General features: G+C 43.8%; 1 protein-coding gene across 5 annotated transcripts; it reads right to left on the bottom strand.

Moving 5' to 3' along the window:
• Window positions 1-25,302: 25,302 nt before the first annotated feature.
• On the bottom strand, window positions 25,303-79,520 carry LOC143767139 (uncharacterized). 5 transcript variants are annotated; one of them, XM_077255167.1, is made up of 14 exons: window positions 79,461-79,520; window positions 62,941-63,068; window positions 52,246-53,319; window positions 46,087-46,240; window positions 45,076-45,267; window positions 44,869-44,992; window positions 44,702-44,784; window positions 44,517-44,622; window positions 34,312-34,448; window positions 34,032-34,226; window positions 33,830-33,953; window positions 33,242-33,339; window positions 31,268-31,376; window positions 25,303-27,007 (listed from the first exon to the last, which is right to left on the bottom strand). In XM_077255167.1, exons 3-14 carry the CDS (start codon window positions 53,316-53,318, stop codon window positions 26,166-26,168), a joined length of 3,237 nt encoding a protein of 1,078 aa, XP_077111282.1. In that variant the 5' UTR covers window position 53,319; window positions 62,941-63,068; window positions 79,461-79,520; the 3' UTR covers window positions 25,303-26,165. The 5 variants fall into 5 exon arrangements, with proteins under 5 accessions (XP_077111282.1, XP_077111280.1, XP_077111279.1 ...); XM_077255165.1 differs by having other exon boundaries at window positions 62,941-63,065; window positions 79,376-79,503; XM_077255164.1 differs by having other exon boundaries at window positions 79,376-79,493.
• Window positions 79,521-101,728: the final 22,208 nt, after the last annotated feature.

Here is a 101,728-nt window from a genome sequence, read left to right as displayed (position 1 = left end):
ACATACAACACTGCCCTTCACCTCTCCAAACAAACCTATGTCAATACTCTTATCACCTCACTATCTAAAAACCCAAAACGTCTCTTTGACACTTTTCATTCCCTACTCAACTCAAGAGTGCAGGCCCCAACCACGGATCTCCGCTCTGACGATCTGGCCAACCATTTCAACAAGAAAACATTGATCATATCCGACAGGAAATTATCTCTCAATCCCCTCATACCATGCACTGTCCTCCCTCCCTTGCTGCATCTAGCTCACTCTCTGACTTTGAACCAGTGACAGAAGAAGTAATCAGGCTCCTTGCATCTTCTTGCCCGACCACTTGCACCAGTGACCCCATTCCTTTGCATCTCCTCCAGTCCCTTTTCCCTGCTGTCACCACTCATCTAACAAAAATATTCAACCTCTATCTCTCTTCTGGTATCTTTCCCTCCTCATTTAAGCATGCCATCATACATCCATTAATTAAAAAACCATCCCTTAATCAAAACTGTGCCGCTAACTATAGACCTGTCTCTAATCTTCCCTTCACCTCTAAACTCCTGGAACGCCTGGTCCACTCCCATCTTATCCACTATCTCTCAGATAACTCTTCTCGACCCCCTTCAATCTAGTTTCCACTCTTTACACTCTACTGAAACTGCCCTTACTAAAGTCTCTAATGATCTATTAACAGCTAAATCTAAGGGTCACTGCTCCCTGCTAATTCTCTTGGATCTCTCTGCAGCATTCAAGACTGTGGATCGTTAGCTCCTCCTGACTATGCTCTGCTCCATGGGCCTCAAGGACACCATTCTCTCCTGGTTCTCCTCCTATCTCTCTGACCGCTCCTTCACTGTATATTTTGCTGGCTCCTCCTCCTCTCATCTTCACCTTTCTGTTGGGGTTTCTCAAGGATCGATTCTAGGCCCCCTCCTCTTCTTTGTATACTGCCCCTATTGGTCAAACAATCAGTAGATTTAGTTTCCAGTATCCTATGCTGATAGCACCCAATTATATACTTCTTCTTTTGATATCATGCCTGCCTTTTTAGAAAACACAAGTAATTGTCTTACCGCGGTCTCTAACATCATGTCCTCCCTCTATCTGAAACTGAACCTGTCAAAAACTGAACTCCTTGTGTTTCCTCCCTCTACTAATGTACCTATGCCCGACATTGCCGTTTAATTGTGGTTCCACCATTACTACCCAGCAACATTCCCGCTGTCTTGGGACCATACTTGATTCCAAGCTTTCATTCACCCCCCATATCCGATCACTGGCTCACTCTTGTTATCTGAATCTCAAAAACATTTCTAGAATTCGACCATTTCTTACTTTCGACTCTGAACTATTGTAACTCTCTACTAATCGGTCTCCCTCTTACCAAACTCTCCCCTCTCCAATCTGTCTTAAATGCTGCAGACAGGATCATATTCCTCACGAATCGTTACACCGATGCCTCTACCTTGTGCCAGTCATTACACTAGTTACCCATCCAATCCAGTACAAACCTATTACCCTCACCCACAAAGCAATCCATGGCTCAGCACCACCCTACATATCCTCCCTCGTCTCAGTCTACCACCCTACCTGTGCCCTCCGTTGTGCTAATGACCTGAGGTTAGCACATCCTCCATAATTAGAACCTCCCACTCCCATCTCCAAGACTTTTCACGTGCTGCGTCAATTCTTTGGAATCCACTACCCAGGTGCAAATGATTAATCCCCACAGTTTTAAGCATGCTCTAAAAATGCACTTGTTCAGACTGTCCTACCATCTCAACACATTAACCTAACTATCCCTGTGTTGCCCATTCAAAATTTTTACCATAACCAGGTTCCTTGCAGCATGTTCTCACATGCTTTATGCATTTAATAGCCCTCTGTGTCTGTTCTGTTACATACTTAGGCTGACAACCAGTTCATGGAAACAGGAACACATGGGCTACTTGCACAGTGAACAAGTCTGTAGGAACATGTTCACACACCACCAAGAAACTTGAAGACACAAAAGAGCATAATAAAACCAAAAACACTCAGTTTCAAAAAATCACAGTTATCTGCAAGTGCTAGTAAAAAGACAAAAAACAAAACAAGACAAGACAAGACAAAAAAAAACAGGGTATTTGGTTTGATTTTTGCAAAAAATGTATACTAAGCTGCTCACCAAACGTCAAGGTATACCCATATAGAGCAGTCCTAACTGATGTATGCAATCCCTATCTGATGTCCTCATAGTACGGTGGTGTTTGATGGCGGGTGGCGCCTCCCACTGGCAGACACTTTTGCGTACTATGAGGGGCCTTGTGCCAGTGACGTCGCCAATGAGTATGCCCCCCCACCTGATGAAGGAACCTGCACTTTCATCTGCACCTTCCTCTCTGTCCCCGTGTAAGGTGGTATAGTATGCAGGAAGGGGAAGCTGACTTTCAGCAGGGTCAGATTCTGGCTGTGTAGAGTGCAAGGGGAATGTAGTGGTCTGGGTCAATGTACCAGCAGACTCATCTAGCAGTGGCTGAGCAATGGGCAGGATGAGGAGGAAACACAGTTAGTAGGCCCAAATAATAAAGTGGGCTAAATGCAGTTCAAATGTGGTAACAGGACTAAACAGGCGGCATTGCTTTGTTCAGTGGAGGAAAACTGTAATGAGTGGCAGACACAGTTAGTAGGCCCAAATAATAAAGTGGGCTAAATGCAGTTCAAATGTGGTAACAGGATTAAACAGGCGGCATTGCTTTTTTCAGTGGAGGAAAACTGTAATAAGTGGCAGACACAGTTAGTAGGCCCAAATAATAAAGTGGGCTAAATGCAGTTCAAATGTGGTAACAGGACTAAACAGGCGGCATTGCTTTGTTCAGTGGAGGAAAACTGTAATGAGTGGCAGACACAGTTAGGAGGCCCAAATAATAAAGTGGGCTAAATGTCTGCCAAAAAATTGTTCATAAATAAACAGGTGGCATAGCTAGGTACAGGGGTGGGCTCCTCTGCTGAGTAGCAGACAGTGGTAGTAGGCGCAAAGTATTAACTGGTCTAAATGGAGGCCAGGGCCCCTGTATATTTTAACTATCATCTATCATTTCAACAAATTTGTATTGGCAGTGCCATTAAAGGATTTAACAGCACAGACTACACAGTGGTGGAGCAGGGAGAGGTAAGTATTGCAAGTGGTAGAGCACTGTTCGAGCTGGGGGGAACACTCTCTCGTGGGCGGCGGTACTGGCACAGGGCCCCTCATATTACGACGGTGTGTCTGACATTGGTTGTGCACCACCACCGTCAGAGACACTTCATTGTACTATGAGGGACCCTGTGCCAGTGCTGTCGCCCAAGAGTGGGCCCACCTACCAGTCCAGGCAAACGGTACTCGCACGGGTGCTTGCGCCAGGTGGTGACCACGGCCCTGTGGGGGGAGTCAGCCCATTTAGGGAGGTATAAAAATGGCCTATGGTGGACATTCAGCAGCTGCAAATGGAGGAATTGGAGAAGTCAGTAAGAGGAGGCCAAAAGCAAGTCATTTTTCAGGCAAGCTACATCTCACCAGGGGAAGGTGGGGCAAAATAATTTGAAATCCATGATTGGTTTATTTTAATGAAGGTTAGATCATCAACATTTTGGGTAGCCAGACGTGTCCTTTTTTGGTAAGTATTGAACCAGCAGCACTGAAGACTCTTTCTGATAGCACACTAGCAGCAGGGCAAGCGAGCTCCTGTAATGCATATTCTGCCAATTCAGGCCAGGTGTCTATTTTAGATGCCCAGTAATAAAAGGGGAATGACTTGTGAGGGAGAACATCGATAAGGGAGGAAAAGTAGTTCGTAACCATACTGGACAAATGCTGTCTCCTGTCACTTTGAATCGATGCAGCAGTACCTGTCGTGTCAGCGGTCATTGCGAAATCACTCCACAACCTGGTCGTAAAACCCCTCTGTCCAACGCCACTTCGGATTTGTGCACCTCTAACACCTCTGCTATGTTGCCCCCTACGGCTCGTGTGAGAACCATCACCGCCGCTGTGTGCTGGGAATGCCTGAACCAAATGGTCTACAAGAGTTGCTTGTTTGGTAGCCAATATTTGCTCAAGTGTTGTGAATTCCGCTCTTGGGCTCCTTCCGGTGGTTATAAGTAGCATTTTTGTGAGTTCTGCTATTGGGCTCCCTCCTGTGGTTTTGAGTGGTATGGCTGCTTCTTGGATTTAGCATCAGCAGCTGTTTTCACTGATCGTCTTTCTGGCTCTGCTATATTAGTCTGGCCTTTTCCCTAATTCAATGCCAGTTGTCAATTGTTGAGCTTGGAGTCATGGCTCTCTGAGGATTTCCCTGTCACTCTGACCATTTCAGCAAAGCTAAGTCCTTGCTTGTCTTTTTGCAGTTCACTTGTTGTGGACTTTGTTGTTTAGCACTTTCTATGTTTTGCTCATTTGTCCAGCTTATCAGTATGTATCTAGTCAGCTAAGCTGGAAGCTCTGGGCAGCAGAGTTTGCCATCCACACCTTTATGTATACAGAAAAACGGAGCAGAAATAGCCACAACAACATAGTTGTATATAAAAGCAAAAAGTTTATTCAATACAACACATAAACATTAATATATGTATGCACATACTACCGCGAGTGCTGTACGCAACCCACAGATACAGAGAGGTAACACAAAAAAGGGGAAGGAATGGTAGCCAACCACAAGAATGGAGAGCACAAAATAATGTGCCTTTAGAAACCCTTTATCTCAACAAGGTGCCCAGCTCAAAGCCATCTTAATAGCATACAGGGTCCTGCGGTATCCCCTACTCACAATCAGTAAACAACTGGTGCAAAAAGAAATATTGTGCTATATTCAATAGGGCTTACCCATAATGAGGTCCTGAAAAGGTCACCTTTAGTCAGGTGTGGAGATTTTTGCATTTCTCTGCGGTGGACTTTTTCTAGTTTTTATTACTGACCGCACAGTGTTCTGTCCTGTACTAATTCTTTCTAGTTAGTAGTGGCCTCCTTTGCTAAATCTTGTTTCATACTACGTATGTCATTTCCTTCTCCTCTCACAGTCATTATTTGTGGGGGGCTGTCCTATCCTTTGGGGATTTTCTCTGAGGCAAGATAGCTTGCACGGCTACTGCTAGTGTCTGTGTTAAGATCAGGAACTGCGGTCGGTATAGTTACCACCTGCCCAGAGCTAGTCGCATGTCGCTCCTTAATCACCAGACCATAACAGTACAACTGGCCCAGAATGAGCTGAATGCATGTCAAAAGAAGGAAAAGAAAAAGAGTTCTGAGCCATTTTTTTTTTTCTTTAGTCTGTTTTGTCTTTTTCCTTCCTCTTAATCTCTGGGTGATTCAGGATTTGGATGAAGGGCATGGATGTTCAGGGGTTGTTTTCTCGTGTGGATCAGCTTGCTGCAAGAGTACAGAGTATTCAAGATTATGTTGTTCAGACTCCGGCCCTAGAGCCTAGAATTCCTACTCCAGATTTGTTTTACGGGGATAGATCTAAGTTTTTGAACTTTAAAAATAACTCCAAATTGTTTTTTGCTCTGAAACCCCGTTGCTCTGGTGACCCCATTCAGCAAGTAAAAATAGTTATTTCTCTGCTGCGTGGTGACCCTCAGGACTGGGCATTCTCCCTTGAGTCAGGGGATCCGGCATTGCTTAATGTAGATGCATTTTTTCAATCGCTTGGATTATTGTATGACGAACCTAACTCTGTAGAGCATGCTGAGAAAACACTGTTGGCCCTGTGTCAGGGTCAGGAAGCGGCAGAATTATACTGCCAGAAATTTAGAAAATGGTCTGTGCTCACTAAATGGAATGAGGACGCTCTGGCAGCAATTTTCAGAAAGGGTCTTTATGAAGCCCTTAAAGATGTTATGGTGGGGTTTCCCACGCCTGTTGGTTTGAGCGAATCTATGTCTCTGGCCATTCAGATTGATCGGCGCCTGCGCGAACGCAAAGTGGTGCACCATATGGCAGCGTCCTCGGAGCAGAGTCCTGAGCCCATGCAATGTGATAGGATTTTGACTAGAGCGGAACAGAGGGGATACAGACGTCAGAATGGGCTGTGTTTTTACTGTGGGGATTCTGCTCATGCTATTTCTGATTGCCCTAAGCGTATTAAGAGGGTCGCTAGATCTGTTACCATTAGTACTGTGCAGCCTAAGTTTCTCCTGTCTGTGACCCTGATTTGCTCATTGTCATCTTTTTCTGTCATGGTATTTGTGGATTCGGGCGCTGCTCTGAACTTAATGGACTTAGAATTCGCTAGGCGCTGTGGTTTTTCTTTGCAGCCTTTGCAGAGTCCCATACCCTTAAGGGGTATTGATGCTACACCGTTGGCCAAGAATAAACCTCAGTATTGGACTCAGCTGACTATGTGCATGGCTCCAGCACATCAGAAGATTGCCGTTTTCTGGTGTTGCATAATTTACATGATGTTGTTGTACTGGGTTTTCCATGGTTACAAGTACACAATCCAGTGCTGGATTGGAAATCAATGTCTGTGACTAGTTGGGGGTGTCAAGGGGTACATAGTGACGTTCCTTTAATGTCAATTTCCTCTTCCCCCTCTTCTGATGTTCCTGAATTTTTGTCAGATTTCCAGGATGTATTTGATGAGCCCAAGTCCAGTTCCCTTCCTCCACATAGGGACTGTGATTGTGCTATTGACTTGATTCCTGGCTGTAAGTTCCCTAAGGGCCGACTTTTCAACCTGTCTGTGCCTGAACATACCGCCATGCGGAGCTATGTATAGGAGTCTTTAGAGAAGGGGCATATTCGTCCGTCTTCGTCACCATTGGGAGAGGGATTCTTTTTTGTTGCCAAGAAGGATGGCTCCTTCAGACCCTGTATTGATTATCGCCTTCTTAATAAGATCACGGTCAAATTCCAATACCCTTTACCTTTGCTCTCTGATTTGTTTGCTCGGATTAAGGGGGCTAGTTGGTTTACCAAGATTGACCTTCGAGGGGCATATAATCTTGTTCGTATTAAACAGGGTGACGAATGGAAAACTGCATTTAATACGCCCGAAGGCCATTTTGAATACCTGGTGATGCCTTTCGGGCTTTCTAATGCTCCTTCTGTATTTCAGTCCTTTATGCATGATATTTTCCGCAATTATCTTGACAAATTCTTGATTGTGTATTTGGATGATATTTTGATTTTTTCCAATGATTGGGAGTCTCATGTGAAGCAGGTCAGGATGGTATTCCAGATCCTTCGTGATAATGCTCTATTTGTGAAGGGGTCTAAGTGCCTATTTGGAGTTCAGAAGGTCTCTTTTTTGGGGTTTATTTTTTCTCCTTCGTCTATAGAAATGGATCCTGTTAAGGTCCAAGCCATTCATGACTGGATTCAACCCACATCTGTGAAGAGCCTTCAGAAATTTTTGGGCTTTGCTAATTTTTATCGCCGTTTCATTGCCAACTTCTCTAGTGTGGTTAAACCCCTGACCGATTTGACAAAGAAAGGCGCTGATGTGACTAATTGGTCCTCTGAGGCTGTTGAGGCCTTTCAGGAGCTTAAATGCCGATTTACTTCTGCCCCTGTCTTGCGTCAGCCGGATGTTTCTCTTCCTTTTCAGGTTGAGGTTGACGCTTCTGTGATTGGGGCAGGGGCCGTTTTGTCACAGAGGAATTCTGATGGTTCCTTGATGAAGCCATGTGCCTTCTTTTCCCGAAAGTTTTCGCCTGCGGAACGCAATTATGATGTCGGCAATCGGGAGTTGTTGGCTATGAAGTGGGCATTTGAGGAGTGGCGACATTGGCTTGAGGGAGCCAAGCACCGCATTGTGGTCTTGACCGATCATAAGAATCTGATTTACCTCGAGTCGGCCAAGCGGCTGAACCCTAGACAGGCTCGGTGGTCCCTGTTTTTCTCCCGTTTTGATTTTGTGGTCTCATATCTTCCAGGATCTAAGAATGTTAAAGCGGATGCCCTCTCTAGGAGTTTTTTGCCTGATTCTCCTGGAGTCCTTGAGCCGGTTGGCATTCTTAGGGAAGGGGTGATTCTGTCTGCCATCTCCCCTGATTTGCGGCGGGCGCTTCAGGAATTTCAGGCTGATAAACCTGACCGCTGTCCTGTGGGGAAGCTGTTTGTTCCTGATAGATGGACAAGTAAGGTAATTTCTGAGGTCCATTGTTCTGTGTTGGCCGGTCATCCTGGGATTTTTGTTACCAGAGATTTGGTTGCTAGGTCCTTTTGGTGGCCTTCCTTGTCGCGGGATGTGCGTTCTTTTGTGCAGTCCTGTGGGACTTGTGCCCGGGCTAAGCCTTGCTGTTCCCGCGCTAGTGGGTTGCTTTTGCCTTTGCCTGTCCCGGAGAGGCCTTGGACGCATATTTCCATGGATTTTATTTCGGATCTACCTGTGTCCCAGAGGATGTCTGTTATCTGGGTGGTTTGTGACCGGTTCTCTAAAATGGTCCATTTTTTACCTTTGCCTAAATTGCCTTCCTCCTCTGATTTGGTTCCATTATTTTTTTCAGCATGTGGTTCGTTTGCATGGCATTCCAGAGAATATTGTGTCTGACAGAGGTTCCCAGTTTGTTTCCAGGTTTTGGCAGGTCTTTTGTGCTAAGATGGGCATTAATTTGTCTTTTTCTTCGGCGTTCCATCCTCAGACAAATGCTAAACTGAGCGAACTAACCAAACCTTGGAAACCTATTTGAGATGCTTTGTGTCTGCTGATCAGGATGATTGGGTGGCTTTCTTGCCGTTGGCCGAGTTTGCCCTTAATAATCGGGCCAGTTCGGCTACTTTGGTTTCGCCTTTCTTTTGTAATTTTGGTTTCCATCCTCGTTTTTCTTCAGGGCAGGTTGAGCCTTCTGATTGTCCTGGTGTGGATTCTGTGATGGACAGGTTGCAGCAGATTTGGACTCATGTGGTAGACAATTTGACGTCTCAGGAAAAGGCTCAGCGTTTTGCTAACCGCCGTCGGTGTGTTGGTCCTCGGCTTCGTGTGGGGGATTTGGTCTGGTAATCCTCTCGTCATGTTCCTATGAAGGTTTCTTCCCCTAAGTTCAAGCCTCGGTTTATTGGTCCTTATAAGATTTCTGAGATTATCAATCGAGTGTCTTTTCGTTTGGCCCTTCCAGCCTCTTTTGCCATCCACAATGTTTTCCATAGATCTTTGTTGCGGAGATATGCGGTACCCGTTGTTCCATCTGTTGATCCTCCTGCCCCGGTGTTGGTTGAGGGGGAGTTGGAATATGTGGTTGAAAAAATTTTGGATTCTCGTTTTTCAGTATCTTGTCAAGTGGAAGGGTTATGGCCAGGAGGATAATTCTTGGGTGGTTGCCTCCAATGTCCATGCCGCCGATTTGGTTCGTGCTTTTCATTTGGCTCGTCATGATCGGCCTGGGGGCTCTGGTGAGGGTTCGGTGACCCCTCCTCAAGGGGGGGGGGTACTGTTGTGAATTCCGCTCTTGGGCTCCCTCCGGTGGTTATAAGTAGCATTTTTGTGAGTTCTGCTCTTGGGCTCCCTCCTGTGGTTTTGAGTGGTATGGCTGCTTCTTGGATTTAGCATCAGCAGCTGTTTTCACTGATCGTCTTTCTGGCTCTGCTATATTAGTCTGGCCTTTTCCCTAATTCAATGCCAGTTGTCAATTGTTGAGCTTGGAGTCATGGCTCTCTGAGGATTTTCCTGTCACTCTGACCATTTCAGCAAAGCTAAGTCCTTGCTTGTCTTTTTGCAGTTCACTTGTTGTGGACTTTGTTGTTTAGCACTTTCTATGTTTTGCTCATTTGTCCAGCTTATCAGTATGTATCTAGTCAGCTAAGCTGGAAGCTCTGGGCAGCAGAGTTTGCCCTCCACACCTTTAGTCAGGTGTGGAGATTTTTGCATTTCTCTGCGGTGGACTTTTTCTAGTTTTTATTACTGACCGCACAGTGTTCTGTCCTGTACTAATTCTTTCTAGTTAGTAGTGGCCTCCTTTGCTAAATCTTGTTTCATACTACGTATGTCCTTTCCTTCTCCTCTCACAGTCATTATTTGTGGGGGGCTGTCCTATTCTTTGGGGATTTTCTCTGAGGCAAGATAGCTTTCCTGCTTCTACCTTTAGGGGTAGCTAGATCTCCGGCTGTGACGTGGTGTCCAGGGAGTAACAGGAACATCCTACGGCTACTGCTAGTGTCTGTGTTAAGATCAGGAACTGCGGTCGGTATAGTTACCACCTGCCCAGAGCTAGTCGCATGTCGCTCCTTAATCACCAGACCATAACACTCAAGGTTCTCATGTGGCATGATATTTTGTAATTTTCCTTTATATCGTGGATCCAGGAGGCAGGCCAACCAGTAATCGTCACCGGTCATCATTTTGATAATGCAGGAGTCCCTTTTTAGGATACGCAAGGCATACTCAGCCATGTGGGACAATGTTCCAGGTGTCAATTCACTGCTCGTGCTGGGTTGAGGAGCACTTTCTTGCAAATCAACATCACTTGTGTCCCGCAAACACCCTGTACCTGACCTTGCAACGCCACCAGTTTCTATTGCCCTCTGAGAAGCATCCTCCTCCCATAAATATTCATCCCCATCATCGTCCTCCTCCTCCTCTTCGTCTGCCACCTCGTCCAGGAGAGTTCCCTGAGCAGATAACGGCTGACTGTCATCAAGGCTTCCCTCCTCCTGGGCTGCAGATGCCTGCTCCTTAATGTGCGTCAGACTTTGCATCAGCAGACGCATTAGTGGGATGCTTATGATGGCGTCGTCTGCACTTACTTGCCATGTGCATTCCTCAAAACACTGAAGGACTTGACAGAGGTCTTGTAGCTTCGATCACTGCACACCAGACAACTCCATGTCTGCCATCCAAGTGCCTGCCCGTGTATGTGTATCCTCCCACAAATTAATTACAGCACGCCTCTGTTCGCACAGCCTCTGAACCATATGCAGTGTGGAGTTCCTCCTTGTTGCAACGTCGATTATTAGGCAGTGCTGGGGAAGATTTAGCGATCGCTGATGGTTCAGCATACGGCTGGAGTGTACGGGTGACCAGCGGATGTGCAAGCAAAGTCTTCGCACCTTCAGGAGCAGGGCTGGTAACTCCGGATAATTTTTGAGGAAGCACTGCACCACCAGGTTCAAGGTGTGAGCCAGGCAAGGTATGTGTTTCAGTTCTGAAAGGGCTATGGCAGCCATAAAATTCCTTCCGTTATCACTGACTACCTTGCCTGCCTCAAGATGTACACTGCCCAGCCATGACTGAGTTTGTTGCTGCAAGTACTCGGCCAGTACTTCCGAGGTGTGTCTGTTGTCGCCCAAACACTTCATTTGTAACACAGCCTGCTGACGCTTACCATTAGCTGTTCGATAATGGGACACTTCGTGTGCAACACTGGCAGCAGCGGATGGAGTGGTCGTGCGACTGCGCTCTGTGGATGAGCTTTCGCTTCTGGAGGAGGAGGGGTGGCGAACGCCTACAGCCAACTGTTTCCTAGACCGTGGGCTAGGCAGAACTGTCCCACTATGGCTGTCCCCTGTGGACCCTGCATCCACCACATTAACCCAGTGCACCGTGATGGACACGTAACATCCCTGGCCATGCCTACTGGTCCATGCATCTGTTGTGAGGTGCACCTTTCCACTGACTGATTGCCTCAGTGCATGGACAATGCGACTGGGTAGGTCATAGCGTGGTACTGCATAGGCCATCAGGTCTTTGAAAGCTTCGCTTCCAACCAACCGGTAGGGCATCATCTCTAATGAGATTAGTATAGCAATGTGGGCGTTCAAACCCTGTGTACGCGGATGAGAGGATGAATACTTTCTTTTCCTAATGAGAGTCTCTTGTAGGGTGAGCTGGACTGGAGAGTTGCATATGGTGCAATATGGTGGTGGACATGGAGGATTGAGAGAGGGTTGGTGATGGTATTCTTGATGTTGGCCTACATACAGTGTTTCCTACCAATAACCTTGTGATTCCCTGAATGCTTTGGCCTTGCGACAATACCTCCACATTTGCTGCTGGTGGTGTCCTAACCGGTGGGCTTACAGTGAGGGAAGCAATGTAGTGTTGCTGACTACCTTCATTCTGAGCAGGTGCACCAACGGTACGGGACGTTTTGTAGTTAGTCCAGACTTGCAAGTGCATTCTGGTTAAATGTCTAAGCATGCACGTTGTATTCTTCCCTCTGCTAAAGGTCTTTGAGCATTTCTTGCAGATAACTTTTGACTGATCATTCGGATCTTGGTTAAAAAATTGCCACACTACACTCTTCCTACTATGGAATACCTTTCAGGCATTGCACGCTGTGCTACTTTCACCGGATGGCCACGCTGTCCTAAATCTGTTTTTGTTTTTGACAAACGTTTTTGGCCTGATACGGGCCTGCCAGATGACAGCTGTTGCGATGTAGATGGCTGCTGCGGATCATCCTCCTCTGCTTCTGAGCTACTGGCAGCGGCACCCTCTTCCCCCAATGGCTGCCAGTCTGGGTCAACAACTGGGTCATCTATCACCTCCTCTTCAATGTCATGTGCACCTTCCTCGGTGACACCGTGTAAGGTGCTATAGCATTCGGGACGGGGCACCATAGTCTCATCAGGGTCAGATTCTGGCTCAGTACACTGCGAGGGCAATGTAGTGATCTGAGTCAATGGAACAGCATAATAATCTAGCTGTGGCTGTGCATCAGTGCACTCCATGTTCGATTCATCTTGTAATGGGCAGTTAACAATTTCCCTTTCTAACTCAGGCACGGTATGTGTAAAGAGCTCCATGGAGTAACCTGTAGTGTCACCTGATGCATCCTTCACTTTTGGTTTGGGTGAAGGACACAAAGAAACGTCTTGTTCCTGACCGGGAGCATCCACTGACGACGCACTGCATTTATATTTGGAACGTTCTGAAGAGGAGGCGAAAGAGCTAGAGGCTGAGTCAGCAAGGAAAGCCAAAACTTTTTCCTGCTGCTCCAGTTTTAAAAGCTGTTTTCCTACTCCCAGATAAGGCTACTTTCACACTAGCGTCGGGCTCGGCCCGTCGCCGTGCGTCGGGCCGAGGTCCCCGACGCTAGCGTTGTCCCCGCCGCACAACGGGGGCAGCGAATGCATTTTTCCCACGCATCCGCTGCCCCATTGTGAGGTGCGGGGAAGTGCGGGGAGGTGTGGGCGGAGTTCCGGCCGCGCATGCGCGGTCGGAAAAAGCGGACCGTCGGGAGCAAAAAACGTTACATGTAAGGTTTTTTTTTCCCGACGGTCCGCTACCACACGTCCAAGCGTCGCAAAACGGACGCGACGTTTGGCAATGCGTCGCAAATGCGTCGCTAATGCATCGCTAATGTTAGTCTATGACGAAAAAACGCATCCAGCAAGAACTTTTGCTGGATGCGTATTTTCGGCAAAACGACGCATTTGCGACGTATTGCAGTTAACGCTAGTGTGAAACTAGCCTAAGGGAGCCTTCGAGGCCTTGTGTAGCCAGACGATGACGCTGGCTCAACACCTCCAGCCTTAGGTGTTATTGTGCTTTTGCCACTACCACCAGATGCACCACCACAACCACCACCACCATCAGTACCAGCTGGCAACCACCACACACGGGCTCTTCCACCTGACTTCCTCATTTTTTGGAAAATCTATCCAAAATAACAACAGTTATATGGTACTGTAAAACAAGGTACAAGGTGTATATCAACTTGTTGAGAATTTAAAACTCCCTTTTTTTGTGGGAGACTGAACCAAAACTCAGGCCCTGTGCATAAAACAACACAATGTAAGTGGCAGAAAGTGGCTGGCTGATATACGACAAACTAACAGGACTGAAGTATGTCCACTTTGTGAGAATTTGAATCTCACTCTTTTTTTGAGACTGAACCAAAACTCAGGCCCAGTGTATAAAACAACGCAATGTAAGCGGCAGAAAGTGGCTGGCTGATATACGACAAACTAACAGGACTGAAGTATGTCCACTTTGTGAGAATTTGAATCTCACTTTTTTTTTTTTTGGAGACTGAACCAAAACTCAGGCCCAGTGTATAAAACAACACAATGTAAGTGGCAGAAAGTGGCTGGAATATATATGAAAAAATACAAGGACTGTAGTACAATTTCAATCTCCCTACAATGATCACAGGACAAGTATGGCAGCAATAAAAAGGACTGCTGCACACAGAAGTGTGGACAAATAAACAAGATAACTGTGCAGAAAGGAGCAACAGGATTTTTGCTTTTAAAAAAGCAGTTGGTTTGCACAGCAGCGTGCAAACAGCAATGCAGCTATCAGGGAGCCTTATAAGGCAGCCTAATAAGCTACAGAGCTGATGCACAAAAATATAGCCTCCACTGTCCCTGCAAAAAAAGGTGGTGTTGGACAGTGGAAATCACTACAGCACAAGCAGTTTGGGGGTTAATCTTCCCTCCCTAACTATATCCCTTCTTCTGATGAAGTTGCGGCAACCTCTCCCTATGCTAAGATCGGCAGAAGTAAGATGGCGATCAGCGTGCATGCCCCTTTATAGCCCCCGTGACGCCGCAGAAAGCAAGCCAATCACTGTCATGCCCTTCTCTAAGATGGTGGGGACCGAGACCTATGTCATCACGCTGACCACACTCTGCGTCCTCCTTCATTGGCTGAAAAATGGCGCTGAAAGCGTCATATGAAACGCGACTGACGCGCAGATCGCCGACCTCATGGCCGATCCCACACTAGGATCGGGTCGGGTCAGCAATTTTTGAATTTGTCCGATCCGTTTCGCTCAACCCTACCAAGATCTATTAATAAAAATGTACTTTGTTTGTGGGACAACACCTTTTCCATATGAAAACGTTTATCGTTATATTGGATAATAAACTTTCAATTGTAGAGATTTTTTTTTAATAAAAATATCAAGATTGGCCTGGGACTTTGTCCAAGCTTTTAATTTTGTCCCTCTGTGTATACGAGTTTGACATCTCTGCTCTATATGGAATCTAAAATCCTGAAGTGCTAGGAACCACCGGGTCACTCAGGCATTGTTCCCTTTCTTCTCCTGCATTCACCTCAGAGGGGCATGGTCTGACACTAGCCAGAATTTCCTTCCCAAGAGGTAGTACCTTAGAGTGTCCAACACCACTTGATGGACAAACATTCCCTCTCCACTGTGTAGTTCTTCTTGCAGGATGACAGCTTTTGACTTAGATACATTATGGGGTGCTCATCCCCGTTCAACTCTTGTGATAAGACAGCACCCAGCCCGACATCTGATGCATCTGTCTGGACCACAAACTCCTTAGAGACGTCCGGTGTCACCAACACTGGCTGTTTACACAGGGCTAGCTTCAGTTCTTGAAAGACCATTTCAGCTTCTGGAGACTACTTAGCCATAGCTGACTTTGTCCCTTTAAAGGAGGACCGTCAAAGGAGCAACCATCATGGCAAAGTTAAGGATAAACCGGTGGTAGTAGCCCAGGAATGCTCTGAATTGCTTGAGAGAGGTTGTGGCAAACTTTGGATCGTGTCAACTTTATTTGAGGCTTTATTTTGCCACTGCCTACAATATAGCTCAAGAATTTAGTTTTCTCCATGATTATGGCACATTTCTTCGGGTTTATGGAAAACCCTGCCTTCTGTAGACCATCAAATATTGCCTGGACTTTGCTCAGATGGCTTCCCAATCCTAGCTGAAGATCTTGATGTCATCCAGGTAGGCCGTTGTGTACTTCTTGTGAGGAGCTAGGATCTGGTTTATGGCGCTCTGAAAGGTGGCCGGAGCTCCTTGCAACCCAAATAGCATACCTGTGTACCGGAAACAACCATCTCGTGTTGAGAAAGCCATCTTCTCCTTGGCATCGTGGTACATGGGAATTTTCCAATATCTTTTCCTGAGGTCAAGGGTGCTAATGTTCCAGGTGGGACCTAGCCTTTCAATCAGTTCATCGACATGGGGCATTGGATACGTATCAAACTTCATACCTCATTCAGCTTCTTATAGTCATTGCAAAACAGTCATTCTCCATCTGGTTTTGGCACTAAGACTATGGGACTGCACCAGCCACTCTTGGACTCTACAATGACTCAGGCTCAGCTTCACCTCTTTCGAGATCACCTCTCAGCAGGGTTCGGGAATCCAATATCGCTTCAAGTTCACACATGAGGTTCTGTGAGAACCTCATGCTCTGTGACCTGAGTGCAACCCGGTAATTCGGAGAACAGGTCTTTGTTCCAATATAGCATCACTCAGCACTGCTGCTTTTGGGCATATTACAGTGACTCTGCTACCTTGAACTCTTGCACATTGGCTTCAGACTTAGCCACCAAACACGGAGCTCCACAGGCTTGCTATCGCACCACGGCTTATTCTGGTTGATGTGGTACACCTGGTAGGGTTTCCTTCTCCCTGGTTGGTGGACTTTATAGTTTGTCGCCAACCTTTTCAACTACTTCATAGGGGCCCTGCCACTTGGCCAGACATTTTCTCTCTACCGTAGTTACCAGCACCAGTCCCAAATCCCCAGGATTGAAGTGTCTCACCCTTGACGATCTACTGTACACCCTCGACTGTGCCTCGTGCTTTTAGGTGTTCTTTCACAATGGGCATCATCTCAGCAATTCTCTCTTGCATCTGGGACATACAGGGATTGGACAAAATAATGGAAACACCTGGAAACATCAACAAAAGTTAGTTTAATCTTGTGTAGGTCCACCTTTTGCGGCGATTACAGCCACAATTCTCCGAGGTATGGATTCATACAAGGTGTGAATTGTTTCCAAAGGAATTTTAGCCCATTCTGCAGTTAAAACACCCTCCAGTTCTTTGAGCGATGATGGCGGTGGAAATCGACGTCTAACTTGAATCTCTAAAATCGACCATAAATGCTCAATAATATTGAGGTCTGGGGATTGTGGGGGCCAGATGAGATGCTCAACTTCATTAGAATGTTTCTCGTGTCATGCTAGCTGTATGAATTGGTGCATTATCATCCTGAAAGATGGCGTTCCCCTCCGGGAACAGTGCTTGAACCATTGGATGCACTTGGTCGCCCAAAATGCCTAAATAATCTCGGCTGTTAATTCTTACATGAAAGGATATCATTGGCCCAGTGGATCTCCACGAAATAGCACCCCAGATCATCACAGAACCTCCACCATGTTTTACAGTTCTGAGAAGGCAGTCTGGATGGAATTCTGTCTCCAAACGTACACTTGGCCAGAGGTCGGAAATAGGGTAAACGATGATTCGTCTGAGAATATCACATGTTTCCACTGCTCGAGGGACCAATTCTGGAGGTTTCTACACCACTCTAAATGCTTGGAAACATTTGTCATTGAGAGCAGCGATTTACTAATTGCAGCTCTTCCGTGGAATCCAGATTTGTGCAGCTCCCGACGAACAGTTTTCGTGGAAACTGGGTTCAGTAGGTGTTCATTGAGCTCAGCAGTGATTTTCGGAGCCGCGTTCTTGCGATCCTCTCTCACAATTCGCTTTAGAGTCCGACGGTCTCTCTCAGTCAACTTTGACTTTCGTCCGGACATGTGCTTTGCTGTGGATGTTTTTCCTTCTCTTTCAAACGCAGTCATTACTTTGGAGACAGTACCTCTTGACACGCCAAGCATTCGGGCACTTTCTGTCACTAGCGCCTGCCATACGAGTACCAACAATTTGGCCTCTTTGAAAATCCGAGAGGTCTGCCATTGGTATCAGGTTCTCATCATTGTTCTTACAATTATGCTAAACAAACAGTTAATTTACATACACATATCACATAACACAAATAATCAACTACAAAACATTACCATATGTCACGGTTTGCATGTTTATCACATGTTCGAACATTATGATGTCAAAACGTTAGTGGTTTCCATTATTTTGTCCAACCCCTGTATATTCTATTACACTCCTGTATGGTGTAGACTAAGCCTCCCAGGTCCCCTTTGAAACATCCACGAGTTCATGGGGGTGTCTGCCATACAGTTTAAAAGGGGAGAAACCAGAAGAGGCCTGTGGGACTTGTTTGATGGAGAACAAGGTACGGCTGTAGACTGCCAGTCTCGGACGTCCTTCTCGATGACCTTTTTTAACATGTCCTTCAAGGTTTTATTAAACCTCTCTACCAAACCGTCCATGTGTGGATGATAGACTGAGGTACTGAGTTGTGTGATTTGTTGAGTTTTACACAACTCTCTCATCACATTTGAAATGAATGCAGTTCCTTGGTCCATTAGGATTTCCTTGGACAACCTCGTTCTGTAAAATATATGGACCAACTCCTATATGGCGGAGGAGTTTCGTAGTGGTATGGTCTCCGGATACCGTGTAGCATAGTCCAGGACCACCAGGTTATACTGATGCACTCTGGTGGACTTGACCAGGGGTCCCACTAGATCCATGGCTATGGGCAATGGCACTAAGGGGCTACAGAAGTGAGCCACTGGTGAGCTGGCAGGTGAGAAAGGATCTACAATAATTCAGGATTTATCAGTGACAATCGGGCCAGTAGAACCTCTGGAGGATCCATTCCTGTTTTTTTTTCTTCCCCCCCAGACACCTCCAGCTCAGGCATGTTGGCCTCTGCAGATGTTACCTCATACTCATCGCCAACAAGCAAACAAAAAGAAAAGCATTCAGCTGCGGCCGTATTTTTAAGTCCAAGAACAAAGCAAAGTCCTGCCGTATTATAACAGGGTGTAATAGGTCCATGACTACACCAACCTCATGGGTCTCGGTGCCACAGTTGGTATCTATGACCACTTGAGCCACAGTGTAGTCTTTAGCGTCTCCATGGACACAGCTGATGCCCACTATCTTCCCAGGAATCAGCCAATGAGCAACTGTGATCCTCACTAAGGCTGGGTTCACACTACGTTATGGGTGTCCGTTAGACGGACTACGTTACACAGCGGCATAACGCGGTGTAACGTAGCCTAACGCCGCCATTGACTCCAATGTCGGACGCATCACTAGCGCACGCCCACAATGGGCGTGCACTAGGGATGTGCCGTCATCGAGTCACAGACCCTGAAACGCGGGCTGCAGCGTTTCCGGGTCCATCACTGCGCAGATAGAGCTAGCAGGTGCTCTATCTGCGCTAGCGTGCTGCCATACCGGCACTTACGTTTACAGCAGCCCGTTACCGTATGTGTTGAACGGGCTGCTGTAAACATAATGTGAACCCAGCCTAAGGTTACCAAACTTCACGACACCAAAAGACCAGCCATTTGCACTCCGTTCACTGATACGGGACATACCTGCAGCTCCTCGCCTGTTTGAGGGACAGCACTACAGGCGGGGTATGCAAGATATGAGCAGTGTTGTCCTATGCTGAAGTCCATTGACTTGGTGGTGATAGGGCAATGGAAGGCTATGTGACCAAGGGTATTACACCTTCAACAAATCATGTTATTGGATGGGGCCTTTGGCAACAACCAAGATGCCTCATGGGCTCTTGGATGCCCCCATATGTGGCTCTAGCTCCCCTCTTTTCGGTGTCAGTCCCGCTTCTGGAACCCCAGTACGGAGATGCTAAGACCCCTTGCTTCCCTAAGGAACTCTGGACCGCCTGGTACCTTTTCACGGGGCCCACCAAGTCATAGGCATTCCGGGTATCTCCCTGGGCAACCCAGGATTGCACCAGCCTCGGAAGGGAGTGTATGAACCTGTTCATGATGACCCTCTCCACCATCTGTGCTAGGGCAGAAGATTCAGGCTGCAACCACTTTTGAACCAGGTGTAGGAGGTCGAATATTTGGGACCGGGGTGGTTTGTCACTGCAATAGGCCCAGTGGTGCACCCGTTGTACCCTGACAGTCAGTCACTCCTAAGCGCGCCAAGATCTGTTTTCAATTTGGCACACTTTTGCGTCCTCCAAAGCCAGGCCATAATAGGCATTCTGCAGTTCCTGTTAGATATGGTGCCAAAACCTCTGCCCACTGCTCGGCAGGCAAATTCTCCAGTTCCGCCACCCTTTCTGAAACAGTCAGGAATGTCTCGACATCATCACCTGGGGTCATCTTTTGCAAGGCTCGGCTTACTGTCTTCATAATGTTTAAGACATCAGCTTGGCTTGAGGCTGGGGAGGTTGCCCTGCTACAAATTGCCTTTGCTAGGAGTTCCATCAGCTGTTGGAGATAAGCCTGCTTTATCAACTCCTCCATGTTGTCAGCTTTTGTCCTGCAGTCACTTTTACCGAGGACATGTTGTATCTCTTCGGCAGTCACACTGCCTCTCGGGATTTGTGCCTGTGCTTCTAGCACCAAATGTAGGGTTTCTACTCAGTCAGTTGCGGATGAGGTAGGCACAGGAAGCGATTTCAGTAAAATGTCCAGGCTGGTTTACTAAAACTTCATAAACCACTCAGCATAACCAAACAAAAATAAATAACAAAAGACTGACCGTCACTTACAAACAGAAAACTTGTGTGTACAGGAGCATAACTAACAAAGTTGCACTCTGTAGTGCTATACCATGTAAACATGAAATATATGAAATTTCAATTGCATTTCTGCTCTAGATAATAGGAAAAACTTGAGATACTTAGATAATTTGGTCAATTCATGCATGCCCAGCAGCCAACGACAAGGCAAACTGATTGTGCAGTATATGTTCTGTAGCCTGCAATCCTGGGCTTACATCACCAAAGCTACCAATCTCGATGATACATATCTCCCCTCAAGGACCTGTCCAGTGGCCATTTTACAACAGTCATGGCCAAAACTGTTGGCACCCTTGAAATTGGTCCAAAAAATAAAGTATTTCTCCCAGAAAAATATTGCAATTACATGTTTTGTTATACACGTTTATTACCTTTGTGTGTATTGGAACAACAAAAATGCAAATTGGACATAATTTTACACAAAACTCCAAAAATGGGCCGGACAAAGTTGTTGGCACCTTTCCAAAATTGTGGTTAAACAACTTGGTTTCAAGCATGTGATTTTCGTTCAAACTCACCTGTGGCAAGTAACAGGTGTGGCTAATATAAAAACCAGATAAAAAGGGGAGAAGTTGATTCAATATTTGCATTCTGTGTCTGTGTGTGCCGCACTAAGCAAGTAGTATTGAAAAGAGAACTGTCTGAGGACTTGAGAACTAAAGTTGCCAAAAAATATCAACAATCTCATGGTTACAAGTCCATCTTCAAAGATCTTGATGTTCCTTTGTCCACGTTGTGCAACATAAATCAAGAAGTTTACAACCCATGGCACTGCAGCTAAACTCCCTGGACGTGGACGGCAGAGAATAATTGATGTAAGGTTGCAACGCAGGATAGTCCAGATGGTGGATAAGCAGCCTCAATCAAGTTCCAAAGAAATCCAAGCTGTACTGCAGGCTCAGGGTGCATCAGTGTCAGAGCAAAATATCCGTCGACATTTGAATGAAATAAAATGCTATGGCAGAAGACCCAGGAGGACCCAACTGCTGACACAGACAGAAAAAAGCTAGACTGCAGTTTGCTAAAATGTACTTGAGTAACGAAAATCCTTTTGGGGAAGCATCTTGTGGTCAGATGAGACCAAGCTAGAGCTTTTTGGTAAAGCACAATATTCTCTTTACAGTGAACAGAATGAGAGATACAAAGAAAAGAACATTGTACCTATTGTCAAATGTGGTGGTTCAAAGATGTTTTGGGGCTGCTTCTGCCACTTGGTGCATTGACTGTGTGCAAGTCATCATGAAATCTGAAGATTACCAAAAGATTTTGGGTTGCTATGTAGTGCCCAGTATCAGATAGCTGGGTTTGCGTCCTAGGTCATGAGTCTTCCTGCAGGACAATGACCCCATAACATACTTCAAGAAGCACCTAGAAATAGATGGAAACAAAGCACTGCAGAGTTCTGATGTGGCCAGAAATGAGTCCGGATCTAAATCCCATTGAATACCTGCGATGAGATATTAAAAATGCTGTTGGGAGAAGGCACTCTTCAAATATGAGAGACCTCTAACAGTTTGCAAAAGAACAGTGGTCCAAAATTCCAGTTGAGAGGTGTAAGAAGCTTGTTGATGGTTATAAGAAGCGATTGATTGCAGTTATTCTTTTCAAATAATAAGTTGAGGGTGCCAACAATTTTGTCCGGCCCATTTTTGGGGTTTTGTGTGAAATCATGTTCAGTATGCCTTTTTTGTTTTTTTTGTGTTGTTCCAATACACAAAGGAAATAAACATGTATAACAAAACATGTGTAATTGCCATACTTTTCTGGGAAAAATACTTCATCTTTTGGAACAATTTCAAGGGTGCCAACACTTTAAGCCATGATTGTATATTGCAAAATGGCGTTTTAATGTTATGCCTGATAGTTGTTAATTTACAGACACAATCAAAAAAATCTCACCAAGACAATTCAGTACATTACAAAAATAAAATCAGACATAAAACAAAAATTAACACCTAGAAAAATGTTGTTTTCTTGGCTCTCTAAGGAATCAAATTAAGTACATAGACATTAGAAAGAACACATCTTTGAAGATGTAGAAAAAGTTTCTGTTTATTGAGATCCATAATCGCATTTACAGGTAGATAATTGCTAATACAAACTGAAAATAGTCAACATGTATAAATGACAGTATACCTGTAGTTTTGGAGAGTTTGACAGGACGAGACAAGACAGGCAGGAATAAACTTTAAGTCCAGCAAAGTTGTAGAAATAAGTTCAAGTCTTTCTCTCTTACTTCCCTTGGAAATGTTGATAGTAAGCTGAGGGATTCCTGAGTCCACACATGTCCAAGGATCCGAAGTAGAAGGTGGTTAGGATAATATGTCCAAGCCTTCCTGGAGCAGGTCACAGGTAAACTGCAGACTTGATTCAGAAGCACTGATTGAATAGCTGAGGTTGCTTAACCCCTTCACCCCCGGAGCTTTTTCCGTTTTTGTTTTTCGCTACCCTCCTTCCCAGAGCCATAACTTTTTTATTTTTCCGTCAATTTGGCCATGTGAGGGCTTATTTTTTGCGGGACGAGTTGTACTTTTGAACGACATCATTGGTTTTAGCATGTCGTGTACTAGAAAACGGGAAAAAAATTCCAAGTGCAGTGAAATTGCAAAAAAAGTGCAATCCCACACTTGTTTTTTGCTTGCCTATTTTGCTAGGTTCACTAAATGCTAAAACTGACCTGCCATTATGATTCTCCAGGTCACTACGAGTTCATAGACACCTAACATGACTAGGTTATTTTTCACCTAAGTGGTGAAAAAAAATTCCAAACTTTGCAAAAAACAAAACAAAACAAAATTGCGCCATTTTCCGATACTCGTAGCGTCTCCATTTTTCGTGATCTGGGGTCAGGTGAGGGCTTATTTTTTGCGTGCCGAGCTGGCATTTTTAATGATAGCATTTTGGTGTAGATACGTTCTTTTGATCGCCCGTTATTGCACTTTAATGCAATGTCGTGGCGACCAAAAAAACGTAAATCTGGCGTTTTGAATTTTTCTCTCATTACACCATTTAGCGATCAGGTTAATGCTTTTTTTATTGATAGATCGGGCGATTCTGAACGCGGCGATACCAAATATGTGTAGGTTGGGGGTTTTTTTTATTGATTTATTTTGATTGGGGCGAAAGGGGGTGATTTAAACTTTTATATTTTTTTTATTTTTTTCACATTTTTAAAAACTTTTTTTTTTTTTACTTTTGCCATGCTTCTATAGCCTCCATGGGAGGCTAGAAGCAGGCACAGCCCGATCGGCTCTGCTATGCAGCAGTGATCATAAGATCGCTGCTACACAGCAGATTTGCAGGTGTGCTGTGAGCGCCGACCACAGGGGGGCGCTCACAGCCACCGGCAATCAGTAACCATAGAGGTCTCAAGGACCTCTATGGTTACAATGGAGGAGCATCGCCGACCCCCGATCATGTGACGGGGGTCGGCGATGCGCTCATATCCGGCCGCACGGCCGGATGCGGTAGTTAAATGCCGCAGTCTGCGTTTGACAGCGGCATTTAACTAGTTAATAGCGGCGGGTGATCGCGATTTCACCCGCCGCTATTGCGCGCACATGTCAGCTGTAAAAAATAGCTGACATGTCGCGACTTTGATGTGCGCTCACCGCCGGAGCGCACATCAAAGCGGGGGTCCCGACATGTGACGTACTATACCGTCACATGTCGGGAAGGGGTTAAAGGGACTCTGTCACCCCTCCAGCCGTTATAAACTAAAAGAGCCACCTTGTGCAGCAGTAATGCTGCATTCTAACAAGGTGGCTCTTTTAGTTTGTGGTGCAGTTATAGCCAAAATAAAGCATTTTATAATTTCGCCAAAATACCTCTCTTTAGCCCTGGAGGCAGGTCTTAACCCCTCTGCTGCAACCGCCACACTTCAGTCACTCAAATCTTCTTCGGCGCCGGGCGCCGCCCCCTCCATGCTATTTTCCACTCAAATCCGGCTCCTGCGCGGTTTAGTACTGGCTGGGGCAGGCGCAGTGAGCTCTGGCCGTCTGACCTCACATGCAATCTTGCAGACTGCGCCTGTGCGGCCACCCAGCTTGTGAATTCACAAGCTGGGTGGCCGCACAGGCGCAGTCTGCAAGACTGCATGTGAGGTCAGACGGCCAGAGCTCACTGCGCCTGCCCTAGGCAGAACAAAACAGCGCAGGCGCCGGATTTGAGTGGAAAACAGCGCGGAGGGAGCGGTGCCCGGCGCCGAAGATTTGAGTGACTTAAGTGTGGCGGTTGCAGCAGGGGGGTTAAGACCTGCCTCCAGGGCTAAAGAGAGGTATTTTGGCGAAATTATAAAACGCTTTATTTTGGCTATAACTGCACCACAAACTAAAAGAGCCACCTTGTTAGAATGCAGCATTACTGCTGCACAAGGTGGCTCTTTTAGTTTATAACGGCTGGAGGGGTGACAGAGTCCCTTTAACCCCTTCCCGACATGTGACGGTATAGTACGTCACATGTCGGGACCCCCGCTTTGATGTGCGCTCCGGCGGTGAGCGCACATCAAAGTCGCGACATGTCAGCTGTTTTTTACAGCTGACATGTGCGCGCAATAGCGGCGGGTGAAATCGCGATTCACCCGCCGCTATTAACCTGTTAAATGCCGCTGTCAAACGCTGACAGCGGCATTTAACTACCGCTTCCGGCCGTGCGGCCGGAAATGAGCGCATCGGGGGGGTCAGCGATGCGTCAGGATGGTAACCATAGAGGTCCTTGAGACCTCTATGGTTACTGATGCCGGCCTTCTGTGAGCGCCACCCTGTGGTCGGCACTCATAGCAAGCCTGCATTTCAGCTACATAGCAGCGATCTGATGATTGCTGCTATATAGCTGAGCCGATCGAGTGGTGCCAGCTTCTAGCCTCCCATGGAGGCTATTGAAGCATGGCAAAAGTAAAAAAAAATGTTTTAAAAAATATGAAAAAAATAAAAAAAAAATAAAAGTTTAAATCACCCCCCTTTCGCCCCATCCAAAATAAAAATAAAAAATCAAACCTACACATCTGGTATCGCCGCGTTCAGAATCGCCCGATCTATCAATAAATAAAAAGCATTAACCTGATCGCTAAACAGCGTAGCGAGAAAAAAAATTAGAAACGCCAGAATTACGTTTTTTTGGTCGCTGCGACATTGCATTAAAATGCAATAATGGGCGATCAAAAGAACGTATCTAGACAAACGTGGTATCATTAAAAATGTCAGCTCGGCACGCAAAAAATAAGCCCTCACCCAACCCCAGAACACGAAAAATGGAGATGCTACGGGTATCGGAAAATGGCGCTTTTTTTTTTTTTTTTTTTTAAGCAAAGTTTTGAATTTATTTTCACCACTTAGACACCTAACATGTCTAGGTTATTTTTTATCTATGAACTCGTAATGACCTGGAGAATCATAATATCAGTTCAGTTTTAGCATTTAGTGAACCTAGCAAAAAAGCCAAACAAAAAACAAGTGTGAGATTGCACTTTTTTTGCAATTTCACCACAGTTGGAATATTTTTCCCGTTTTCTAGTACAAGACATGTTAAAACCAATGGTGTTGTTCAAAAGCACAACTCGTCTCGCAAAAAATAAGCCCCCACATGACCATATTGACGGAAAAATAAAAAAGTTATGGCTCTGGGAAGGAGGGGAGCGAAAAAACGAAAACGCAAAAAGGGCCGCGGCGTGAAGGGGTTAACAAGGCAAGTGGCAGAGAACAAGGTGGAAACATACAAACTGAAAACTCCATACTGACTGAGGGCAAGGTAGCTTCAGCAGGACAGAAAGCAAGATGGCCGACGGGGAAAACTAGATTCAAAAATAAAGGCAGATATGGCAAAGAGTCTGAGAACCTTACATATAGTTTCCGCTTTAACGTGTGTGAACAACTTTATGTTTCATAAAATTTGATCTATGAGTAAAACATTTCCCGCATTCTGTACATGAAAATGGCTTCTCCCCCGTGTGAATTCTCTGATGCTGAACAAGAACTGATTTCTGAGTGAAGCATTTCCCACATTCTGAACATAAAAAAGGTCTTTCTCCTGTATGAGTCCTCTGATGTTTAATCAGGTCGGATTTCTGTGAAAAACGTTTCCTACAGTCCAAGCATAAAAAAGGCTTCTCGCCTGTGTGAACTCTTTGATGTTTAGATAGATCAGATTTCTGGGAAAAGCATTTCCCACATTCTGGACATGAATATGGCTTCTCCCCTGTGTGAAATCTCTGATGTACAACAAGATCTGATTTTTTATTAAAATACTTCCCACATTCTGTACATTTAAATGACTTATCATAGGTGTGAATTTTCTGATGACTCTCAAGATAAATTTTAAGTGTAAATGATTTCCCGCAATCCGAACATAAAAATGGCTTCTCTTCCATATGAACTTTTTGATGTTGAGCAAGATATGACAACTGAGTAAAAGATATCCCACATTCTTGACATGAAAACAGCTTCTCCACTGTGTGAATTCGCTCATGCTCAACAAGATCAGTATTCTGAAAAAAACATTTTCCACATTCCAGACATGGTTTTTCTTTTCTGTGAATGCTTTGATGTCTCTCTAGGTCACGTTGATGTATAAAACACTGCCTGCATTCTGAACAGATATATGTTTTTTCCTCCAAGTGGGTTTCTTGATGTTCATCAAGCTGTAATCCATTAGCAAACGACTTGCCGCAATCAGCACATGAATATCCCATTTCATGTTCTAAGAAGGAAATAGAATATATTGTAGTTAGATATCAAATAGACAGCCTTAAATAAGATCTCCCAGCAAAATTTTTATTCTATTGTCAATCCTAAATTTATGTATGTAATGTAGTGTAGGTGCAATATCCCCTTCCCAACATGGTGAATTTCTGTTTTTGAGCTTTTAATTTTTTCATCCCTGTCTTTCAAAAGCAATTACTTTTTAATTTTTCTGGCAACAGTCATGTGAGAGCTTGTTGTTTTGAGGGACATTAAGTTATAGTTTTCAATGACACCATTCATTTTACCATTCAATGGATGGGAAAATAGGGTAAAAAAAAAATCCAAGTACGGTGAAATTGCAGAAAAAAAATGCAATTTTGCGATTTTTTTGGGGGGGGGGGGGTTTTGCATATATAGTGTTCATTTTACAGATCTGAATTATTAAAAACATTTTTATTTGTTTTTTTAATTTTTCAATTTCCATAAAGAATTTAAATTGACACCCTGGCTGACAGCAACATTTAAGCGGTTAACAGAAAGTAGGTGGAGTAGGCAGATGGTGGGTAAATAACACCGCCATTGACTGACTGCAATGATGTGTGTTCAGCTCCTGAGCCTGCATTAAAGAAGATAACTCAATATATTACAAAGAGGTTAAAACAAGTGATGAGCGAACATGCTTGGATAACGTCTTATCCGAGCACGCTAGGGTATTATCTGAGCATCTGAGCGAGCTCGTATATTAGGTTCGAGTCTCTGTGGCTGCAAGATTTGCATGCCTTAACACATGTGGGGAGTCCCTAACAAACCGGCAATCCCCACGTATTGAGGCCATCTAAAAGCCACAAATCATGCAGCTGTAGCGACTCGCACATATTATAAAAGCACTCCCAGATGCTCAGATAACACCGAGCATGCTCGGATAAGACGTTATCCGAGCATGTTCGTTAATACACTTCCCCTGGTTCCGGCATCACTCAGGTCCTCTTCTGGATCACGTGACCTGAAAACAGACTTGCTGGATCACAAGGGTTTGTGTGTGAAACGCAAGTCACTTTCTTAATAGAAGTCTATATACGGCTTAAATAGAGGGAAGTAGCTCCACCCCACACAACAGTCCATGGTTACTTTAGCAAAGCTGAGGAGCGATCACATGATGCTTAAGAGGACTGGATCAGCGATGGAAATTGGGGTAGATGGTAATCAATAAGTATTTTACTGCACTTATACCACATCACATACACATTTAGAAGGTACTGTGGAAAAAAAAGTTGCTGGGAGTTCTTTTTTAACCTCTTCACCCCCGAGCCAGTTTTCACCTTTATGTGGTAATAACTCTGTAATGCTTCAAGGGACCCCAGTGATTCAAAGACTGGTTTTTCGTTACATGTTGTACTTCATGATAGTGGTAAAATTTGTTTGATATAACTTGCAGTTATTTGTAAAATATCAGAAATTTGGCAAAAAATTTGAAAATTTTGCAATTTTCAAACTTTCAATTTTTATGCCCTTAAGCCAGTTAGTCATGCTGTACAAAATAATGTCTAAATAACATTTCTCACATGACTACTTTACATCTTCATAATTCTTTTTGTTGAAAAGTTGATCAGCAATTTCAAATTTTTCCAGCAAAATTTACATAACAAAGATTAAAACCTATATGACAAAAAATACCTGAAAGTGACACCATTCTATAAACTGCACCCCTCACACTGCTCAAAACCACATCCAAGAAGTTAATTAACCCTTTAGGAGCTTCACAGGAATTAGTGCAACGTGAAGATAAAAATTTATATTTTTTTTCAAAAATGTTACTTTAGCCCCCAATTTTTTCTTCTCACAAGGGTAACAGGAGAAAATGGACTCCAAAATTTGTTGTGCAATTTCTCCTGAGTACAACCATATGTGGGGGAAAATTAAGTTTCGGTGCATGGTAGGGATTGGAAGGGAAGGAGCACAGTTTGACTTTTTGAATGCAAAAATGACTGGAATCGAGAGCGGACGCCATATTGCATTTGGAGAGTCCTTGATGTGCCTTAACAGTGGAAAGCCCCCACAACTGACCCCATTTTGGAAACTACACCTCTCAATGAATTCATCTAGCGGTGCAGTGATCATATTGACACCACGGGTGTGTCACAAAAGTTTATACCATTGGGTAGTGAAGAAAGAATAATTACATTTTTACCACAAAAATGTTGTTTTAACTCCAGATTTTACATTTTCATACGGGGAAATGAGTAAAAATGGCACCAGAATTTGTCACACAATTTCTGCTGAATGTAGAAATACCCACACGGCAAAACTCAGGAGGCATGGAGCGCTATTTGCCTTCCGGAGCACAGTTTTTCCTAGAATAGTTTGTGAACTCCACATGCAGAGACCCGAAGTGCTACTGGAGTAGAATTCCCCCTCAGGGGAACCCATTTTGGAAATTATACCCCTTTGGCACTTTATATGCAGGTGTAGTGACAATTTGTTTTCCAGAAATGTTGCAGAGTGAAAATTGCAAATCTGCTATTGCAGTGCCGGCACGTTGTGGTGCCTAGTACTTTGTAGTGTCCAGCTCGTGCTTCTGGAAACATGCAGCCGTATATTAGGCAAGCTCTCTTCGCTACAGAAATGGCAAACATGTGGACGCTAAATGTGCTTTAGGCATACTGGGGCTCAGAAAGGAGGGGGACATTTGGATTTGGCAGTGCAGAATTTGCTTAATTTCTTTTTAGGGGAGAGGAGCCATAGCACTTTTCCTAAGTCTATGTGCTACCAGTAACATGGAAGTCCCCTATATTTCTGGTAACAGATGACGGACCTGAGCGGGGACTTGCTTTTTTTGTGGATTGAGTTGAAGCTTTTATTGGAAACATTTTACATAATGTTTGGCATTACAGTTATCCTGTGCTCTATGCTGACCACTTACTTTGGGGTTTCCATATAAATCTCAGAGTGACATGATTCAGATGAAACCCCTGATGGACTCATTCACTATAATGAGGCAGCAGAGTTACTCTGGACTCAGTCTGGCCTCTATTTAGCGGTCTCCTTCTTTTGTGAAGTGCACAAAACTGTGGCAGACCGTGCTTTTATGCAATCCTAAAAAGATGGACATCGCCAGATCACAGACCAGACAACAGCTAAAGTGATTGGATGACTTTATTCTTTGCGATTACAGATTTATATTGCTTTTTTTAATGTTTGACTACTGTCACACTAAAAGATGCATAAAAAAAACCCCCCAAAAAACAACTAGTTTTCCATCACCATATATCAACATTAACAGAAATAAACACTGTTTGTAATGACTCTATATAATATGAGTTTCACTTTCTGTATTGAAGAACTGAAATAAATTAACTTTTTGATGATATTCTAATTTTGTGAGAAACACCTGTATGTCAAAGGTCATGAAGGGGTTAATGCAGTCTTATGCTATGTTCACACATTGCGGTTTTTTTTTATGTAAAGTTTAAGCTGCGTTTAAGCTGCTTACAAAAAGCAGGATTTGCTTAGTTTTTGCTGCGCTTTTATTGTTGCATTTTTGTCAGGGTACATTTGTCTCTTGTGCATGCTGATAAAGTTTACTGCATAAAAAATAATCTGATTCAACTTCATCAGGTTTTGGCGCCAAAAATGCAGCAAAACCTGTGTTTTTACAGCGTGTTTACGCTACTGATTGCTTTCAATGGGTGAAAAACGCTGCAAAAGTGTTGAAAGAAGTAACATGCTGTATTTTTCAAAAGTGCAGCTCTTTGTCAAAACAGCCAGGAAAAAAAACAAGGTGTGTGTATGAGATTTCTGAAATCTTAGACATTGCTTGTACTGTGAAACGAAGCTGAAAATTTGCACAAAAAGAAAACAGCGAAAACCTGTGGAAAAATGCGATGTGTGCACATATCCTTATGGCTACAAGCAAGCTCTGAGTTGTATAGATCCACACACAGCAAGTCTAATGGCCTGATGGAGGGATGTATAACTATTTTTATATGAAAACATACAGAATTCAACAAAAGATACCATATTACCGACATGTTCTCTAGGAATACTGCTTGTAATGAGATGGAGATAGAGTGGCAGCCCAAACAGCAGTATAAAGTGACAATGGAAAGCTTTTTCACCTGTATGCCAAACACGTCAGAGCGTAAAAGGATTCACTATTGTTATAAGTCATTGCAGTTTAGTGACTTGTATTTTTCATCTTAGTGACTTCTGTGAAATATAAAACATCTCATAAGAGCCAATGTCTCTGGCTTCCCAATTGGATACAAGGATTGCTTACCTGTACTAATATCTATGGAGACTTCTTCCTCCTTACACTGGTGACCACCCATAACGTACATGCCTTCTTCCGCCAGATCTTCAACTTTAACAATAAAGAACTCTTGTCCCTGGATAAAAAAAAATAATCATCTACTATATAATTGTCTAAGGGTCACTTCCATCTTTCTGTCTGTCCTTCTGTCTCTGTCTGTCTGTCACGGAAACCCCAAGTTGCTGATTGGTCGTGGCTGTTTTGCCGCGACCAATCAGCGACGGGCACAGTCCGGCGGCAAAATGGCCGCTCCTTACTCCCCTCCAGTCAGCGCTCACACAGGGTTAATGGCAGCGTTAACGGACCGAGTTATGCCGCGGTGTAACGCACTCCGTTAACGCTGCTATTAACCCAGTGTGACCAACTTTTTACTATTGATGCTGCCTATGCAGCATCAATAGTAAAAAGATCTAATGTTAAAAATAATAAAAGAAATAAAAAATAGTTATATACTCACCGTCCGTCGGCCCCTCGGATCCAGAACAGGCCTTTCCCGCTCCTCGCGACGCTCCGGTGATCACTCTATGCATTGCGGTCTCACGAGATGATGACGTAGCGGTCTCGCGAGACCGCTACGTCATCATCTCGCAAGACCACAATGCACTCTTGGGACTGGAGCGCGCGAGGAGCATCGGTAAACGCTTCGCCTGGATCCGGGGGCCAATGGAAGGTGAGTATATAACTATCTTTTCTTTTCTTTTTTTTTATTTTTTAACAGGGACACACATTGCTACATACTACGTGGGCTGTGCAATATACTACGTAGGCTGTGCAATATACTACGTGGGCTGTGCAATATACTACGCGGCTGTGCTATATACTACGTGGGCTGTGTTATATACTACGTGGCCTGTGTTATACACTACGTGGGCTGTGTTATACACTACGTGGGCTGTGTTATACACTACGTGGGCTGTGTTATACACTACGTGGGCTGTGCTATACACTACGTGGGCTGTGCTATATACTACGTGGGCTGTGCTATATACTACATGGGCTGTGCTATATACTACATGGGCTGTGTTATACACTACGTGGGCTGTTATATACTACGTGGCCTGTGTTATATACTACGTGGCCTGTGTTATACACTACGTGGGCTGTGTTATACACTACGTGGGCTGTGCTATACACTACGTGGGCTGTGCTATACACTACGTGGGCTGTGCTATACACTACGTGGGCTGTGCTATACACTACGTGGGCTGTGCTATACACTGCGTGCGAGGGCTGTTATATACTATGTGAGCTGTGTTATATGCTACGTGGGCTGTTATAAACTACGTGGCTGTGTTATATGCTATGTGGGCTGTTATACACTCCGTGGGCTGTGCTATATACTACGTGGCTGTGCTATATACTCCGTGGGCTGTGCTATATACTCTGTGGGCTGTGCTATATACTCTGTGGGCTGTGCTATATACTACGTGGCTGTGCTATATACTCCGTGGGCTGTGCTATATACTCTGTGGGCTGTGCTATATACTCTGTGGGCTGTGCTATATACTACGTGGCTGTGCTATATACTACGTGGCTGTGCAATATACTATGTGGGCTGTTATATACTACGTGGCTGTGCTATATACTACGTGGCTGTGCTATATACTACATGGCTGTGCTATATACTACATGGCTGTGCTATATACTACATGGCTGTGCTATATACTACGTGGCTGTGCTATATACTACGTGGCCGGCCGCGAACAATCAGCGACAGGCGCAGTCCTGTGTATTCAATGTATTATTCTAAAATCTTCATAAATAAACTACATACATATTCTAAAATACCCGATGCGTTAGAATCGGGCTACCATCTAGTAAAAGCATATTATTTTATTAATTCCATAAAACCATTTACAAAACTCATTGAGAACCAGCTATTCAGATTCCCTACTGAATTAAACAATAATTGAGAAAGATGCAGGGTGGATTTTGGCAAACCTCAGCGTCATCTGCTTGGTGATCTAGTTGGACATTGTAATCTTCTTGAAAGTCTTGACTGGGATATCTCTCTGGTGTATATCCTTCACCAGAAACATCTGTAAGAAGCACACATGGTGACTTGATGGGAATCTGTCAGCAAGTTTTTTGCCAGCACGATGTAGGGGTAGAAACCCTGTTTCTAGCAATGTGTCACTTACTGGGCTGCTTGCTGTAGTTTTCATAAAATCACAGCTTTATCTCCTGCAGATCTCTCAGTTTTCTGAACACTGAGCTCTGTATAACCCCCACCCACACCACTGATTGACAGCTTCCAGTGTACACTGTGCATATGCAGAAAGCAGCCAATCAGTGGTGGGGGCGGGGTCATACAGAATATGGATGACTTCATGACAGCATAATCTGCTGATGATAGAACGGTGGTTTTATAAAAACTGCAGCAAGTAGCCCAGCAAGTGAACGGGGGTCTCTGGGACAAAATCATTCTGCTCTCACATTAGGAGGCAAAAAAAATAGTGACGGGTTCCTTTTAATATTCTGATGACCTGTGATGATCAGATGACAGCTTTTCTAGTTGCATTCTCTTACCCATTGCTATAAGGGGCTGATGAGTCTCCATCACGACATCCTTGTAAAGATCCTTGCAATCTTTTAAGTATTCCCACTCTTTCATGGTGAAATACACAGTACCGCCGTGACAACTTATAGGGACCTGAGATACAATGATAGACTTAACCTCCAGAAATCATTTTTGATGCTCATGTATAACACCTCTCCATGTATTACTCACCTCTCCAGTTAGGAGATGTACAATCTCATTGACAAGTTCAAGGATCTTCTGTTCATTGTCTTTCTCATTTAATAGTGATTGTGGAGGAGGCATCGTAATGGGACTCTGGTTTCTGCTGCACCTTCCTCCAGACATACTGGAATGGTTAATGGGGGTTAGAAACTCATCAGATGTCTTCTTCAGCAAACTGTAATTCTGCATATAAAGAGAAACTGATAAATGGTGATAGAAAAATGTAGAAATTCCATAACCTCATCAGTCATGTCCAAAAATACGTCACCTCTCTGGTCAGCAGGTAGATAATCTTCAAGGTGAGATTCAGTATTCTCTTGGTCATATCATCCCTGTGCCTTCTGGATAGGTCAGGCAATTGGATTAATTTTTGAAGAAAGGTCAAATGAGATGATGAAATGGAACCTGAAAGTTTAAGAAATCTAGATAGTAAGAAGTGCATTGGGACATCAGGTTTTGTGAAAGAATCTCAATTATGTTATAAAATGGAATCTGTCAGCGGGTTTTTGCTATGTAAGCAGGAGATAGAGGCTGAAACACAGAATTCAGGGATGTGTCACTTGTCACAGTGCGTGCTGTTTACAACCTGTGAAGGATTTATCACTAAGAGATTAACATTGCTGGACTAGACTAGTATGGCAACGCCCCCTCCTGTGATAAGCAGCTCACTGTCTATGGACTTTGAACACAGAGATCCTGGTAGGGGCGGGGTTAACTTTCTCAGCTCTGCTTCATTCTAGATCTAAAAGATCTGATTGTCTCAGAACGGCTGCACCCAGTAATCTAAGAGATACATCATTGGATTCAGCGTCTGTTTACCTACATTACATTATGCTCACAGATGAGGTAGCAAAAACCTGCTGACTGATTCCCTTTAACTCTGTTTTGCATATACAGGAATATGAACCTGGTTTTCAAGAGTGTTACAGACATAATATCTATTCTGCAAACGTACTCACCATACAGTGGCTTACAATAGTATTCTCCCCCTTGCCATTTTTTGTGTTTTGCTAACTCACAACAGGGAATTTCCTTGTTTTTTTAGGGTTTTCATCAGTTCATGTAAAGAACATGCCTACAATTGTGAACATACCTTTTGCTTTAATGGTGTTGCAGCCTTTGTGGCCTTTCAGAAAAGGTGTGTATATACTGACAGACCATGTGACCCTTAGACTGCACACACATATGGACTCTGTCACTAAGCAATAGACTTATGAAGGTAATTGCACAGGAAATTTTTAGGGGTTTCATAGCAAAAGGGATGAACACATATGCATATGCTAGTTATTTTTTCTTATTTCACCAACCTAGCTTAGGCTGCTTTCACACTAGCATCGGTACGGGGCCTGACGTACCGACGCATACTGTGAAAAAAATGCCCGACGTGGGCAGCGGAAGCAGTCTTACGACGTTTCCGCTGCCCCATTGTAAGGTCCGGGGAGGAGGGGGCGGAGTTTCGGCTGCGAATGCACGGTCGAAAATGGCGGACACAAAGTGCAAAAAAAGTTACATGTAACTTTTTTTGTGCTGACGGTCCGCCAAAACACGACGCAACCGTCGCACGACGGTTGCGACGTGTGGCACTGCGTCGCTAATAAAAGTCTATGGAGAAAAAACGCATCCTGCGGGCAACTTTGCAGGATGCGTTTTTTCTCCACAACGACGCATTGCGACGTACAGTGCCCGACGCTAGTGTGAAAGTAGCCTTATTTAGTGCTGATGTATCAGGCACAAATCGGATTGCAAAAATATTTGAACAAAGGTTGTAATATAACAAAATAGGTAAAAAGCCAAGGGGGTAGGTAATTTCTCTAGAAACTGTGTGGAAAATCTAGAGACTATTGCTCCAGGAAAGACTTCGGCAGCAAGAATGCTCCATATGGCAAGGAAGTTGTTAGCACAACATTGGGCAGATGATAAGGGTCCGACTATTCACAAAATATAGTGGCTCCTGAATTTAGAAAACAGGACCGAATGCAAAACTGGGTGCAAATGGAAAATTTTAGAAAGTGTGTATAGGTGCATTTCTAGATGGCATGTATAAAATTAAATAATTTCCAATTAGGGTTACTATAATTAGAATTAAAAGGCAGTAAAAAAGAAGTCTTCGAAACTCTGGGATTAGTAAAGGAAATCCACAGTTACTGACAATTTAGCAATGTGCCAGCTTTCTATTTTCAGAAAATGTATAACTATGGGGGCTTAATACAATTTTGTAATATAGCACCTTCCCGTCTCTTGTGGGTGATTTTCACTATCCAGGCACATCAGGGCCTCTCCAAACACAACATAGTGTACACTAATTGATCCAACAAATTTTACACTCAAAAAGTCAAATGAAGCTCCTTCCTTTTTGAGCCCTGCTGTGCGCCAAAAATAGAATTAGAACTTACCGGTAATTCTCTTTCTAGGAACCTTCCACGACAGCAGTATCGGAGGATGTCTCCCCGCCCTAATAGGGGACAGGAACAGAAAGAGGTTAAATACCCCTCCCCTTCCTGCAACCACCAGTGTTTTTTCTGGACACAGTAGCATGTTTAGTTACCACTTAAGTGCAGGAAACATTTAATATATATAAATCAGATAGGGAGGGAAATTAGTGCTGTCGTGGAAGGTTCCTAGAAAGAGAATTACCGGTAAGTTCTAATTCTATTTTCTCTAGTCACCTTCCACGACAGCAGTATCGGAGCAATACCAACCGCTAATTTCTTTAGGGAGGGACAACAGCCTGGAGAACTCGTCTGCCAAACGATAGGTCCCTATTGAAGTTGAGCCTGTAGTGCCTGGTGAATGTATGGACTGACGACCAGGTGGCGGCTCTGCAAATCTGCTCTGAAGATGCGCTACCCCTCTCTGCCCAGGAAGTTGAGACTGCACGGGTGGAGTGTGCTTTTAGAGAAGCTGGAGGAGTCAGATTCTGGGATGAGTAGGCAAGGCTAATGGCCTGTTTAATCCAATTTGCTATTGTACTTTTGGCTGCCTTCTTGCCTTTATTACGTCCTGCCCACTGGACGAATAGATTCTGATCCACCCTCCAACTCTCTGTCTGTTGAAGGTAGAATAGGACCACTCTGCGGACGTCCAGGGTATGAAAGACCTCCTCTTTTGGGTTAGATGGATTCGGACAGAAAGAGGGTAAGATGATTTCTTGATTTCTGTGGAATTCAGAGACCACTTTAGGCATAAAGGAAGGATCTAATTTCAGGATTATGCTGTCCATAGTTACGGTCAGGAATGGCTCCTGGATTGATAAAGCCTGTATCTCCCCTATACGCCTGGCGGTAGTGATAGCCACCAGAAAGACTGTTTTTAGGGTCAAGATCTTTAAGTTGGAAGCTGAAAGGGGTTCAAAGGGGTCACCGGTCAGACTGTTCAGGACAAGATTCAAGTCCCACGGAGGGGTGTGGATGAGACGTCTTGGACGGATTCTTGTTGCTGAAGCTATAAATCGTTTGATCCATCGGTGACTTGCCAGATCTTGATCAAAGAAAGATCCGAGGGCCGACACTTGGACCTTCAGGGTACTTGGTGAGAGTCCCATGTCCAAGCCCTTCTGGAGGAATTGAAGGATTTGAGCAATTTCCGGGTTAAATGGATCTGGTTTGTTCGGAAGACACCATGAAGAAAATTTCTTCCATATTTTCCCATAAATGGCATTAGTTATCGGCTTCCTACTTTTTTGTAGGGTTTCAATCACGTCTTGAGAGAGCCCCCTGGCCTTCAGGATCTCGGCTTCAGAAGCCAGGCTGCTAACTTCAGCTTGTGCAGGTCTGGATGAAATAGAGGACCCTGTTGAAGCAGGTCGTGTCTCTGGGGAAGTAGGATTGGACCTTCTAAGCACATGTCTGTCAACGCGTTGAACCAGCCTCTTCCTGGCCACAGTGGGGCTATCAGAATCGTTGGGACTTGCTCTATCCGGACTTTCTGCAATGTTCTGGATAGCAATGGGATTGGCGGGAAGGCATACGCTAGGGTAAATTCCCAAGGATGTGAGAATGCGTCCAGTCCTTGAGTCTCGTTTGAGATGTTCAGGGAGAAAAAGTTGTCTGACTTTTTGTTCTGTCTGCTGGCGAACAGGTCCACCTCGGGGGTTCCCCACCTCTGGACCAAGGATAGGAATATCTCCTGGTTTAGGGACCATTCCCCAGGATGAAAGTCCCTCCTGCTGAGGTAATCCGCCTGGGAATTGTCCAGCCCTTTTATATGTACTGCAGAGATGGACAGGAGGTGTTTCTCTGCCCAGGAAAAAATCCTTCCAGCAGTTAGCTTTAGGCTTGAGTATTTCGTGCCCCCTTGGTGTCGGAGGTAGGCGACAGTGGTCATGTTGTCGGACATCACCCGTACATGGTGACCCTGGATGAGGGCCGATGAGGCTTTTAGCGCCTCCTCCACTGCTTTTAACTCTCTCAGATTTGAGGAGCTGCGTCTCATCTCTAGGGACCACAGACCCTGAAAGTGGGATTTCTCGATCACAGCACCCCAACCTCTCTGACTTGCGTCTGTTGTAAGTATTCGGAGAGGGGTCTGATCCCAGCTGACTCCCCGCTGTAAGTTTCGGGGATTCCGCCACCATGAGAGGGAGGATCTTATATGAGTGGGAAGAGGAATTTTCCTGGATAACGCCATCTGGTGTCCTCTTGAATACGACAGGATGTGAGATTGAAGAATCCTTGTATGGGCCTGGGCCCAGGAGACTGCCTGGATGCATGATGTTAGCGAACCCAGGATTGACATAGAGTCTCTTAGAGTTGGGTATTTCTGGTCTCTGAATCTGGAGATCTTGTGGACCAGATCTATCCGACGGTCCCTGGGTAAGAAGGACATTCTCTTTTCTGAGTCCAGCAGAATTCCTAGAAATTTCTTCTGGGGAGATGGCCGGAGATCTGATTTTGCCAGATTTGGAATCCACCCGAGACGTTAAGATGCTGAGAACCTTCGCTACGTCCTGATTGAGGCGAGAAGCTGATGGAGCAATGAGGAGGAAGTCGTCCAGGTATGGAATGACGCAGACCCCCTGTTGTCGGATAAAGATTATCACTTCCAACATGATCTTGGTGAAGACCCGTGGAGCTGATGACACTCCGAAAGGAAGGACATTGAACTGGTAATGGCTGATCCGTTTGTTTTGGGAGATGGCGAACCTGAGGAACCTCCTGTGGTCTGGGTGTATTGGCACATGGTAATATGCGTCCCTCAGGTCCAATGTGGCCATTACCCAGTTCTGTCCAATCAGCGGGATCGCTGATCTGATAGATTCCATCTTGAATCTTCGATATCTTATCACCTGATTCAGAGGTTTCAGGTTTACGATGATACGGTGTTTTCCTGAGGGTTTCTTCACCAGAAAGAGATGGGAATAATGGCCTTCTCCTTTTTCCCTTTGTGGTACGTGGGAAATCACTTTCTCCCGGAGCAGGCTTAGAATATCCGATCTCAGAGCCTCCTGAAGTTTTGGAGATTGTGGAGAAGTGATTGTTAGATGGCGAGGAGGAGGACTCTCGAATTCCAATTTTAGGCCATCCTGTATGGTACGCAGGACCCACTGATCCCTGGTGATCTCCTGCCACCTGGAGAGAAAATTTGAGAGTCGACCTCCGACGTGGAAGCAGTCATTGTTTTTCAGAGGGCTGCTGGGGCTGGGGGACCATGATGTTTCTGGCTTTCCCACCTTTAGGGTAGCTCCATCGCCCCGTTTTGCCTTTTCCCCTATAGTTCTGTTGGGGTGGTTGTTCACGGGGGGGACGAAAAAACCGCTTCCTCGGGTTCCGTTGTTCTGGAAGGACCTTCTTTTTGTCTGAAGCCTTGTCCAGGATGTCGTCCAAGGCTGGTCCAAAGACATGATGGCCCTGGAAAGGGATACCACAAAGTTTGGACTTTGAGGTAATGTCCCCCCCCCAAGACTTAAGCCACAGGGCCCTCCTTGCTGAGTTTGTAAGGACAGCAGATCTAGCGGCTACCCGAACTGATTCTGCGGAAGCGTCCGCGAGAAATCCGGTTGCTTTTTGGAGCAAGGGAAGAGAATTAAGGATGTCCTCTCTGGATGTACCTTGTACGAGGTGGTTCTCTAAGGTACGAAGCCAAATAAACAACGATCTGGCCACACACGTTGAGGCTACGTTGGATTTTAGTAAGTTAGTTGAGGTGTCCCAAGATCTCCTCAGTAAGCTCTCAGTTTTACGATCCATCGGATCTTTAAGTTGGGAGGAGTCTTCGAAGGGTAGGGCCGTTTTCTTAGTGACCCTTGACACCTGAACATCCACCTTGGGCATATCAAACAAAGAACAATCTCCCTCCAGGGGAAAGCGATTTTTGAACTCAGATGGGACGTTCAGCCCCTTTTCTGGCAGGCTCCACTCCTGGAGGATAATGTTCTCGATGTTTTCATGTATGGGGAATCCTTTTACCGATTTAGGTTTCAGACCCCCGAACATATCATCCTGCACGGAATGGCCCTCTATCTCCTCCTCTACCCCCATGGTGCCTCTCACCATGGAAATTAACTCTTCCAAATCTTCAGAGGAGAAGAGGTACTTCCTACTTTCCGATTTGGGAGCAGAAGTAGAAGTAGAACCCTCTTTTTCCCAGCTGTATTCTGAACCCGAGGTATGTATCTCGCCCGAGTCAGAGTCTGAGGCTACCCGGCCCAATCTCCTTTTCTTAGGAGGGGGAGGCTGTGGGGTCGGGGCTCGAGAGAAGGTTGCCATAGAGGACTGAACCTCCTCCCTGATGAGGGTTCTAATGCTATCCATTAAAGAAGGCTGTTCGCTACGCAGCACTTCGTCTGTGCATGGTTGGCAGAGCTTCTTTGTGTATGCTGAGGGGAGCTTGGCTGCACAAGCACCACACTTGCGGCTGGGCTTCCTAGTGCCAGTGACCTTGTCTCCCTGGAACGAGAGAGAAAGGTGGACTGAGCCGCTTAAACTTTTTTTTTTTTTTTTTTTTAAATGGACAGCAAGGGACATCATCCCACTACTTACAGTAGAGGGGTGCGCGCTGGGCTCTGCAGTGGCAGAGTGAGAGGTTTTGTCGCCGTCCATAACGCCAGAGGTACAGTCACCGACAGACGTCTCACTAGGAGGGCTCCCCAGTCAGGAATAAGTAGTCTTACCGAGATTCCAGCGAGTTTGGTGCTCCTCCCTCGGAAGTGTCCCTGGGGGGGGGTCCGCGACGCCCGCCCTGGCCGCCGCTGCTGTTCCCAGGTTCAGGACGCCGGCCGGCGCGCGCCAAAGCTCCAGTTCGAAAAACCGGAAGTCCCGGAGCGCGTCACTTCCGGTGCGCGCGCGCCAACCCCGCAGCAGCGTGGGGAGAGGAGGAAGCCGGGGAGCTGCAGGAGGACCCCGGAGCACTACACCGCTCTGCATTGCCACCCGAAGGTGGCGCAGGAAGAGCGGGCGGGGGTCCCAAGTCACGCGGGGACCGCGGAGATGGGAGCAGTCTGGAGGCGGAGGAAGAGAACGGAGCTCCCGACCGTGACTGCCCGGCTGACAGGTAACCAGTGCTCTCGTTCGCCGGCCACGGCAGCACTATCGGAGAACCTCTTCATGCCCCATAGGGGACAGGAAAAACACTGGAGGTTGCAGGAAGGGGAGGGGTATTTAACCTCTTTCTGTTCCTGTCCCCTATTAGGGCGGGGAGACATCCTCCGATACTGCTGTCGTGGAAGGTGACTAGAGAAACAGTAGTTTTTCATGTGGAGTATCGGCGTACTCAGGAGAAATTGAACAACAAATTGTATGGTGCAATTTTTCCTGTTACCCATGTGAAAATGCAAAATTTGGGGCTAAAAAACTATGTGGGAAAAATTAGATTTTTTTTATTTTCACGGCTCAACATTATAAATGTCTGTGAAGCACCTGGGAATTCAAGGTGCTCAGCACACATCTAGATACCGTATATACTCGAGTATAAGCCGACCCGAGTATAAGCCGACCCCCCTAATTTTGCCACAAAAAACTGGGAAAACTTATTGACTCGAGTATAAGCCTAGGGTGGAAAATGCAGCAGGTACCGGTGAATTTAAAAATTAAAAATAGATACTCCATACCATTCATTATAGCCCCATAGATGCTCCACATAAAGCTGTGCCACATATAATGCTCTGCACCGTTCATTATGGCCCCATAGATGCTCCACATAAAGCTGTGCCATATATAATGCTCTGCACCGTTCATTATGGCCCCATAGATGCTCCACATAAAGCTGTGCCATATATACAATGCTCTGCACCGTTGCCCCATAGATACTCCACATAAAGCTGTGCCATATATACAATGCTCTGCGCCGTTGCCCCATAGATACTCCACATAAAGCTGTGCCATATATACAATGCTCTGCACCGTTGCCCCATAGATAGCGGTGCCATATATATAATTGCTCTGCACCGTTGCCCCATAGCTGTGCCATATATATAGTGCTCTGCACCGTTGCCCCATAGCTGTGCCATATATATAATGCTCTGCACCGTTGCCCCATAGCTGTGCCATATAGTGCTCTGCACCGTTGCCCCATAGCTGTGCCATATATATAGTGCTCTGCACCATTGCCCCATAGCTGTGCCATATAGTGCTCTGCACCGTTGCCCCATAGCTGTGCCATATAGTGCTCTGCACCGTTGCCCCATAGCTGTGCCATATATATAATGCTCTGCACCGTTGCCCCATAGATAGCTGTGCCATATAATGCTCTGCACCGTTGCCCCATAGCTGTGCCATATATATAGTGCTCTGCACCGTTGCCCCATAGCTGTGCCATATAATGCTCTGCACCGTTGCCCCATAGCTGTGCCATATAGTGCTCTGCACCGTTGCCCCATAGCTGTGCCATATATATAATGCTCTGCACCATTGCCCCATAGCTGTGCCATATAGTGCTCTGCACCGTTGCCCCATAGCTGTGCCATATAGTGCTCTGCACCGTTGCCCCATAGCTGTGCCATATAGTGCTCTGCACCATTGCCCCATAGATACTCCACATAAATCTGTGCCATTGCTGCTGCTGCAATAAAATAATAAATTACATACTCACCTCTCTTGCTTGCAGCTCCTCACGTCCCGTCCCGGCGTCTCTCCGCACTGACTGATCAGGCAGAGGGCGGCGCGCACACTATATGCGTCATCGCGCCCTCTGACCTGCACAGTCAGTGCGGAGAGAGAGACGCCGGGAAGATGGCGCGACGCCCGGCGTGTGGAACGAGGACAGGTGAATATGTCATACTTACCTGCTCCCGGCGTCCCGCTCCTTCCCCCGGACAGCTGGTCTTCGGTGCCGCAGCCTCTTCCTCTATCAGCGGTCACCGGCACCGCTTCATTAGAGAAATGAATAGGCGGCTCCACCCCTATGGGAGGTGGAGCAGCCTATTCATTTCTCTAATGAGCGGTCCCATGTGACCGCACAGGGAAAGAGCTGCGGCACCGAAGACCGTGGGACGGGCAGGGGGAGCGTTAGGAACGCCGGAACTAGGTGAGTATATGACAGTCCTCACCCGCCGACCCCACCACCGATCATGACTCGAGTAGAAGCCGAGAGGGGCACTTTCAGCCCAAAAATTTGGGCTGAAAATCTCGGCTTATACTCGAGTATATACGGTAAGTTCCCTGAAAGGTATAGTTTCCAAAATATTGTCACTTGTGGGGGATTTCTACTGTTTAGGCACATCAGGGGCTGTCCAAACGCAACATGGCAGCAGCTAATTATTCCAGCAAATGTTAAATTCAAAAAGTCAAATTGAGCTACTTCCCTTCCGAGCTCTGCGGTGCCCCAAACAGTGGTTTTTCCCCACATTTGGGGTATAAATATGCTCAGGAGTAATTGCACAGCAAATTTTGGGGTTCATTTGTACCTATTACCCTTGGAAAAATTTAAAAATTTGGGTCTAAAGTAACATTTTTGTGAATAAAGTTAAACGTTAATTTTTTCCTTCCACATTCCATTAATTTCTGTGAAGCACTTGAAGGTTTAATAAAATTATTGAATGTGGTTTTGAACACCTTTAGGGGTGCAGTCTGTCACTTTTGGGTATTTTCTGTCATATAAGACCCTCATGGTCACTTGATGTGATGTGGTCCCTCAAAAAAAAATAAAAATGGTTTTGTAAATTTTGTTGGAAAAATGAGAAATCACTGGTCAAAATTGTGCTGATGTAAAGTAGACATGTGGGAAATATTATTTATATACTGTTTTGCGTGACATAACTGATTTAAAGGCATAAATACAAAGTTTGAAAATTGCAAAATTTTTGCCAAATGTTTTTTTTTTCCCCACAAATAAAGGCAAGTCATACCAAACAAATTTTACCACAATCATGAAGTAGAACATGTCACGAGAAAAACAATCTCAGAATCAGTGAGATTCGTTGAATCATTCCAGAGTTTTTACCACAAAGTGACACTGGTCAGCATTGTAAAAATTGGCCTTGTCATGAAGGTGAAAACGGGCTTCGGGGCTGAAGGGGTTAATATATGGTTCATTACTCACCAGAATTAATAGTAACAGGGGCTTCCTCATTTTTACATTGCTGATCTCCAATCACAATCGCTTCATCCTCCACATTTTCAACTTTCACCACAATAATTTCTTCATCCTGATTCACATACACAACAAATGAACACCTAAAGATCATGCAGTATATCTCCAGGATTATCATGGTGAGGATTATCTACCTGTGGATCCTTCCTTATATTTTGATTCTCCTCGGAACAGCTCTGAGGTCTGGGAAATATTCCTGCCGTACTTCTTGATCTATCTGTTGAAAAAACACCATGAAACCGGATACATTTAAACAACCATCTACACAGATCTCTCCGCTGCATTGAAAAAAAAGTCTCACCCAGCAATGTAAGAGGCTGATAACTCTCCATCATGACTCCTTTGTACTGATCCTTATGTCCTTCTAAATACTCCCACTCCTCCATGGAGAAACAGACAGCAACATCCTGACACCTTACAGGAACCTGACACACAACAATACAGTCACCATTCGTATATCTATCTTGGAGTTACTTCATAATACCCCAGCGTTCCCAGTAGCGCTCACCTCTCCAGTCAGCAGCTCAATTATCTTGTTGAGGAGTCTTAGGATCTTCTGCCCATCGCTTGTCTCAAGTATCAATGTGGGAGGTGGAGCTTGTGTGATGGAGCTAAGGGTACTGTTATATCCCCCTGATATACGAGGATGTCCTCTAGGTGTTAAATGCTCACCAGATGACTTATTAACAACTGTATAATCCTATACGTGGAAGAGAGACCTTTTGTAATATCACTGTATGTAGTCCCAGAGTCCTTCATCTCTCTAGTCTTATTAAAGGATTATTTTCAACATGTGTCCTCAGCAGCACACTGCTCCACAGCCTCTTTCACTTCCTTGTTTCTGGGGGGGGGCTTGTTCTAGAGTCTAACCCAGTATTTCTCAAACTCCAGTCCTCACGGACCTCAACAGGTCATGTTTTCAGGATTTCCATAGTGCTGCACAAGTGAGAGAACTCCGGATACTTCCATCGTCTGCGCAATACTAAGGAAATCCTGAAAACATGACCTGTTGGGGTCCGGGAGGACTGGAGTTTGGGAAACACTGGTCTAACCTATTGTCACTATACTTGCACATAGAGAAAACGGGGCCTTTGAACAAGTGCAATCAAGCACAAGTAATCAATGAATAGGAAAACTGCTATGAAAACATTGTGATTTTCCAGGACTGATAATAGCTCTGGTTCAGGAGTTGACAAGAAGGGGGAAGAATGAGCGTAGCTGTCTGCTTTCTAGAAATCAGGTTGAAAGGTGGCTGGGATCTCATGAGTTAACTTAGCCTAGAATATAACTACTGCCCATACTTGGTAAGGCTATGATGCTCAATTTCCTAGTCAACAAGCAGTTCAACATGTAAGAGAAAAGCTCTCAGTGCAGAAGAATGAAAGCAGGTGGAAAATGCAAGTCAATTGCCAATTTGCTTATTTTTATGCTGTCTAATCAAACCAATTTCAGAACAGGAGAATAATCCTTAAAACAGTTATATATGATGAAATGTGAACTGATGCCAGGAATACCTCACCTGCCCACTAAGCAGGAAAAGGACCTCCAGGGTGAGGTTTAACATCTTCTTTGAAACCTTGATTATGGTTTCCTCCATCAGGGAGTTTTTAATGGAATAGACTGTTTTGTTATAATGTAGTCTTTGCAAAGGCTTCATCTGGGAAAATCCTGTGCTGAAAATAAAAGCATGTACAGTTTTATAGTTATTTATGCCCCAATTTGCATCCTCTCACAAATATGTACTTTCATTCATTCAAGTGTCCCCAAGTGCAGTGGCAAAAACCATCAAGCCCTACAAAGAAACTGGCTCACATGAGGACCGCCCAAGGAGAGGAAGACCAAGAGTCACCTCTGCTTCTGAGGATAAGTTTATCCGAGTCACCAGCCTCAGAAATCGCAGGTTAACAGCAGCTCAGATTAGAGACCAGGTCAATGCCACACAGAGTTCTAGCAGCAGACGCATCTCTACAACAACTGTTAAGAGGAGACTTTGTGCAGCAGGCCTTCATGGTTAAATAGCTGCTAGGAAACTACTGCTAAGGACAGGCAACAAGCAGAAGAGACTTGTTTGGGCTAAAGAACACAAGGAATGGACATTAGACCAGTGGAAATCTGTGCTTTGGTCTGATGAGTCCAAATTTGAGATCTTTGGTCTTTGTGAGCCACCGAAAAGGTGAACGGATTGACTCTACATGCCTGGTTCCCACCGTGAAGCATGGAGGAGGAGGTGTGATGGTGTGGGGGTGCTTTCCTGGTGACACTGTTAAGGGATTTATTCAAAATTGAAGGCATACTGAAGCAGCATGGCTACCACAGCATCTTGCAGCGGCATGCTATTCCATCCGGTTTGCGTTTAGTTGGACCATCATTTATTTTTCAACAGGACAATGACCCCAAACACACCTCCAGGCTGTGTAAGGGCTATTTGACCAAGGAGAATGATGGGGGGGCTACGCCAGATGACCCGGCCTCCACAGTCACCAGACCTGAACCCAATCGAGATGGTTTGGGGTGAGCTGGACCGCAGAGTGAAGGCAAAAGGGCCAACAAGTGCTAAGCATCTCTGGGAACTCCTTCAAGATTGTTGGAAGACCATTCCCAGTGACTACCTCTTGAAGCTCATCAAGAGAATGCCAAGAGTGTGCAAAGCAGTCATCAAAGCAAAAGGTGGCTACTTTGAAGAACCCAGAATTTAAGACATAATTTCAGTTGTTTCACACTTTCTTGTTAAGTATATAATTCCACGTGTTAATTCATAGTTTTGGATGCCTTCAGTGTGAATGTACAATTTTCATATTCATGAAAATACAGAAAAATATTTAAATTAGAAGGTGTGTCCTAACTTGTGGTCTCTACTGTACATTGTCTAAACAAAAGGACAATTACAATAGGTTAGAAAAAAGTCAATGCCCATAAGTTGGAACCTGTGGCTGGAGAGGAGAGAGGAACACACATGATGGTAATAGAATAAATTCAATGCATGCAATGAAGTATACATATGATCCAAATTATAATGGCCAGAAGATAAAAGACATAAAAAAACCCTGCAGACTTGTATGAAAAAATGGAGGCTGCACTATGATGAGACCTGGCACCGGAAAACATTAGGTGGAAGCTGGAACATAAAACATATACATCGCAGGAAACATGGAAAAACTTCAGAAAAAAACAAAAGTTACAAAAATTGATAACAAAATCATTCCCAGATCAAAGTCACAAACCACAAATGCAAACAATGTGCACTGCCTTTGAAAAGGTTTAATCTACCTTCACTTGATTACCTTTTGAAACATACTGTGGGGAAAAAAGTATTTAGTCAGCCACCAATTGTGCAAGTTCTCCAACCATCATAGGTAGACCACAACTATGAGAGTCAAAATGAGAAAAAAAAATCCACAAAATCACCTTGTCTGATTTGGCAAGATTTATTTTGCAAATTATGGTTCAAAAAAGTATTTGGTCACCTAAAAACGTGCAAGATTTCTGGCTCTCACAGACCTGTAACTTCGTCTTTAAGAGGCTCATCTATCCTCCACTCATTACCTGTTGTAATGGCACCTGTTTGAACTGGTTATCAGTATAAAAGACACCTGTCCACAACCTCAAACAGTCACACTCCAAACTCCACTATGGTGAAGACCAAAGAGCTGTCAAAGGACACCTGAAACAAAATTGTAGCCCTGCGCCAGGCTGGGAAGACTGAATCTGTAATACGCAAGCAGCCTGTGGGAGCAATAATAAGAAAATGGAAGACATACAAGACCACGGATAATCTCCCTTGATCTGGGGCTCTACACAAGATCTCACCCCGTGGGGTCAAAATGATCACAAGAACGGTGAGCAAAAATCCCAGAACCACACGGGGGGACCTAGTGAATGACCTGCATAGAGCTGGGACCACCATAACAAAGTCTACCATCAGTAACACACTACGCCACCAGGGACTCCGATCCTGCAGTGCCAGATGTGTCCCCCTGCATAAGCCAGTATATGTCCGGGCCCGTATGAAATTTGCTAGAGAGCATTTGGATTATCCAGTAAAATAATAATAATAATAATCTTTATTTTTATATAGTGCTAACATATTACGCAGCGCTTTGCACACATTATCACCGCTGTCCCCACTGGGGTTCACAATCTAAAATTCCCTATCAGTATGTCTTTGGAATTTAGTCTTTACTCTTTGGAAGAGTATTGGGAGAATGTCATATGGACTGATGAAACCAAAGTAGAACTGTTTGGTAGAAACACAACTAGTTCTGTTTGGAGGAGCCAGAATGCTGAGTTGCATCCAAAGAACACCATACCTACTGTGAAGCATGGGGGTGGTAACATCATGCTTTGGGGCTGTTTCTCTGCAAAGGGACCAGGACAACTGATCCATGTATATGAAAGAATAAATGGGGCCATGTATCGTGAGATTTTGAGTGCAAACTTCCTTCCATCAGCAAGGGCATTGGAAGTGAAACGTGGATGGGTATTTCAGCATGATAATGATCCCAAGCACACCGCCAGGGCAACGAAGGAGTGGTTTCGTAAGAAGCATATGAAGGTCCTGGAGTGGCCTAGCCAGTCTCCAGATCTCAACCCCGTAGAAAACCTTTGGAGGGAGTTGAAAGTCCGTGTTGCCCAGCGACAGGCCCAAAACATCACTACTCTAGAAGCGATCTGCATGGAGGAATGGGCCAACATACCACCAACAGTGTGTGCCAACCTTGTGAAGACTTACAGAAAACGTTTGACCTCTGTCATTGCCAGAAAAGGATATATAACAAAATATTGAGATGAACCTTTAGTAATGGCCAAATACTTATTTTCCACCATAATTTTCAAAATGAAGCTTGCCAAATCAGACAAGGTGATTTTCTGGATTTGTTTTCTCATTTTGACTCTCATAGTTGTGGTCTACCTAGGATGTCAATTTGAGGCCTCTCTCATCTTTTTAAGTGGGAGAACATGCACAATTGGCGTCTGACTACTTTTTTTCCCTCACTGTAACTGTTTCATGCTCCAATCAAAATTTTTTCTAGAGACACTTGGAACCACAATGGGGTCTAAATTTTCTCCTTGTCTGGCAATACTGAAATATGGCCTAGTGGGAGGAAATTTACATCTTCACCAATAACAACTCTTTCATTCCACAGCTGGTATGGCATGCTCGTTATGTAGATGACGTCCTTCTAGTCTGGAAAGGTGATGCCTCCACTTATTCTGAATTCACATACTTCAATTCTAATTCCTGTAACATCACATTTACTTATAATCCATTAGCCACCAGCCAATTTGTTACTTAATGACCAGGCCAATTTTTACAATTCTGACCACTGTCACTTTATGAGGTTATAGCTCTAGAACCCTTCAACGTATCCCACTTATTCTGAGACTGTTGTTTTGTTACATATTGTACTTCCATGTTAGAGGTAAAGTTTCTTCCATAAGACTTGCGTTTATTTATGAGAAAAAAAATGGAAATTTGGCAAAAATTTAGAAATTTTCAACATTTTAATTTTTGTACCCTTAAGTTAATAAATAACATTTCCCACATGTCTGCTTTACATCAGCACAATTTTGGAAACACATTTTTTTTTGTTAGGACCCTTATAGGACGTTATAAGGGTTAAAAGTTGACCAGCGATTTTTTATTTTTCCAACAAAATTTACAAAACCATTTTTTTTAGGGACCACCTCACACTTAAAGTGAGTTTTGGGGGGTCAATATAACAGAAAATACCCAAAAGTGACACCATTCTAATAACTGCACCCCTCAAGGTGCGCAAAATCTCATTCAAGAAGTTTAATAACCCTTCAGGTGCTTCACGAGAACTAATGCAATGTGGAAGGAAAAAATGAACATTTTACTTTTTTTCACAAAAAATTTACTTTGGAACTATTTTTTTTTATTTTCACAAGGGTATCAGGAGAAAATGGACCACAAAATTTGTTGTGCAATTTCTCCTGAGTATACCAATACCCCGTATGTGGTGGAAAGCCACTGTTTGTGTGCATGGCAGGGCTCAGAAGGGAGGTTTGACTTTAAGAACGCAAAATTGACTGGAATCAATGGTGGCGCCATGTCGCGTTTGGAGACCCCCTGATGTACCTAAACACTGGAACCCCCCTAATTCTAACTCCAACCCTAACCCCAACACACCTCAATGTATATATGTTGGATTGCTACCCTTATGCCTCAGTTAGCCTATGACTAAGGGTGTGTATACACTTGAAATGCATCAGGTACGAGGTCTCGCCTTTTAATGTTTTAGCTACGTTTGAATAAAGAATCCGTTTTATCCCTGGATGGTTGTGCTAGAATCTTTCCCCATTTTTTTGTCTACCTTCCTGTGATCACCAGTGGAAACTGCACCCTCAGGAGGAACTCTGAGCCAAATTTCCAGCTACACATTCTCAGCGTGGTAAGCTCCTTCGTCCCTCTCCCTGCATCTCACCATGATAAATATTCAGTGGAATTTATCTGTTAAAGGGAAGGTCACCAGGATTTTCGCTATGCAATATAATAGCAGCATGATGTGGAGGCGGACACCACAACTGCAGCATTGTGTCACTTACTGGGCTGCTTGCAGTTGTTTTGATAAAATCAGTTTGTATGCTGCCGATCTGGCAGTTCTCTGAATGCTGAGCTCTGTATAACCCCACCTACAACACCAAATGTATAAAGGTTTCTAACCCTCCGTCCTCCAATTCTTATTATATTTCAGATATATTCCCCTAATGTGTCATCTCCTATCTCCAAAACCTTTCTTTGTCTACGGTGGTGATTAAACCCTTACTGACATATGACTTATGGTACATCATAGGCCAGCTCCCCGACTTTGATCTTTCCCAGCAGATGATGCCTGATGTAATCAGCAGCTTGTGCATTTAACTGCTGCGGGTAGAGTTGAGCTCTGCCCGCGACTGTTAACCTGTCACGTGCCACTGTCAATTTGCGACAGTGGCATTTAACATACATCGGCAGGAGAATGCATCATTCCACAAGACCGTTGCTTCTCACAAATTAGAATATCATTAAAAGGTTAATTTATTTCAGTTCTTCAATACAAAGAGTGATCTATTTCAAGTGTTTATTTCTGTTAATGTTGATGATTAAGGCTTACAGCCAATGAAAACCCAAAAGTCATCATCTCAGTAAATTAGAATAATTAACAGAAAACACCTGCAAAGGCTTCCTAAGCGTTAAAAAAGGTCCCTTAGTTTGTTTCAGTAGGCTCCACAATCATGGGGAAGACTGCAGACTTGACAGGGTAAGGTCATTGCTAAAGAAGCTGGAGTTCACAGAGTGCTGTATCCAAGCATATTAATGGAAAGTTGAGTAAAACGAAAAAGTGTGGTAGAAAAAGGTGCACAAGCAACCGGGATAACCGCAGCCTAGGCTTTGCATACCGTTAGAATAGAATTGTGAAAGCAAATGCAATGAAACTACCATATCTCTGGCAGTCTCATTTTCATTTCAAAGTTTGTTTTTGGGATCAACCAAGGTTCCCAGTGGCCGTACCTCCAGGGATCACCATGTTAAAGGGATTAGGTGATAATTTGTTATAATTGTAATAACCATTTAAAAATTGTCCTAAAAATTGCTAAGATGCACACTGAAATTCAGCTCAAATGTGAAGGAAATTATGAAAGCCCGTAATGTAAAAACAAAGGATACATGACCTACCTGGAAAGCCTTGCTCGAGGATTTGGTGATCGCCACATGCCAACTCGCTGCTGCTGGGTTGACAAGTACTGGTGATTCTCAGCCAGAGGAAAATAAGATTCTTGGGGATTGCTATGCACTGGCAGTTTAGACCCTTTTTGATACGTTGTAAAATCAGTTTCCAGATTGGCCTTTGCCCCTGTGATGGTTCCATAAGTACTGGAATTTTTCAGTTCTGTTGGGTCAATACTAATGTCTAAATTTAACATCATTTTACTATCATCTTCTACTTCTTCTATATCATCATCCTCCTCTTCCACGTTATCCTCCTCTTCCATGTTATCCTCCTCTTTCACGTAGTCCTCCTTTTCGATTGGAAAATAGACCGTATCAGCAGGTAGACTTGGGCATTTTTTAGTAATATTTCCAGAACTTGTAAAACATTGTAAAGGTGGTAGTGGCACCATTGTACACTGGACCCCAAAGCTGCGCTGTGACAAGCGTCTACACACTTGAATTCTTTTGCTACTCTTGTGGACGAGGTGAAATGTTTGGATATTTTTATGTCTTTGACCTGGGAAATATTCAGTGTTTGTTCCAACAGTCTGAGTGGAAGGACCAGTTCCTTCTCGAGGTACAGATGAGTAAGAATGTTCAGACAAAAAGTTGGACACATCAGTGGAGAAAAATGAGCTTTCAGGCATGAACATCAGACTTTGGGCAAATGTGAAGTCCTCTTCATTAAAGACATTTGCATTTAAGTGGGCAAAAGGATTTTTCTTTTTTTTTCTTCTCCGTATACAAGAAGATGGTAATGCTTTTGGAAAAATGGAGGGAAAGGAAGTTTTTTTAAGTAGTCTTGAACTTCCTCTCACTTCATAATCTTCTGGTCTAAAGTGTTTGGAGCAAATTCTGTACGATCCTTTTTTAGAATTTGATATTTTCTCAGCCAGCTGATCTGTGTCACCGAGATCCTGGTTCAAGTTGAGAAGCCAATTTTTAATGAGCTCAAATTCATGTGGAAAAGAATGGAGAATAACATCATCATCTTTCTTCCAGTGATACCAACACCCATGGACAAAACACGCTGGCATGCTGTCAACAGAATGGGAATAAATTAATTATCGTATCTTGTATTACTTATGCAAAATGCAAAGGCCCTGCCATCTTTTCTAGGAAAAAGCCTGCATTACCCAGAAAATAATTATCTTTTTAGAACTCTCATATATTGTTTTGATTAAAAGGTCGCCTCTGCACGTGTGACTATAGCAGCAATTCCTTCACGCTTCTTCTCCTGTAACTACGCCATCCATGACAAGTCGTTGTTTTCTGATGAAGGCCCGGACTCTAGGACCGAAACGTCAAATATATATTGCAATTGGATTGCTTAAATAAAATGATCACTATTCTACTGCTCAACCCGAGTGCCAAGTTTTACTTTATTTATATGTACAGACTGGATCCCTACTCGGGCACCGCTACTCTAATGGAGTGACGTATACTACTATATAATAGTAGTATTACCTAAAAAAAATTAACTGGAGTATAAGTTGGTATGCATGCAAAATAGGAGCATGTTCACACTGGCCATTTAACAAACAAAATCTAAGACAGGAACAAAATGAACACATACCCTGCTGTAAGTAAATAAGTAAAATAGTGCACATAACATTAGGCACTTTGTAAACACCATTTTATAATAAAAAAGAGTGTAAAATCCACCCCACCAGCGTCAAGGTGTACACATATTGATGGTCCTAACCTCTAGTATTAAAAACCTTACAATGTGTCAAAGTGACGTCAATGTTAATAAGGTCTGAGTAGGACCGGGTGTCGAATATGAATACCCAGCAAATGGGAAGCTATATAAACGTAATGCCCAGCTCAAAGAAAGAGAGGCCATGCCCTTACCTGCACTAAATGCAGAAACCTAAAACTAAACTGAAAAAATTAACTGGAGTATAAGATGGTATGCAAACAAAATAGGAGCATGTTCACACTGGCCATAAAATAGACAACCTAAGACGCTGGTGGGATGGCTTTTATGCCTTTTTTTTTTTTTTTTAATAAAAAACAGTGCTTACTAAGTACCCCATGTTATTTATATGCACTTTTGCTTTTACTTATTTACTAACAGCAGGGTATATGTTCATTTTGTTTCTGATTTAGATAATAGTAGATGTAGCAATGGTCAAAATATTGAGCTGTGTATAACTTCGCCAACATCCCTAATAGGCAGCAAGGTGCTAATCAGTGGTGGGGGCATGGTTACACAGATTAGCCTGACTGGCCTGCACATAAAACCTAGTCAGGTAGTGATAAACTCCTGCTAATAAAACATTAATTGTATTGAAAGTACATTTAGTGTAGTAAGTGACACATCCGTGGGGAATCAGGCTTTCTTGCCCTATATTATGCTGCTCTCAGATTAAATAGCAAAAACTTGCTGACAGGTTCTGTTTAATTATTTGTCTATTCACATAAAGTTCCATGAATTTGCAGTATTCTTTGTTATCCGTTTTGGATATGTAGGAATTGAACGCCTGGTTGATACCATTGTCACCTTGTCATGAAGGTGTTATTTTTCAACCACCTGGTTTTGAGTTCATCCACCTGACAATAGGAATGATAACATTCAGCTGTCAATTCAAGGCCCCCATACATATCGGACTAATGTAGTCTGAATTCAGGGATATTGACAGGTTCGGCCTACTGTCTTTGTGTATTGGGCGCCGGCGACTGATCGTTGGGAGAGATGTTGACCAGGCATATCCGATTTTGAACTGATGATTGCATTGTTCTCCTTGAGATAAGTCGCCAACTGAAGTGTCAGCTGACAGCTTTTTTTATAGAGAACACAGGAGGACTTGTCTGAACAAGTGCTCCTGTGTAGGAGAGTGCTGGCAGAAATGGCTCTCAATTGGCCGAATAATCGATCGGCCAACAGTCATCTAATGTGTATGGCCAGCCTTAACCCCTTTACACCCTGTTTGCACATTAATGACCGGGCCAATTTTTACAATTCTGACTGTCCATTTATGAGGTTATAACTCTGGAATGCTTTAATGGATCCCGATGATTCTGACATTGTTTTCTCGTGACATATTGTACTTCATGATAGTAGCAAAATTTCTTTGATATTACCTGAGTTTATTTGTGAAAAAAAAAATGGAAATTTGGCGAAAATTTGGAAAATGTCTCAATTTTCCAACTTTGAATTTTTATACAATTAAATCACAGAGATATGTCACACAAAATACTTAATAATAACATTTCCCACATGTCTACTTTACATCAGCACAATTTTGGAACCCCAATTTTTTTTTTGTTAGGGAGTTATAAGGGTTAAAAGTTGACAAGCAATTTCTCATTTTTACAACACCATTTTTTATTTTTAGGGACCACATCTCATTTGAAGTCATTTTGAGGGGTCTATATGATAGAAAATACCCAAGTGTGACACCATTCTAAAAACTGCACCCCTCAAGGTGCTCAAAACCACATTCACAAAGTTTATTAACCCTTCAGGTGTTTCACAGGAATTTTTGGAATATTTTTTAAAAAATGAACATTTAACTTTTTTTTTTTTACACAAAAACTTTACTTCAGCTCCAATTTGTTTTATTTTACCAAGGGAAACAGGAGAAAATGGACCCCAAAAGTTGTTGTACAATTTGTCCCGAGTACGCCGATACCCCATATGTGGGGGTAAACCACTGTTTGGGCGCATGGCAGAGCTCGGAAGCGAAGGAGCGCCATTTGACTTTTCAATGCAAAATTGACTGGAATTCAGATGGGACGCCATGTTGCGTTTGGAGAGCCCCTAATGTGCCTAAACATTGAAACCCCCCACAAGTGGCACCATTTTGGAAAGTAGACCCCCTAAGCCTAGGAACTTATCTAGATGTGTGGTGAGCACTTTGACCCATTAAGTGATTCACAGAAGTTTATAATGCAGAGCCGTAAAAATAAAAAATCATATTTTTTCACAAAAATGATCTTTTCGCCCCCAATTTTTTATTTTCCCAAGGGTAAGAGAAGAAATTGGACCCCAAAAGTTGTTGTCCAATTTGTCCTGAGTACGCTGATACCTCATATGTGGGGGTAAACCACTGTTTGGGCGCATAGCAGAGCTCGGAAAGGAAGGAGCGCCATTTGACTTTTCAATGCAAAATTGACTGGAATTGAGATGGGACGCCATGTTGTGTTTGGAGAGCCACTGATGTGCCTAAACATTGAAACCCCCCACAAGTAACACCATTTTGGAAAGTAGGCCCCCTAAGGAACTCATCTAGATGTGATGTGAGAGCTTTGAACCCCCAAGTGTTTCACTACAGTTTATAACGCAGAGCCGTGAAAATAAAAAATCCTTTTTTTTTTCCCCCAAAAATTATTTTTAGCCCCCAGTTTTGTATTTTTCCAAGGGTAACAGTGTAAATTTAACCCCAAAAGTTGTTGTCCAATTTGTCCTGAGTACGCTGATACCCAATATGTGGGGGGGGAACTACCGTTTGGGTGCATGGCAGAGCTCGGAAGGGTAGGAGCACCATTTGGAATGCAGACTTAGATGGAATGGTCTGCAGGCGTCACATTGCGTTTGCAGAGCCCCTAACGTACCTAAACCGTAGAAGCCCCTCACAAGTGACCCCATATTCGAAACTAGACACCCCAAGGAACTTATCTAGATGTGTTGTGAGAACTTTGAACCCCCAAGTGTTTCACTACAGTTTATAACGCAGAGCCGTGAAAATAAAAATATATATATATATATATATTTTTTTTTTTTTTTTTTTTTTTTTTACACAAAAATTATTTTTTAGCCCCCAGTTTTGTATTTTCCCAAGGGTAACAGGAGAAATTGGACCCCAAAAGTTGTTGTCCAATGTGTCCTGAGTACGCTGATACCCCATATGTTGGGGTAAACCCCTGTTTGTGCGCACAGGAGAGCTTGGAAGGGAAGGAGCACTGTTTTACTTTTTCAACGCAGAATTGGCTGGAATTGAGATCGGACGCCATGTTGCGTTTGGAGAGCCCCTGATGTGCCTAAACAGTGGAAACCCCCCAATTATAACTGAAACCCTAATCCAAACACACCCCTAACCCTAATCTCAACTGTAACCCTAACCACACCCCTAACCTTGACACACCCCTAACCCTAATCCAAACCCAGCCAACTGTAAATGTAATCCAAACCCTAACCCTAACTTTAGCCCCAAGCCTAACTTTAGCCCCAACCCTAACCCTAACTGTAGCCCTAACCCTAGCCCCAACCCTAGCCCTAACGGGAAAATGGAAATAAATACATTTTTTTATTTTTCGTAACTAAGTGGGTGATGAAGGGGGGTTTGATTTACTATTTATAGTGCGTTTTCTAGCGGATTTTTGATTGGCAGCCGTCACACACTAAAAGACGCTTTTTATTGCAAAAAATGTTTTTTGCGTTACCACATTTTGAGAGCTATAATTTTTCCATATTTTGGTCCACAAAGTCATGTGAGGTCTTGTTTTTTGCGGGACGAGTTGACGTTTTTATTGGTAACATTTTCGGGCACGTGACATTTTTTGATCGCTTTTTATTCCGATTTTTGTGAGGCAGAATGACCAAAAACCAGCTATTCATGAATTTCTTTTTTTTTTTTTTTGGGGGGGGCGTTTATACCGTTCCGCGTTTGGTAAAATGGATAAAGCAGTTTTATTCTTCGGGTCAGTACAATTACAGCGATACCTCATTTATATCATTTTTTTATGTTTTGGCGCTTTTATACGATAAAAACTAATTTTATAGAAAAAATAATTATTTTTGCATTGCTTTATTCTGAGGACTATAACTTTTAATTTTTTCGCTGATGATGCTGTATGGCGGCTCGTTTTTTGCGGGACAAGATGACATTTTCAGCGGTACCATGGTTATTTATTTCCGTCTTTTTGATCGCATGTTATTCCACTTTTTGTTCGGCGGTATGATAATCAAGCGTTGTTTTTTGCCTCTTTTTTTTTTTGCGGTGTTCACTGATTAACTAGTGGGACAGTTTTATAGGTCGGGTCGTTATGGACGCGGTGATACTAAATATGTGCACTTTTATTGTTTTTTTTTATTTAGCTAAAGGAATGTATTTATTGGAACAATATATATTTTTTTATTATTATTTATTTAGGATTTTTTTTTTTTTTTTTTACACATGTAATTTTTTTTTTTTTACATTTTCACTTTGCCCCAGGGGGGGGGCATCACAGTAAAGTGACAGATCGCTGATCTGACACTTTGCTGTGCACTGTGTCAGATCAGCGATCTGACGTGCACAGCTCCAGGCTTCCCGGCGCCTGCTCTGAGCAGGCGCTGTGAAGCCACCTCCCTGCAGGACCCGGATGCAGCCCCGCGGCCATTTTGGATCCGGGGCTTGCAGGGAGGAGACGCTCAGTACAAGGTGAGACCATCGCCGTGTACCGGGAAGCCCGCAGGGAGCCCCCTCCCTGCGCGATGCTTCCCTGTACCGCCGGAACACTGCGATCATGTTTGATCGCAGTGTGCCGGGGGTTAATGTGACCACTCCCGGCACATAGTGCCGTGTGTCAGCTGCGATAGTCAGCTGACACCCGGTCGCGATCAGCCGCGCTCCCCCCGTGAGCGCGGCTGATCGCGCTGGACGTACTATTCCGTCCTTGGGAAGTAGGGCCCACCCCACATGGACGGAATAGTACGTCCAATGGCAGAAAGGAGTTAATCACACATTTCCAAGGTCAGTTACAGAGGAACATCACAGCAGACTTAAAGGGGTTTTTGCATGAATAAAGTTAATTTTAAATAACATTTTACTAAAATCTTTGAATAATAATAAGTTTCACAATTGAGATAATCTTATAAATGTGCCCCTGCTGTGTACTTGGTAATGGCTGTGTCTGACCGTATAAGAACATGGTCTGATCATACCACAGCTCCTGGCAAGTGGGAAGCAAAAGAGTATACAGACATTATAGCACAGGATCGCAGCTGATTCTTTCTTTTCATTTGTGATCCCATGCTGTCCTATCTGTATACTCTTGCTTCCTCTCTACCCAGGAGCTGTGGTATGATCAGACCATGTTCCTGTATTGTCAGACACAGCCATTACACAGTACACAGCAGGGGAACATTTATAAGATTATCTCAGCACAGGAACATTTTTTTAAACCCCTTTAAGTAACTTGCTCCAGCACTGTTATTTAATTTGGAATACAGGTAGGCCTCTTTAACCAGTTCAGGACCAGACCTTTTTCCTCCTAGTCCTGACCAGGTACATTTTTAAGTTTTTGTACATAAAGCTTTAACAGCTCAAAAAAAATGTTACTAGTCAGATACTCAAATAATTGTTGGATATAGGTCTCTGTCACTTTTTTTTTTATCTTTGTGGCACCACTAAAAAACATTGCATTCTCCTTTCTGTATGAATAATTTTATTTGTTTACATTGGACATATGTTTTTTATGGGGCAGAGCTAGAAACAGCCATTTCGACTGGCGGTGGATTTTTTCCCCACTTAATATATGTATTTATTTTCTCTTGCTTTTTTTTTTTTTCCTTATTTATTTCATACATCATGCCCTTCCACTCAATAAGGTCATAAAAGACTTTTCAGGGCATTTCAGGCTTTAAATACATTTTTATATTGCGGTATATTCATTTAACTTGGAATGTTACAGTAGCCCAGTTATACAGTAAATTCATGCTTCACGCTTGTATAGAGCATCTTCGGAGTGAAAGATGCGTGAAGAATGGTTATGTCACTTCTTTTGGCAGCTTGGCATCATTTGAAACCTGAAGTGGTTAAAAGACGCCGAAAAGCCTGAATATCAACAGCATATTGTTTAACATAAAAATGCACGTGGTCATTCTTTTGAGAATTTTCTGACCACTTTTCAGGTATGATCTATCTGAAGAAGAGGTCATATGCCCATACTCTTAGCACTTCTTATATTCTATACATAATACATGTCCAGCGCTGTGCATATAGCAATCAGAAAAGCAAAGATGGCATTAAACCATCTCTGTCTTTTCTTTTGAGACACCCATAGACAACTGGCTCGCTGCTCCTGTGGTTGCATGATCTGGTGCAGCTACCTATTATACAGTAATGTTTTAGAATTTACTTACAGTTGCTAATAACTATACAATTTGCAAATAAGGCTACTTTCACACTAGCGTCGGGCCGACGTTCCCGATGCTAGCGTTGTCTCCGCCGCACAACGGGGGCAGCGGATGCATTTTTCCAGCGCATCCGCTGCCCCATTGTGAGGTGCGGGGAAGTGCGGGGAGGTGGGGGCAGAGTTCCGGCCACGCATGCGCGGTCGGAAAAAGCGGACCGTCGTGAGCAAAAAACGTTACATGTAGCGTTTTTTTGTCCCGACGGTCCGCCACAACACGGCGCAACCGTCGCACGACGGTTGCGACGTGTGTCAATCCGTCGCAATACGTCGCTTAATGTAAGTCTATGGGGAAAAAACGCATCCTGCAAGCACTTTTGCAGGATGCGTTTTTTCGGCAAAACGACGCATTGTGGCGGATTGCAGTTAACGCTAGTGTGAAAGTAGCCTTACACGTCAGTTTAAAGTTATCACGAGACATATCTGATAACAAACATTATATATATATACATATATAGATATAGATAGAGAGAGAGAGAGAGAGAGAGATATCACACATACATACACACACCGATACAGTGGGCAAAATAAGTATTTGACACACTGCTGATTTTGATAGTATTCCCACCTACATATAATGGAGAGGTCTGTAATTTTTTCCGTAGGTACACTTCAGATGTGAAAGACACAGAATCTTTAAAAAAAATCCAGAAAATCACATTGTATGATTTTTACATAATTGATTAGCATTTTATTGCATGAAATAAGTATTTGATACAGGAACAGGCCTTAATATTTGGTACTGTGAGGTAGTGACCCCTGTTACAGCTGGGGAGCGCTGTTTGTGCTCTACAGAATGCGCACCGAGACGTAGTGAGGCCATGAGGGCGTATGGCAGACACAGGTGTGGCTGTGATTAGAATGGTGAAGCAGTGACTGATTAAAAGCCCTGTAGTAGAGGGGGAGGTGTGTCAGTGTTGGTTTGGAAGCAGACAGAGCAGCTGTCTGCAGAGCTCTTACTGTGTGGAGCAACACAGGGGCAAAAGGAACAAAAGTGACTGACACCATGCGTCTCGGGCTGTCTTTTGTTTACAAGGCTGCAATCCAGAAGATAGTGTGTGGCGCACGGCGTGAGTAAAGAGACTTGGTACTGGCGTGCGGTCGCCCAGGGAAACTGGAGAGAGGGAAGTCCGGCCTGTTTATTGACTGCGAACTAAAGCCGTGTATTGTGTATTTCTAATGGGCTGTATGAAGAAGCCATGTACTATGTATTTCCATTGGTCTGGATGAAGAAGCCATGCATTGTGTATTTCTAACAGACTATGTGAAGTAACACATTAAAGGAACGTTTTGTTTGAACTTGCTTGGGTCACTGCCGTTTCACTGCTTACGGTGCTACCGCTGCGAAAGTGAAACCTTTGTTTGCAATTACAGAGGTCAGACGTTTCCTGTAGTTCTTGACTAAGTTTGCACACACTGCAGCAGGGATTTTGTCCCACTCCTCCATATAGATCTTCTCCAGATCTTTCAGGTTTTGGGGCTGTTGCTGGGCTATATTGAGTTTCAGTTCCCTCCAAAGATTTTCTATTAGGTTCAGATCAGGAGATTGGCTAGGCCACATTAAGACCTTGAAATGCTTTTTATGGAGCCACTCCTTAATTGCCCTGGCTGTGTATTTCAGATCATTGTCATGCTGTGAGACCCAGCCACGACCCATCTTCAATGCTCTTACTGAGGGAAGGAGTTTGTTGGCCAAAATCTCACGATATATGACCCCATCCATACTACCTTCAATATGGTGCAGTTGTCCTGTCCCCTTTATAGGAAAGCACCCCCAAAGTATGAGGTTCCCCCACCATGCTTCATGGTTGGGACAGTGTTCTAGGAGCTGTACTCATACTTCTTCCTCCAAACACGGCGAGTGGAGTTGATACCAAAAAGTTCTATTTTGATCTCATCTAACGACATGACCTTCTCACATGCCTCCTCTGGATAATCCAGATGTTCACTGGCGAACTTGAAACAGGCCTGGACATGTGCTGTCATTAACAGAGGACCAGGTCTTCCCATATAGTTCTGAGCTGATTCCTTACCTTTCTCAGAATCAACCTTACCTCACGATGTGAGATCTTGCATGGAGCCCCAGACTGAGGAATATTGACAGTCATCTTGTGTTTCTTCCATTTTCTAATAATTGTGCCAACAGTTGTTGCCTTCTCACTAAGCTGCAGAGTAGGAGGGTTTCTTACAGAAAAACTAACAGGTCAGTTAGAGCAAGAATTTATGCTGATTATAGGTGATCAACTACTTATTTTCATGCAATAAAATGCAATTTAATTATTTTCAAAATCATACAATGTAATTTTCTGGTTTGTATTTTTAGATTCTGTTTCTCACAGTTGAAGTGTACCTATGAGAAAAACTGCACACCTCCTCATTCTTCGTAGGTGGCAAAACTTGCAAAATCTGCATTGTATCAATTACTTATTTTTCCCACTGTGTATACATACAGTATATAGAACCTAAAATCACAGATGCACCATTTACATTACATATGCTGAAGCAAACAATACCATTGAATTCCTGCTTCCAACCCACCTGGAGTCACAACGGTGTCCTCTTTCCTTGTAGTCGCATGACCATCATGTTGGCTGACAATACAACTGAAGATTTGTGTGCATCCCTTATGGGCAACTCCAGCAAGAAAACAACTTCCAGCACTCCTACTGTCAAAGAAACATTCAGAATGTTAGAGCAAGTTCACACGTTGAAGCTATCCCTTCTGGATTAGAGGCTTCATTATCAGCAGCGTGTCACAGTCTAATTCATGAACTGTAGAAACCTTAAGCAATGCAAATTTTGTATGAGCAGCCAGTGAATTCTTTCTGTGGATGTGACCCATTGCATTGTATGGAGGGAAATCTACAATGAAAATGTAATACATGCCGATTATGCTAAGAATCCATGACAAAAACCACTCCAGAATATGCAAATACTCTTAGGGTATGTGCACATCACGTCTTTTTTCAGGCAGATTCCGCCTTGAATCCATCTGAAAAAGCACTTAAAAATACTAAAAAGAAAGAACATATGAACATGTGAACTGCAATGTCAAGATCACTTGCTGTGTATGTTCAGGCTTGTTCAGCTTCTTTTAACTACTTCAGGCATGGAAAAGCATGAAGCAGCTAAACAGTTACTTGAAATGTCTTTTAGTGGATTTTACTTGGAAGCCACTCACTAATTTATATATACGGTAGTTAAAAAAAAGTTCAGAAAGATGTCGGCGGTAAAGAAGCTAAAAAAACAACAACAAAAACAAGTCAAAGTCGCAGTTCCGGTGTTTACGTAATTATCTTCCTATAGCAAAAACTCAGCGGGTAGACTGACATATATAAGGTGCTCTATGCATATACCCCTTGAGTATGCGCTCGCCGAGGGTTTTTTTTTAGGAATTTTTGAGGAGAAATAATCCAAATCCTCATAAAAATTCTTCAGAACGTACAGTTTCTACTCCAAAATTGCAGAAAAAAAGATTTAATGTATGTTCATATGTGGCATTTTTGCAGAATTTTCAGGTGAAGTACATGTGTGATGTATCTACAAGTACATATTCATTCAACAAAATCGTGCAAAAAAAAACCCCAAAACAAAACAGCATAAATGTTAGTGTTTTTGCAGTTTCTCATTAACTTCAATGGGCAAAAAACAGTGCAAAAATGCATAAAGAAATTACATAATGCAGATTGTCAAATACACTACAGCTATCAAATTCCTAGTTAATGACCTGAAGACAGCTGGAACCACAGTCTCAAACATTACCGTTAGTAACCACCATGCCGTCATGGATTTAAATTCTGCAAGGCATGCAAGGTCCCTCTGCTCATGCCAGCACCTGATTGAAGTTCACCAATGACCATCTGTATGATCCAGAGGAGGCATGGGAGAAGGTCATGTAGTCAGAGGAGACCAACATAAAACTTTTTTATATCAACTCCACTCGCTGTGTTTTGAGGAAGAAGGATGAGTACAACACCATCCCAACTGTGAAGCATGGTGGGGGAAGCATCAAAATTTGGGGGTGCTTTTCTGAAAAGGGGACAAGACAACTGCACCGTATTGAAGGGAAAATGGATGGGATCATGTATTGCGAGATTGTGGCCAACAACGGGAAACTACATGCAGATGGGTAAGAAATTGGCTAAATGACAGGAAACAAAGAGCTGTCATAAATTGTACATTCTCTAAATGGAATATAGTCAGCAGTGGGGGTACCGCAGGGATATGTGCGAGGACTGATTCTTTTTTACCTCTTTATTAATGACCTAGTGGATGGGATTGATAGTAAAGTGTCAGTCTTTGCTGATGACACCAAACTATGTAGGATACTAAAATCTGACCTTGATATTACAATATTACAAAATGATCTGGATAAGATGTCTGAATGGGCAAACACTTGGCAAATAAGGTTTGATGTAGCTAAATGTAAAGTAATGCACTTAGGACGGAGTAATCCTATTGCTGCATATACATTAAATAAGAGCATACTTGGGACTACAGAACATGAGAAGGACTTGGGTATTCTGGTCACAAGTAAGCTGAGCAGCCGTATTCAATGCCAAGCAGCAGCCGCAAAAGTAAACAAGATTTTAGGGTGTATAAAAAGAGAGTAACCAAACTCAATTATTTACCAATCACAAGTAGGTGTATAGCAGCAAGGTAAACATATAACTCAACAGTTAAAATTTAACCTTTAATAAATCCCACTAAAATACCGTAGGGTATATAGACCCAGCCGGTTTAGAGAGAAGACAAAATGAAAAATAATAACACACCAAAGTGAATTACACCATTTAAAATTCCAAACACAGTCCCTTCCTTTGAAAATAGGAGGAGCAAGGTAGATGCGTATCACAATAGCTAAAGATTATGCTCTACCAGAAAAGCTACAAGGCCCACTCACCTTGCAGCCCACAGGTCACAAAAATACCTCAATTTCATAGATTTAATTTTATAAATAACAGAACGATCTCACCCAGCGTTGCTGTTTTCAAAAAGCATTCGTAGGGCACCGAATGTCCGTGAATCTCGGGGGAGGCTTATCAAATGTCCATACAATACCCCGTTCTTAAGACAGACTCGGACCCAGATCAATTCATCCCCAAAAAATGTGGCTCCCGACGCGTTTCCCTCGGCTCTGTTCATCAGGGGAGACCAGCCTTTTTACAATACTACGGGGAATAGATGCGCGGTGTCCATAACTCCTCTGTCATGAGGAAGTGGGCCTTACCGCGTGTACTTGCACTGGTCTCAAATAGGACGCCAGATGAAGAGGCAAGACGTCATATCCGGTGCGCCCCCTTGTGGAGCGCATAGGTGACCCGCACACGTCACTCCCGCTGCGTCCCTATATGTGAAGCGCTGACCTAGCTTCCTGTTTGCGCAAAGTCACATGATCGCTATTCTGCCGTCACCACCCAGTACACATAAAGTATTATGCATCATGACTCGTAGATATAATCTACGGTCAGGAGAACAAACACTACGGTGGAACTCCGGTATGTCTTCAAATTATTACAACGCATGCTTATGCATGTCGAACAAAATAGTTTTTTTTTTTTTTTTTAATTTTTGGCAATGTAATCACCCTCTAAAAGTTTTTAACCCCAGGTTGGCAGGACCATTTTACCTACCATTTATTAACCCATATATGGGGGGAAAAAAATAAAAATTAAAGTCCTACTACTTACAATCATAAAGGAGGACATTACTCCAAGAGCATTGGTAGTCTCATGACTTCGGGCAGCAAAAAGACAAATTAGTACCGAGAAACGTTTCTAATTTAGGGTGCCAACCCCCACTGTCTAGGTAGGGACTCGATAGAATATTATAGGTGCAGATAGAAATCAGCTGGATCTCCTCTTCCCACCATCTCTCCTATGTCCAATCCTCTGTCAGATGCATATATATTTGTGACTCATACTATATTTGATTTATGACTTTATAGCGACCTGTGAGTCGTGGGACTAATTTGTCTTTTTGCTGCCCGAAGTCATGAGACTACCAATGCTCTTGGAGTAATGTCCTCCTTTATGATTGTAAGTAGCAGGACTTTAATTTTTTTTCCCCCCATATATGGGTTAATAAATGGTAGGTGAAATGGTCCTGCCACCCTGGGGTTAAAAACTTAGAGGGTGATTACATTGCCAAAAATTAAAAAAACAAAACAACTATTTTGTTCGACATGCATAAGCATGCGTTGTAATAATTTGAAGACATACCGGAGTTCCACCATAGTGTTTGTTCTCCTGACCGTAGATTATATCTACGAGTCATGATGCATAATACTTTATGTGTACTGGGTGGTGACGGCAGAATAGCGATCATGTGACTTTGTGCAAACAGGAAGCTAGGTCAGCGCTTCACATATAGGGACGCAGCGGGAGTGACGTGTGCGGGTCACCTATGCGCTCCACAAGGGGGCGCACCGGATATGACGTCTCGCCTCTTCATCTGGCGTCCTATTTGAGACCAGTGCAAGTACACGCGGTAAGGCCCACTTCCTCATGACAGAGGAGTTATGGACACCGCGCATCTATTCCCCGTAGTATTGTAAAAAGGCTGGTCTCCCCTGATGAACAGAGCCGAGGGAAACGCGTCAGGAGCCACATTTTTTTGGGATGAATTGATCTGGGTCCGAATCTGTCTTAAGAACGGGGTATTGTATGGACATTTGATAAGCCTCCCCGGGATTCATGGACATTCGGTGCCCTACGAATGCTTCTTGAAAACAGCAACGCTGGGTGAGATCGTTCTGTTATTTATAAAATTAAATCTATGAAATTGAGGTACCGTATTTTCCGGCGTATAAGACGACTGGGCGTATAAGACGACCCCCCAACTTTACCAGTTAAAAAATAAAATCTTCTTAAAAGTTGGGGGTCTTCTTATACACCGTATGTCGTCTTATAGGGCCGGTGAATATGTGCCTTTTGGGGGGGGGGGGGGGGGGGGGGAGTGATCCTGATGAGGACGAGGGGGCGTCTCACAGGAAAGTGAGTATCCCCCATTACCTTATCATAGCGCTGCAGCGTGGGGTCTCTGTGCTGGGAGCGGCGGCTGCTGTGCTGTGGCGGCTCCTCTTCTGCAGTGTGGGGCCTCTGGTGCTGTGGGGCAGTGGCGGCGGCGTATCTTCATGCAGTCGGGGCTCCTCCGGCATCTCAGCCTGGAAGCCCCGCCGGCAACTCCATCGGTACAATGCGGTCAGGTGGCCTCCGGGAAAATGGCCGCTGCTCAGATTCAGATCTCGTCCCGAGATCTCGGGAGACGAGATCTGAATCTGAGCAGCGGCCATTTTCCCGGAGGCAGCTCAATAGGTGCGATGCGGTGGCCCGGCCGCTGGGGGCTGTGCATGCTCAGATTCAGATCTCGTCCCGAAATCTCGGGACACGAGATCTGAATCTAAGCAGCGGCCATTTTCCCGGAGGCCAGCGCATTACACCGATGGAGTTGCCGGCGGGGCTTCTAGGCTTTGAGATGCCGGAGGAGCCCCGACTGCATGAAGATACGCCACCGCTGCCACCGCCCCACAGCACCAGAGGCCCCACACTGCAGAAGAGGAGCCGCCACAGCACAGCACAGCAGCCGCCGCTCCCAGCACAGAGACCCCACGCTGCAGCGCTATGATAAGGTAATGGGGGATACTCACTTTCCTGTGAGACGCCCCCTCGTCGTCATCAGGATCACTCCCCCCCCCACCCACCATATACACCCGGCGTACAAGGCGATTCCCGGCGTACAAGACGACCCCCGACTTTTAAGAAGATTTTCAGGGGTTAAAAAGTCGTCTTGTACGCCGGAAAATACGGTATTTTTGTGACCTGTGGGCTGCAAGGTGAGTGGGCCTTGTAGCTTTTCTGGTAGAGCATAATCTTTAGCTATTGTGATACGCATCTACCTTGCTCCTCCTATTTTCAAAGGAAGGGACTGTGTTTGGAATTTTAAATGGTGTAATTCACTTTGGTGTGTTATTATTTTTCGTTTTGTCTTCTCTCTAAACCGGCTGGGTCTATATACCCTACGGTATTTTAGTGGGATTTATTAAAGGTTAAATTTTAACTGTTGAGTTATGTGTTTACCTTGCTGCTATACACCTGTATAAAAAAGAGAGATAAAATCCTGTGATCCCAGCGTATTATTACCCCTTTATAAATCGCTGGTGAGGCCACATCTAGAATATGGGATCCAGTTTTGGGCTCCGCATTTTATAAAGGACATTCAGAAGTCAGTTCATAGGTGGGCAACTAGATTATTACAAGGGATGGAAGGCCTCTCATATGAGGAGAGGTTGGAAAAGTTGGTCTTGTTAGAAAAAAAAAGATGTCTCAGAGGGGATCTCATTTACATATATAAATATATGCGGTCAGTACAAAGGACTCCAGGTAAGAACAGAAATGCACTAGTAATGTGCACACCTGAATACAAGATAATTTTATTGAAAAAAATACTATTGGTGACCAGAATAAAATCACACAACATCAGACTCTATTCACACTAGCATATAAGGCAGAACACAAGATGGGCAACGCATCATAGGCAATTATAACAGCCAATTCACCATGGAAATAGTGATAAAATCACCCATAAGCAACACCCAGTGAAGAAGACTGCAACCAGACACCTTTGAGCATCTCTGTTGCCTACAGCTTCATCATGGAAAGTATTTTACTTTTTATCTGGTTACCTGGTCGTATGGGGAGACTGACGCATACCGCTATTTGACCTGTGGGGGGGGGGTGACCTGGTTTACTAACATATACAGGGGTTTATGACCATTGGAGAGACGGTAAGTCATCTATGTCGAAGGGTTATTGAGATTACTGGTCTTTGCACCCAATATTGTATTTATCTGATTTCCCTAGCGCACATTTTCATTATATGCGCTCCTTGTCTGGCATCCAATTTTGATACATTATGGGGCAATCTATAGTGATATAATGGCTGTGCATCTATTCTGCTTATAGTCAGTACAGAGGACTAATACATATAGAGAACAAGACCAGCACATCCAAGCTAGTGTGAACAGGCGCCAACCAAAAAAAACATTTAAGTTGAACAACGATAAAGATTGCACCATTGTTTACCAAGAATGATTACTCTAGAACATTGGAAATGCATTACTGCCATAGAAAATAGGAAAAAAGCGCTACATAATGTACACATGAAATATTTATCTGCAAAAATTGCTATGAAAAAAGGAAGGCACAATGTATGCGAGCCCAATGGCCACGTCAAGGCGATCTTCATAATTGGGTCCCTGTCCTGTTTTGTCACCTCTCCTGGGCAAAAAAAGCCTACAATTTATGGGTCAGGAGTGGACCAGCTAACTACTTAAAATCACCTGTGGCTATTGGGAGTGGGAGTACATATGTCCAAAAAGGCTTAATACAAATAGAGAACAAGACCAGCACATCCAAGCTGGTGTGAACAGGAACCAACCAAAACAACATACAAGTTGAAAATATTTCATGTGTACATTATATAGCGCTTTTTTCCTATTTTCTATGGCAGTAATGCATTTTCAATGTTCTAGAGTAATCATTCTTGGTAAATAATGGTGCAACTTTATCGTTTTTCAACTTACATGTTTTTTTTGGTTGGCGCCTGTTCATACTAGCTTGGATGTGCTGGTCTTGTTCTCTGTTTGTATTAAGCCTTTGTGAACATGTGCACTCCCACTCCCAATAGCCACAGGTGATTTTAAGTAGTTAGCTGGTCCACTCCTGACCCATGAATTGTAGGCTTTTTTGCCCAGAAGAGGTGACAAAACAGGACAGGGACCCAATTATGAAGGACGCCTTGACATGGCATGGCTCACATACATTGGCCAATTTATGCGCGAAGTACTTTCCTTTTTTCATTGCAATTTTTGCAGATAAATATTTCATGTGTACATTATATAGCACTTTGTTCTTATTTTCTATGGTAGTAATGCATTTTTCAATGTTCCAGAGCAGTGTTCCCCAACTCCAGTCCTCAAGAGCCACCAACAGGTCATGTTTTCAGGCTATGTGCACACGTATAATGGTCGTCTGCGGATTTTTCCGCAGCGGAATTGATAAATCTGCAGGGCAAAAACGCTGTGTTTTTGCTGCAGATTTATTGCGGATTTACCGCGTTTTTTCTGCGGATTTCACTGCGGTTTTACACCTGCGGTTTTCTATTGGAAAAGGTGTAAAGCCGCTGCGGAATCCGCAGAAAGTGACATGCTGCGCAATGTAAACCGCTGCGTTTCCGCGCGTTTTTTTCCGCTGCATGGGCACAGCGTTTTCTGTTTCCCATAGGTTTACAGTGTAATGTAAACTCATGGGAAACTACTGCGGACCCGCAGCAAAATCTGCAGCGTGTGCACATACCCTCAGGATTTCCTTAGTATTTCACATGTGATGGAATTATGGCCTGTGCAGGTGATGCAATTATCACCTGGGCAATACTAAGGAAATCCTGAAAACATGACCTGGTGGTGGTGGCTCTTGAGGACCGGAGTTGGGGAACACTGTTGTAGAGTAATCATTCTTGCACATGACTTATTCCATCCAAAGACCATACTAAGGACCAGGGGTCTCAAATCCCATGAAACATCGGAACTATCTTCAATAGAGCACGGTGACCAGCTCCACTGCACAGGCGCAAGATTCCCAGCCCCGCAAGTGAATACATCATAACACACTGCGGGGCGAGATCTGGGGCCTCCGCTACACTAAGGCGCCGGTGACGTCACAACAAAGAGACAAGGTGGCGCCAGAGGCATGACAGGGGATGATGGACGGCTGCAAGGCGGTTGAGTCAGGGAGGGAGAAAACATACCTCCCTGACTCAATAGAGGTATGGCGGGAAATTTATAAAAGTCATTATTTCAGCGTTCCTAGGGATAATAAACATAAGAGCCACCTTCATAGCCTTAGTGCTGCTGAAGGTGGCTCTTTTACTTTAATAGGCCCTGGGGGATGACAGGTTCCCGTTAAGTCACATGCTGTCTATTTCCTTGTGATCCTCCTTGAGATGGTTCTACTCCTTCATTGGAGTCCAGATGTGTTTAATTAAACTGATAGGACTTAATTTGGAAAGGCACACACCTGTCTACATAATACCTCACAACTCACAGTGCATGTCAGACCAAATGAGAATCATGAGGTCAAATGAATTGGCCAAGTTGCTCAGAGTCAGAATTGTGGCAAGGCACAGATCTGGCCAAGGTTACAACAGAATTTCTGCAGTACTCAAGGTTACTAAGAGCACAGTGGCCTCCATAATCCTTAAATAGAAGAAGTTTGGGACCACCCGAATCTGGTGGCTGTCCAGCCAATATGAGCACTCATGGGAGAAGAGCCCTGGTGAGAGAGGTAAAAAAGAACCCCAAGATCAATGTGGCTGAGCTCCAGAGATGCAGTAGGGAGATGGGAGAAAGTTCCACAAAGTCAACTATCACTGCAGCCCTCCACCAGTATGGCCTTTATGGCAAATTGGCCCGACGGAAGCCTATCCTCAGTGCAAGACATATAAAAGCCCACACAGAGTTTGCTAAACAAACACATGAAGGACTCCCAGACTATGCGAAATAAGATTCTCTGGTCTGATGAGATGAAGATAGACCTTTTTGGTGATATTTCTGAGTGGCATATGTGGAGAAAAACAGGCACTGCTGATCACCTGCCAATACAATCCCAACAGTGAAACATGGTGGTGGCAGAATCATGCTATGGGGGTGTTTTTCAGCTGCAGTGGCAGGACGACTAATTGCCATTGAAGGAAACATGAATGCGGTCAAGTACAGAGATATCCTGGATGAAAACCTCTTCCAGAGTGCTCTGGACCTCAGGTTCACCTTCCAACAAGACAATGGCCCTAAGCACACAGCTAAAATAACAAAGGAGTGGCTTCAGAACAACTCTGTGACCATTCCTGACTGGCCCAGCCAGAGCCCTGACCTAAACCCAATTGAGCATCTCTGGAGAGACCCGAAAATGGCTGTCCACCAACGTTCACCATCCAACCTGACGGAATTGGAGAGGAACTGCAAGGAAGAATGGCAGAGGATCCCCAAATCCAGGTGTGAAAAACTTGTTGCATCATTCCCATAAGACTCATGGCTGTACTAGCTCAAAAGGGTGCTTCTACTCAATACTGAGCAAAGGGTCTGAATACTTATGACCATGTGATATTTCAGTTTTTCTTTTTTAATAAATATGCAAAAATTACTACATTTGTTTTTTTTCAGTCAAGATGGGGTGCAGAGTGTACATTAATGAGAAAAAAATGAACTTTTTTGAATTTACCAAATGGCAGCAATGAAACAAAGATTGAAAAATTGAAATGGGTCTGAATACTTTCTGCACCCACTGTACTTTGTGTGCATACATCTAGTTACATACATTACTGTGGTAACATACATGTGGTTACATACATACTGTGTGTACATACAGTACAGACCAAAAGTTTGGACACCTTCTCATTTAAAGATTTTTCTGTATTTTCATGATTATGAAAATTGTACATTCACACTGAAGGCATCAAAACTATGAAATAACACATGTGGAATTATATACTTAACAAAAAGTGTGAAACAACTGAAAATATGTCTTATATTCTAGATTCTTCAAAGTAGCCACCTTTTGCTTTGAGGACTGCTTTGCACACTCTTGGCATTCTCTTGATGAGCTTCAAGAGGTAGTCACCGGGAATGGTTTTCACTTCACAGGTGTGCCCTGTCAGGTTTAATAAGTGGGATTTCTTGCCTTATAAATGGGGTTGGGACCATCAGTTGTGATGTGCAGAAGTCTGGTGGATACACAGCTGATAGTCCTACTGAATAGACTGTTAGAATTTGTATTATGGCAAGAAAAAAGCAGCTAAGTAAAGAAAAACTAGTGGCCATCATTACTTTAAGAAATGAAGGTCAGTCAGTCCAAAAATTTGGGAAAACTTTGAAAGTGTCCCCAAGTGCAGTTGCAAAAACCATCAAGCGCTACAAAGAAACTGGCTCACATGAGGACCGCCCCAGGAAAGGAAGACCAAGAGTCACCTCTGCTTCTTAGGATAAGTTTATTCGAGTCACCAGCCTCAGAAATCGCAGGTTAACAGCAGCTCAGATTAGAGACCAGGTCAATGCCACACAAGAGTTCTAGCAGCAGACACATCTCTACAACAACTGTTAAGAGGAAACTTTGTGGCAGAATCATGCTATGGGGGTGTTTTTCAGCTGCAGTGACAGGACGACTAGTTGTCATTGAAGGAAACATGAATGCGCCAGGTACAGAGATATCCTGGATGAAAACCTCTTCTAGAGTGCTCTGGACCTCAGACTTGACCGAAGGTTCACCTTCCGACAAGACAATGGCCCTAAGCACACAGCTAAAATAACAAAGGAGTGGCTTCAGAACAACTCTGTTCGGACTGACTGACCTTAATTTCTTAAAGTAATGATGGCCACTCATTTTTCATTACTTAACTGCTTTTTTCTTGCAATAATACAAATTCTAAGGCTATGTACACACTTTGCGGATTCCACTGCGGAATTTTCGGCAGCGGAATTCCAAAATCCGCAGTGAAAACCCGTTGCGGTTTTTACTGCGGATTTATCGCGGTTTTTACTGCGGTTTCTTATGCGGATTTTCATCTGCATCTTCCTATCGGAGCAGGTGAAAATCTGCAGAAAAGAAGTGACATGCTGCGGAATGTAATCCGCAGCGTTTCCGCGCGTTTTTTTCTGCAGCATGTGCACAGCGTTTTTTGTTCCCATAGGTTTACATTGTACTGTAAACTCATGGGAAACTGCTGCGGATCCGCAGCGGTCAAATCCGCTGCGGATCCGCAGTGGAATCCGCAAAGTGTGCACATAGCCTAACAGTCTATTCAGTAGGACTATCAGCTGTGTATCCACCAAACTTCTGCACAACACAACTGATGGTCCCAACCCCATTTATAAGGCAAGAAATCCCATTTATTAAACCTGACAGGGCACACCTGTGAAGTGAAAACCATTCCAGGTGACTACCTCTTGAAGCTCATCAAGAGAATGCCAAGAGTGTGCAAAGCAGTCATCAAAGTAAAAAGGTGGCTACTTTGAAGAACCTAGAATATAAGACATATTTTCAGTTGTTTCACACTTTTTTGTTAAGTATATAATTCCTCATGTGTTAATTCATAGTTTTGATGCCTTCAGTGTGAATTTACAATTTTCGTAGTCATGAAAATACAGAAAAATCTTTAAATGAGGTGTCCAAACTTTTGGTCTGTACTGTACATTACCGTGATTACATGCATGTGGTTACAAACATTACTCTGTGTACATACATGTGGTTACATACATACTGTGCACCTGTGCACATACATGTGGTTACATACATACTGTGTATACATACATGTGGTTACATACATACTGTGTGTACATACATGTGGTTACATACATACTGTGTGTACATACATGTGGTTACATACATACTGTGCACATACATGTGGTTACATACATACTGTGCACATACATGTGGTTACATACATACTGTGCACATACATGTGGTTACATACATACTGTGCACATACATGTGGTTACATACATACTGTGCACATACATGTGGTTACATACATACTGTGCACATACATGTGGTTACATACATACTGTGCACATACATGTGGTTACATACATACTGTGCACATACATGTGGTTACATACATACTGTGCACATACATGTGGTTACATACATGTGGTTACATACATGTGGTTACATACATACTGTGTATACACATGTGGTTACATACATACTGTGCACATACATGTGGTTACATACTGTGCACATACATGTGGTTACATACATACTGTGTACATACATGTGTTTACATACATACTGTGCACATACATGTGGTTACATACATACTGTGTACATACATGTGGTTACATACATGTGGTTACATACATGTGGTTACATACATACTGTGTATACACATGTGGTTACATACTGTGCACATACATGTGGTTACATACATACTGTGTACATACATGTGGTTACATACATACTGTGCACATACATGTGGTTACATACATACTGTGCACATACATGTGGTTACATACATACTGTGCACATACATGTGGTTACATACATACTGTGCACATACATGTGGTTACATACTGTGCACATACATGTGGTTACATACATACTGTGTGTACATACATGTGGTTACATACATACTGTGCACATACATGTGGTTACATACATACTGTGCACATACATGTGGTTACATACATACTGTGCACATACATGTGGTTACATACATACTGTGCACATACATGTGGTTACATACATACTGTGTGTACATACATGTGGTTACATACATACTGTGCACATACATGTGGTTACATACATACTGTGCACATACATGTGGTTACATACATACTGTGCACATACATGTGGTTACATACATACTGTGCACATACATGTGGTTACATACTGTGCACATACATGTGGTTACATACATACTGTGTGTACATACATGTGGTTACATACATACTGTGCACATACATGTGGTTACATACATACTGTGCACATACATGTGGTTACATACATACTGTGCACATACATGTGGTTACATACATACTGTGCACATACATGTGGTTACATACTGTGCACATACATGTGGTTACATACATACTGTGTACATACATGTGGTTACATACATACTGTGCACATACATGTGGTTACATACATACTGTGTATACACATGTGGTTACATACTGTGCACATACATGTGGTTACATACATACTGTGTACATACATGTGGTTACATACATACTGTGTACATACATGTGGTTACATACTGTGTACATACATGTGGTTACATACTGTGCACATACATGTGGTTACATACATACTGTGTGTACATACATGTGGTTACATACATACTGTGCACATACATGTGGTTACATACATACTGTGCACATACATGTGGTTACATACTGTGCACATACATGTGGTTACATACATACTGTGCACATACATGTGGTTACATACATACTGTGCACATACATGTGGTTACATACATACTGTGCACATACATGTGGTTACATACATACTGTGCACATACATGTGGTTACATACATACTGTGTATACACATGTGGTTACATACTGTGCACATACATGTGGTTACATACATACTGTGTACATACATGTGGTTACATACATACTGTGTGTACATACATGTGGTTACATACATACTGTGCACATACATGTGGTTACATACATACTGTGCACATACATGTGGTTACATACATACTGTGCACATACATGTGTTTACATACATACTGTGCACATACATGTGTTTACATACATACTGTGCACATACATGTGTTTACATACATACTGTGCACATACATGTGGTTACATACATACTGTGTACATACATGTGGTTACATACATGTGGTTACATACATACTGTGTATACACATGTGGTTACATACTGTGCACATACATGTGGTTACATACATACTGTGTACATACATGTGGTTACATACATACTGTGCACATACATGTGGTTACATACATACTGTGCACATACATGTGGTTACATACATACTGTGCACATACATGTGGTTACATACATACTGTGTGTACATACATGTGGTTACATACATACTGTGCACATACATGTGGTTACATACATACTGTGCACATACATGTGGTTACATACATACTGTGCACATACATGTGGTTACATACTGTGCACATACATGTGGTTACATACATACTGTGTACATACATGTGGTTACATACATACTGTGCACATACATGTGGTTACATACATACTGTGTACATACATGTGGTTACATACATGTGGTTACATACATACTGTGTATACACATGTGGTTACATACTGTGCACATACATGTGGTTACATACATACTGTGTACATACATGTGGTTACATACATACTGTGCACATACATGTGGTTACATACATACTGTGCACATACATGTGGTTACATACATACTGTGTGTACATACATGTGGTTACATACATACTGTGCACATACATGTGGTTACATACATACTGTGCACATACATGTGGTTACATACATACTGTGCACATACATGTGGTTACATACTGTGCACATACATGTGGTTACATACTGTGCACATACATGTGGTTACATACATACTGTGTACATACATGTGGTTACATACATACTGTGCACATACATGTGGTTACATACATACTGTGTATACACATGTGGTTACATACATACTGTGCACATACATGTGGTTACATACATACTGTGTATACACATGTGGTTACATACATACTGTGTACATACATGTGGTTACATACATACTGTGTACATACATGTGGTTACATACATACTGTGTATACATACATGTGGTTACATACATACTGTGCACATACATGTGGTTACATACATACTGTGCACATACATGTGGTTACATACATACTGTGCACATACATGTGGTTACATACATACTGTGCACATACATGTGGTTACATACATACTGTGCACATACATGTGGTTACATACATACTGTGTACATACATGTGGTTACATACATACTGTGCACATACATGTGGTTACATACATACTGTGCACATACATGTGTTTACATACATACTGTGCACATACATGTGGTTACATACATACTGTGTACATACATGTGGTTACATACATGTGGTTACATACATGTGGTTACATACATGTGGTTACATACATACTGTGTATACACATGTGGTTACATACTGTGCACATACATGTGGTTACATACATACTGTGTACATACATGTGGTTACATACATACTGTGCACATACATGTGGTTACATACATACTGTGCACATACATGTGGTTACATACATACTGTGCACATACATGTGGTTACATACTGTGCACATACATGTGGTTACATACATACTGTGTGTACATACATGTGGTTACATACATACTGTGCACATACATGTGGTTACATACATACTGTGCACATACATGTGGTTACATACATACTGTGCACATACATGTGGTTACATACATACTGTGCACATACATGTGGTTACATACATACTGTGTGTACATACATGTGGTTACATACATACTGTGCACATACATGTGGTTACATACATACTGTGCACATACATGTGGTTACATACATACTGTGCACATACATGTGGTTACATACATACTGTGCACATACATGTGGTTACATACATACTGTGCACATACATGTGGTTACATACATACTGTGCACATACATGTGGTTACATACTGTGCACATACATGTGGTTACATACATACTGTGTGTACATACATGTGGTTACATACATACTGTGCACATACATGTGGTTACATACATACTGTGCACATACATGTGGTTACATACATACTGTGCACATACATGTGGTTACATACTGTGTACATACATGTGGTTACATACATACTGTGCACATACATGTGGTTACATACATACTGTGTATACATACATGTGGTTACATACATACTGTGTACATACATGTGGTTACATACATACTGTGCACATACATGTGGTTACATACATACTGTGTACATACATGTGGTTACATACATACTGTGCACATACATGTGGTTACATACATACTGTGCACATACATGTGGTTACATACATACTGTGCACATACATGTGGTTACATACATACTGTGCACATACATGTGGTTACATACATACTGTGCACATACATGTGGTTACATACATACTGTGTACATACATGTGGTTACATACATACTGTGCACATACATGTGGTTACATACATACTGTGCACATACATGTGGTTACATACATACTGTGCACATACATGTGGTTACATACATACTGTGCACATACATGTGGTTACATACATACTGTGTACATACATGTGGTTACATACATACTGTGTACATACATACTGTGTACATGCTATGGTTACACCACATACATCAGTGACTACTCGAAGTCCTACATCGCTACTAACCTATACCTGGCGAACCTACAAGCTAAAGGACCTGTGGCGACGTCGATCATGTGACCTGTGGGCACAGCATAGCTTAGTGTTGCACCTGGTTATCCGTAAAGTGATCCTGCGCAGTGTTGTGATTTCCCCGGACTTTCTCTGTGAAGCGCTGTGTGTGGTGTGTTCTGCGCATGCTCTGTATTTGGTCTATCCGACTCATGCGCAGATGAGCGTGTGGGCGCCCGTGCGGTTTTATGCTACCGGTGTTCTGAAAATTGTCGGCATGTCGTAGATAGTAGGGATGGGCGAGGCTACGGAGTCACGTGCCGCAAACTGACCAATCACGGCCAAGCAACAGCTGAAGATGCAGGGTGGAGAGAAGAGGAGCTCTGGGCGGGGCTCTGGGCGGCAACATGCCTGAAAATTTCAGGGACGGGCGTGATTATGGCACCTGGGGGCCTGGTTAAAACCACAATAGTGAGGGAGGGGGCGTGACAAAGGGAGGGGGGCGTTACTATGCTCAGAAATTTCAGGGCGTCTTCATTTCTGCAAAGGGGGGTGATTAAAGCAGCGGGGAGTGACTACATGCCGAGAAGGGGAGTGTATCCATGCCCAGAAATTTCACCAGAGGGACGATGCTGAAGTTGGTTTCTTATTCGTTCAGTTTCTTATTCGGCTATTTTTTATTTTCTGTTTTTTTTCAGGTTTTTCAATAAAAATAAACCATTGTAAGTATATAATATTATGCGGTCATGTGCCCTCTTGTGAATACACTTAAAAACAGATAAAAATATTAGAAGGCTGGCACAAAAATGGGCATCAAAGTGGGCACTGAGGTATGGTATTAAAGGTGTTAAATGGCTTTGTGCCACTGATCTGACACCTGACTTGCATACCTTGTGATGCCACACATCAAGTTCCTGTCAATCCAGCCTGGCACAAATGGGTTCTGGGCATCAGAACTGGCATCAAAGTGGGCAGAGAACCAATTTTCACACATGCGAATAAGTAACAGCTATTTTTAAGGGGTTAAATGCCTTTGTGCTACTTATTAAACACCTGATTTACATACCTACTGATGCCCCACATGAAATCCATGTCACTCCAGCCTGGCACAAATGTGTTCTGGGCATCAAAACTGGCATCAAATGGGGCAAATCGCCCATTTTCACTGATTTGAATAAGTAACAGCTATTTTTAAGGGGTTAAATGCCTTTGTGCCACTGATCTAACACCTGATTTACATACCTACTGATGCCCCACATGAAATCCAAGTCAATCCAGCCTGGCACAAATGGGTTCTGGGCATCAGAACTGGCATCAAAGGGGGCAAATAGCCCATTTTCACAGATTTGAATAAGTAACAGCTATTTTTAAGGGGTTAAATGCCTTTGTGCCACTAATCTAACACCTGATTAACATACCTAATGATGCCCCACATGAAATCCATGTCACTCCAGCCTGGCACAAATGTGTTCTGGGCATCAAAACTGGCATCAAATGGGGCAAATCGCCCATTTTCACTGATTTGAATAAGTAACAGCTATTTTTAAGGGGTTAAATGCCTTTGTGCCACTAATCTAACACCTGATTTACATACCTAGTGATGCCCCACATCAAAGTCAAATCACTTCAGCCTGGCACAAATGGGTTCTGGGCATCAAAACTGGCATCAAAGGGGGCAAATCGCCCATTTTCACAGATTTGAATAAGTAACAGCTATTTTTAAGGGGTTAAATAGCTTTGTGCCACTGATCTAACACCTGATTTACATAACTACTGATGCCCCACATGAAATCCAAGTCACTGCAGCCTGGCACAAATCGGTTCGGGGCATCAAAACTGGCATCAAAGTGGGCAAATCGCCCATTTTCACAGATTTGAATAAGTAACTGATGTTTTTAAGGGGTTAATTGCCTTTGGGCCACTGATCTGACACTTAAAATACACAGACAGTGATGCCCTGCATCAAACCCAGGTCCCTTCAGCCTGGCCCAAATGGGTTCTGGGCACCAGAACTGGCATCAAAGTGGGCAAACAGCCAATTTTCGCAGATTTGAATAAGTAACTGATGTTTTTAAGGGGTTAAATGCCTTTGGGCCACTGATCTGACACTTAAAATACACAGACAGTGATGCCCTGCATCAAACCCAGGTCTCTCCAGCCTGGCCCAAATGGGTTCTGGGCACCAGAACTGGCATCAAAGTGGGCAAACAGCCCATTTTCACAGATTTGAATAAGTAAGTGGTGTTTTTAAGGGGTTAAATTCCTTTGTGCCACTGATACCAGAGTGCATACATATAGAACAGGGAGCCCCACAATAAAACCAGGTCTCTTCAGCCTGGCCCTAATTAGTTCTGGGCATCAGAACTGTCATCAAACTGGGCAAACAGCCAATTTTAACAGATTTGAATAGGGACCTGCTGTTTTTAAGGGGTTAAATGGCTTTGGGCCACTGATCTGACACTTAAAATACACAAATAGCGATGCCCTGCATCAAACCCAGGTCCCTCCAGCCTAGCCCAAATGGGTTCTGGGCACCAGAATTAGCATCAAAGTGGGCAAATATAGTGGGTTGGTGTCGGGAATGCCTTGGTTACAGCATCAAAACCCTGTTATTAACTGGGTTACTGAGGAAATTGTTCAATGGTCCTTATCTAAGTCCTTGAAGTGTGTATCTGTGTTGTCTGTCGGTCTGGAAGCTATTCCGGAGTATCTGAAGGTCTTTGAAGACGTGTTCTCTGAAAGCGAGGCTGAGGTTCTACCGCCACATCCATCTTTTAATTGTGCCATCAATTTAATCTGTCTTGTCCTGAGCGGCTGGCCATGAAGGAGTATATTGCCGAGAGTCTTCGTAAGGGGCATATCCGCCCTTATGTTTCTCCTATGGCAGCTGGCTTTTTCTTTGTAAAGAAAAAAGATGGTGGTTTGAGTCCTTGCCTCGACTTTCGGGAACTCAACAAAATCACTGTGAGAAACACTTACCCACTTCCTCTCATTCCTGACTTGTGTAACCAGTTGTCTGGGGCCAAATGATTTTCAAAGTTGGATTTGTGGGGAGCCTATAATTGGATAAGTGTTTGAGAGGGAGACGAGTGGAAGACGGCGTTTCTCACGTGAGAAGTTCTTTTTGAGAATCTTTTTACGTCCTTCGGGCTAACAAACACCCCTGGCCATTTTTCAAAATTTTATTAATATTGTGTTTGCTGATCTGATCGGTCACTTTGCGATTATTTACCTTGACGACATCTTGGTTTACTCCCCTGACAGTGAAACCCATTTTCACTATTTGCGTACTGTCCTTCATAGACTCAGGGAAAAACTACTTTTTTCAAAATTTGAAATGTTAATTTTTTGTACAGGAGTTATCATTTTTGGGTTTGATTGTTTCCAATGAGGGGTTTCACATGGATCCCAAGAAGGTGCAGGCTATTAGTGATTGGGTTCAGCCCCGTGACTTGAAGGGTTTGCAACTAGTGATGAGCGAGTATACTCGTTACTTGGGTTTTCCCGAGCACACTCGGGTGGTCTCCAAGTATTTATGTCTGATCAGAGATTTAGTTTTCCTTGCCGCAGCTGCATGATTTACAGCTACTAGACAGCTTGATTGCATGTGGGGATTCCCTGGCAAACAGGCAACCCCCACATGTACTCAGGCTGGCTAGCAGCCATACATTATGCAGCTGCATCAACAAAAACTAAATCTCTGAGCAGTCACAAATACTCGGGAGACCACCCGAGCGTGCTCGGGAAAGCCCGAGCAACGAGTATACTCGCTCATCACTATTTGCAACGCTTCTTGGGGTTTGCAAACTACTATCGAAAGTTCATCAAGTGTTTTTTGCAGGTAGTTAATAGTGATGAGCGAATATACTTGTTGCTCGGGAAATCTCCGAGTATTTGTGACTGCTCAGAGATTTAGTTTTTGTTGACGCAGCTGCATGATTTATGGCAATTATGGCACTTAGCCTCTCTCTTCCCACTGCCCTGTAGCGGTGGCAATGGGGTAATAGTTGGGTGGTTGATGTGACCTTTGAATTGTAAGGTCACATCAAGCCCGGCTTAGTAATGGAGAGGTGTCAATAAGACAGCTATCCATTACTAATCCTATAGATCTCCTGTAATGAATAAAAAAAAAAAAAAACAACAATATACCTGTCCGTTGTTCTGTCCCACGCAGTAATCCATATCTGGGGAAAATACAGTTTGCAACCAGGACTGTACTAAGATGCTACCAGCCCAGCTGCAAACTACTGGGGAATGAGGAGATGCTGCCAGCGCAGCCTCAGTGACTAGCGGTGAAGTCACTGCGTCTACCCTCCCTGCTTGCCTGACCCGCGCTGAACTCTGGAGCGTGGGAAAATGCCAGTTCATTTTCCCACGCTGCAGAGTTCATTGCAGTTCAAGCCGGAAGGGAGGGCAGACTATGTGACATCAGCACTAGTCTCTGTAGCTGCACTGGCAGCATCTCCTCATTCCCCAGTAGTTTGCAGCCATGGCGGTTGCATTTCAGCACCGCTCCTAGTTGCAAACTGTATTTTCCCCAGATATTGATTACTGCGTGGGACAGAACGACTGACAGGTATGGTATATTGTTGGGTTTTTGTTTTTGTTTTTTTTTAATTACAGGAGAACAAGGGCGTTGTATGTATTAGCTGGATAATAAGGATGAAAAACTGTGCTTAGTGTTTTATTTCATTAAAAGACTTTATCCTGGCTGCGTCTTTATTGAACCTGTAACAACTATAGGATTAGCAATGGATAGGGGTCTTCTTGACACTTCTCCATTACTAAGCCGGGCTTGATGTGACCTTACAATATAAAGGTCACATCAACCCCCAAACTATTACCCCATATACCACCGATACAGGGCAGCGGGAAGAGAGAGGCTAAGTGCTGAAATTGGTGAATCTTAAAAATGTGACATTTCTGGGGAGGCTGAGAGCTAGTGTTTGTAGCCATGAGGGGTCAATATCCATGGCCCCTTCCTAGGCTATGAATATCAGCCCGCAGCTGTCTGCATAGCTTTTTCTGGAATTTAATTATAAGGGTACCCCATGTCATTTTTGGGGGCTACCCTATTTTAATAGCCAGTAAACACTAAAAATACAGCTGTGGGCTCATATTCATAGCCTGGGGAGATCCATGGGTATTAACCCCTTCTTAGGCTATAAACATTGGCCTCCAGTCGCTGGCTTTCCCTCTCTGGATTGGAAAATTATGCGGGAGCCCGCAACATTTTTTCCTCCCAAAATAATCTTTTATTAATTACATACATGTCCTCTAATTTGCACACACACTATACTAATTGTATTGATCACTGACATATACAGTACATATCTAACTATTCTGCATCTACTTAGTGTATGTAAACCATGTCTTCTATCCTGTCGGCTCCAGCAGTGATTTTAGAGAGGCTGACAAATGAATTACCGGCTATTCTTCTATGTATCTCTCTCTGCAATATAAAGACTATATATATACAGTGTATATATATATATATATATATATATATATATATATATATAACCATATGCAAGAAGAAAGAGAAGGCACTCACCGATCTAAATTTCCCAACTTTATTTCATCTTAATGTTAAAAAAATTCCATGGCCGGGGGAGTGAGGAGCGGAGTTCTTGTGAGCAGGGATAGACGACGGCCGTTTGTGCTTGCGCTTCCACGGGTCAGTATTTTGTTAACATGAAGATGAAATAAAGTTGGGAATTTTAGATCGGTGAGTGCCTTCTCTTTCTTCTTGCATATGGTCATGGATTTTCGTGTATTTTCAGAAGAGCACCTATGATCTTGATGCATGGCTGATGCTAGGACTATTATTCATTAATACCTGAACCCGAAATTTTTGGATAACCTCGTTTCACAGACAGTGCCGTTCGTTTTTGGTCTTCTTGGCGTTATATATATATATATATACACACACCCACTAGCTATTGAACCTGTTCTACGCCCGGGTGGCGAGCATTTGTATTGGTATATGGTCTCCATCCTGGTATGCGCCTCTTCCATCCTGCCCCCTAATCTTGTCATGTGCTGCTACCATCTTGCACCCCCATCCTGTCATACGCTGCTCCCATCCTGCGCCCCCTTCCTGTCATGTGCAGCCCCATCCTGTGCCCTCATCCTGTTTTGTGCGCCTCCATCTTGTCATGTGCTACTCTTTTCCTGTGCCCTCATCCTGTCATGTGCTGCTCCCATCCTGCGCCCCCATCCTGTCATGTGCTGCTTTCATCCTGCGCCCCATCCTGTCATGTGCTGCTCCCATTCTGCGCCCCCATTCTGTAATGTGCTGCTCCCATCCTGCGCCCCCATTCTGTCATGTGCTGCAACCATTCTGCGCCCCCATTCTGTCATGTGCTGCTCCCATCCTGTGCCCCCATTCTGTCATGTGCTGCTCCCATCCTGCGCCCCATTCTGTAATGTGCTGCACCCATTCTGCGCCCCCATTCTGTCATGTGCTGCTCCCATCGTTGATGGCCCCCATAAGATGCTCCATAGCATAATATGCCCCGTATGCTGATGCTGCGATTTCAAAAAAAAAAATGACAGACTCACCTCTCGTCGCTGGGCGCCGAGTGCCTAAGCAGGCGGGAACACCAGCGCACTATGGGGGTCAGGTGCTGGAGTCGCCGCTGGCTAAGGCCCCCGGTGTAACAGCGTGTCCCTCCCCCGGCCTGTGTCCCTGGACTGCTATGTAATCAGGCTTGAGTCAACAACCAGAAGGGGGAGCTTTCCCTCATGGAGGGATGGATCCCAGGACACAGAACAATAGACTCATGTGTTGGCTGATTCAATTGTGTGGTGACTTGCGAAGGGCTGGGATCGTATGCTGAGGCGAGATCCTGGTGCCCGTGTGTGGAGGATTAAAAGCTGCCACGTGGAATGGTGTTGTGTCCCTCATCTGCTGGATCCAGTAAACCCATCCCAGGATTATTTTTCTTTTGCCTGGCTTCGGATTGCCAGGTGGCGCCCCCGGATCTGCTCCCTTTGTGTGGACTCATTGTAGACTAATTACGGACGCTGCAGAATTACTTTGATTTGTGTTGTCCCAGTTCCCTGTTCCGATAAATTTTATTGGATTGATTACTGGCGTGGTGTCTCTTCCTGCTCTGTCGCATGCCCCGTCACACCCGGCACTTGCGATATTCACCTGTCTCTGTTCCACCGCCGCGCGCCACTCTGTCATCCGTGTCCTCTGGCTGTGACTGTTGAGGCAGGGGGCGCGCACTGACCACGTCATCGCGCCCTATGACCTGAACGTCACAGCCAGAGGATGCGGAAGACCCGGCGGTGGAACGGGGACAGGTGAATATAGCATGGCTCACCCTCCCCCTTCATACTCACCCTCCTGGTGCGTCTCTGCTTCTCCGTTGGAGATAGCGGTATGCGTTCAGTGCTTACTCATACCGCGATCTCCTGGGCCACAATCCTCCTCCCCGGATGCGTCACACTGTGGGATCCAGACTGTGCAGACGCGTCGCGCTTGCGCAGTCTATAAAGGCTTTGGACAGAGTGACGCTATCAGCGTTATAATATATATATATATATATACTGTATATATGTATACACACACACACACCACACATTTATTCTATGTGTATATCTCTATTCTATCGTAATCTAACCTGTCACTCTGATTAAAATGTACGTGGCTGATCATTTGCCGGCTTTTAATCTATCTTTCTAGAATATATACGGTATATACATTTTGAAGAATATTACGTTTTAAAACTATGTGTAAATGATTAATAACATTTCTGTATGTAAAATCTCATGTTAAAATCGCACTGCAGTCGGATGTAGATCGGGTGTTAGGTGTGAGAAGTCAGATTGTACTCGCACAAAAAACGCCTGACACTCACATGACACTTGCATTGCACTCGTCAGACTTTCCTGCAATAAATAGGACCAATTTTTAAATCGCTAGTGTGTCTCCAGCCTGTGTATGTCATAGTGGTGTGAGATCAGTGGCCAAGGTCATTTAACCCCTTAAAATTCAGTTACTTATTCAAATCATTAAAATCAATGCCAACTTTGATGCCAATTCTCACGGCCAGAACCCATTTGGGAAAAGCTAAAGTGACATGAATTTCATGCAGGGCATCAAAATGCATGTAATAATGGTGTCAGATCAGTGGCCCAAAGTCATTTAACCTCTTAAAAAATCACTTACTTATTCAAATATGTGAAAATGGGCTGTTTGCCCACTTTGATGCCAGTTCTGATGCCCAGTACCCATTTGGGCCAGGCTAAAGACCTGGGTTTGATGCAGGGCATCACTGTCTGTGTATTTTAAGTGTCAGATCAGTGGCCCAAAGTCATTTAACCCCTTGAAAACACCAGTTGCTTATTCAAATCTGTGAAAATGGGCTGTTTGCCGACTTTGATGCCAATTCTGGTGCCCAAAACCCATTTGGGCCAGGCTGAAGGGACCTGGGTTTGATGCAGGGCATCACTTTCTGTGTATTTTAAGTGTCAGATCAGTGGCCCAAAGGCAATTAACCCCTTAAAAACATCAGTTACTTATTCAAATCTGTGAAAATGGGCGATTTGCCCACTTTGATGCCAGTTTTGATGCCCCGAACCGATTTGTGCCAGGCTGCAGTGACTTGGATTTCATGTGGGGCATCAGTAGTTATGTAAATCAGGTGTTAGATCAGTGGCACAAAGCTATTTAACCCCTTAAAAATAGCTGTTACTTATTCAAATCTGTGAAAATGGGCGATTTGCCCCCTTTGATGCCAGTTTTGATGCCCAGAACCCATTTGTGCCAGGCTGAAGTGATTTGACTTTGATGTGGGGCATCACTAGGTATGTAAATCAGGTGTTAGATTAGTGGCACAAAGGCATTTAACCCCTTAAAAATAGCTGTTACTTATTCAAATCTGTGAAAATGGGCTATTTGCCCCCTTTGATGCCAGTTCTGATGCCCAGAACCCATTTGTGCCAGGCTGGATTGACTTGGATTTCATGTGGGGCATCAGTAGGTATGTAAATCAGGTGTTAGATCAGTGGCACAAAGGCATTTAACCCCTTAAAAATAGCTGTTACTTATTCAAATCAGTGAAAATGGGCGATTTGCCCCATTTGATGCCAGTTTTGATGCCCAGAACACATTTGTGCCAGGCTGGAGTGACATGGATTTCATGTGGGGCATCAGTAGGTATGTAAATCAGGTGTTTAATAAGTAGCACAAAGGCATTTAACCCCTTAAAAATAGCTGTTACTTATTCGCATGTGTGAAAATTGGTTCTCTGCCCACTTTGATGCCAGTTCTGATGCCCAGAACCCATTTGTGCCAGGCTGGATTGACAGGAACTTGATGTGTGGCATCACAAGGTATGCAAGTCAGGTGTCAGATCAGTGGCACAAAGCCATTTAACACCTTTAATACCATACCTCAGTGCCCACTTTGATGCCCATTTTTGTGCCAGCCTTCTAATATTTTTATCTGTTTTTAAGTGTATTCACAAGAGGGCACATGACCGCATAATATTATATACTTACAATGGTTTATTTTTATTGAAAAACCTGAAAAAAAACAGAAAATAAAAAATAGCCGAATAAGAAACTGAACGAATAAGAAACCAACTTCAGCATCGTCCCTCTGGTGAAATTTCTGGGCATGGATACACTCCCCTTCTCGGCATGTAGTCACTCCCCGCTGCTTTAATCACCCCCCTTTGCAGAAATGAAGACGCCCTGAAATTTCTGAGCATAGTAACGCCCCCCTCCCTTTGTCACGCCCCCTCCCTCACTATTGTGGTTTTAACCAGGCCCCCAGGTGCCATAATCACGCCCGTCCCTGAAATTTTCAGGCATGTTGCCGCCCAGAGCTCCTCTTCTCTCCACCCTGCATCTTCAGCTGTTGCTTGGCCGTGATTGGTCAGTTTGTGACTCCGTAGCCTCGCCCATCCCTACTATCTACTAGTGATGGGCAGTCCGGCTCTTTTTGGTGATCCGGCTCTCATGGCTCCGCTCACCAAAAAGAGCCGGCTCTTTCGGCTCGTGAACCGGCTCTTTTTGGATCGTATTAGATCCCTATTGAGTACCTGTTCATGCGTCCGAAACTCCGCCCACCTACCGCAGAAACCCCGCCCACTTCTTAGAGAGCCAATTAAATTGAAGAGTGGGCGGGGTTTTTCTCAGGTGGGCGGAGTTACGCCTCCCGAAGCCTGGGATTTTACGCCCAGTGAGAGCCATTCAGGTATTTTAGTGGCTCTCACTGGTGTGCCGGCTCCCATCGTTCACTGCAGGGAGCCGGCTCTTTGTGTCGGCTCGTTCGCGAACGACACATCACTACTATCTACGACATGCCGACAATTTTCAGAACACCGTATGTGTACTGTGTCACGATAGTGAAGTTATGTGCCAATAGCGCAATTTCCCGGGTTTATAATGCCTGTAGCCAAGCCCCTGACCAGTGCAAGACCCCGGCACGTTACCGCACGAGCCTCACTGGTGTGCACGCTCCCCATAGGCTCCATTGGTAATGTGTATTAGGTGGTTGTGTCATAGTTGTTTTTTGCAGTATAGCAAACTGCGACTTCATACAGCCAGGGCCCGAAAGGAGCATTGCTGGTGCAGGAAATGGGCGTCAGGGGCAGACAGTACATGTTCCTGCTCTCCGTGGGACCAGGGCCCAGTCACCTGACAAATGAACTCGTTCCGCAGCTCCTGAAATCATCTTTTGTGCTGCAGAGACCTCGTTCTCAGCATCCCATGGTGTGAACTGGACGTGCTGCCAAGGATAATGGCCGCCCATGTGCACAGAACGCTGTATTCTAGATCTGTCTAGATTCTAGATCGCTCTATGCGCATTATGTACTGGGGTCTGCCAGACTAAACAGCCAATTACACCACCAATCCAAAAATATACGCCACCGGTCAGTCCGTGGAAACAGACCTGGCATAGTGGCCTGGAGTACAACAGTGGTTGTTCTTTTTATTTTATGCTTTTGCTATTGTTGCTTTATAAAGCTAAGTGTTTTGGATTTTGCAACAAAAGCGGTGTTCTTTGAGCTCACTACTCAATCAAGCCACTCCGTGTCAATAAGCATGTTTGCCCTCAGTAAAATAACATCACTAAGGCTATGTGCACACGTTGCGGATTTAGATGCGGATCCCCAGCATTTTTGGATGCGCGGAATTGCATCAAATCCGCAGTCTAGTGCACAGCCAATGTTAGTCAATGGGAAATTGACATTTGGTGTGCACATGCTACATAGTTACATAGTTATTTAGGTTGAAGGAAGACTGTAAGTCCATCTAGTTCAACCCATAGCCTAACCTAACATGTTGATCCAGAGGAAGGCAAAAAAAAACCATGTGGCAAAGAGTAAGGGTATGTTTCCACGTTCAGGAAACGCTGCTTGTTTGACGCTGCGCAGCGCTGCAGCGTCAAACAAGCAGCGTCCAGATGTTCATGCATAGTGGAGGGGATTTGATGAAATCCTGTCTCCACTATGCGTGGAAACCCGCACGCGGCGGCCCTGCGACTACGGACATGCTGCACGTCTTTTCAGATCGCAGCATGCCCGTACACCTTGCGGGGAACCAGCGTCCCCGCAAGGCATATCACAGGGCCCTATGGGAGAGAGCGATCATCCCGGATGTGAAGAGTTAACACATCCGGCATGATCGCGTCCCATTAAGGGGGCGGGGCTTAAGGGATACCGCTGCCCATCCGTACCGTGGAGACATACCCTAACTCCACCATGGGGAAAAAAATTCCTTCCCGACTCCACATACGGCAATCAGACTAGTTCCCTGGATCAACGCCTTATCAAGGAATCTAGTGTATATACCCTGTAATATTATACTTTTCCAGAAAGGTATCCAGTCCCCTCTTAAATTTAATTAATGAATCACTCATTACAACATCATACGGCAGAGAGTTCCATAGTCTCACTGCTCTTACAGTAAAGAATCCGCGTCTGTTATTATGCTTAACCCCTTCCCGACATGTGACGGTATAGTACGTCACATGTCGGGACCCCCGCTTTGATGTGCGCTCCGGCGGTGAGCGCACATCAAAGTCGCGACATGTCAGCTGTTTTTTACAGCTGACATGTGCGCGCAATAGCGGCGGGTGAAATCGCGATCACCCGCCGCTATTAACTAGTTAAATGCCGCTGTCAAACTCAGACAGCGGCATTTAACTACCGCATCCGGCCGTGCGGCCGGATATGAGCGCATCGCCGACCCCCGTCACATGATCGGGGGTCGGCGATGTGTCAGGAAGGTAACCATAGAGGTCCTTGAGACCTCTATGGTTACTGATTGCCGGTGGCTGTGAGCGCCCCCCTGTGGTCGGCGCTCACAGCACACCTGCAAATCTGCTGTGTAGCAGCGATCTTATGATCACTGCTGCATAGCAGAGCCGATCGGGCTGTGCCTGCTTCTAGCCTCCCATGGAGGCTATAGAAGCATGGCAAAAGTAAAAAAAAAAAGTTTTTAAAAATGTGAAAAAAATAAAAAAAATATAAAAGTTTAAATCACCCCCCTTTCGCCCCAATCAAAATAAATCAATAAAAAAAAAACCCAACCTACACATATTTGGTATCGCCGCGTTCAGAATCGCCCGATCTATCAATTAAAAAAAAGCATTAACCTGATCGCTAAATGGCGTAATGAGAAAAAAATTCAAAACGCCAGATTTACGTTTTTTTGGTCGCCACGACATTGCATTAAAATGCAATAACGGGCGATCAAAAGAACGTATCTACACCAAAATGCTATCATTAAAAACGCCAGCTCGGCACGCAAAAAATAAGCCCTCACCTGACCCCAGATCACGAAAAATGGAGACGCTACGAGTATCGGAAAATGGCGCAATTTTGTTTTGTTTTTTGCAAAGTTTGGAATTTTTTTTCACCACTTAGGTGAAAAATAACCTAGTCATGTTAGGTGTCTATAAACTCGTAGTGACCTGGAGAATCATAATGGCAGGTCAGTTTTAGCATTTAGTGAACCTAGCAAAATAGGCAAGCAAAAAACAAGTGTGGGATTGCACTTTTTTTGCAATTTCACTGCACTTGGAATTTTTTTCCCGTTTTCTAGTACACGACATGCTAAAACCAATGATGTCGTTCAAAAGTACAACTCGTCCCGCAAAAAATAAGCCCTCACATGGCCAAATTGACGGAAAAATAAAAAAGTTATGGCTCTGGGAAGGAGGGTAGCGAAAAACGAAAATGGAAAAACGGAAAAAGCTCCGGGGGTGAAGGGGTTAAACCTTCTTTCCTCCAGACGTAGAGGATGCCCCCTTGTCCCTGTCTCAGGTCTATGATTAAAAAGATCATCAGAAAGGTCTTTGTACTGTCCCCTCATATATTTATACATTAAAGTAAGATCACCCCTTAGTCTTCGTTTTTCCAAACTAAATAGCCCCAAGTGTAATAACCTATCTTGGTATGGCAGACCCCCCAGTCCTCTAATAACCTTGGTCGCTCTTCTCTGCACCCGCTCCAGTTCAGCTATGTCTTTCTTATACACCGGAGACCAGAACTGTGCACAGTATTCTAAGTGTGGTCTAACTAGTGACTTGTATAGAGGTAAAATTATGTTCTCCTCATGAGCATCTATGCCTCTTTTAACCCCTTAAGCCCCGAGGGTGGTTTGCACGTTAATGACCGGGCCAATTTTTACAATTCTGACCACTGTCCCTTTATGAGGCTATAACTCTGGAACGCTTTGACGGATCTTGGCGATTCTGACATTGTTTTCTCGTGACATATTGTACTTCATGTTAGTGGTAAAATTTATTCGATATAACTTGCGTTTATTTGTGAAAAAAATGGAAATTTGGCGAAAATTTTGAAAATTTCGCAATTTTCCAACTTTGAATTTTTATGCCCTTAAATCACAGACATATGTCACACAAAATACTTAATAAGTAACATTTCCCACATGTCTACTTTACATCAGTACAATTTTGGAACCAAAATTTTTTTTTGTGACGGAGTTATAAGGGTTAAAAGTTGACCAGCAATTTCTCATTTTTACAACACCATTTTTTTTTAGGGACCACATCTCATTTGAAGTCATTTTGAGGGGTCTATATGATAGAAAATACCCAAGTGTGACACCATTCTAAAAACTGCACCCCTCAAGGTGCTCAAAACCACATTCAAGAAGTTTATTAACCCTTCAGGTGTTTCACAGGAATTTTTGGAATGTTTAAATAAAAATGAACATTTAACTTTTTTTCACACAAAATTTATTTCAGCTCCAATTTGTTTTATTTTACCAAGGGTAACAGGAGAAAATGGACCCCCAAAGTTGTTGTACAATTTGTCCCGAGTACGCTGATACCCCATATGTGGGGGTAAACCACTGTTTGGGCGCATGGCAGAGCTCGGAAGGAAAGGAGCGCCATTTGACTTTTCAATGCAAAATTGACTGGAATTGAGATGGGACGCCATGTTGCGTTTGGAGAGCCCCTGATGTGCCTAAACATTGAAACCCCCCACAAGTGACACCATTTTGGAAAGTAGACCCCCTAAGGAACTTATCTAGATGTGTTTTGAGAGCTTTGAACCCCCAAGTGTTTCACTACAGATTATAACGCAGAGCCGTGAAAATAATTTTTTTTTTTCTCAAAAATGATTTTTTAGCCCCCAGCTTTGTATTTTTACAAGGGTAACAGAATAAATTGGACCCCAAAATTTGTTTTCCAATTTGTCCTGAGTACGCTGATACCCCATATGTGGGGGGGAACCACTCTTTGGGCGCATGACAGAGCTCGAAAGGGAAGGAGCGCCATTTGGAATGCAGACTTAAATGGATTGGTCAGCAGCCGTCACGTTGCATTTACAGAGCCCCTGATGTACCCAAACAGTACAAACCCCCCACAAGTGACCCCATATTGGAAACTAGACTTCCCAAGGAACTTATCTAGATGTGTTTTGAGAACTTTGAACCCCTAAGTGTTTCACTAAAGTGTATAGCGCAAAGCCGTGAAAATAAAAATTCTTTTTTTTTTTTTCACAAAAATGATTTTTTAGCCCCCAGTTTTGTATTTTCACAAGGGTATCAGGATAAATTAGACCCCAAAAGTTGTTGTCCAATTTGTCCTGAGTACGCTGATACCCCATATGTGGGGGGGAACCACTGTTTGGGTGCATGACAGAGCTCGGAAGGGAAGGAGCGCCATTTGGAATGCAGCCTTAAATGGATTGGTCTGCAGGCGTCACGTTGCATTTGCAGAGCCCCTGATGTACCCAAACAGTACAAACCCCCCACAAGTGACCCCATATTGGAAACTAGACCTCCCAAGGAACTTATCTAGATGTGTTGTGAGAACTTTGAACCCCCAAGTGTTTCACTACAGTTTATAACGCAGAGCCGTGAAAATAAATATTTTTTTTTTCTCAAAAATGATTTTTTAGCCCCCAGTTTTGTATTTTCACAAGGGTATCAGGATAAATTAGACCCCAAAAGTTGTTGTCCAATTTGTCCTGAGTACGCTGATACCCCATATGTGGGGGGGAACCACTGTTTGGGCGCATGACAGAGCTCGGAAGGGAAGGAGCGCCATTTGGAATGCAGCCTTAAATGGATTGGTCTGCAGGCGTCACGTTGCATTTGCAGAGCCCCTGATGTACCCAAACAGTACAAACCCACCACAAGTGACCCCATATTGGAAACTAGACCTCCCAAGGAACTTATCTAGATGTGTTGTGAGAACTTTGAACCCCCAAGTGTTTCACTACAGTTTATAACGCAGAGCCGTGAAAATAAAACATCTTTTTTTTCCCACAAAAATGATTTTTAGCCCCCCAAATTTTTATTTTCCCAAGGATAACAAGAGAACTTGGACCCCAGAAGTTGTTGTTCAATTTGTCCCGAGTACGCTGATAACCCATATGTTGGGGTAAACCCCTTTTTGGGCGCACGGGAGAGCTCGGAAGGGAAGGAGCACTGTTTTACTTTTTCAACGCAGAATTGGCTGGAATTGAGATTGGACGCCATGTCCCGTTTGGAGAGCCCCTGATGTGCCTGGACAGTGGAAACTTCCCAATTCTACCTGAAACCCTAATCCAAACAGACCCCTAGCCCTAATCCCAACGGTAACCCTAACCACACCCCTAGCCCTGACACACCCATAATTCTAATCCCAACCCTAATCCAAACCGTAAATGTAATCCAAACCCTAACCCTAACTTTAGCCCCAACCCTAACTTTAGCCCCAACCCTAACCCTAACTTTACCTCCAACCCTAGCCCTAACCCTACCCCTAACCCTAACCCTAAACGTGACTGAAATACGTGGCACTGAAATACGTGGCACTGAAATACGTGGCACTGAAATACGTGGCACTGAAATACGTGGCACTGAAATACGTGGCACTGAAATACGTGGCACTGAACTACGTGATACGTGGCACTGAAATACGTGGCACTGAAATACGTGGCACTGAAATACGTGGCACTGAAATACGTGGCACTGAAATACGTGGCACTGAAATACGTGATACGTGGCACTGAAATACGTGATACGTGGCACTGAAATACGTGGCACTGAAATACGTGGCACTGAAATACGTGGCACTGAAATACGTGGCACTGAAATACGTGGCACTGAAACACGTGGCACTGAAACACGTGGCACTGAAACACGTGATACGTGGCACTGAAATATGTGGCACTGAAATACGTGGCACTGAAATACGTGGCACTGAAATACGTGGCACTAAAATATGTGGCACTGAAATATGTGATACGTGGCACTGAAATACGTGACACTTAAATACGTGGCACTGAAACACGTGGCACTGAAATACGTGATACGTGGCACTGAAATATGTGGCACTGAAATACGTGGCACTGAAATACGTGGCACTATGACTGTCAGAAAATGTTCATTAAACGGTTAGGGGTGAGGTTAGGGGTAGAGTTAGGGTTAGGGTTTGGATCCCTTTATCACCTTGATGGTGGTGGGTGGCTTTTCAGTGTGTTTTCTGTTTTTTTTCGATAAAAACGCATGCGTTTTTAACGCAAACGCATGTGCTTAAAAACGCAAGAAAATACTGCAGGCTGTATTTCTGAAAATGAACACATGCAGAAAAAAAACGCATGCGTTTGAAAACGCGACCAAACGCGTACAAAAAAACGCATGCGTTTTCAATGTTAAATATAGGGAAAAAACGCATGTGTTTTTTTGTGCAAAAAACGCTGCAGACAAAAACGCAAGTGTGAAACCAGCGACGCTTTTTATAGCAAAAAAGTTTTTGCGTCTCCACATTTTGAGACCTATAATTTTTCCACATTTTGCTCCACAGAGTCATGTGAGGTCTTGTTTTTTGCGGGACGAGTTGACGTTTTTATTGGTAACATTTTCGGACACGTGACCGTTTTTGATCACTTTTTATTCCGATTTTTGTGAGGCAGAATGACCAAAAACCTGCTATTCATGAATTTCTTTTGGGAGAGGCGTTTATACCGTTCCGCGTTTGGTAAAATTGATAAAGCAGTTTTATTCGACGGGTCAGTACGATTACAGCGATACCTCATTTATATCATTTTTTTATGTTTTGGCGCTTTCATACGATAAAAACTATTTTATAGAAAAAATAATTATTTTGGTATCGCTTTATTCTCAGGACTATAACTTTTTTATTTTTTTGCTGATGATGCTATATGGCGGCTCGTTTTTTGCGGGACAAGATGACGTTTTCAGCGGTACCATGATTATTTATATCAGTCTTTTTGATCGCGTGTTATTCCTCTTTTTGTTCGGCGGTATGGTAATAAAGCGTTGTTTTTTGCCTCGTTTTTTTTTTTTTTTTCTCTTACGGTGTTTACTGAAGGGGTTAACTAGTGGGGCAGTTTTATAGGTTGGGTCGTTACGGACACGGCGATACTAAATATGTTTACTTTTATTGTTTTGTTTTTTTTATTTAGATAAAGAAATGTATTTATGGGAATAATATATATATTTTTTTTTATTATTTATTTAGGATTTTTTTTTTTTTTTTTACACATGTGGAAAATTTTTTTTTTTACTTTGTCCCAGGGGGGGACATCACAGATCGATGATCTGATAGTGTGCACTGCACTTTATCAGATCACCGATCTCACTTACATCGGTGCAGGCTTACCAGCGTCTGCTCTGAGCAGGCGCTCGGTAAGCCACCTTTCTCCCTGCAGGACCCGGATGCCGTGGCCATCTTGGATCCGGGACCTGCAGGGAGGAAGAAGGTAGGAGACCCTCAGAGCAATGTGATCACATCGCGTTGCTCCGGGGGTCTCAGGGAAGCCCGCAGGGAGCCCCCTCCCTGCGCGATGCTTCCTTATACCGCCGGTACACTGCGATCATGTTTGATCGCGGTGTGCCGGGGGTTAATGTGCCGGGGGCGGTCCGTGACCGCTCCTGGCACATAGTGCCGGATGTCAGCTGCGATAGGCAGCTGACACCCGGCCGATCGCGTATGACGTACTATCCCGTCACCGGGAATTAAGTCCCAGGTCACCTTGACGGGATAGTACGTCATACGGGATTAAGGGGTTAATACATCCCATTATTTTATTTGCCTTTGTAGCAGCTGCCTGACACTGGCCACTGAATATGAGTTTGTCATCCATCCATACACCCAGGTCTTTTTCATTTACGGTTTTGCCCAGAGTTTTAGAATTAAGCATATAGTTATACATCTTATTACTTCTACCCAAGTGCATGACCTTACATTTATCCCCATTAAAGCTCATTTGCCATTTATCAGCCCAAGCTTCTAGTTTACATAAATCATCCTGTAATATAAAATTGTCCTCCCCTGTATTGATTACCCTGCAGAGTTTAGTGTCATCTGCAAATATTGAAATTCTACTCTGAATGCCCCCTACAAGGTCATTAATAAATATGTTAAAAAGAAGAGGGCCCAATACTGACCCCTGTGGTACCCCACTGCTAACCGCGACCCAGTCCGAGTGTGCTCCATTAATAACCACCCTTTGTTTCCTATCCCTGAGCCAGCTCTCAACCCACTGAGGCCGGTTTCACACGTCAGTGGCTCCGGTACGTGAGGTGACAGTTTCCTCACGTACCGGAGACACTGACACACGTAGACCCATAAAAATCAATGCATCTGTGCAGATGTCATTGATTTTTTGCAGACCGTGTCTCCGTGTGCCAAACACGGAGACATGTCAGTGTTCGTGGGAGCGCACGGATTACACGGACCCAATAGAGTCAATGGGTCCGTGTAAAACACGGACCTCACACGGACATTCTCCGTCTGGGGTCCGTGTGGCGTGCCGGAGACAGTGCTACAGTAAGCGCTGTCCCCCCCCACTGGTGCTGAAGCCGCGATTCATATGTTCCCTGTAGCAGCGTTTGCTGCAGAGAAAATATGAATAATAGTGTTTAAAATAAAGATCTATGTGTCCGCCGCCCCCCCACCCCTTGTGCGCCCCCCCGCTGTTCTGAAAATACTCACCCACTCCCTCGTTGGCTGTTGCTCCTTCCTGGTCTGGCCGCGGCTTCCACTGTATGCGATCACGTGGGGCCGATCATTTACAATCATGAATAGTCGGCTCCGCCCCTATGGGAGGTGGAGCCACATATTCATGACTGTAAATGATCGGCCCCACGTGACCGCATACACTAGAAGCCGCGGCCAGACCAGGAAGCAGCGAGGGAGGCGGGTAAGTATTTTCTGAACAGCGGGGGGGCGCACAGGGGGTGGGGGGGGGGGGCGCACAGGGGGTGGGGGGGCGGCGCACACATAGATCTTTATTTTAAACACTATTATTCATATTTTCTCTGCAGCAAACGCTGCTGCAGTGAACATATGAATCCCGGCTTCAGCACCAGATGCAGGGGACCAGACGCGTGGGTACCACACGCTCCGTGTGGTACCCACTCGCCATACGGGCAGCACACGTGTGCCGCACGTATGGCCTACGTGAGTTCCCAGGCACACGGACACGGATAACTCCGGTACCGATTTATTCCGGTACCGGAATTATCTGGACGTGTGGGACAGCCCTTACACATATTTTCCCCTATCCCCATTACTCTCATTTTATGTAACAACCTTTTGTGTGGCACCGTATCAAAAGCTTTGGAAAAGTCCATATACACTACGTCCACTGGGTTCCCTTTGTCCAGTCCGGAACTTACCTCTTCATAGAAGCTGATCAAATTAGTCTGACATGAACGGTCCCTAGTAAACCCGTTCTGATACTGGGTCATAAGGTTATTCCTCTTCAGATACTCCAGTATAGTATCCCTTAGAATGCCCTCCAGGATTTTACCCACAGTAGAGGTTAAGCTTACTGGCCTATAATTACCAAGTTCAGTTTTTGCCCCTTTTTTGAATATTGGCACCACATTTGCTATACGCCAGTCCTGTGGTACAGACCCTGTTATTATGGAGTCTTTAAAGATTAAAAATAATGGTCTATCAATGACTGTACTTAGTTCCTGCAGTACTCGGGGGTGTATCCCATCCGGGCCCAGAGATTTGTCAATTTTAGTTATTTTTAGACGCTGCTGTACTTCCTGCTGGGTTAAGCAGGTGACATTTAATGGGGAATTTTTATCACTAGTCATTTTGTCTGCCATGGGATTTTCTTTTGTAAATACTGATGAAAAAAAGTCATTTAGCATATTGGCTTTTTCCTCATCCTCATCCACCATTTCACCCAGACTATTTTTAAGGGGGCCAACACTGTCATTTTTTAGTTTCTTACTATTTATATAGTTAAAGAATATTTTGGGATTATTTTTACTCTCTCTGGCAATGAGTCTCTCTGTCTCAATCTTTGCTGCCTTGATTTGCTTTTTACAGAATTTATTTAATTTTCTGTATTTATTTAATGCCTCTTCACTACCTACTTCCTTTAATTCTCTAAATGCTTTCTTTTTGTCCCTTATTGCGCCCCTTACAGCTCTATTTAGCCCCTTACAGCTCTATTTAGCCATATTGGTTTCCTCCTATTTCTAGTATGTTTATTCCCATACGGTATATACTGTGCACAGGTCCTATCCAGGATGCTAATAAACGTCTCCCATTTTCTTTTGTGTATTTTTGTGTCTCAGGATATCGTCCCAGTTAATTGCACCAAGATCCTCTCTCATCCGTTGGAAATTTGCCCTCCTGAAGTTTAGTGTCCTTGTCACCCCTCTACTACACATCTTATTAAAGGAGACATGAAAACTTATTATTTTGTGATCACTATTCCCCAAGTGACCCCCAACCCTTATATTTGATATGCGGTCTGGCCTGTTGGTTAATATTAGGTCTAGCAGTGCCCCCCTCCTTGTTGGGTCCTGAACCAGTTGTGAAAGGTAATTGTCTCTCATAGTTGTCAAAAACCGATTACCTTTGCTGGAACTGCAGGTTTCTGTTCCCCAATCTATTTTAGGGTAGTTGAAGTCCCCCATAATAATGACTTCTCCTTGAGTCGCAGCTTCATCTATTTGCTTTACGAGGATATTCTCCATTGCTTCCATTAGTTTTGGAGATTTATAACAAACCCCTATCAGTAATTTATTATTTTTTCCCCCTCCCCTTATCTCCACCCACAGGGACTCTACATTTTCATTAAATTCACCTATATTATCACGCAGGATGGGTTTTAAGGAAGATTTTACATATAGACACACCCCTCCCTTTCGCTTATCTGTACGGTCATTTCTGAACAGGCTATAGCCCTGCAAGTTAACAGCCCAGTCATGGCTCTCATCCAGCCATGTTTCAGATATCCCCACCATGTCATAATTATGCTCCAACAACATTAGTTCTAATTCATCCATTTTGTTGGCGAGGCTTCTGGCATTAGTATACATGCACTTGATGTTTCTCTCTGTACCTCTATTCTTTCTTAAATTATTAACTGTTCTAACCCCACCCCCATGCCACCGCCACCCCCAACTTCCTTATTTGTGCCCAGGTCTCTATCTGCACTATCTTCCCCTCCTATAAAATGAATACCCTCCCCCCCAATCCCTAGTTTAAACACTCCTCCAACCTTCTAACCATTTTCTCCCCCAGCACAGCTGCACCTTCCCCATTGAGGTGCAGCCCGTCCCTAGCGTAGAGCCTGTAGCCAACTGAGAAGTCGGCCCAGTTCTGCAGGAACCCAAACCCCTCCTTCCTACACCAATTCTTGAGCCACTTATTAACCTCCCTAATCTCCCGTTGCCTCTCTGGCGTGGCACGTGGTACAGGCAGTATTTCGGAAAATACCACGTTGGAGGTCCTTGCTTTCAGCTTGCAGCCTAATTCCCTGAAATCATCTTTAAGGACCTTCCACCTACCTCTAACTTTGTCATTTGTGCCAATGTGCACCATGACCGCTGGGTCCTCACCAGCCCCTCCCAGTAATTGTCCACCCGATCAGCGATGTGTCG

The sequence above is a fragment of the Ranitomeya variabilis genome, chromosome 4 (assembly GCF_051348905.1).
Source record: "Ranitomeya variabilis isolate aRanVar5 chromosome 4, aRanVar5.hap1, whole genome shotgun sequence".
Classification (NCBI taxonomy): Eukaryota; Metazoa; Chordata; class Amphibia; order Anura; family Dendrobatidae; genus Ranitomeya; species Ranitomeya variabilis.
The sequence above is the reverse complement of the archived record's forward strand: the minus strand, read 5'-3'. Positions and strand labels throughout refer to the sequence as shown.

What these genes read in the sequence shown, in the direction of transcription:
- LOC143767139 (XM_077255167.1), bottom strand. Translation starts at nt 53,318, where the DNA reads ATGCCAGCGTGTTTTGTCCATGGGTGTTGGTATCACTGGAAGAAAGAT. An exon ending in TCAGCCCCTTATAGCAATGG is followed by an intron (nt 33,340 to 33,829) that starts GTAAGAGAATGC and finishes TGCTTCTTACAG; the next exon opens with ATGTTTCTGGTGAAGGATAT. An exon ending in ACCAAGCAGATGACGCTGAG is followed by an intron (nt 31,377 to 33,241) that starts GTTTGCCAAAAT and finishes TTTTTTATCCAG; the next exon opens with GGACAAGAGTTCTTTATTGT.